The following is a 144,179-nucleotide window of genomic DNA, read 5'->3' as shown; positions in this document are numbered from 1 at the left end:
GAAAAACAATGCTCGCTAATGCCCAGATGACCAGTCGAAGACCGTGGTCATGAGAAATCTACATTAAGGCGGTACTCCAAACTTAGTGCAGCTCTCGGTGCAATTACTTGCAGTCCACTTTGCACGCCTGCTTAGGGAATGTGTTTTTTTTTTATAATCACACTTACCTAGGTGGATCGCTCAGTTCTCACAGCATCCCGAGCACTGAGGTTCAGACTGTCAGTCACTGCTCCCTACTCTGAACCCGCCCCCCGCTCAATGGAGCAATGGGCTGTGGAGGGGGGTGGGAGTGGCCAGCTCAGGCTCTCTTTGGCTCACTGAGAAGCTGAGCCAGGGGTGGATCCAGGCATATTGGCGGATTCCAACCCTATTGATGCAATCTTGCCCGTGCCTGGTCCGGCTCTGTGATGTCAGCAGACTTTAACCCGCTGTCTGCTGAAAATGGGTCACAGGAGTGCAGTGCGAACTGCACTCTTGTGATTGTGCACTGACCCCCGAAGGAGCTGCTGAATTTGCTTGGGCTTGTACTCTGCTAGTGAACTCCCACTGACTTGGCTCAGTCCCCTTGAAACAGCTGTGATGCAATGTTGGTGTGGAGCTAATGGTGAAGGACAACCCCACAATATACAATATAATAACAGTATACCTCTGTTATCACCTGGGTATCCAATGGCTCCACCTGCAAACTGGGTCTGAAGAATAATTCCGCTCCACTCCACTGGTTTCAGTCCATTTGCTGCGGCCACGCTGTTCAGCTTCACAAGGTCACCAGGATCTCTCAGTTACCTCCGTCAGGGTGCCTTTGGATCCCTCTCGGTCCGACCACATAGCTGTCTCAGCACGCTGTGGTGTGAAGTCCTCCTCTGGCTTTAGATTGCTGCTCTGCAAGCTGCAGTTCTCTGGAGATCTCCTCACAGGTCCTCACACACAGGCAGGCCATGTGTCCAGAAGAGAAAGAAAATGGCCACACAGGCCCTTTTATAGCCTACCCAGCATGCAGTTCAGTAGAGGGTGATCATGGATAGGTCACCTGGCATTGTGGGTAGATAAGGTCAAATAACAAAAGTAAACACAGTCACTTCCTGTTATCTTTCCAACACCATGAAAAGGAAAATAACTAAAGTCCATTTCCAGTTTTGGTCACTGGATGGTGCCAAATACTAAAGAATAACCTTGTCCATAGGTTTACATTGTATTCACAATAACATTGCATTAGTAGGCAAAAATGTCAGCGCTACATGATCCACAGGAGAAGCACAGCCAAACAAGCTTTGGCTGTACATCTCCTTTAACTGTACTAGACTTCTTCCACACCGTGCAGCACATTCAAGGGAATACCACAGAGCCTGTACCTTGCTCCATCAGCTTAGCTTTCATGTCCCCTTGCTTCCAGTGACACACTTGAGACTTCTCACTGTATTAGGCAGAAACTCTCTACTTGTTTCTGAGCTTCTGTACCTCAGAGGATCCTCACTCTTCCTCTTCCTCGTGACATGCAGGATAGATCCACTGGTGCTCCGTGCCGCAATATCAGTCCCAGATATGGAGCGCCAATCTCTAGGGAGGGGGTTAAGCTCAGAAACTCCCTTACTGCCAGAGCACACCATCATGCCAAGTCACACTATTACTCACCAGCTGGCAGCTATAACCTTCAACACTCTTCTGGTTACTTGTGGCAACAGCAGTACAGCCTTTCACTTCTCAGCTTCACCACTTGTTAACCCTGGGTAGCATTCTCTCCTGAACTCCTCTTCATCTCCTGTTACAAGCCCTGTTCTTTTTATGTCATGCATGTGTAGCACCTTCTACCTTAGGTAGGTAGGTGCTAGTGTAGTGTTTGTGTTTTTTCTGCCGCTTCTCAGCCTTTTGGCTAAGATCAAAAGTAGTATCTGTTCTTATCAGTTACCAGAGGAGGCACTGTGCAACTCCCGAGTGTGGGGAGGGCACATGCAAATCCAATGATGTCATTGGACTTGGAAGGGTGGTTCAGCAGTGCCGGTGTCTGGACACCCACGAGACGTTAGCAGGGCTGAGCCCGAGACGTCCCGAAAGGTGCTCCTGGTGAGGATGGGTGCTGCATTGGGTCTGACCCAGAGGGTCAGGTCCCTGGCCTAGATTGGGGCAGCTCTAGCTCTGATCAGTTTTTTGAAAGAGAACACCGGTTCCTCTCTTGCTGGAGGGGGAGAAGCAGTTAGTATTCCCCAAATGTAATTAGGTAGGAGTGATGGGAGCAATGGTGGAGCCTGATGGTAAAGGGCTCTCACCAAGCTTCCAGAACTGCAGGCCTTCCTGGCTGGGGTGGGGGCTGCTGTGGTCTGGGTTGTTGGTCAGGGTTGGTACTGAAAGCCTATGGTGTATGTGCCCCTGGAGTGGTGCTCCAGGGGTGCCAGAAGATCACTGTGAACGAGGGTCATATTGATTTATGGCACCATGGTCACTGCACCATTACACTCCTTTTTTAGCACCTGCCTACTGGACCGGGACTTTTGGCTGGGAGCGGAGGAATTTTTTATTCCTGGCTGGAGAGCCTGGTCATTGTATTGCACAATGGCCAACTTTTCACTCTCCTTTACCTTCTTCTCACGCACTTTCTTTTATTTATTTCCTTTGTGTGTCATGTTTTGTTGCACTGTGTGACTGGTAGGGTGCAGGTCCCCGGGCCTACCCTGAAAGTCTTGGGAGGGGGTGGACGTGGCCTTTTGGCTTAGTTCACCCTCTCTCGTGGGGTCTCCCTTTGGGGGAGCCCCACCAAGTACTTGGGTTGGTCTGTTTTGGCAGACCCTCCAGAGAAAGGGGTCCGTCTGGTTTCGGCCAGATGGACCAAGTTTAAATACCCTTGTCCCCGTCAGGAGCCTAATGCCCTGGGGGATTCAGGGCAAGGCACCTCCTTATGTGTGTACACATTTTTATTGCACCGGGTGTATTTTTTAAATGTGTTTCACACACCATGGGCGTTCAAAAAGTTTGTGTTGTTTCTGCCAGTGCAGGTAAATTTGGTAGGTAGGCCTGTCTGTGAGCTAGGCTTGTTTGTTTTTGGTCTGGGGGCAGGGCAGTGGTTTAGTGCAGAAGCAGGTGACTGACATATGCCTCAAATCTTGTGCACCTCCTCTGTTTCCAGTGAGAAGGTTCTGCAAAAGAGGCAGGGCAGAGTGCTGGAGTGACATGGGGTGTATTTGGTATCCCAGACCAATCCCCAACTAGGATTGGCAGGGGGCAGACCTCCTATTTATACCCATGCTCAGCCAGAGGCAGCTCTCTAATTAGGGAAATTAGGCAGCCGCCTAAGGCCTCGTGCTCCCAGGAGCCTCGCGGCTGCCTAATTTACATCCGGGCCGAAACTAGTTTTCCCCACCCAGGGGTGGACTGTCACTGACCACTGCCCGAGGTTCCAGGGTCAGTGGGTGGCACCATGTACTCCTCTCGGCTCCCCCCATCTGTCCTGCACTGCGGATCTCTGGTTATGTGCAGGGCTCAGATAATGCCCCTACCACCTTACCCCTGTAATCATCATCCCCCATACCCCACCTCTGACATCCTACCAACCTGCCTTCTGTCATTATCATCCCCACGTACCCCAACTCTAGCATCCACTACCCTACCCCCATTATCATCATCCTTATCTTCACCCCCCTATATCCCACTGTCAGTTGCCTACCACCCACGTCATCATCATCCCTTCTGTACCCCACTGCTGACATCCTACCACCGCACCTATTATAATCAACATATCCATCATCCCTCTCTACCCCCACCTCTGGCATCCTACCACCCTACCCCCATCGTCCTCATCCCTCCTGTACCCCACCTCTGGCCTCCTATCACCCTACCCCCTATCATTATAGGGGAGATATGATCTCAGCCTTTCCCCAATACTGCCATCCCAAACTGCATCCTGTCGTCCAACCCAACAGTTGCATCACACACCATAATACTGCTCTGCCACCCAGTGAGCAAACAATCAGTGAGCGATAATGATAAGCAGTAACCAATAGCAACCAATCAGTCAGCGTTAATAATGTGCAGTAACCTCTAGCAACCAATCAGTGAAAATGATAAGCAGTAACCTATAGCAACCAATTAGTGAGCAGTAATATTGTGCAACCCACCAGAGAGCGGTAATAATGTGCAGTAACATCTACAGTGCCATTCATTCTAAATGGTGCCTGTCTGTCTTTTTATAAAAAACAGCGAATTTTAAAGAAACCAGACTTTATTCTGAAGAAGACCAGAACCCTTGTTGGGGGAAAATGTCATGATATAGACTTAAAATGCTGAGAAATCTAGTGTCTAGGTTTTTACCTTATTGCAGAAAATACATATTATGTTTCTTTTGCAATAAAAGCTTCTTACATTTCTTTTCACTATTTTCTTTAGTGTGCACGCACAGCTCAGTTTACAATGCCAGCACTTTCCGTGTGTTGGGATAAATGAACTCCTATACCAGTCAATCAAGATAGCCTAAGATGCCAAACCTGTGCAGTAACCTCTAGCAACCAATCATTGAATGTTAAAATTGCGCAGTAACCTCTAGCAACCAATCAGTGAGCGGTAATGATGTGCAGTGACCTATAACAACCAATTAGTGAGCCTGGAGCAAACAGTGAGTGTGAACCAGATCTTTATATTTACATTATTAAAGTTTTTTTTTTAAGATAAGTCTATCTGCGTTTGGTTTTTGGGATAGGGAGCGAAATTGCTAGGGGTGGGGGCCAGGAAAATATTTGAATTATTTTTCCCATTATGGGCGTGAGTGGGGCCTGATGTCTAAGATTTGCCTAAAGCCTCACAAAGCCTAGAGCTGCCTCTGTGGTCAGTCTGTTGTGGGAGGTGTTGTTGGATGGAAGAACTGAATGATGTAGTGTTATACTGTTGTGGTCTGAGTGAACCCCCTTTCTGGGGGGCGAACTCAGGCTTGGAGCCCGGGAGCTGGGAGGGAGCCTCTCTTTACACGGTCATTACAAGGTGTCCTGGAACAGGAGCAGGAGGAGGACAGTTGGGAGCACTGCCAGGCAAGTCATTCAGGAGGGATCCATGCTGGGGTCGGTGAGTGAGAAGCAATGTGCTGGAGGAGATGTGCAGTAGAAGAGACTCTCAGTTTGGATTCAATCACCTTTATTTAAACTAGAAGTATTCATCATATGGGCATCCCATGTCCCTTTTTCCCCATACCAGTTTAATCACCTAATAAAAACAACAAAAATAAGCAAAGGACTGTTCATTGATAGGAGAAAGTGTGCCTAAAATTAATATCTGACTAGCAGGGTGATGTCTGGATGCTGAAACACGCAGCGACTCCACTGGGGCATCTCTACACATGCACCACTTTCTTTAAAGATAGGCCCAGAGTTGAAAGAAGAAGGCATGACCAGTGGGCTACCATGACATGGTTAAAAAGGTTTTGGGATAAAAAGAGGGCTTCTGGTCAGTGGAAAGTATTATTCAAGTACTCACGTGATTAGAAGGGAGGACTGTAGAGGGTGGTACTGCAGAAATGGGATCCGTAGGGGGGTCTTAGGAAGTTATCACTTGGAGAAGAACATGCTTGGGACAACAGGTTGCCCTCCTTGAGGTGTGGTCTACAGTTGAGAAAGTGGTTTCTTGATATTTAGTCATGGCAGCTGGTGGGGGTACAAGGTCCTGCTATGGGTTTTTGAGAGTAAAAACATGTACTTTTGTAGGGACCCGTCCTTGGTACGGCTCCCATTAATATGGTTTGTGGTAGCTGTATTTAGTGGTCTGTCTCAAAGGCGGTGTTTGTTGCAGCTGGAGGCCTAACATTTTTCAGTGGTTACGCAGGTACAAGTAGTTGATGCCCACAAGGAACTTGTGAATCTTGTTCTTTAACAATGTACTGGATGATAATGTTTAAAATATTATTTATTATTGGTAATAAAAGGCTGCTTTGGCCATTTTACTCCATCTTTAGCCTCCAGTGGTTATTTTTTTAAAAGATTGGTGAAGGAGTGGTGGTCTAATAGCAGTTTTGGGATAGCAAAGTATCTTTTATACCCTAGTCAAGAACTTCAGATCAAGTTTTGGAACCTACAGAACATTTACGTGAAACTTTTTGCAGATATAGAATTAAGGTTAAACTGTCTCTCACATTTTCCCCCATACACAGCTTTAGTTCATCCTAGTACAGACTGCCCAGTTCATACTTATAGTAGTCCATTCATCAGTCCATAACTAACTTCCAGCACCTATGATAATGTTTATAATATTATTTATTATTGGTAATAAAAGGCTGCTTTGGCCATTTTACTCCATCTTTAGCCTCCAGTGGTTATTTTTTAAAAGATTGGTGAAGGAGTGGTGGTCTAATAGCAGTTTTGGGATAGCAAAGTATCTTTTATACCCTAGTCAAGAACTTCAGATCAAGTTTTGGAACCTACAGAACATTTACGTGAAACTTTTTGCAGATATAGAATTAAGGTTAAACTGTCTCTCACATTTTCCCCCATACACAGCTTTAGTTCATCCTAGTACAGACTGCCCAGTTCATACTTATAGTAGTCCATTCATCAGTCCATAACTAACTTCCAACAACCTGACTGGGTACCCCAAGAGGGAGGTCAGGTGTTCAGACCAGCATTAAATGCTGAATTGTACATTAACATTTATAGCCCACCACAAGGGGGCAGAGCCATGAATAAAGAGTTGGCAGCCTTAACCCCTTCCTAAGCTCCTGGACAGTTAAATACACCAAAACTCAATAACACATAGAAACACTGTACAGCTAACCACAAGGGGAAGTGCGCACCTCAACGATAGTCACCTGCCTACACACAGGTGTCTCTCACCATGTTCTGGTGTGAACAGACCCTTAAGCCGGGTTCACACTGTTATGACACGACAGTCGTACCGCTTTGGATCCAACTTTGACCTGCGACCTGAAGTCCGTCATCCGTCCAACTTCAATGAATGACTTTGATCCCTGACAATACCAGGCACTGTGTCTGGTATTAATCTTTAGGGGGAACTCCACACAAAATGTAAAAAAAAAGAGGTCTGGTATGGATTTTATGGAAATCCCCACGCCGAAAAAAACAGCATGGCGGTCCACCCAAAATCCATACCAGACCCCTATCAGAGCACACAGCCTGGCAGCTCAGGAAAGGGGATGGGGACGAGTGAGTGCCCACCCCCTCCTGAACCGCACCAAGCCGCAAGCCCTCAACATGAGGGTGCTTTGGGGGCAGGGGGCCCTGCGCCCCCCACCCCAAAGCACCTTGCCCCCATGTTGATACCCTGGCCATTGGCCTCTTGTTGCAACCCTGGCCATTGGTTGACGGGGTCTGCAGGCGGGGAGCTTATGGGAATCTGGAAGCCCCTTTAACAAGGGGGCCTCCAGATCCAAGCCCCCACCCTATGTGAATGAGTATGGGGTACATTGTACCCCTGCCCATTCACCTGAAAAAAGTGTCAAAAATAAACACAGTACACAGGTTTTTAAAGTAATTTATTAAGGCATCTCAGTCGTCTCTTCCAATCTCTTCTCCCCTATCCGGCTTTTCTGCCTCCTCCTCTGAAGTCTTCTGCCTCTGCAAATTTTTCTCCCCTCTTCGGGTCTTCTCCGCTCTCCGCAGATATCTTCTAGCCCTCTCCAGTTCTTCTCCCTCTGTCCGCTGTCTTCATATTTTCGTAGTCTTCGTAGTCGTATTTTAGTCTTTTGGCTAAAAGGCCATTTTAGGCTTGATTCACACTAATGTGTTTTTGATGCATTTTTCATTTTGCAGAAATGCAGGGACATTTTTTAACATGGGTTCCTATAGAACATGTTCACAACAATGCATTTTTGTGCCTCTGCATTTTTAGAAAGGGTTGAGGACTGCAAAATGCAGCATTTTGCATGTAATAGACTTCAATGGACCCGCGTCCAAAATACAAGTACCACATTTTTGCCGCAATTTGCATTTTGCGATTTGTGCTTGTTTTTTTTAGCTGTACATTCACTGTATATAACTGGTTGCTAAGGAAGGTGTCGGGAAGCCGTGTCCTTAACAACTGATGAGTCATTAGCTTTCAACGGACTTCCCCGCTGAATGTAAAAAAAAGAATTGCCGGCTAAAAAGAAAAATGTGAAAAAAAAACAGCATGGGGTCCCCCCCAGGTCCATACCAGACCTTTATCCGAGCATGGAGCCTGCCAGGTCAGGAAAGGGAGGGGATGAGTGAGCGCACCCCCTTCTGAACCATACCAGGCTGCATACCCTCAACATGGGGGGGTGGGTGCTTTGGAGCAGGGGGGTTCTGCGCCCCCCAACCCCAAAGCACCTTGCTGGTTGATGGGGACAAGGGCCTCTTCCTGACAAGCCTTGCCTGGTAGTTGTTAGGGTCTGTGGATGGGGGGGGGATTATCGGAATCTGGAAGCCCTCTTTAACAAGGGGTACATTGTACCTCTACCCATTCACCAAAAAAAAGTAATGCAGTATGAAAAAATACAGTAGACAGTTTTTGACAGTTTTTGACAGTTTTTGACATCTTCTCCTGCATCTTCCTCCTCCGTTCTTCTCCTTTCTCCTGTGTTCTTTGTCCGGTGTTCTTCCTCCTCTGCCGCCGCCGACCCCCCTCGATGCTGCGTCCCAATGATCTGTCCAAGCTAAAGTCAAGCATTTGTTAGATAACTATAGGGGTGTGGCCATAGGATTATGTCATCCGGAGGCCCCACACCCTTGTGACATCACTGACCCATCATGCCCTAGGTGGTGATGTCACAAGGGGGCGGGGCCTCTGGATGACGTGTCAGCTTCTGCATTCTTCCTGCCTTGCTTGTCTCAGGAAAGTGCTCAAAGCTGAGACAAGCTGCAGCTGTGAATTAACAATCTCCATCAAAGCTCCTGTTGTATTGGCTGTGACAGGATGGGGGATCCCTCCCAATTTTCTGAGATGGGAATGAAGGACACCTATTAGCAAACGTATGTAAGCATAGGACACACCCCCGCCACGCTTCCTTAAAGGAGAATTATACTAAAAAAATTATTAATTAAACCCATAAGTGCTTTTTTTTTACCACTACTATTCCTTTATACAGTTTTGGAATTTTCTGATACAGCAATTTAGAAATTGGATGAAAGGTTTAGCACTGAGAAACACTTTTGGATAGATAAAAAGTGGATTTTATATACAGCTATACAGACCAGACCACAAATGATAGACAAATGAGGAGGAAAGAGGGACAGAGGGGACTTTGTTCAAAAGGAAAGACAGTCCCTCGAAATCAGGGACAGTTGGGACAGCATTAAAGTGGTTATAAAAGCTGATGATTTTTACCTTCATGCATTCATGCATGAAGGTAAACATTTTTCAGTGTGCAGCTCCCCCCATAGCCCCATCTAAGCATTCCGGCTTTGTTCAAGATGCCAAACAGCTGGCAGACGTGCCATATGATCGGGCAGAGTGACAGAAGGCGGCGGGGATGTCCCCTCCTGCGCTTGGGGATAACAGCCGAGTGGCTTATTAGCCCCATTGGTTGTTATCATGAGATAGCCGACTGTTAGCTCTAAAAAAACAGTACCAGGGTGATGCCTGCAACTGTAGACATCATCCCGTTATAACCACTTCAAGTAAATGATGTACAGATATGTGATTTTGCATGAAGTGGTTAAAGCAGACCTTGCATGAAAATGTTTTAATACTTTTGGGGCAGGGATAGTAAATAGCAGGACCTTCTGGTCACATACAAGGTTTGATTTAAATTTACCTCCTTGCCCTCTGGTCCAGACATCTTCTTGTCCTTCAGATTGCCAAGCAAATGTGCTTTCACTTTCACTGCAAGGATCCACCCCGATTCACTGTTTTTATTTACTCCCACAGGGCTTTGCATGTTTTCCTATATCCTTAAGCGATGGACCTGGTGTTTGGATGCTCAGGCATAGGGCACTGAATTGTGGAATGGCAGGGGACGTGCCTTGTCTTCTACCATACTTGGTAGTACTTGGCATTTCTTGGGCAATCTGGTAGCAAACTGAGGTTACTGGGAAAAACAGAACAGATAAACACTGGCTAGGTATGGCCCTTTCTGTAAAGTGAACATATTATTTGCCTAGTTTGAACACAAATTTACTTTATAGAACCCAGTTGATCTTCCAGCAGCATTTGTAAAGTATATCTATACACAGTCTGATAAGAGCAGGCCAAGACTGGTCCAAGTGTTGACAGTACTCTGTACAGCACCACAAAGCACGTAATCCACCATCCTTTCATGTGCTTTCAGAAGGATCTCACTAACTTTATTGACAAGTAGAGGTTGCAAAATCTTGCCAGATCATTAATATATTTCATTGTTAGCAACATGACTCATTATTGAAAAAAATTGGTAAACAAGTGTTAAGTGTTCTGATATCTTTTACTAAACGCACAATGCAGTTGTTTTTTTTGCTGAAAACAGGCACACTTTTGTTCTGTCTGACCTTACAGAGGACAGATGAAGTTTAAAGGTTAACCAGAGTCAACAGCAATTTTATACTGATATATTGTCAGATCTATATGTCATAAACCTCTCTGAAGGTCACCCCTGGATTATTAAAAACTCTACCGTCATGGTGTCAGGAAACTATCAGGAAATGTTATCATGCAGGGCTCCAACAGAGGCTTGATCTACAAAGCGGTACTTCAGTCATATATTAAAAAAATTAAAAGTCAGCAGCTACAAAAACTGTAGCTGCTCACTTTTAATAAAAGGACACTCGCCTGTCCCAGGATCCAGCGGTGTCCTCACACAGCCTCTTCATTGCCTTCAGTCCCCAGTGCCAGCATGCTAACTGTGGCAGCCAGCTGTGACTGCTTGTTGCTCATTGTTAATGTGCGAGCTGCGCTGTGCTATCTGATTTTTTTCTTGACATATCGAAGAGGGCTGCAGGGAAGCCAAACTGACCAGAAGTGAGGGCGTGGGTACCTGTCAAAAACTGGTACCTGCTCCCCCCTAAAAAAAATGAAGGGTTAAAACTAAAAGGAGAAGGGGCAGAACTTGGTGTTTCCTTGAGGAGACATTAAAACAATGGGGAATTGGTCCTTTGCTTATGGAGAGGATAATGGTTTTGTATCATAATCCCACAGCTAGAATACATGCAAGTGGAGATTTATCCCATCCGGTGGTTATCCCAAATGGAACCCGACAGGGCTGCCCCCTTTCCCCCTGGTTGTATATATTGGTAATGGAGCATTTGAGTGTAGCGATGCATAAAAACATAAAACAGAAACAGAATATAAGATGTCAATATATGCAGATGATTTAATGCTATATATAACTAATCCAGTGGTGACAATGCCAAAGCTCATCTGGGAATTTAACTGTTTTGGAATATTGAGTAACTTTAAGGTCAATTATGACAAATCAGAAGCCCTTCATATTACATTATCAAATAGTACACTGGATCTTCTAAAAAATAACTTTTCTTTTAAATGGCAGAAAGAAGCCATTAAATATTTAGGTATATATATTTCTAGAGATCTAAATAAAAAATAAATAAACTTCAAGAGCTTAATTATTTCCCGATAATACAAAATATAATTAAGACACTTCAAAAATATGATAGAACGCATTTTTTTCCTGGATGGGAAGGATTAATATTGTAAAAATTGACATATTGCCAAAAATATTACACATATTTCAAACAATTCCGATATCTTCTCCAACAAATTTGCTGGATCAGTTATGAAAAGCTGTAGGGAGATTTATATGGGCGCATAAATCGGCTAGATTAGAAGAGATATATTAATTAGGACAAAAAAGGATTGAAGCTTGTCTCTTCCAGACTTTTCTAAATATCTTCTTTCTGTATTTTTGTCCAGGATAGTAGACTGGTTCCATAATGCAGAATATAAGCAATGGGTAAAATTTAAGGAAGATGCCACTGCCATGAAACTGAAATTATTACCCTGGATAATTAGAAAACATTGACCCCCAAAAGAGAAATGCCATTGTTGGTATTTTCAACATTGAAGGTCTGGGACGCATAATTGAAAATGGAGACTTGGTCCACTTATATTGGGCCAATGACACCTTTATTTTGTAATCCTGAGTTTCCACCAACAATGGAAGCCTTGACTTTTTTAAAATGGCGTAGATGTGATGACGTGAGGGTGGTCCAGACCCTGATAGAGAATAGGCTCCCCCTTTGGAATCCTTGGGTTTGGAGAATAAGACCAAATGGATGCAATATCAGCAACTTCAAACTTATACCCAATTTCTGATAAATACATCTTTATTAGATAGATCATTAACAGAATTTGAACAATTATTACTAGAAGAACAAAGACCAATGCATGTATTATCTACATTATATAAATACTCGATTCCTAAAAAAAAAGGAACAGGAATATTTAACTTAGTGGGAGGAAGAACTCGAGATGACTATCCTTAGATCAAAATGTGAAAAAGTGATCCTACTTATTAATAAATTATCTATCAAATAAACATCAGGTAAGGAATTATAAAATCTGAGCAAGATGGTATAGATGCCCAGTAGATATGCATAAAATAAATAGGGAAAATGAAGAGGTATGTTGGAGATGCTTAAGTGCAAAAGGTACAATGTCACATATTTGGTACTATTGTCCAGGGGTTCAGACATTTTGGTCAAGAATCTATGATGTGTATCATGCCAATACAGAAGTGAATATACAGCCAGATATATTAGTTTCAGTTTAGTCAATGATCTGGATCTATGAAAGCTGTAAGAAAATATATCCTGAGATTTATATTGACAGCAGCACAAAACGTTATAGCTCGAAAATGTAAAAAAACGATAGATCCCTCAATTGAGGAATGGGTGTGTGAGATGAGCGAGATGCAGTCACTATAATTGATGATAGCGGCAGAATTAGGTCTTAAGGAACAAACCTTAAAAAAACTGTCAAAAAAGGGAAGAGTTTAGAACCTCAGCAATTTTATTAAATTATCTGTAGAGTAATCTTCCATTGCCCCCCCCCCCCCCCCCACCTTTTTATTTTTTGTTTTTGTTTTTGTTTGTTTGCTGTGTGTGAGTGTTAGAGTAGAGTGAATGGTGAAATAATAGTTATAACATGGACTCCTAAATATGAATGAATTGTAAAATAATTGTTTATATCCAGTCTAGTTATTATATATTCAATGGAAGCATTGTTTTCACTGTGAACCTGCTTGATTTAAGTTTTTTGTTATGTTCTTGTATATATAATATTGATGTTATTGTAATAGCAATCTTTTAGTATTAATTCTATTATCGCACAGCGAGGAACTTAAAGTTACCTAAGATAATTTGCCCCCAGATATACTCGTTTGAAACTTATTATCAAAAATAAAAAGTAAAAAAGTAAATAAATACAAATATCATAAAAATAAAAAGTATTTAAAAAACCCAAATGTAAATCCAATGTCAGTCACGTTGCCCAGTGATGTAGATTCATTGTCAGTCAAGATGAATGACACTCGATCACCAGCCAACATAAATGCGATGACTGGTGCCAATGATCCTCTCTTGCCAGACTCCTGCTGAAAAGGCCAACTATTGGGCCGGCAACGAAATGTCAACAAACTAGCCAGGTGACATCTCTGATCAAATATTGTAATGACCATATTTGGTCAATGATGTCACCCAGCATGAGCATTGGCTTGTACTACAATAGTAGTACTGCCACTAAATTAATAATGTCTGGCTGAAGCAGTTTAGAGTACTGGAAGGTAGGTGAACTGGCCAAATCTGACCATTTAGTTTACTCGTTTGACGGACAGTGAACATCTCGAGTTTGGGTTGAACTCACCGGAAGATTATGGCAGAGAGTATGGGGAGGATAGGAGGAGGAAGATTTCAACTAAAACACCAACCAATTGCACAAGGGACAAATCACATTGATTGCACGTAATGTCCCTTATGCTGACATTTTTTTAATAAAATGTAAGCTTTAAGGTTGGCTCAGACAACAACGTGTTGCCTCTATCAATATTCTGTGTGGAAAAGGCATATGTAATAAAATCTTTTATTTTTATTTTTGTGCTGAAGTTTATCTATGCCTATTAGATGTTTTCTTGTGGAATAGTAATTAAAGTTAATGTATAGCTAAAACATTTTTTGTCTTAGAATAGAATGTGTTTTAACCTACATCAGTTAATTTTTTGCTTCTTGTGTCCTGTATATTTCTTTTAATCACTCAGTTGGAGATAAACAATAAAAGGAAATCACTACAAAGGGGAATTTCCCTCTTGGACAGTTGTTGCCAGAACATGTGTCCTCACTGGCAAGATTATGCTCACCTCCTGTTTTGGTGACAACTGTAACATTTTGGATTTCCCATAATTCAGTGGTGTACGTACAGGGGTTGCGGGGGTCGCAATTGTGACCTGGCCCCATGGATTACAAAGAGTTAACTGTGAGAGTTGTTGCCCACTTCTAAGTCCGGAGTTGTGCCATAATGTTGAATTCACATGACTGCAAACACCTGCCTAATGTCTAGGCATTAGCGAGTGCCTGAGTGTCCCTGCTATGCTGCCTCAAGTCCCACCCACATGCTTCCTCAACCACCCTGACCTCTGAGCTCAGGGATTATTCTGGTTGAAAGTTTACTGTGGGGGCTCTCCTCTATGACAGCAAACAACAACTGGATGTACCACATACTATGAAGTGTAATCATGTGATGTGAACCCTCTTTTTGCTATTTTCAAGAATTTAATATTATAATCAATTGTGTTCTAGCACTCCCAAATTGTCAGGAGTTTTTCATGATATGCAATGGAAATAAAAATGTAAAACTCTTTTAACTTAATGAACATTTTGTGTCTTTGGTTGCCTACAAAATTCCATAAAGGTTTTGGATAGAAATTGTATAGAAGGGATGGTGGCAACCATTTCCAAGTTTGAAGTGATAATTAGTTATCGACCTCTGGACTGTTCCTGGTACTTATAAAAGGGTGCCCCTGGGGGTCGCAAACTTGGACCAGCATGCTTTAAAGGCCAAATCCCTCTGAGGGGGGTCCCTGGTAAACAGCTGGATCTTGAACTTTGTGCCCTAGGAAAACCCATGTCACTCGCTCTAGTACTACTACTACTTCAGTGAGTCCTAATCTCCCCAGTTTCATCCATTTTATAGTGATTCCAGTCCAGTTACCAGTACCTCCTTTACTCAAGTGTGCCTCAGCATGGATATTGCTCCACAGATCCAGCTCTCAGGTCTATCCTGTTCCATGGTGCTCTACTCTACCATGAACTGATTGTCCACCTACACTTCTCAGGTAAGCCTACAACACTCATTGGGATTTCCTTACAGTCTAGCTGGAGAGTCCACATCGGCATAGTTGACATCCTAAGAAGAGCATACAGCACTCATGTTCGAGCAATGCTTTGCCCTCACTTGGAACAATGTTAGGGAATACTGTAAATGTAACTCAAAGGGGTGGTGCAGCCCAATCGTATGTAATTTTGATCTTAGCCTTTTGCTTCAGTGCACAAATTTGGCTGTTGAGGAACAATTGCCAGGTTTTAGAGATGTCTGCCGAGGGCCTCTTTTGCAGCTCACATAGAGACCTACAGAAAAAATTGTATCAACATATTTTTGCTTCCCTTCTTTGCAAAAACACATCAGTCGTTAAGGTGTTGATTACCGTACCAGTGGGTTTTTGCCCAGAATAGCACAACCTCAGTGCAGCAAAAACTGAATAAGCTACTGTCATGTAGAATAGTAGATTACAGCTAAAAGACTATAAAATTTCTTCTATGAAAAAACAATATAAAATTTAATTAAAAGAGAGTTGCAGGCTACGTGGAAACTTTGGACAATTTTGTTTATTTATAAATACACCAGTCTGGAAATTTCCACTCGTACGCAATGACTAATGATTTTCTTTCAGAATTTTGTCTCAGCACTCGCCTATTCCCTGCTATGAATACCCAGTAGGTAAATGATTCACTTACAGGGTTGACATGGAAGTGGAATTTCCCAGAAGCCTGTGCTTCTATATAGGAGTTGTATTGCTCTTCTGGGTAAATACATTTCTCTTTAACAACACATTTTTGTTTTTCACTAGGGATGTATTTGCTTTATCAAGTTTATCCTGCGCTTATGAGCCTCAGTATGGGTGAAACACGCTGTGGACTGAAAATGAATAGTAAATAAGACACCCCATAGGCTAGCATGGATTGTTTAGGTGCTCAAGGCTAACAAATAGCTATTTAAAAAGTATACAATTTTTAATACTATTTTCTTTTTTTTTAAAACATACATGAGACAAAAGTCTTTAACATAATATTGCAATTTGCACAATTGCGCAAATTGCAATAATGATTTAAAAAAAAAAATGTCTAATATATATTTTCATAAATTATTTTGCTAATAAAAATTACATACTACAACAAAATAAAAGTATAAAAATAATTATTCCAAATTGCAGTATTTATTTTAAAGACTTTTGTCTCATGTTTGTTTTTATAAATGAATTTGCTATTGAAAACAGAATACTTTTTTAATTACTAGTTTATATCCTTGAGCACCATACTACCCTCTTGGGTATTTTATTAACTACTGACTGGCCCACCCTGATCTGATAAACTAATCTGTGGATTGGAAGGGTATGTAAACCTTAGCAATTAACTTTTTTATTTGTTCCCTTTTGGCCTGTTTATTAAAACAATAAATGGCATTTTGTTATGTATATCTGATTAGTGCAAAAAAACTGCCTGATCTTGGACTAGAGAATAATTAGCCTTTATTTTTTAGAGATCAGGGAGATGGAGTGGTTGAGTAGCTTAGCAAAAGAAATGGGCAAAGCCGACATTTTACAACAAGACTGTGTGTTGTCAGCCCAGAACAGGGCTTAAAGGGTACGTTCACCTTTGTATTAAAATGTACTAAGCAATAAAGGGGCCACAGTATTTAAAAAAAAAATATTGCTCAGTAAAAATGTTCCACTGAGAGAGAGAGCTGCCACGAGGCATGTACTGGCTATCGGGACTACAAGGAGTTTCCCGGTGAACCGATGGCTCAGTGGGCTGGTTTCAGTGACAGACAGCCTGTCAAATTAACCACTTCAGCCCCGGACCAATAAACACCCTAAGGACCAGAGGTCTTTTTACAATTTCGCACTGCACTGCTTTAACTGGTAATTGCGCGGTCATGCAATGTTGTACCCAAACAAAATTTGCGTCCTTTTCTTCCCACAAATAGAGCTTTCTTTTGATGGTATTTGATTGCCTCTGCGATTTTTATTTTTTGCGATATAAATGGAAAAAAGACCGAAAATTTTGAGAAAAAATTATATTTTCTACTTTTTGTTATAAGAAAAATCGAATAAACTCAATTTTAGTCAAACATTTAGGGCAAAATGTATTCAGCCACATGTCTTTAGTAAAAAAAATGTAAATAAGCGTATATTTATTGGTTTGCGCAAAAGTTATAGCGTCTACAAACTAGAGTACATTTTCTGGAATTTACACAGCTTTTAATTTACGACTGCCTATCTCATTTCTTGAGGTGCTAAAATGGCAGGGCAGTACAAACCCCCCCCCCCCCCAAATGACCCCATTTTGGAAAGTAGACACCCCAAGGAAGTTGTGGAGAGGCATGTTGAGCCCATTGAATAATTTTTTTTTTGTCCCAAGTGATTGAATAATGACAAAAAAAAAAAAAAAAAGTTTACAAAAAGTTGTCACTAAATTATATATTGCTCACACATGCCATAGTTATATGTGGAATTGCACCCCAAAATATATTCTGCTGCTTCTCCTAAGTATGGGGATACCACATATGTGGGACTTTTTGGGAGTCTAGCCGCGTACGGTATCCCGAAAACTAATCACTGCCTTCAGGATTTCTAAGGGTGCAAATTTTTGATTTCACTCCTCACTACCTATCACAGTTTCGAAGGCCATAAAATGCCAAAATAACACAAAACCCCCCAAAATGACCCCATTTTGGAAAGTAGACACCCCAAGGAAGTTGTGGAGAGGCATGTTGAGCCCATTGAATATTTTTTTTTGTCCCAAATGATTGAATAATGACACAAAAAAAAAAGTTTACAAAAAGTTGTCACTAAATGATATATTGCTCACACATGCCATAGTTATATGTGGAATTGCACCCCAAAATATATTCTGCTGCTTCTCCTGATACGGGAATACCACATATGTGGGACTTTTTGGGGGGAGTCTAGCTGCGTATGGCCCCCCGAAAACCAATCACTGCCTTCAGGATTTCTAAGGGTGCAAATTTTTGATTTCACTCCTCACTACCTATCACAGTTTCGAAGGCCATAAAATTCCAAAATAACACAAAACCCCCCAAATGACCCCATTTTGGAAAGTAGACACCCCAAGGAAGTTGTGGAGAGGCATGTTGAGCCCATTGAATATTTTTTTTTTGTCCCAAGTGATTGAATAATGACAAAAAAAAAAAAGTTTACAAAAAGTTGTCACTAAATGATATATTGCTCACACATGCCATAGTTATATGTGGAATTGCACCCCAAAATATATTCTGCTGCTTCTCCTGAGTACGAGGATACCACATATGTGGGACTTTTTGGGAGTCTAGCTGCGTACGGCACCCCCCCGTAAACCAATCACTGCCTTCAGGGTTTCTAAGGGTGCAAATTTTTGATTTCACTCCTCACTACCTATCACAGTTTCGAAGGCCATAAAATGCCAAAATAACACAAAACCCCCCCAAATGACCCCATTTTGGAAAGTAGACACCCCAAGCTATTTACTGAGAGGCATGTTGAGTCCATGAAATATTTTATATTTTGCCACAAGTTGCAGGAATTTTACATTTTTTTTTTTTGCACAAAGTTGTCACTAAATGATATATTGCTCACACATGCTATGGGCATAAGTCAAATTACACCCCAAAATAAATTCTGCTGCTTCTCCCGAGTACGGGGATACCACATGTGGGGGACTTTTTGGGAGCCTAGCCACGTACGGGACCCTGAAAACCAAGCACTGCCTTCTGGATTTAAATATAAAATGCGGTGACGAAGAAGAATGCCGGGCTCCTCCGCTAGTAAAAGAGCTACAAGAAGATAGCGGAGGAGTCCGGCGAGAAGACCCCCGAAGACGGAAGACCCCCGGAGCTGTTCAATAAACTATTTTATCTTGTGTGTTGTGTTTTTGTGTACTTTATTTTACAGGTGAATGGGTAGGGGTACATTGTACCCCATACTCATTCACATAGGGTGGGGGTCGGTATATGGGGCCCCCTTATTAAAGGGGGCTCCTGGATTCCGATAAGCCCCCCGCCCGCAGACTCCGACAACCAACGGCCAGGGTTGTCGGGAAGAGGCCCTTGTCCTCATCAACATGGGGACAAGGTGCTTTGGGGTGGGGGGGCCGCGCGGCCCCCCTTCCCTAAGGCACCCCCATGTTGAGGGCACGCGGCCTGGTACGGCTCAGGAGGGGGGGTGCGCTCGCTCGCCCCTCCTTTCCTGGCCGGCCGGGTAGCGTGCTCGGACAAGGGTCTGTTGTGGACTTTGGGGGGACCCCACGACGATTTTTTTCAGCGTTGGGGTTCCCCTTTAAGTCCATACCAGGTGGCGGGGCCAGCGGCGTCTCCCTCACGGGCCCCACCTACCTGCAGACCCGCTCGAAATGAGCGGACTTTTCTCTGGGCGGTAAAAGTCCGTTCATTTCAAAAGTACGGCGGACTGGCGCACACAGGGCCGGATTGTCCGCCGAAATGCGAGTCCGGCGGGAAGATTGGAGTGCAACACTGCCTTCTAAGTCCGCCGTACTTTCGGGTCAAAAAAGTATGCCGGAGGCTACACACGGGGGGATTGTCCAGCAGACTTCAGTTTGCCGGACTTTTCCACCCGCTTGTTTGATCGTGTGTACGCGGCATAAGAGACTGTGTTTTGTGAACGTTCTACTGCAAAATAAAACCTTTTAAAAGGACTTTATCTGTGTCAGTATACAAGTCGTTGGTTATCAACCCTGGGAACCCCTAGATGCGGAAGAGCAGGCCAGGAGAAGGTAACCGGTAAGCCCATTCAGTCTAGGCCGCCCTGCAACGGGTTATGGCCGCTACACTTTAAAAGGATAAATCACAGGGAAGTGTGGATGTGCATGCAGAGGTGTACAACGCATATATATATGATTAAAAAAAATATATATGTAGCGCTGGCTCCTGATGAGTAGGCGCTATGGTTTTTTCTAACGTTAATTTGCCTGAAACCACAGTTGGGTTTCAGGACTATTCTCTAAATTTCTGGTTTCAGTACCAGTCCAGCTGGGTTGCACTGGGTTCTCCTTGACCGTAGGTGTCGCTGTCACCACCAGCAAGAGTAGAAATGCAGTTTAGCTGGGTGTATTGAATGCCACTGTTCTCTCTGAACCAGCCCAATGGGAGTGTTCTCCTGCTGTGCATTCTGGGGAGTGGTATTTAAGGTACCAACGCCACGTGGTTCGGGGGTTCCATCTGTGATTTTTCTGTCTGTTCGGTTCTGGTGTCCTCCTGACCCAGACCCAGGCTTACCACTGGGCTTGACTGGGCTCAAGCCCATGGGCCCGCCCAATAGGGGAACCCGCCTGTTTACGTTTTAAACACTAGGTGTCCGCTCTGTAGCCCGGAAGACGGCTGCAGCGCAAAATCCAATTGCCAGGAGGACGTCCCTGGACATCCTCCTGTTTACTTCCCCAATGCGCGCCGTCGTGGGCGTGCATCGGGGAAGTTCTGTGTTGCCCGTGTCTCTTGGACATAGCCAATCACAGATCATGCTTTAGCACTTGATCGCAGTGACCAATGGGAGATAATCTCATATGTAAACATATGAGATCATCTCTCATCGTCGGCTCTCCCTCCTCACACAGAGACAGCGTGTGAGGATGGAGAGCAAACGGCTGCAGCATCAAGGTAAAAAAAAAAGGGGAAAATAAAGTGCTCACAGTGCCATCTGTCCCCAGTGCCACCTGTCAGTAGTATCTGTCCCCAGTGCCATGCATAAGTGCCATCTCATCAGTGCCACATATAAGTGCCATCTGTCATCAGTGTCACGTGTCATCAGTGCCACCTATTTGTTTCATCTGTCAGTGTCACGTATTAGTGCCATCTGTCATCAGTGCCATCTGTAATCAGTGCCACGTGTCAGTGCCACATATTAGTGCCATCTGTCATCAGTGTCACGTGTCATCAGTGCCACATATTAGTGCCATCTCTCATCAGTGCCACATCAGTGTCACGTGTCATCAGTGCCACGTATCAGTGCCATTTGTCATCAGTGCCACGTATCAGTGCCATCTGTCATCAGTGCCACATATTAGTGCCATCTCTCATCAGGGCCACATCAGTGTCACGTGTCATCAGTGCCACTTATCAGTGCCATCTGTCATCAGTGCCACGTCAGTGTCATGTGTCATTGTCCTGGTGCTCCAGGGCCTTAAAAAGTGTAATAGGTAGTCAACAAGTTAGATGTGTAATTTATGCTCCTAGAACACCTGATGGCGCTCCCTGCATGTTGGGCCTCTCTAAGTGGCCAGGCTATGAAAAAGTCCCACACATGTGGTATTGTAATACTCAGGAGGAGTAGCAGAATGTATTTTGGGGTGTTCTTTGTGGTATACACATGACATGTGAGAGAAATAACCTATTACAATGACAATTTTGTGAAAACAATAAAATAAATCTTCATTTTCAGATTAATTCAAAATTTTTAATAGACTTCAGCAATTAACATAAATTATGTAATTTTGTTTAGTTGTTTGCTCAGAATTTTTATTTTTATTTTTTATTCTCAGTTTATCCTGAATTGTGTAGCTCTAATACATAGCTTGTTTATGTATCATTTTGTAATGATTTAATGTAATGTATAGAAGGTAAAGCCTGAAAGTGACTCAAGCCCAGGGGCCACCCTAAGTCCTGCCCTGCCTATGGCCCTCCTGGCCTGGGGTGCAGAACCATGCATTCCGGGGGCCTGTTGATCCAGGGGTGGTCCAGTGCCATCTCACCTGAAGGGAGAGGCCCAGCAACTGAAGAACGCCAGGGGAGGACTGTTCAGGAGAAGGCTGTGCGCAAGGTTGGCTTCTCTGAAGGAGCCTGAAGGCTTAGTTGAAGGACACAACCTGGATCCACACTCATACGTTATCTCTGAATCGGCTGAGAGAACCTGGTACCGTATGATAGCTCTTTAAAATTTATATACGTGCCTCAATAACGCTCAAGTGTACATCACAAGTCTGTGGCAGAGACTTTGTCAAACACCCTACCAGCTGCTAGGCCTAGTGAGATGAGGTCTATCCGGGGGTTGTAAAATCCAGTTGTGAAACGGTCTTTATTCTCTGGATTTTCTATAAGGACTTCCTTCATTTTTTGCAGTCTAAAGTACCTGAACTTACTCCTAATCCTCTACCCTTTGTTGAAAGACTCTGTTTCTGTTCCAAATAAATAACCCAAAAGAGGATTCAGTGTCAGTTTCCACATTCTTTAGGCCATCTACCACAGGAATCCCTAGAAGGAGAAATAACTAAGGAGGTAACGGTAAGCCCAATAAAACCAGCAGCTCCTTCGGGGGTTAGTGCTACATATATATACATATATATACATATATATATATATATATATATATATACATATATATATATATATATATATATATATATATATATATATATATATATATATATATATATATTTGAATTTTTTTTTTTTTTTGCTTTGACATACACATGAAGCCCTGCATGTGTCATGCTTAGTGTGGCCAGTGGGGTGTGTGGAACAGTTGCTCTTACAAAACATTTAGGTTTCACATTCTATTGATGCAAGAAATCCGATTGTTTGCTGTAAGGCTTTGCTCCACATTTGCTTAAATTTTCTCTGTTGCAGTTTTCGTAAATCACACACTTAATGAAAATTCAGCTCTGGAAATTACATTTTAATACTTGCCAACAGTCCCAATTTCCCTAGGACAATTCCGGAAATTAGACCTTTGTCCCGGTCTGAATGTGTCACGGTAAAAATCTTGATAATTTGAATTTGTCCTGGGCATTGGGTCTTTTTTTGGCAGTGATAGTGTTAGCAGCGATGCCGGCCGCCACTCTTGGATAAACAGCATCCAGGGTATCCTCTACCCCTGTCTCAGTCTGTCCTCCTTGTCTTCTATTGGCCGGGGAAGACACATGCTCCGATCTGCCTCCGCGATTTGCCAAGCATAGCAACCGGGGCATGGCTAGCTGAGTTACCACACCAGCCTGCTCAGACTTGGAACGCAGTCATTGGAGCATGTGATTGATAGAGGGAGGTGCTGCTGCTGCTGCTCCTCTTTCTCCTTCTGCTAGCAGCATCAGTGCGACAAGAAGACAACTGCATCTGGTGACAAGTGAGCGCTGCATCTGTTGACAAGCGAGCAATGCATCTGTGGTGACAAGCTGCATCTTGACAAGTGAGCGCTGCATCTGGTGACAAATGATCGCTGCATCTGTGGTGACAAGCTGCATCTGGTTAGAAGTGAGTGCTGCATCTGGTGACAAGTGACGCAAACTTCATCTGGTGACAAGTGAGTGCTGCACCTGGTGACAAGTGACACAAACTGCATCTGGTGACAAGTGAGCGCTGCATCTGGTGACAAGTGACACAAACTGCATCTGGTGACCAATGAGTGCTACATCTGGTGACAAGTGACACAAAATGCACCTGGTGACCAGTGAGTGCTACATCTGGTGACGAGTGAGCACTGCGTCTGGTGACAAGTGACAAGCTGCATCTGCTTACAAGCTGCAGCGGATGACAAATGAGTGCTGCATCTGGTGACAAGTCACACAAGTAAGCGGGGGGCGTGGCTAGCTGAGTTAACACAAACTGCATCTGGTGACAAGTGACACTATTGGCCAGGGAAGACACATGCTCTGATCTGCCTCCATGATTTGCCAAGCATAGCAAGCGGGGGGGGGGGCGTGGCTAGCTGAGTTACCATACCAGCCTGCCCAGCTTCAGAGCGCTGTCATTGGAGCATGTGAGGGATAGAGGGAGGTGCTGCTGCTTCTCCTTCTGCTAGCAGTGTCAGTGTGACAAGAAGACAACTGCATCTGGTGACAAGTGAGCGCTGTATCTAGTGACAAGTGAGTGCTGCATCTGGGGTAAGTGAGCGCTGCATCTTGTGACAAGTGAGTGCTGCATCTGGTGACAAGTGACACAATCTGCATCTGGTGACAAGTGGGAGCTGCATCTGTTGATAAGAGACAAGCTGCATCTGGTGACAAGTGACAAGCTGCATATGGAGACAAGTGACAAGCTGCATCTGGTTACAAGCTGCATCTGAAGACAAGTGAGCGATGCATCTGGTGACAAGTGACACAAGCAAGCAGGGGCATGGCTAGCTGAGTTAACACTAACTGCATCTGGTGACAAGTGACACTACTGGCCAGGGAAGACGCATGCTCTGATCTGCCTCTGCGATTTGTCAAGCATAGCAAGCGGGGGCGGGGCTAGCTGAGTTACCAGGCCAGCCTGCCCAGACTCGGAGCGCTGTCGTTGGAGCATGTGAGGGCTAGAGGGAGGTGCTGCTGCTCCTCCTTCTCCTTCTGCTAGTATTGTCAGTGCGACAAGAAGACAACAGCATCTGATGATAAGTGAGCGCTACATCTGGAGACAAGTGAACACTGAATATGTGGTGACAAGCTGCATCCGGTGACAAAGTGAGTGCTGCATCTGATGGCAAGTGACAAACTGCATCTGGTGACAAGTAACCAGGTAACTTTATTTACTAGTAGTATTTAGTCCCATTCAACTGAACCATTTCTCAGACAGATGGTAATTGTCCAGGATGTATTAACGCAAGTTGTGAACGTTTATGAAACTGCCCTTTTCTAATTAAATAATCTTTTTTTAAGTCTGAACACCATGGGACTGGATTATGGAAACAGTAACAGGGTGGCTTTCATAGACTTTCAAAACTTCCTTCATATTCTTGGACAATCAACATCTGCCATGACACATTCCATGGAAATTGGTGACCCATGTAGGTATAAACTCTGCCCCCTAGCTACATCACTAGCTTAGTCTCTAAATACCAACCTACTCGTGCTCTTCGTTCCTCTCAAGACCTCCTGCTCTCTAGCTCCCTCATCACCTCCTCCCATACTCGCCTCCAGGACTTTTCCAAAGCCTCCCCAATCCTATGGAATGCCCTACCCCAATCTGTCCGCTTATCTCCTACTTTATTAGCTTTTAGACGATCCCTGAAAACACTTCTCTTCAGAGAAGCCTACCCTACCCACACCTAACTGTATTTTCATTTTCTCCATCAGCTCATCCCCCCACAGTTAAAACCTTTTTGTTTCAACTTGACCCTCCCTTCTAGATTGTAAGCTCTAACGAGCAGGGCCCTCTGATCACTCCTGTATTGATTTGTATTGTAAGTGTACTGTCTGCCCTCATATTGTAAAGCGCTGCGCAAACTGTTGGCGCTATATAAATCCTGAATAATAATAATAATAATATAAATGTTGGGGGATGTTCCTGATACCCATTAAGACTAAGTAAGCTTCTTGGATGAGCAGTAAAACTTTAACATTAGAGAACAAGTTCAGTTTAATGTAACTAAATACTAAATACTACTAGCTATAGAAAAGTTTGCCTACCAGTTAGCTTTGCTACTAGTTCTTCCTTCATTTTTTTACACTTTTTTCCCCCAGGTGAATGAGGAAAAAACTGGGCATATAGCTCAGAACAACCAAAAGGAAAAAACCTCAGAGAGATGAGTTTCCTATTGGTTCAGTGGGAACAGGGACTATTGCGGTATCATAAATTAATGTGAAACAATCATTAAAACACGATTACATTTTATTATAATTTGATCCATATAAAAGATAATACAAAGACATTGCTGTAGCAGAACCACATTATTAAATCCAATCACAGGACCCAATTGGTTCAAATTCTAAACAATTGGATGTTTACGGAGATACAGAGATGACGCATAAGTCCGACCGGTTTCGCGGTACTAAGAACACCGCTTCCTCAGGGAACGTCACTTTTATAAATCTAGTATAAAAAATATATAAATATAAATATACAATAATTCCATACAGAGTATCAGTAAGATTTTACAAGAAGGAGAAGTAACAATAACAGCAGTATTTAATAATCAATACATCAAAATTGCATTAAGAAAAACAGTATTGGATCATGACTCACCCCTGGAGCTCCCAACCCACAGCAAACGAGCGACCTATTTCGAGACACCCTCAAAACAGGGTGCCCCCCCTAAGGGCGGACACGGGGGGCAAAGTGGAGAGACTCTAATCAACGCATAAAAGGACTGAAAAAGATAAATAGGTGCAATGGTCCATTTAGGCGATGTTCAATAGAAAAGAAGAAATATATAAGTATCAGAGACCATGGGCTGATAAAATAAAACAGGGTAAAGGAGTAAATATAGAGGTAAACAGATAGGATCTCTCATGCCGACAAAGGACACCCAGTGAGCCATGGTCAATAAAGCAATGTGCACCTCAAAGGATTGCAATTATTTAAGCAAAAGACATACCCCCAATCTGTTAGATAGTTAAATCAAATGCTTGTAAGGTGTCACAAGGTTTTCTATAAAGGATATCCACAATTTCAATTACAGATTTTTCCTGATTAAGAGTGGAGAATAAGCATAATCAGCCAGTAACAAGTCAATTAGGCAAGCCAAAAAGATATATGTGACTAGGTCATATGTAGAGTCAAAACGAGGGGACATTACCTGTAGCTCAAAGGTCCTATGCATTGCTCGTCTCCACACAGGCAGCGCTCTAAAGATTCAAATCTCGAGCGCGCCATTTAAACCCCCAACCCGGAAGTATTCAGGGCGCAATTGTGCGCTCCTTAATCTTGTCCCTGCATCACGGCGCATGCGCGGGTTCACTCGTGCGCACGGCTAACGTGTCCCCCATAGACGGAGGACCAGGGGGAGTGTCTAGAGGCGTGACTGGGCGGGGAGTTGCATAGCACAAGATCCCCGTCCACCATCGCCTCAACCAAGCAGGGATCAGTCCGGGTCAGGCAACCAGGTTGCCTGACCCGGACTGATCCCTGCTTGGTTGAGACAGATTGGGGGTATGTCTTTTGCTTAAATAATTGCAATCCTTTGAGGTGCACATTGCTTTATTGACCATGGCTCACTGGGTGTCCTTTGTCGGCATGAGAGATCCTATCTGTTTACCTCTATATTTACTCCTTTACCCTGTTTTATTTTATCAGCCCATGGTCTCTGATACTTATATATTTCTTCTTTTCTATTGAACATCGCCTAAATGGACCATTGCACCTATTTATCTTTTTCAGTCCTTTTATGCGTTGATTAGAGTCTCTCCACTTTGCCCCCCGTGTCCGCCCTTAGGGGGGGCACCCTGTTTTGAGGGTGTCTCGAAATAGGTCGCTCGTTTGCTGTGGGTTGGGAGCTCCAGGGGTGAGTCATGATCCAATACTGTTTTTCTTAATGCAATTTTGATGTATTGATTATTAAATACTGCTGTTATTGTTACTTCTCCTTCTTGTAAAATCTTACTGATACTCTGTATGGAATTATTGTATATTTATATTTATATATTTTTTATACTAGATTTATAAAAGTGACGTTCCCTGAGGAAGCGGTGTTCTTAGTACCGCGAAACCGGTCGGACTTATGCGTCATCTCTGTATCTCCGTAAAACATCCAATTGTTTAGAATTTGAACCAATTGGGTCCTGTGATTGGATTTAATAATGTGGTTCTGCTACAGCAATGTCTTTGTATTATCTTTTATATGGATCAAATTATAATAAAATGTAATCGTGTTTTAATGATTGTTTCACATTAATTTATGATACCGCAATAGTCCCTGTTCCCACTGAACCAATAGGAAACTCATCTCTCTGAGGTTTTTTCCTTTTGGTTGTTCTGAGCTATATGCCCAGTTTTTTCCTTATATACTTATTGGGACGATGGTATCCGGTTGATTTTGGAGGCTTTTGACTAGCCCCAGGTGAATGAGTAGGGGTACAATGTACCCCATACTCATTCACATAGGGTGGGGGGCCGGGATCTGGGGCCCCCCTTCCCCAAAGCACCTACCCCCATGTTGAGGGCACGAGGCCTGGTACGGTTCAGGAGGGGGGTCGCTCGCTTGTCTCCATCCCCTTTCATGACCGGCTGGGCTGCGTGCTTGGACAAGGGTCTGGTATAGACTCTGGGGGGACCCCCACGCTGTTTTTTCAGCGTACGGTTTCCCCTTAAAACCCATACCAGGGACAGGGCTAACAAGGTGTCAATCTCGCCCATGGAGGCTGCGACATTGAATTCCTTTGCTAGTCCCGTCATACCTGAAATCACGTTCAAAATTAATGGACTTTACTCCGTGTGTGGGCAAGTCCGTTCATTTGAAAAGTCCAGCGGACTAGCACACAGATGAGCGGATTGTCCGCTGGACAGCCGAGTAAATTTTGAGTCAAGTCTTCTTTCAAGAAGAAAAAAGTCCGCCGGAGCCCACACACGGACGAATAGATTGTTTGTGTGTACGTGCCATTAGAGAAATTAGATTCTTATTTTATAATCATTTAAAGCATGCTTGAAAAAGATTGCTTAGAAGTAGAATAGATTCAAGTTACACAGAGTTGTTTCGAGTCCTTGAAATGCATATAAATCACAGAGATAAGATAGTTAATTTCAAGTTACTAATGAGAAAAGAAACCTTTGACAGCTACAGCCTGATACGATAAGAACATCTTATACAGGAATAAATATATATAAAGTAGTTGGCCTTGCTCCCACATTGAAGTGGCCCGGCTGTGAGGTGGTGATGTGGAGCGGACAGAGAGAGAGGATGTCATCTCTGCTCATCCACCCGCTCATCTCCTCCACCTCTAATGCCACCTGCCCGCCCCAGGCAAGACCCTCTGGTTAGGCAGGGATGCAAGAGACTGGGGGCTATGGGCTCCAGATTCGGGGCTCCAGCCTTCATAGCCACCCCCTGGCGACGCCTATGCCTAGGGGTTCCCTTACACCGACTTTCGCCACCCTATACCAAGCAAAATTCCTCCGCCTTTTCGCTCTATACGGGAACTATTACAAAAATGGAAGTCCCACCACATATCCCTTTTGGGGCGTGTGGCCTCGGTCAAAATAACCATTCTCCCTAAACTCTTATACTTATTCCAAACACTGCCCATCCCTGTCCCCTATGTGCATTGAGAACTCTCCAAGTGGATCTGATACGCTTCCTTTGGAATTATAAGAGTCATAGGTTTCTCCATTAAGCATTAATGGCGTCCAGATCCGATGGAGGATTAGCGTTCCCTAACCTGATAAAGTAATACCAAGTGACCCAACTGCACGCTATAACCTCCTGGTTCCCCTAACGATCTTATAGTAAGTGGGCGGAGATTGAAAAATTATGGTTGGCACCCATACACCCGAACAGCTTTGGAAAACGAATGTGGAGGTGGACCCGAGTAGGCTCCTGGGATCCATGTCTCAACTCAGATGCTCTTCCGCAAACTATCCCGCAACCATGGGCTCTGGTCTGCAAAATTACTCCTAACCTCCTTTATCTGTAACCCCAGGCTGCCTGCTGGTCTCACCCACCAGATGTCCTCACCTTGGGCGACACGGAACTTATTTCACTTTGGACACTTGGTGGACCCTAGAACTCATAGGCTTCTAAAATTTGCTGAACTTCAGAACAAACATGAGTTACCTAGCCAGGTGTTCTATGGATACTTGCAAATACAACACTATGCCCAAACCATTGCTCAAAATTTACAATTGTCAGCACCTTCCCTTTCATGCGCATGATCTTGGATGGATCTGCACGACAGGGCCTGATCTCCAACATATATCAGTTACTTAATGCCTATTCTATGCCAAATCAGGGTAAACATGCCTATATGCTCCGCTGGGAAAAGATACTAGAAGAAGAAATCCATGAGATGACGTGGTGGACGATCTGGACCCAGGCAGCTAAGAGCTCCTATTGCACACGTTACAAGGAAAATGCCTATATAATCCTTTACTTTTGGTACTTGACTCCAGACGTGCTCCACGCCATCTATCCGTCTAGCTCTGACCGATGCTGGCGGTGTCAAAGGGATAGAGGTACTCTCTACCATATTTACTGGAGTTGCCCCCTGATGGTGCCCTTCTGGCATACAACACAGCACTTGTTGTCCCGCCTATTTGAGGTGCCGGTCCCTTTGACGCCAACATTTTTCCTGCTGGGTGCATCACTGCTACAAATTCCCTAACCGCACAAGAAACTACTCAGACACATCCTTACTGCTGCACGCTGTTTGGTTGCCCTCAACTGGAAGCAGAGCTTCCCACCTTCCAAAGATGCCCTGTACACCAGAATAAAAGATGTGGAGCTAATGGAAAAAAATGACTGCTAGAATACAGGATAGGCTGGAAACACATGATAAGGTCTGGGAGCTGTGGCATCTTCGGGAGGACTTCGGTGGATGAGCTGATTTGTGCTATTTCCCTACCATTCTTTATTTCATCTTTTCCCCAAGTACCCTCTTTCCCCTACCCTTCTTTTTTTCTCTTTTTTCACACTCTTTCTTTTACTCTATAAGCTTACACCTCAGCCGTGACAAACTCCATATGTTACCCAACAGTTCTGGGTATGATCTAGCACGGAGATCATGTTTCAGTATTACTTGGAGCTTACTGTGTTCTGTTCTTGTACTATTCTCTGCTGGGATGACAAATAAAAACTGTTATTGGGAAAAAAAAATAAGGTACTGTAAGGGCAGCCTGGAACTCTTTATTATAAATGAGAAAGTATTACAAATGATGAGCAGCATAATGTATGAACTGGGACACCATCCCTTTTCCCCCCAGGCAGTCTTAAAGCCTTAGGGTATAGTTTATGTTGCTAAGGCAGAAATCCAGCTCTGTGTACCATTTTATGCTCCATTTTTCCATTTTAGTTTTATTTTAAATTACAAGCAGAATATGTTTAAAAAAATAATGCTGAAGCATCCTAGTACCATAGTACATGGCATAGTTTAAAGAAAAATTTAAACAACTTAGAATTGTTTCAGTATACCAAAAAATAGATTTAAAATTTTTGGTCTTCAGGTAAAAGGCTAGACACAGACACAGGTTTTATTTACAGTTTCCTTTAGCTTGCTAGGTGAGTAATTATATGACCAGGAACTGCACAGAATGACTCTTGGACATGAATTATAGTTCACAGCTACCCAATACTGGAAAATAAGCATAAGCAGAAGGCGCACCAGCCTAGTGCATTACTGCAGGACTTTCTATTGAGTAAATAAAATTAATTCCAATATACACACAAAGAAGGTCAATAAGGTTAAGTGCATGTAACATTTCCCACTGCACCTCCAGACATGTGTCCACCAAATGGGTTCTGAGGAAGAGTGCGCTCCATTCTGGTGGACATGTGTCTGGTGGTGTGATGGAAATTGTTACATGCACTTGACCTTTTAACCTTTGAGAGTATATTGGAATTAATTTTATTTATTCAATTAAGCGTCCTACGGGAATGCATTAGGCTGGTGCACTTTCTTCTGCCTGTTTCCTTGTATTGGTTCTCCCCGAATTGAAGAAACCAGCAAGGTCGTTCAGTGTAATAGTGGAGGTCGTCGGTGGTAGAGACTCCCAGTTGATCTCGTGAGAAGACTGAAGAGATGTCTACTCTGAATCTCATTAGGACTTGACTGTCTGGAGGGCCCCCTTACATGAAGTACTGACTATTGTTTTGTTTTTTCAAACAGCTGCCCAGTAACATCATGGTCCCTAGCGACCGGTGGACACTTAGAAGCACAGGCCCACAAAAGCAATGCTAGAGATAAACAACAAATGTAAGTATTTATGAGAATTTTAATAGACTGTGGGTAGTCTTGTTGTGCTAAATAAAGAACCTAAGTGAAGACAATAAAAAAAAGTCCTTCTAAATGTGACCCCGTAGAGTGTAGGAAACAAATGAATCTCAATACTTCTCCAAAGTAGCCCTGGCAGTGAAATTCCAGGCTTGCTAATGAGCCTAAAAAAATTCCCATAAGATTCCAGCTCTTACCTCCTCTGCTGCCAGGATCAATTGAAGCCCCCAAAATTCAAGCAACGCTTTGTAGCGGGTGGCTGGCCACTCAGATGCAGAGTGCTGCATTATGGGAGATGGGTGCTAGGATGTATTAGGTATTTGGGTGACTTTAGTCATGAATTCCTTTAGCCAAAGCGAGATGAGGGAAGGTACCATATGATGTCTGTTATGGATGAGTAGGGTTGGTTTGCTTTTCTCCTTCACAGTTTCTATACTTGTTCACAATATCAGGTTATAAAGGTGTTATACATACATATGGAGGCTTGTAGAGCTTTGTGTTTGCCTGATTTCTCCCCACAGTAAATCCAGCAGTGGAAATCAAGCGTCGCTCAGTAGTCTAAATAAAACCCTCAACTCCAGATGACTTTAGATGTCCCAGCTCCAGAAATGACTGCTCTCCAAAACTATTTCATAGTAGCTATGGCTACTACAGCTACGTGTCCTAAATATCAGCTATGTATTTACTTCAGGACAAAAGAAAATACAGTTTTGTGATCTATACAGCTTTGCTAGTGACAAACTTATTTTTTGGTTTTGCTTTGCAACTTCTAGAGTTCCACCTCCAGTCTGCGTCCTAGACAATATATCACCACCATCACCCCAGTTCAGTGAACAGGCTGGTAACCACAGAAACAGTGAAACTGGACCAGCAAACAGTACAGTAAAAGTGGCTATACATGACTGTACAAATTTTGGCTGGTTCCTGATGAACAGGCTCGAATTAGCTTAGTGGGTGGGCATGTTGGCCTTTCCCGCCCGACATCCTGCAACTGAAAAATCAAAAGTGGTGGGTGGAAAACTGACTGCATCCAATCCAATGTAGTCTCTGTCCAGGTTCTCTGACAACTGTTGCTGGTTGCGACAGGGGGATTCATCTACCCATGCTTAAAGAAAATCGAATAGTTCATGGCCAGCTTCGGCTTTCTATCTGGACAGCATGGCAGAGGTGTGAGAATCACACAGCCACTGAACTGAATTACAGATACTTTGACAGGGTAAAAAGTTCACATATACATATCTAAACACCTGAACTTTTACTCCAAGTACTTTTGTTTTGTTATTGCAATGTGTGTGAAGTCACATTGAGAGGAGCAATGTTGGCTCCAGCCTAGGCTGACCACATATCCAAGCTGCCATTCAGGGAACCCCCCCCCCCCCCTCCCTGTACCCACGCGAGCCCAAAAAAAGATATTTTTTGATACTTTTTTTGCCAATTTTTGGGGAAAAAAACAAACAGTGGTGACCACTCCTGCAAGCCGCATCTTTGGAGCGGTAAAGATGCGCGTGTATACACCGCTCCTTCAACGCTCCTGCCCATTGATCTGAATGCACACCACTGCAGAACCGCTGGCAAACCGGAGGTGGAGAAGGAGAGGAGGTGGGTGGACTCCGAGCGATGCTCAGCGCAAAGCAGCTCTGGGTAAGCCTCGCTCAGCCAACGTCACTGGTTGCTAGACATGAGGCGGCCGCCCTAGCAACCAGTTCGGCAATATTTATCAGGGTGGCGATATGTTTTTTTTTCATTCCGGGACACTGTATTGTCTCAGAATGAAGGTGCCCGGGGCACGGGACACAAATATGAATTAAGGGACAATCCCGGGCAATCCAGGACACGTGGGTACCCTACTCCAGCCCCAGGATCCTGAGCTAGATTCCAGCATCCTTAGTTGTCAACTTCTATAATAAATACAATCACTGATATTTAGGTTTACTTTTTGCTCAGGTCATGTACTCTGCAATGGCTGGTGCATCCCTGACCATACTAAGAAACCTTTCAATCATAGCTCCCTATTATTTCCTGTTTTGAGGGACTCTTCCTCTATGGGCTCAAGTCCCTCTTTCCTCATTAGTTGTGTTTTTTTTTTGGCCTAATGTATAGACCTTTATAATGTTCTGTTTAACAAACTAAGTTTTTGCATTTGTTATAGGAAAAGCTGGTATAAAGGAAAATAAGTGGTGAAATCTGGTTAAACAATATTTTTTTGCATAATGATTCTTCATTGTCCAAGCAATTGAGGGCGTGATAGGTGAGTAGCTTTTTCCTACATAGTTTGTGTTACATTTTGTCCCTCTTTCTCATCAAGCAATTGGTGATGTTCCACTATAATATATTTGATTTTGCCAACCTTTTTATATTTCCAATACACTATATTGAGTCCCTCTTTCCCATCACAAATGTTTCAATGAGCCATCCAACCAGCGGTGTGGTGCTAGTGGGGTGAAATCTAATGAAATCTAATGAACGTTAATAGCCAATTAGTGCATCCAGAAACAATTCCCCTCAGAAAATTTGTTCTTATTGTTTATTATTGAAATTTGTATTTTATTGGAATTGGCCTAAATTGTAACCTAAAACAACAAATCATAAGTGATCATTTACTGCTCTGACTCCAGTAAATTGCAAACTGATTGGTTGCAATTGGTTCTTGTATTATGCACAGTAGCACTGGAATACAATACGTGTGGGATGTGAAAAAAACATACAGTTATACTAACCTAGATGGCTGCAGCACCGATCTGGGCTGCAGCTGTCACCCTACAGCTTTACAACGGGAACTGAGTTATCAAAGACTGCTGATCATTCAGTTCTCGGGTCCGCTGTGTACTCTGCCCTTTCAGCGATCACTGGAGTGCCAGACTGTGGAGGGGGCAGGCGCAGCTGGCTCAGAATCTCTCTTGCTGTGAGGCTGAGCCATCTGCTGGTCAGGCATCTGGGCAGATCACAACATTATTGTCAGGATCCCTGCAGAGCCTGGACCAGCTCTGTAATGTCAGCCCACTCTCAGCTGAATCTGGGTCACAGGAGTGTGATATTTATTTTTATTACCTGTTGATCCTGATGGTTAGATTTTTTATTTAGTTATTCAACAAAAGCTTGGCTTATGGGAGTTGGGAGATTCCATTTAAAACTGGCTGGAGAGTTGAAGTGGTTAAATATGAGTAATGTATATGAAGTGTTTTATGAAGATAATGGTTAGGTTGTTATGAGTTTCAGTATTTAGTAGCATACCTCATACTGAAACTGTGTTACACCACTGTGTGAGTTTGTAGTACAGATACATGTAATAGCATTAAAGTCAACATTTTCTCGTTCAGACCATCGTCCCAAATACTCTCATACTAACATTTAATGGTAAATCTGCCATCTGCTCACAACTGTACTTTAAACCTGTGCCATATAACAAAGCACTTGGCACTGGCTGCATGCTCCAGCTTTAGTTCTGCTTCTATCCACCTTTTGCAAAAAAAAAAAAATCTATTAAATTAAATGAAATTAAATTAAATGCATCCACATCAATTATTTTAAAAAAATGTGCATTTATTATTTTTTGCATTGGAGCCTGCAGAGCATTGCAACCACAATCATTTAAAAGTAATTTTAAATGCAAATGTTTTTCTTTGGTTAATTTTTTACTTGCTCGCTGTTCCATATATTGATTACTGCGTGCCATATTCACATTTGTAAACGCTCCTTCCTTTCATCATCTGGATATCCATGAATGTCATTAATATCATCTGCCATTGCAGACCTCCCTCTGAAAATGCTAGTTACCTGGCTGTCCCTGGCTTCATTACTTTCAGTTGCTGATCTGAAACAAGCATGCACACAGTGGAAGCAGAATTCTAGCGCATGCTTGTTCTGGGTTAGTAACACAAAAAACACAGAACCCGTTGGATCGGGGAGGAAGCCAGACAACTGGTACTTTTAAATGGAGCACTTTTAATGTTTCTTATCTGAAGATCCTGGCAGTACCAGCAATTCCTGTTGCAGGATGACAATGCCAAGCCACTACCTCTCAATTTCAGTAGGCTGTTGAGCTGCCTCTCAAGTCAACCACATAGGCAAAAAATAAAAATAAAATATAATTGCGCTACCAGAATAACGTAAAAAGTCTAGCAGCCAGCAACAACAATGAACATAAAAAACAAAAATTGCAGAGCTAAATAATGTGAGATACTAGTGACAATACACACTAGACAAATATAAAAAAAAAAAAAAAATTGTGAAAAAAAAAAAAATGTGTGAGGGTAAACTCACTGAAAACAGTGAGCCACAACAATAGTAGTGAAACTAATAAATATTGATAAAAAGCAAATGAATATCAAATCCAAAATGCATAACATTAAATCATAAAAAATTATCTGCCACATAGGCAACCCAATGGTCAACTGAAAGATCTGTTTAGCATGGCAGGCTGACAACACTGTTGTTTATTGAGAGGCAGTGGCTTAGCGTTGTCAGTCTACAAAAGGAAGGCAGATTATTATTATTATTTTTTTTAACTCCAGATAAAAAAAAATCTAATTGCAAGCAAACTACTGTAAAAAAAAAAAAAAAAAAAAAAAAAATATATATATATATATATATATATATATATATATATATGTATATATAGTTTCTGCAAATAAACTCTTTTTCTCACTATCACTTTTTATCCCCCCCCCCCCCCGCCCTCAAGCTTAGGAAAGACCATAATAATAAGGTCGTAAAAAAAAAAAAAATCTAAGGGCAAGCAAACTGCTGTAAAAAAAAACAAAAAACATTATATGTGATAGCTAACAATGTCGCTAATGTCAGTGGAATTTGCAAAAAGTGACCCTTTCTCTTCTGTGACATTGTATAACTGTTTAAAAAAATTAAATTATATATACTGTATATAAATATATAGAGTATATATACATTATATGCAATAAATAATACAGAATTTACATATATTCATATATATTAATTGTAGAAGTCATGTTTTGTTTAATTTTTCCATGAAATTCGTTTTTTTCTGCAAACATACAACTCTTTTTCTCACTCTTTTTTTTTTTTATATCTCCGACCCCCCCCCCCCCCCCCCCTCAAGTTTAGCAGAGAACAGGAAGAAAGTGCTTGGGTTCTAAAGTCTTCCACCCAGCAACAGGCTTACGTCAGCAAGCAGACGGCACCAACCAATCACGTTGCAGGGAAGATCGTATGAGCTAAGATTGTATCCTAGCAAAACAAGTACTCCGAAGCTTGACAGTTATTTGCATTTCCTTTGCACTTGCAATGTCGCTTGCAGACAGAAAGTCTCCCATATTTCAAAGAGAAGGACAAGGAACATGCATTAAAAAAATGAAAAACAAAAAACTTCATTAGAAAGACGAATTAGGATATTTTGTTTCCTGCGACGTTAAGACTGACAAGACAAATCTGCTTTTTTTTTTTAAATTAAAGACCTATAGAAAAAAAAAAACCTTTCACAAGATTTAATAATAGTGAACGAAACAACTAAAGTTGTTCCCTTTTTAAAGATAAGAGATTCTCAGCTATAGTAACATACATTATCGAAGGAGCTGATTTTTAATAAATAAATACATTGAAATCTCTCATTTAGGTCACGGGGAACTTTTCCTCTTTCAATGTTTTTATTGATTTTACGAGATCAAAATAACACGAGAGCAGGTCTCCTTTTTCCAAGGCGTATGGAATTTACATTTCTAATGCAAGGACAAGTAGAGAGCAAGTGACGTTTTTATTATCGCATACAGCCCAATTGGTTCATTGGTAATTGCACAAACAAACCTAGTAAATATCCGTCAATAAAGATAAAAATAGCAACAAAAAAAAGGCAGAAAAAAACAGGAAAAAAAAAAAAAGAGTATGAAAACTCTGCAGTGACTTGAAGGAGGTGGTATTTATTGGATTTATGGATCCCACTCAGATAGCAAGCAATTGTGCTGCAAGTTTAAAATGACTTGCTAAGCTATTGCTAGACTTGCCAAGTTTCACAAGTTCACATTGCATGACTCCAGTTTAAATTTCTTTGCAAACATTCTGAAAGTCTGCTGTAAGTTATGGTTAAGTTATGTTGTGCAATAGTCATCCCACCACAGGGGTCACTGTGGCTGATTTTCATCTTTGCTCCCTGCTGTAGACTTGCAGAGCTCTTGCTGTAGACTCACTACTGCAACTTTGCTCTTGCTGGAGACTTACCATACAAATATGCTTCAAATTGGAAGAGTGTCAACTAGAACTTGTGCTTCAGTTGCTATGCAAGTGTACAACTTGCCAGTGAAAATGTGCAGCAAGTTAACAGACTTATGCCCCATACACATGATCTGAAATTACGCCAGCAAAAGTCCGATGTGAGCTTTTGGTCAGAAATTCCGACCATGTGTACGCTCCATCAGACTTTTGCTGGCGGGAATTCCTGCCAGCCAAAGATTGAGAGCAGGTTCTCAATTTTTCGGTCGGAAAAAGTTCCGATCGGAAATTCTGATCGTCTGTACCAATTCCGACACACAAAATTCCTACGCATGCTCGGAAACAATTCGATGCATGCTGCGAAGCATTGAACTTAATTTTCTCGGCTCGTCGTAGTGTTGTACGTCACCGCGTTCTTGACAGTCGAAAGTTCAGGGAAGTTTTGTGTGACCGTGTGTATGCAAGCCAAGCTTGAGCGAAATTCCGTCGGAAAAACCATCCAAGATTTTTCTGACGGAAATTCTGCTCTTGTGTACGGGGCATTACAATTCAACACTGCCACAAATTTGTGCAAAATTATCCTTGCTATCTGGGAAGGAGTGTTCAGTTGTGAATTGTTCAATATGCTTGACTACCTATCACTTACCATAATCTTGTTAAGATTGTGTTTTTCCTGGTTCAAAAGAATCACAGATCTATGCTGTCATTTTGCTAACGCAATTCTGGCAGCCTCAAAACTATAAAAGAGTAATTTGCTAGACCTTCTGGGAACATTTGGAAATGTGCTACGTAGCAGTGCATCTTCAGGAGGTTTTTTTAGGCTAAAGGCCAGTGAAAGGAAACATTCCCCCCTTGCAGTGGGGCTGCCCCCTCACTGCAAGCGATAAATACTTGTTTTGGTCTAGAGGGGCCACAAAAAGCAGTCTTACTTACCCGATCCTCTGCTACCATGGGCACCCTCCATGCTGCTTGACCAGTTCCTGCAGCCTCTTCTTCCTATACTCTGGCAGTTGGGTGCCCTCTAAGGTCATCAAGACCAATGCGGAGCCTGTAACCTTACACTAAACGCGAGGACGCTGAGGGACAGTCCGCTTCTGGAGCATGGGGCAGAAGAGGAGAGTACCGGCTGCCAGAGGACCCAGATAACAAGGATAGCTTGCCACAAATTTGTGGCAGTGTTGAATTGTAAGCCTGTTAACTTGCTGCACATTTTCACTGGCAAGTTGTACATTTGCAGAGCACTTGAAGCACAAGGTTCTAGTAGACACTTTTTCAATTTGTAGCAAATTTGTGCTGCAAGTCTCTAGCAAGAGCAGAGTTGCAATGGTGAGCTTACAGCAAGAGCTCTGCAAGTCTACAGCATGAAAATTCAGTCACAGTGCCCCTTGTGGTGGGATGACTATTGCACAACATAACTGAACCATAACCTGCAGCAGACTTGCAGAATGCTAGCAAAAAGAGGTAATTTGAAATCATGCAATGTGGACTTGCTGCAATTCTGCAGCCTGGCAAGTCTAGCAATAGCTTAGCAAGTCATTTTCAAACTTACAGCCCAATTGATTACTATCTGGGGAGAGGAGGATCGTGTAAGTAAAACAGTTTTTTGAATCCCCCAAACCTAAACAATCAGTTAACTTTGCATTATGGGGGCACTCCCACTGCAAGGTAGCATATTTTCTCTCATTGTAGATGAGCTTCAAGATTAATTAGAGTCACTGTGTATATGCACATATTTTATTTATTTATTTATTACAGGTGCTTAAATAGCACCATCAATTTACGCAATGCTTTACATATACAGTATATCGTACATTCACATCAGTCCCTGCCCTCAAGGAGCTTACAATCTAAGGTCCCTAACTCACATACATACAGTACACATACTAGGGCCAATTTAGACAGGAGTCAATTAACCTACCAGCATGTCTTTGGAATGTTGGAGGAAACCAAAGTTCCTAAAAAAGGAAACCCAGGCACAGGGAGGATTTGAAAACTCCAGGCAGATACTCTAGTCCAAAACCTCTGAGACACAGCCTCCATGTATGATACATGGTACATTTGGTTACGTATTTCCTTAACCACCTAGGTGATATTCTCTGTTTACATTCAACTAATTCAGTAGGGACTAAGTAACATCGAAACATCAGATTAGAATTTGCTTCCCTCAAGGTAGTATTGATAAAAACTTTAGACATATTAGCAACCACGTTATGCCACTGAAAAAGTTCCAAAGCCTTGTTCAAATCACTTTTCCAATAGGTCACATAGGACAATTTGTTTTTTTTTAAATGTAATAGTGTATATAATCCAAGCTTTAACTTTGAATAACTTATTACATAGCATTTCAAAAGAGGTTCTTAGAGTATTAGAGGCATGTTTAATTATCTGCTGTTGTAAAAACTACCGTATTATCTTTGCTGGAATCAAAATATCTCCTTTGTGGGTAATTGATGCCTTGCCTTAAGATAATCCATGTCCATCCACCCCACTATTAAAGAATCTCCAATTGTAAAAAATACATTATTGGTCCACTAGTCAAAGGAGCTCAAACTAATTTTCCACACAAAAATAGGGTTCCCAAAAATGGTGTTAAAGGTGCATATGGGGACCTGAAACCATGTCTGTCATTTATTCTATCCCACAATGCCAGGAAATGTGATAACAAGGGGAAAATAATTGGAGGTCTAAACTTAGAATTAATCCACAATTAAGTGTCTGTAGAGTATGACTTGATAAAGCCTCCACGTGGAGCCACTGGGAAGTCTCTGATGCTTCATTACATAATGCCAACTGAGCCAACTGTGTGGCTTGGAATATTATTTAATGGCAGTAAGCCCAAGCCTCCAAGAGCTTTTGGTGCAAAAGGTGTTTTCTTATTCACTTGATGTCCCCTAAAATCTATCAATATCTTTCTAATGGGAGGAGGAAGAGTTCTAAGCAGGCACAACAATTTTGACAAAAGATGCATCTTTATAGCAAAAAAAACAAGGGACATGAGGCATTCAAACATTATCAAATAGTTCCCCTTGTACAAAGACTTCACATCAGGTGTAAGTTTAATACGTAGTTAAGAACTAATGGGGAACATTTAAAAAAATAAATGAACATAGTACATTGAGATGGTCTCATAGAACCTTATAGAAGATATGCCAGATAGTATGTAAGCACAAAGCAGCAGCTACCATTGCGAGGTAAAGCCCCGTACACACAATCAGAAATTCTGCCAGCAAAAGTCGGATGTGAGCTTTTGGTCAGAAATTCCGGCCATGTGTACGCTCCATCTGACCTTTGCTGGCAGAATTCCAGCCAACAAAAGATTGATAGCAGTTCTCTATTTTTCGGTCGGAAAAAGTTCCGATCGTCTGTACAAATTTTGACGTGCAAAATTCCTACGCATGTTCGGAAACAATTCGACACATGCTCAGAAGCATTGAACTTAATTTTCTCGGCTCATCATAGTGTTGTACGTCACTGCGTTCTTGATGGTCGAAAGTTCAGAGACCTTTTGTGTGACCGTGTGTATGCAAGCCAAGCTTCAGCGGAATTCCGTCAGAAAAACCATCCAAGTTTTTTCAGACGGAAAATCCACTCGTGTGTACAGGGCATAAGTGTGTATTCAGGAAAAGGGGCTAGAATAGTTAAGGGAAAGTGGGAAAAACAATCAGTGCACTTTGTTTGAAAGTAAACTTATTCTTTAAAGAAAACTAATATTGATTGGCCTTTTCAAACATTTGATAACATTTATCTTTTAGCTACTTATAGTGTAGAGCTATGAGTTGGATGCAGTTGTGCACACCCAAGAGCTGGGAGCTGAGAGCTGGGAGAAAGCTTTCATAACTGAGCTTGCACAAATATTGTAATTTACTGAGCCAAATCCTTCTTTATTTGTGTCTCACACAATCCCCCTCGCAGACACTGCAGCTCACAGTGGAAGGGTTTTAGTAGCTGAGGAAGTGCTGTCAATCCAAACCAATAAAAATTTGTGAATCAGCAGTGACAAAGCTCATCATCACGTTCACACAGCAAACTTCCTTGGGTGGACTTTTCTGGCAGGATAAACAGCTATTTGTGGTATTTAGCAGGGGGGTTAAAGGTGCTCATATACAGCTTTATTTTCTTTTGTTCAGCCCTGTGTGAAAATCAGTTGATCCACGCTAACAGTTTTGATGGAGAAATCTTCACTTCGGGCATAGACCATAGAGAGAAGAGGGAAGGCTCACTCTAAACCACTCTGGACCACCCCACATATATGTACTGTGGCAGGGCAGCCCTTTAGCGCAAAATCATGTAACTGTACGTGATTTTGATTTCCGGGTCTGAGGCACATGCGCCGCCAGCGACCAGCTTCTGCTGTGATTGGACACAGCTGGAGCCAATCAGCGGATCCAGCGGACCCCATGTCTGCCGAAACCCACCAATTGTTCCTGAGGCAGACAGAATGGTGGCCTGCCTATGTAAACAAGGCAGATCATCGTTCTGTGACAGCAGACAACAGGAATATTTTGTTTCTAAGCAGGAACATGGATCTTTATCTTCTTACAGTGCAAGAACACCCTCCCTACAGTTAGAAAGCACAGTTAGAAAGCACATTTAACCCTTTGATTGCCCCTGATGTTTAACCCATTCCCTGCCAGTGTGATTAGTACAGTTACAGTGCATATTATTTAGCACTGATCACTGTATTGGTGTCACTGGTCCCCAAAAAAGTGTCAAAGGTGTCACTTAGTGTCTCAATGTCGCAGTCCCACTATGAATCACTGATCACCGCCATTACTAATAAAATTTAAATAAATAAAAACATCCCAACTTTTGCGCAAACTGATCAATATACGCTTATTGGTAAGATAACAGGAAGTGACTGTGTTTACTTTGGTCATCTGACCTCATTTACCCAGGAGTCTGTGTGACCTACCCATGAACACTTTGATATACAGTGCATGCTGGGTAGGGTATAAAAGGGACTGCAGCGGCCATATTTGGTCTCTTGGTTCCCGGATGCATCGGTAGATAGTCACCGCGGAGTGCAAACCGGACTGTTTGCTGGGTGACTTGATGGAGCCAAGAGCTGGTGATCGGACCGACAGGGATTGGAGACGCTGGTTGGAGCAGTGGAGGGCCGGATCCAGTCGGTGGAGTGAAACGGAGCATCTGGCCTAGTCAGCGGAAGCAAGCTGCAGCTGTAGGTCTCGAGCCATCACTCAGAACTCTGGTCTGATTGGTTAGTGGGTTGCGACCCAATTAATCTATTACACGTACTTAGACTTACTAATAGGCCTTGCTGGAACCTGTTGTTCCACGTAAGTGCAACGGAGCAACTGACACTTAGTAGGCCCAAGGCCCGTTACACTTTGATATCTAAGTGTGATTACAAGTTTCTGGAGTTACACCTGGAGTGTTCTAAGTTAACTTTCTCTACTTACCCCTTTGGATTACAATTATTTGAGAAACTATTTAAGCTAGCGAAGAAAGAAGATAAAGGAGGAAATACATTAAGTGAGGCCTCACGTTAGACTTTAAATAAGGGGAGCTCCCAGGTCTATATAGTAACATACCTGCATGCTGTTTATTGTTTTTGACTGTTGATTTATGCTGTGCTGACGTTCTATGTTGGAACGACAGTGCAAACTCTGTAACCACCCATTCACTATATTTTCTGTAAAAGTATTCCTGTTTAAGAGTACAAGTGTGTGGTTTACTGTCTTTCCCCACCAGGTGGAGCCAGAGGATCCTGAGGGATAGACACAGGCACATTATATTGTTTACACTGTATTGTATTATTATTGCACCACAGCTGTGCCAAGGGGACAGAGTCATTCAGAAGGGGGGTTTCTCAGTAGAGTGCAGGCTCAATTTAAATCAGCAGCTCCTTTTGGGGTCGGTGCTACAACAGCGTTGCACAACTACACAATTGTCAGTTAAGGCAACGCAGTATCATATAACAAAAAATTGCCTGGTCATGAAGGGGGGTAAACTTTCCGTGGCTGAAGTGGTTAAAAATGCACAGGTAAACCACCTGAACTTCTACCTTCTAACCCGTTACAATCAACAATGAGCTGACACCTATGGCTGCGAGTGAGTGGCCAGATGATCTGTAGCAGAGTGTTAGATCTACTCTATTGGGGCAACCACGGCACCCATGGCTGCCTGAATATCTCAAAGGCAAAGAGAAAAGTGGTGGCACTTCCAGCATTAAAAATCCATGTTTATTGAAAAATGATTAAAATCCTGGACAAGACATACACAAACACAGCTCTAGCACCACTGTGCTTAATCAATGCAATGCCGCCACTTTTCTCTTTGCCTTATGGAATTTTGGGTCGTGGACCAGGCAGGCACCCTGCAATTGACAGCAGTACAAGACTTTATATGGTGATCTTTAGGAGCGGTGCAATTTCACCTTCTCTTCTGTTTGGCCTGAATACCTCAACACTGACTGCATTTGAGAGGGGGCAGTCACTGTTCCTCTGATAATTTTCCACCCATCTCAGTCCATTTTTTAAATCGATTTTTGTTGAGCCAGGTGGAGCTTTTAAAGCTACCCAGAGCTCGAATTTTGGCCAATTCAGCAGGAATTAGACGACATTGTAAATATCTATGGGGAGCGTAAGAGAAAACTGTAGGTGCAGATGAACCTCTAAATATGTGCTGCAGCACAAATTATTTTAATGGACACCCTGATCCTCTCTCACCTTGACTACTGAAACTCCCTTCTCATTGGCTTACCTTTACATTCGCTGTCCCCCTTTGGTCCATCATGAATGCTTCTGCCAGACTTATCCACCTTACCAACCGCTCCATGTCTGCGACTCCTCTCTGCCAATTCCTCCACTGGCTTCCGCTCACCAAAAGAATTTAATTCAAAATACTAACAACTTACAAAGCTATCCACAACTCAGCCCCCAGCTACATCACTAGCCTTGTCTCAAAATACCAACCAAACTCATTCCTCCCAACTTCTCCTGCTCTCTCATCACCTCCTCCCATGCTCACCTCCAGGACTTTTCCAGAGCCTCTCCTATCCTATGGAACTCCCAACCCCAATCTGTCTGATTATCTCCTACTCTGTTTTTAGATGATCCCTGAGAACCCTCCTCTTCAGAGAAGCTTATTCTGTCCACACCTAACAACTGTACTTTGATTTTTCTCCATCAGCTTATCCCACATCATTTGATTCTCCAGTCTAGATTGTAAGCTCCAATGAGCAGGGCCCTCTGATTCCTCCTGTATTGAATTGTATTGTAGCTGTACTGTCTGCCCTCATGTTGTAAAGCATTGCACAAATTGTTGGCGCTATATACATCTTGTATAATAATAAAATTATTAGTATTATTATTATTATTATTATTATTATTAATAATAATAATAATAATAATAATAATAATAATAATAGTCCTACTTTAAGACTGAATAATCACATTATTGTATAAGTATACAGTATGTCAGTCATGACTGGGTAAAGTTAAAGGAATTAATATTAATTTAAATATATTTTATTTTGTTCCTCTAAACTAAAAAAAACAAGGTAAAAGATAAATTTTTAGTAAGTATGGAGAACTGCATCTGAAGATTTACATTTTCAATAAGCTGTTGGAATTTTAGGCTTCTTTTGAGACATTTACCTGTCTATTCTTAGCTGATCTGTTAAAAAAAGTCTATTCCTTTGGAAAACTCATAATGCTCTGTGAATTATGTGTAATGTGTATCATGAAATATTTATTTGTAAAAAAATAGTTATATATATTTATATACATTAAGCATTCAATACATTATACAATGTTGTACATTTTATATACATTCTAAATAAAAGTTAGTTTAAACTACAAAAAAGAAGATATTTCCTCTTTTAAAATTGTATCTAATTAAAAAGCCCAGTACACCATCCTCCTCCCATATTCCTATAGTTCTGTTGGAGCTTACACCAGCTCACGAATATAAACAGACTGACTGGTCCCTCTGGAGAATGTTTGCACATTTCCAAGTCCAGGTCAGGGTATAACTCATTTTAAAAATGTACTCATGTACATACAATGTTACTGCAATAATACAATCAGTGAAGATGGTATGTGTATCAGATCTGGCTCTAGTGTTGATTTTATCCAAGGGTCAATCTGTGGGCATTTTCCAGCACAATTAAAAATAAGGAAATTGGATTGTCTGGTATGTATGTGGTCTCCTCTAGTGGCAATAACTCAAGGAGAAGAAGCAGCTGCGGGCCAGCTGGAATGGGATGGGAAAAACCCTGAGATGGTGCTGTGCTGAGTAGACATACCTCCTGTATTTGTGCAATGTGATGGATGTGATGGTGTGGGTGTGCAGAAATTGAGGTTGGGCACCTCTAGTCCGGAAACATTGCACAAATCAATGTCTCTCCTGGAGAAGAGCATCCTTTTCTATTCACCGTAATATCAAGCTTTATAAACACAAAAAATGGCTTTCCCTTTGAATCTTTTAAATGTGTATTTTTTTGCTGCCTGTCACAAAACCAATGCCTAATTGGCAATATTTAAAAGAAGGGTAGGGACTTTTTTTGCAATAAAAGTAAAATTAAAGATATCCATTAACCACTTCAGCCCGGACCATTTTGCTGGTCAAAGACCAGACCACTTTTTGCGATTCGGCACTGCGTCAATTTAACTGACAATTGCGTGGTCGTGCGACGTGGCTCCAAAACAAAATTGGTGTCCTTTTTTTCCCACAAATAGAGCTTTCTTTTGGTGGTATTTGATCGCCTCTGCGTTTTTTATTTTTTGCGCTATAAACAAAAATAGAGCGACAATTTTGAAAAAAACGCATTATTTTTTACTTTTTGTTATAATAAATATCCCCCAAAAATATATAAAAAACATTTTTTTCCCTCAGTTTAGGCCGATACGTATTCTTCTACATATTTTTGGTAAAAAAAAATCGCAATAAGCGATTATTGATTGGTTATAGCGTTTACAAAATAGGGGATAGTTTTATGGCATTTTTATTAATAATTTTTTTTTTACTAGTAATGGCGGCGATCAGCGATTTTTATTGTGACTGCGACATTATGGCGGACACATCGGACATTTTTGACACATTTTTGGGACCATTGTCATTTATACAGCAATCACTGCTATATAAATGCAGTGATTCCTGTGTAAATGACACTGGCAGTGAAGGGGTTAACCAGGCGGTGGCAGTGTAGGGGTTAAGCGTTTCTAGGGGTGTGTTACTAACTGTGGAGGGCTGGGCTTTCATTTAGTGAACACTGATCTTTTCTCCAATCACATGGAGCAGAGATCAGCATCACTAGTTGCTAGGCAGAATGGAGAAATGCTGTTTACAACAGCATTTCTCCGTTCTGACGCCTCGTGAGATGATCGTGGGTATGCCCGTGGCAATCGAGTCCACGGGACCCGCGACCGGACTCATGGGGGTCCCGACCGGCACACGAGCGCGCTGCCGGCGGCACGCTCGCGGTGGCAGGGCGGCAATAAAGATTGGATGTACCTGTATGCCAATATGCCTGCCCGTGCCATTCTGCTGACGTATATCGGCGTGCGCCGTTCGGGAAGCGGTTAAGCAGTGCAAAAAACTGGTGGGCTTAGTCATAAAGGAGAACTCAAAAGAAAAAGCCATAAAAAGTAGTAAAAGGCCTTTGTACCAAGTATTAAACACATTTCAGTTAACGTGTTCAAAACTTTTTCCCTGTGTCATTCCAGTTTTTTACACATAACTTAATTTCTGAACTTATTTGTTTTGGTTTCTTTGTATGCATTGATGGCATGGGTTGTTACCGACATGTGGTGAACATTTCATGTCAATAGCATCTTTAGAAATATATTTACCTAGAAAAATGGTGATGTGTTCAATACTTATTTTACCCATTGTATGTGTGGATGTTGCTGCAATATATAAAACTCTTAGCCCTTGTACACACGATCTGAGATTCCGACGGAATGTGTCCGATCGGAGCGTTTTGTTGGATATTCCGACTGTGTGTGGTATGCATCGGACTGTTTCTGTCGGAATATCCATCGGACCAAATTTTCCAACTTGCCGGAAATATTTTCCGACAAAATGCTTCGATCGGACTTACTCCGATCATGTGTAGAGAATTCCGATCGGACAAAGTGCCACGCATGCTCAGATCAAATTCCTACATCAAAGCTATTGGCTACTAGCCTGAACGTAGTCCCGTCGTAACAAAATAACGTCATCACGTTCTGAACGATCGGATTTTCCGACAACTTCGTCCGACCGTGTGTATACAACAGTTTCGGACAAAATCCGACGGATAGAATCTGACGGATTTGATTGTCGGAATCTCCGATCGTGTGTACAAGGGCTAAGTTGTGTTTTTTTACATTTTATAATGGGGTGCCGTGACTTGGATAAGGTTGAGATACACTGGTATAGATAGACCTTAAACATGTCCAAAATGCACTGAAACTGTATCGGTATATAGCAGATGTGTTCTCTATTTTCCTACTTCATTATGTATGTTACTGAATTAAAGAAGCTCATTAACAATATGCAATTAGCAATAAGATGCATATACTGTATATACTTTAGCACTGAAAGATGGATCTTCCTTCCAATACAAATCTGCATATGTTAATTTAGAATGACAGTCCTTCCACACCGAACAATCACGGGTTAACCTCCAGTGGCAAATATTTTCAGCATCACATAAAATGTTATGAGATGAACCAGGCAGACCTGCAGCGTTGTTGTCCACGTACGCAATGACATTCACCCATGCTATTTAACTTCTAAGGAAGAATTATTATCATTTCTGTAAATCAGACAGAGCTCATGCTGGGGCAATCGAAACCCAAGAAAAGCCAGGCGAAGCAAGCCTCTGAGATGATGCAAATATCTTTATTTAGAACATGAACTGAGATATAGCAATGGGGAGCTTAGGCTTTAATGAAACCCTCTTAACAAAAAAACATAAAATACAACTGCAGCAATAGGCTTAACATGCAGGAACCTAGAGGCACTTATTTGCAGCATTCTTTATTTCTTTGCTGTTATGGCATCCTGGAAAATGTTCTGTGATTGTGCCCACCGCCTCTGCTACAGATTCTATTTGACAAAGCAATTCAAATCAATCCACAATAGTGAAACAGCTAATGAGGTAGCCATTTGGTTCCTTGGTTTAGCTCTGCTCAGCTATTATAAGTTAGGCAGAAAGCTTGGCCAAACCTAGGACACTTATATTGTCCCTTCAGTCTTCAAAATTCAAACCCCCCACAGTAATCATAAATATGCTAGATAAACATATGAAATATATAATATATCTTTAGCCATGACATTTTTTTGTAGTTTTGGGATAGAGTGAGTAAGGTTTGGACTGTACAAGTGTAGGCAAGTTGAAACATGTTGTTGTAGTGAGTTATTGGCTGGCTCAGGCCAGGGGAAAGGGCTAAATGTTGTAAGCTCAATTCCTGGGCTTTTGGTCCTAGCCAGCCCATCTCTGCTATAAAAAGGGGATAGCTGAGGTCCAAAAAAGGCAGATTTTCAGTGGTTCCCAGTGCTACAGCATCACCTGTGAGCATGGACCTTGGCGCTATTGAAGAACCAAGATTCAGAGGACATCCAGTTATGGATAATGTCGTAATAGACCCTCACCTCACGGTGGTATGCCTGGGCCGCTATGTTATCTTAGTTAGGCTTATCGACATTGTTCATATTGAACTGCCACACTTGTTATGCCGCCCTTGTTCAGTAAAGTTATATTAACTCTCATGAGCCTGGTCTGAAGTAATTTAAAGGGATGCATGTTGGTTCTCTTGTATTCAAAAGAACCTGGGTCTCTTAAGCACTATGGGGTATGCTGTAACACCGTTACGAAAAAAACTCTGCAAGAAAAGAAGGAAAGTATTTGCTATGATTTACCATGCGAAGGAAGAAGCTACAAGAGTTAAGTGAGAGCATTTATGAGGCCCACGCTAGGTGTTGAGCAGAGCCCCATTCTGTTACTGGGAGTGAGGTAACAGAGGTATATTGGAGTGGTGGAGTGGGAGCAGACTCGGTACATCCCTCCTAGTGCAAACATGTAAGTTACAGTGTGGAGTGACATGGGACAAATCTCTTTTTGGAGAAACTGTATGTTTATTACTGCACACAGTGAAAGCTCATCTCTGAGTCGGGGAATGGCAGGCTATGCCTGGTCTTGGGCATTGGTGAGCACACACTGCGTGAAAAGTTATCCACATGTGCATGGGTGCAGGGGTCCCCACCCACAAATTTTTTTCAGATCAGGAGTTTATAGACATCTATGTCCCTGCAGGTGAGATTCATGCTGTTTATTCATTCTGTTGACCACTGTTGTCAGAACTGCATATGATGAGATATTCATAATGATATGGTTATGGAACAGGAGGGGAAGGTAAGCTTTCTATTTGGGACATATGTTCTATTGGCAGCTGTCTGAGGGGGTTGCCCCTCTCTAGACAATTTCCACTCACTTTATATCTTCACAGTTGCAGTTTCGGGACAAGAAGTGAAGGAAATGTTCCCCTACATGACACAGACACAAAAAAAGAAACTGGTTTGGGTTTTAATTATTCCCTATTCAATCCCAAACCAAAAGATGGCATCACGTACCTAGTAGAGGCCAAGCTGACAAAAGGGCTTTCCTTACACCACCTGTCCAAAAATCCAGGACTTGGTGAAAGGATGACGGGTGGTTCTTGCATGATAGGTCACCAGATGACAGTTTGGTTGTCGCTGAGATGCTGCAAAATGGTGGCACACAGGTTGAACACAAAAATCTGCAGGTTCATGAAGCAAAGACATAGTCAAGACGAGGTAGAGTCAGCAACAACTAAGTAACAGAGGTACCCAATCAGTAGACGGGAGCAGGGTCAGAAGCCAAGCTGCGGTCAAAATTTTATGAGCAACAGAAGTACCAAAACAGCAGAGAAAAGATGCAGTCAGGACATGATTCAACATCAGCAACAGGAGATTAGAATAAAGCAGGGTCAAGGAGTAAGCAGGTAAAAAACATGATAGCAGGATGTGAGTCTGGCCATGATGCACAGGAACTTATGACCACTCAGCAGTTCTCCCTAGTTGTGCTGAGCTTTAAAAAAGGCTGTAGGTGCCAAAGCCAGTGCTCGATGTGCACACTAATTAACACTAACACACATGGATGCACACATAGCTTTGATCATGTACTGGTTCATGAGCTGCAGCATGCGCACGCACAGAGCTTCGGGCATGGCCATACATTCAATCTTCCTGACAGATAGAGATAAACCTTAAGCTTCTACCTGAATAAATCTGGTTACACTGGCCGCCAATGCCAGTTGGTGACCAATACAGCACTAGTCAACTCATGAAGTATCACACCTTTAAAACTGTGACTCCATTTAAACTCCCTTCTCTACAGTTTTTAAAGCCTAAGGGACTTCTGGCTGGTCTCCTGACATTACGGGTTCTTCTTCTCTGGTGGCTCTGGTGGAAGGTCATTACTGCTGCACACAAGTCATTCATGTAATGATATATAAGCATCATTTAATGCAGTTCATGACAGCTTGGACTCAGAGAAAGTGGGTGGGATGGCTCTTCTCATCATTCAGTCAAGAAGACTGGTTACATCAAGTGGCAGAAAGGAATTAATGTACGGGACAGCTCCAGATTAAAGGTTAGTATTGCAGTAAAAACTGTGAGGGTTTTTTTGTTGGTACAGCTTTCAGATGCCTCCAGTATGGAGGAACTAGTAACATGCAGTGTGATTTTGGCCTGTTCTTCCACATAAACAGTCTTCAAAACTTGAAGGTTCAGTGAGCCTATTCTATGAACTCTGATCTTTAGTTCTTTCCATAGATTTTCTATTGGAAACAAGTCAGGTGATTGGCTGGGCCATTCAAGCAGCTTTATTTTCTTTCTTAAAAACCAATTGAGAGTTTCCTTGGATTTGTGTTTGGGATCATTGTCTTACTGAAATGTCCACCCTTGTTTTATCTTCATCATCCTGTTAGATGGCCGCAGATATTTTATCAAAAATGTCTTGGTACATTTTTCCATTCATCCTTCCTTCAAGGACATTAAGTTTGCCAGTATCGTATTCTGAAAAATAGCCCCACACCATGATGTTCCCACCACCAAACTTCACTGTTGTTATAGCAGTGTTTTTGGGGTGATGTGCCGTGCCATTTGACCTTCACACATGGTGTGTATTACGCACTCTAAAGAATTCAATTTTGGTCTCATCTGACCAGACTATATTCTGCCATTATTTCACAGGCTTGTCTAAATGTTGTGCAGCAAACTTTAAAAGAACGTCAACGGGGGGGCGTGGCCGGACGGCGAGGAGACAGGACGTGCTGAGGCTGAGCTCCGCCGGCCGGTTTAGAATCCGCAGCCATCCTCCGCTGTGGAAGCCTTGTTTCGCCCTGTACAGGTCTTGCCTGATAGCCTGGGCACTCCCGCACAGCTCCATCTGGATTTGGCAGCATTTCTCGACCCTCGGGCGGAACGATTCGGCCCGCCGTGGACGCCACCAGCGGCGCGCCGGCCGCCATCTTGCGGCCTACTCGGCCTCCGGGATCGCCGCTCTCGCCTGACACACCGGCCGGGACTATCCGCATCGGCAGCGGGAGGTCACCAGGTGAGGACCCTCCGGGTCGCCTGGACCCTGAAAACGGGAGCCAGCGATTGATCCCCTCCACGGACTTCTCTGGGCCTGGTGAGTCACAGGGCGGGCTGCATCCTACCCCCAGGCCATTCTATCCCAGCCGGGTGGGTCTCATCCTTCTGGGCTGTGAGGGGACTGAAGCAGGACAGGCCCTGGTAACCCCCCAGGAACCAAGGCTACTCAACAGCAGCTCCTTTTCCCAGGAAAGGCCCTGGCTTCGGCCTGTTCTGGATGACGGCGGCCATCTTGCTACACCCAGTACCCTAAAGTGTATCCTTACATAGCCTGTTTGTGTGGGGAGAGACTGTAACTCTTTGCCATTACCTAAAATTCTTTATACTGAGGGTATTCGTGCACTAAGAACCAAGATGGCCGCTAACTAATGGCGCTTCTCCACCACCGACCACACGGACAGTGAAATCGCCGCTCCTGCACATTTAATTGGGCTCGACATACCCCGCAATTGAAGCTGACATTATGGGACGCAAATCAGGCACAGCGCGGAGCACCTCGCGGAGACAAGCTGTGAGTGCAAGCCTTGAGGCCTTTCCACCGGACGGTCCGCTGAATTCGCAGGCCTCGGACATGGACTTTACCCCTCCGCTGCTGACTGGTGAGCCCGAAGCTTGCTCGGATGCAGAAAGTATGCCTGGAACCCAACAACCACCTGTAGCGCCTTCTTTGCGGGACGCTGACCTCTTATCTCGCTTTAAAACCATGCTGCAGGGGGAACTGTCAGCAGCCACTTCTAAACTGGCCACGCATCTCACGAAGGAAATTCGTGAACTTGGCAACCGTACGAATGCGTTGGAAGACAGAATGGAGGCTGCAGCAACGGTCATTGATCACCATGAGCAGGACTTACAGGACCTCCGCAGGGACCTGGACGCAGCTCTCCTAAAATTAGAAGACTATGAGAACAGGTCTAGACGTGGGAACCTTAGGCTTAGGGGACTTCCCGAAACTATTGAGGACTTAACTTCCACGGCCACGGCCCTATTCCAGGAACTGGTCCCGGGCATCCCTATTGATCGCATGGAGTTTGACCGGATCCATCGGGCCCTGGGGCCGAGGAGAGAGGGGGGCCCCCCTCGGGACATTATCATCAAGTTCACATACTACCGTACGAAGGAAACACTCCTTAGAGCAGCAAGGGACAAACCTGATCTCCGCTTCCAAGGTCACAAATACCAGCTCTTTACTGACCTGGCCCCCACCACGGTGCTCAAGAGACGTCAACTAAAGCCTTACACCTCAGCTTTGGTGGAACGCCACATTAAATACACATGGGGCTTCCCTTTTCGCCTCGCCTTTACCTACCAAGGTCGGGGCTACACTGTGCGTAACGCGGATGAAGCTCAAGCAACTTTTGAGGCACTGCACCTGCTCCCCCCCCCGGATGACCCCAGCATCCGCGAGAGAGCCCCAGGTCCTAAACCCGCTCCTCGGCGCTTGGGCCGTGTATGGGAGCCGGTCAGTAACAGGAAACGACCCCCACCGGATACCCAGCAGCATGTGCGATCCCCCTATTCCGACCCAGGATGACGACTGCACGGAGGAGCCCGTACATGATTCTTTGTTGTTTGCTTGGTAACCTTCTCCAGGCCTTTGGAAAACTGTTTGCCTCCTCCGGGTGCGGGACTTTGTTTTCTACCGGATGTTGTGCCAAGTGTTCCTTATTCATACCTCCTCCCCCCCCCTCCTTGTTTTTATTTCCAAATTTTTGGTTGGTTCTACTTGGATTTTGTGTTCAACCCAGTGGCCCTATACACCATCCTTAATGACTTTGGGCTTCTACCAGTGATTCGGCCCTACTGGGACTGCCTAGTCTTGCCCAGACCTCTCAGCTAACCTAGGGGTTCTATTTCCGGTCAAAGATTTGATGTTATTTATGCTTTTAAGTTAATTTTTATATTTTTCCTTCTACCTTTTAGGGGGGGAGGGGTCGGGGGAATGGGACTATAGTCCTGGTGGGGTGGGGGCGGTTTGGGAGGCTGGTTCCGGGAGTACTGTATGTATTGCCAACTTATTTGTAGGCAGGTTGCCCTCTGCACCCTGGCAGCCATCTGGGGCTTCAACTTTACATTTTTCTTCCCCTTGTATTTTTTGGTATGTTTTTGCCCCTCCTCCCCCCCGTCCCCACCCCCCTCCCCTTGTTCATGGCCCCTCCCTGTTTCCCCGTCAATTCCCCTACTCCCCTTACCCTGCTCCTTTATTTCCCCCCTTCCTGCTTCCCCTCTTGCCCCCCCCCCCCTCTCCACTTGACTCCTTCCCTTCCCTGACCTCTCCCTCCCTTTTTTACCCTTTTTGACTCCAGGGGCCTGGCGGCGAACCAATGTGGGGGTCACGTTTGGGGACCGTGGTCGCATCCTCTCCTCGGGCGCTCCCTACGGGGTGACGCCTGGTGGGGAGAACCTATGGTCCTGGGGCCAGTTTTTATCACTGCCATCTGATAGCGGTTCTCCGGGATGGGCCTGGTTCGTCTCATCTGTTTTTGGTTTAGTTCTCGTAGCCCTGTGCAGGGGCGGTAATAGGATAATAAGGTAGTAATGCTCTAGAAAATTGAAGTATTATTGTTCCTACTGTTGTTATGTTTTACTACTCGTTAGCCTTGTGGTTGGTGGTGCAGCCACCTATATTAGTGTCCGGTAACGGGATGCTAAGCCCACCCATTGTGGTGTGGGGTTTATGTGTGTCACATGTCTATTCAATGTTTTCTCTTCTCTTTCTTCCTCTTCTCCTCTGTGTTCTCCTCCCTCCCGCTCCCCTACTCGGGCTCGGACTGCCTCGCCATGGGATCAGGGTAAGTACGTACCTTGCTGGCTGCGCTATCATTATCTGTACCTTCCTTTGCCCCCCAGATGGCTCAAAATGAGTTGAAAATATTCTCGCAGAACATACATGGGTTCAACTCCCCCAATAAGAGATCAAAGGTCTTCCGCCATTTAAAATCACAATCTATTGATGTGGTGTGTCTGCAGGAGACCAGGTTCTCCCAATCCTCATCCCCCAAATATTTGTCCCCCCATTACCCGATGTTTTTTACGGCCTCGGCCACTGAGAAACATAGAGGGGTGCTGATGGCCTTCCGGCGTAATCTCCAATTTATCTGTTCTAAAGAAATAGCAGACCCTACGGGTAGATATTTGATCCTGCAGGGCATCTTGTGGGACCAGGAGGTCACTCTGGTTGGATACTACGCTCCTAACTCATTTCAGCAGAAGTTTTTCTCCCACCTACTTCAAGTAATCACCAGGCACCAAAAAGGCCTTCTGATTATGATGGGAGACTCAAACTCTGTTTTTAACTCCTCTTTGGACAGGCGTAGTCTCAGGGAAGTGCCTCCGTCCCGTGATGCCTCTCAGGAACAACTATTGCATGATCTTTTCCAATCTTATGGCATGGTGGACGTGTGGCGTGAGCTACATCCATTGTCTCGGGATTTTACCTTTTTCTCTAACCCCCATCAGAGTTTTTGTAGGATAGACCACGTGTTCCTGCATCTTAGCTCCCTACCATTGGCACGAAAGATCACTATAGCCACCTCTCCGTGGTCCGACCACGATCCCCTGATCTTTGGAATCGCTTGGGCGGGATTATCCCGCCCAGCCTATCTTTGGCGGCTTAACGAATCCCTCCTAAGTACGAAAGCTACATCCTCCCAGATAGAAACTCATATCCAAACTTATTTTGCAGAAAATGTGGGCTCGGTCGGCTCTCCCGTTGCCTTGTGGGAAGCCCACAAGGCGACGGTCAGGGGACACTTGATCCAGATCGCTTCCCGTACAAAGCGGGCCAGAGAGCAGCGGATACGGGAATTGATCTCCTTATTAGAGGCGGCGGACGCGACATGGAAGGCGCACCCTACGGTAACCCATAGGCGGACACGTGACAAATTGGCCACTGAGTTAGACCTGCTCGCCTCTGCTCAGGCGGAAAAGGCCCTGCGTTGGTCCAAATATAAGTTTTATAGTTGCTCGAACAAACCTGGTCCTATGTTGGCTAGGAAACTTAATTCAGTGGGACGCCCGGGCAGGCCGGTTCGACTGCAGGTGACGGGAGGGGGACTTACGTCAAACCCATCTAAAGTAGTGGCAGGCTTTGCCTCCTTCCTCTCATCCCTATATAATAGACCGGCAGCCTTCGACCGAGACAGGGCTGAGAGCTTCTTCCAATTGATTGACCTCCCTACATTGTCCTTGGCGGCACGAGATAATTTGAATGCTCCTATAACGGAAATGGAGGTCGCTCAAGCCCTAAAGTCCCTTAAGCCTTCCAAGGCTCCGGGTCCGGACGGTTTCACCGGTCTATATTATAAGACATTTGCACCCCTGCTCACGCCCCATCTCACATCTTATTTCAACGCCAGGCGGGACGGCGCGAGACCTTCGCCGGACTCGCTGAAAGCTCATATCACTATGATACCTAAGTCGCCTGAGGAGGCCACGGACCCACAGTCCTTTCGTCCCATCTCCTTGTTGAATGTTGACCTGAAGGTACTGGGCAAGGTCCTAAGTGCGCGGGTCAACAGATATCTTCAGGCCCTCATTCACAGGGATCAGGTGGGCTTTGTGCCCGGTCGCCAGGCGGGGGATAATGTCCGCAAGGTGGTCCATCTCCTCCATATACTTAATCAGCGCAAAATTCCAGGACTCTTGCTTTCCCTAGACATATATAAAGCGTTTGATTCGCTCTCGTGGGATTACCTTTATTTTGTTCTAACCAAATGGGGATTTGGTCCACATTTCCTGCAATGGATCCAAGCCCTATATTCCGCACCGTCGGCATCAGTAAAATACGCGAGCTTCCTTTCGGACCCTTTCCCGATACTCCGGGGAACTAGACAGGGCTGCCCCCTGTCCCCGGCACTGTTTATCCTGGCCTTGGAGCCGCTGGCGGCGGCGATCAGGGCCAATAATGATATCTCAGGAATTCCTTACGCGGGCACTCAATACAAAGTGAACCTGTTCGCGGACGACGCCCTCTTGACCATTTCAAACCCGCTCATCTCCCTGCCCAACCTGCAACTTGTATTAGATCAATTTTCAGCCTTCTCAGGTCTCCAAATTAACCACTCCAAAACCACAGCGCTGAATGTTAACCTCCCTTTGGAACTGGTACAGCGACTTCAAGACCATTTTCCTTATCGCTGGGCATCGCACTCGATTGACTATTTAGGTGTCAAATTGACCCCAGCTTACTCCTCCCTATTCTCTGCCAATTATTATCCCCTGTTACGCATGGTGTCCACCCTTATGCAATCCTGGCAATTTCCCTCGCTCTCCTGGGTGGGGAGGATCTCGGCGGCAAAGATGACGATACTTCCCAAAGTCCTTTATTATTTTCGCACCCTGCCTGTCCGGGTACCGGCCTTTTTCCTTCGACTCCTGCAGAATAGGATCCTCCAATTTATATGGGAGCGCAAACGCCCTAGGGTACCTAGAGCGACCCTGTATACCCATAGGCTCCGGGGAGGCCTGGGGGTCCCCAACATCTCTAAATACTACGTTGCTGCCCAGATCTCCCCATTGACCATGCTTCATGCAACCACGGATGTCCCTCTGTGGGTGCTCCTTGAGGTACCTGGTTCTGACCCGTGTTCACTTCAGGCACTCCTATGGCTCCCCAGGAATCTGCGCCCTCCCTCTCTAAGCCCCATGCTGCTTCATGGTCTGCAGGTATGGGACTCAGTTCGATCGGTTAACAATTTGATGTCCCCCTTCCTACCCCTACTCCCCATCACCCATAACCCTCTTTTCCTTCCCGGTCATGTGGAGCCTCAGGCATTCTCCTGGTGGTCTTCGCATGGCTACCCACAAGTTCAAAATTTTCTATCTTCACGTACTTTCCCCTCCTGGGAGAGTATCAGGGAAGCGCAGGGGGCGCCGGTCACGGAGCATTATCACTTTATCCAATTAAAGCACTGGATTGGGGCATTGCGCCACACGTCCACCTATCCCTTCCAAAAAACTTTTTTTGAACATACATGCCATCACTCCCCAGGGTCCCCGGGCCTCATCTCGGCCATTTATGCCTCCCTGAATGGTCGCCCGCCATCAGCACCCCTCTCTTATATGACTCAATGGGAAAAGGACCTTCAGGCCCCAGTAGACCCTGAGGATTGGAACAGAGCCTGGCACACGGTCGCCAAATGTTCGTTCAACACAAATACCTTAGAGGCCGCATATAAAGTAATGTTTCGATGGTATTGGGTGCCTGCCCGCACGGCCCGGGCGTTCCCTGGGAGTACTGACAGATGCTTCCGCAACTGTGGCCAGCGAGGTGATGTCATGCACACCTGGTGGGCTTGCCCAAGGTTGGTGGGGTTCTGGTCTAGGATCTTTGGTTTACTGCAGACACTCTTTCATCTAACGATTCGAAAGGACGCTAGGCTAGCTCTCCTACACTGCCCGGTTCCTGGCCTGCGCGGCCCTCAACAGAAGCTGGCTGCCTATTTATTTATAGCGGCCAAGCGGACCATTGCCCAAGCCTGGAAGTCACAACGGGTAGATTTTCAAGGGGTTAAGACACGTATGACTGCTATGTTACTTCAAGAACGTATGTCCAGTATTGTCCATGACTCTCATGCTAAATTTCTGAAGATCTGGGAGCCGTGGATCTCTTATGAGTTCCCCACGCTCCAGGCGGCATGCCTGGGCTTGGTCTGAATTCTCCTGGCGGGGTGTCCGAGCCCGAGCTTTCCCCCCTTCCTTTTCTCCCCCCCCCCCTTTTTTTTTTCTTTTCTTCTCTCTTTCTTTTCTGTCTTCTCTTTCTCCCTACCCTTCTTTCTTCTGTTCTCTAGTTCTCTTCTCTCTCATTAGTAATCTCTCCCATTGCTAATTAAAAACTGCTACCTCCCATGGACGGGGGTGGCAGGAACAGGGCTTACTCGCAGAACATAATTAAGAGATGAGTTGTTTGACACTGAATCAGTCTGGATTCCATTTTTTACTCATCTCACTTTATCATCCTGAGTTTATTAGAAATATATTGTGATGGTTAGCCCTTTGGATTTATATTCATGATTAGTGGCCCCTGCGAGGGCTCACAAGGAGATGATTATGCTCTTTTGTTTACTACTGTTTTTTCAAAAAACTCACAATAAACATATTGAAACAGAAAAGAACGTCAACATGTTTTTTCTTCAGCAATGGAGTCTTGCGTGGTGAACGTGCATACAGGCTATAGCGGTTGAGTGCATTACTTTTGTTTTCTTTGAAACAATTGTACCCGTCTTTATGAAGCACTCCATAAGTGGTCCTTGGCTCTTATACAACTCTTCTGATAATTCTGTTCACTTCTCTGTCAGGAATCTTGCAAGGAGTACCTGGTTGTGGCTGGTTTATGGTGAATTTATGTTCTTTCCACATTTCCGGATTATGGCCCCAACAATGCTCACTGGAACATTCAGAAGTTTACGAATCCTTCTGTCACCTGTCAATACCATCAGTATGTTTGGCAACAATACGTTTGCAAAGGTCTTGAGAGAGCTCTTTGCTTTTATCCATCATTAGATGTTTATTGTTTAACCGCTTCCCGCCCGCCCTATAGCCGAATGACGGCCTTAGGGCGGGCGGCTTCCCTCGCCTGGCCGTCCCTGGACGGCCTGGTGTTTACTTCCGCAATGCGCGCCGCCGCGGGCGCGCATCGCGGAAGTTCTGTGTTTGCCGTGTCCCCCGGGGACAGGCAAACACAGATCGCTGTAAACGGCCAATCACAGTGGCCGTTTACAGCGTGATCGGCGTGTCCAATGGGAGATGATCTCATATGTAAACATATGAGATCATCTCTCAGCGCCGCTCTCCCTCCTCACACAGACAGCGTGTGAGAGGGGAGAGAAGAACGGCTGCAGCAGCCGTCAGTGTAGAAAAAAAAAAAAAAAAGTAAAAAAAAAGTAAAAAAAAAAGTGCCATCCTCCCCCAGAGCCATCCTCCCCCAGTGCCACCCCCCCCCCCAGTGCCATGCCCCCCCAGTGCCATCCTGCCCCAGTGCCATCCTGCCCCAGTACCATCCTGCCCCACTGCCATCCGCCCCAGTGCCATCCGCCCCAGTGCCATCCTGCCCCAGTGCCATCCGCCCCAGTGCCATCCGCCCCAGTGCCATCCACCCCAGTGCAATCCACCCCACCCCAGTGCCACCTGCCCGCAGTGCTATCTGTCCCCAGTGCCACCTGTTGTCAGTGCCATTTGTCCCCAGTGCCATCTGTCATCAGTGCCACATATAAGTGGCATCTGTCATCAGTGCCACGTGTTATTAGTGCCACATAGTGCCATCTGTCATCAGTGCCACGTATTAGTGCCATCTGTCATCAGTGCCACGTATCAGTGGCATTTGTCATCAGTGCCACCTGTCAGTGTCACGTGCCATCTGTTGTCAGTGTCACGTGTCATCAATGCCACTTATCAGTGCCATCTGTCATCAGTGTCACGCGTCATTGGTGCCACGTATTAGTGCCATCTGTCACCGGTGGCACGTATTAGTGCCACATGTCATCAGTGCCACGTATTAGTGCCACGTGTCATCAGTGCCACATATTAGTGCCACGTGTCATCAGTGCCACGTATTAGTGCCACGTGTCATCAGTGCCACGTATTAGTGCCACGTGTCATCAGTGCCACATATTAGTGTCATCTGTCATCAGTGCCACGTGTCATCAGTGCCACGTATAAGTGTCATCATTGCCACGTATCAGTGCCATCTGTCATCAGTGTCACGTGTCATTGTCCTGGTATTTCAAAAGTGTAATAAGTAGTCAGCAAGTTAGATGTGTAATTTATGCTTCTAGAACACGTGATGGCGCTCCCTGCATGTTGGGCCTCTCTATGTGGCCAGGCTGTGAAAAAGTCCCACACATGTGGTATTGTAATACTCAGGAGGAGTAGCAGAATTTTTTGGGGGGTGTCATTTGTGGTATACACATGCCACGTGAGAGAAATAACCTATTACAATGACAATTTTGTGGAGAAAAATAAAGAAAATGAAAAATCTTAATTTTGCAAAGAATTGTGGGAAAAAAATGACAACATCAAAAAGCTCACCATGCCTCTTACTAAATACCTTGGAATGTCTACTTTCCAAAAAGGGGTCATTTGGGGGGTATTTGTACTTTCCTGACTTGTTCGGGTCACAAGAAGCGAGATAGTCCACCAGTACATCAGATGTGATCAATTTTGTGCGATTCGCACCACAGCTTGTAGACTCTATAACTTTCACAAAGACCAAATAATATCCACTAATTTGGGTTATTTTTACCAAAGATATGTAGCAGTATAAATTGTGGCCAAAATTTATGAAGAAAAATTAATAATTTGCATAATTCTGTCACAGAAACAAAGAAATATGCGTTTTTTTTCAAAATTTTCGGTCTTTTTTCATTTATAGCGCAAAAAATAAAAACCCCAGAGGTGATCAAATACCACCAAAAGAAAGCTCTATTTGTGGGAAAAAAAGGACACAAAATTCATTTGGGTACAGTGTTGCATGACTGAGTAATTGTCATTCAAAGTGTGAGAGCACCGAAAGCTGAAAATTGGTCTGGTCAGGAAGGGTGTTTAACCACTTTCAGACCGGACCATTTTGCTGGTAAATGACCAGAGGTCTTTTTACACTTTGGCACTGCGCTGCTTTAACTGGTAATTGCGCGGTCATGCAATGTTGTACCCAAACAAAATTTGCGTCCTTTTCTTCCCACAAATAGAGCTTTCTTTTGATGGTATTTGATTGCCTCTGCGATTTTTATTTTTTGCGATATAAACGTAAAAAGACCGCAAATTTTGAAAAAAAATGATATTTTCTACTTTTTGTTATTAGAAAAATCCAATAAACTCAATTTTAGTCATACATTTAGGCCAAAATGTATTCAGCCACATGTCTTTGGTAAAAAAAAAGTCAATAATTGTATATTTATTGGTTTGCGCAAAAGTTGTCACATCTACAAACTAAGGTACGTTTTCTGGAATTTACGCAGCTTTTAGTTTACGACTGCCTATCTCATTTCTTGAGGTGCTAAAATGACAGGGCAGTACAAAACCCCCCCAAATGACCCCATTTTGGAAAGTAGACCCCCTAAGGAAATTGATAAGAGGCATGTTGAGCCCATTGAATATTTTATTTTTTTGCCTCAAGCGATTGAATAATGACAAAAAAAAAATTTTTTTTTTTTTTTTACACAAAGTTGTCACTAAATGATATATTGCTCACACATGCTATGGGCGTATGTGAAATGACACCCCAAAATAAATTCTGCTGCTTCTCCTGAGTACGGGGATACCACATATGTGGGACTTTTTGGGAGCCTAGCCGCGTACAGGGCCCCGAAAACCAAGCACCGCCTTCAGGCTTTCTAAGGGCGTAAATTTTTGATTTCACGCCTCACTACCTATTACAGTTTTGAAGGCCATAAAATGCCAAGATGGCACAAAACCCCCACAAATGACCCCATTTTAGAAAGTAGACACCCCAAGCTATTTGCTGAGAGGCATGTTGAGTCCATGGAATATTTTATATTTTGCCACAAGTTGCGGGAAAATTACAAACTTTTTTTTTTTTTTTTTTTTTTCACAAAGTTGTCACTAAATGATATATTGCTCATGCATGCCATGGGCATATGTGAAATGACACCCCAAAATAAATTCTGCTGCTTCTCCTGAGTACGGGGATACCACATATGTGGGACTTTTTGGGAGCCTAGCCGCGTACGGGGCCCCGAAAACCAAGCACCGCCTTCAGGCTTTCTAAGGGCGTAATTTTTTGAGTTCACTTCTCACTACCTATTACAGTTTTGAAGGCCATAAAATGCCAAGATGGCACAAAACCCCCACAAATGACCCCATTTTAGAAAGTAGACACCCCAAGCTATTTGCTGAGAGGCATGTTGAGTCCATGGAATATTTTATATTTTGCCACAAGTTGCGGGAAAATTACAAACTTTTTTTTTTTTTCACAAAGTTGTCACTAAATGATATATTGCTCACGCATGCCATGGGCATATGTGAAATGACACCCCAAAATAAATTCTGCTGCTTCTCCTGAGTACGGGGATACCACATATGTGGGACTTTTTGGGAGCCTAGCCGCGTACGGGGCCCCAAAAACCAAGCACCGCCTTCAGGCTTTCTAAGGGCGTTACAGTTTTGAAGGCCATAAAATGCCAAGATGGCACAAACCCCCCCCCCCCAAATGACCCCATTTTAGAAAGTAGACACCCCTAAATTTAGGGGTACACTAGTGAGACTAGGTAATAAATGGCGGGTGCCCTGAAACTATAAAAAAATAACTAACCAACCAGCGTCACCTGTAACAGTTATATGGTGATCACTGGTGAAAGGGTTAACTAGGGGGCAATCAGGGGGCTTTATGCGGTAGTATATGGGGGTCCCTGGCGCTATAAAAAGCTGCGGCGAACCTAAATACCTACCTGCCTAACTAGCGTCACCTGTGACACTAATACAGCGATCAGAAAAACGATCGCTTATTAGGCTGGGTTCACACTGGAGCGATGCGGGAACGCCACGAATGCGCGGCGGGTTCCCGCATCGCATGCCTCCCGGCGGCATTTCACACTGCCCTATGCGAACTGCTGGGAGTGTCAGTGAAATGTTAATGACACCCCCAGATCAGTTCGCATATCGCAGTGCGATCTGCAAACTTGGATCGCATGGTGTGAACACCCATGCGATCCGATTCTGCTGCGGACCAAAAAAAGGGTCCCGTGCGAGTTTGCGGCGGGTGCGGCGGGTGCGACACGAATTCAGCCATACTATCTGTATAGCTGAACTCGAATCGCACAGAGATCGGATGTGATTTGCACTGCAGTGCGGTGCGAATCACATCCGTTCTCATAAACCGCTGCAATGTGAACCCAGCCTTAGTGACACTGGCGACGGGGGGTGATCACGGGGTTAAACCTTTATTGGGGGGGTTAGGGGGGTACCTTAGAACTAAAGGGGGCTAACCCTAACTGCCCTAACAGTTATTAGTCACAAATGACACCTGCCGGGTGATCAGGGGGTTAAACCTTTATTAGGTAATAAATGGCGGGTGCCCTGAAACTATAAAAAAATAACTAACCAACCAGCGTCACCTGTAACAGTTATATGGTGATCACTGGTGAAAGGGTTAACTAGGGGGCAATCAGGGGGCTTTATGCGGTAGTATATGGGGGTCCCTAGCGCTATAAAAAGCTGCGGCGAACCTAAATACCTACCTGCCTAACTAGCGTCACCTGTGACACTAATACGGCGATCAGAAAAATGATCGCTTATTAGGCTGGGTTCACACTGGAGCGATGCGGAAACGCCGCGAATCCGCGGCGGGTTCCCGCATCGCATGCCTCCCGGCGGCAGTTCACACTGCCCTATGCGAACTGCTGGGAGTGTCAGTGAAATGTTACTGACACCCCCAGATCAGTTCGCATATCGCAGTGCGATCTGCAAACTCGGATCGCATGGTGTGAACACCCATGCGATCCGATTCTGCTGCGGGCCAAAAAAAGGGTCCCGTGCGAATTTGCGGCGGGTGCGGCGGGTGTGGCGGGTGCGGCGGGTGCGGCGAATGGCTGAACTCGAATCGCACAGAGATCGGATGTGATTTGCACTGCAGTGCGGTGCGAATCACATTCGTTCTCATAAACCGCTGCAATGTGAACCCAGCCTTAGTGACACTGGCGACGGGGGGTGATCACGGGGTTAAACCTTTATTGGGGGGGTTAGGGGGGTACATTAGAACTAAAGGGGGCTAACCCTAACTGCCCTAACAGTTATTACAGTCACAAATGACACCAATGCAAAAAAAAAAAAAAAAAATGACATTGGTGTCACTGTGACTGGGGGGCAGGGGTAATTGGGGGGGTGATCGGGGGGTAAAGGGGGGGTGTGAGTGTGCCTGGCATGTTCTACTGTGTGTGGGATGTGTTGGTGCAACTCACTGATCCGCTCTCCTCCGTGTCGGAACGAAAAATACCGACACGGAGGAGAGAATACATCACTTCCTCTCCTGTGTTTACATTACAGGAGAGGAAGTGATGTCACCGGGGATTTCCATTCGTCGGGAGCGATCGCGAGGGGGTGGCCATGAATGAATGGCCGTCCCCTCGTCCGGGATCGCTCCCGAACGAAAACCGACCGCCGCAGGCACCGGGCGGGGGCCCGATCGGGCCCCCGACCCGCGGGAGGCAAAGGACGTACATGTATGTGCTTATGCCTGCCCGTGCCATTCTGCCGACGTACATCGGCGTGCGGCGGTCGGCAAGTGGTTAAGTGCCCAGTAAGCAAGTGGTTAACACCTAGGTAATGAGACACCTTTTTATAGGCCATCAGTTGAGACCGAACCAGCTGATATTTATTTGCACTAACAAAGGACAGGAATGATTTCTAATTACTGATAGATTTCAGGTGGTGTCTTGGCTTTCCATGACTTTTTTGCACCTCCTATTCTTCATGTGTTCAATATTTTTTCCTTACGTCACTCCATTTTATTACACATAACTTCATTTGTTTTGGTTTATTTGTATGTATGGATTGCATTGGTTTTTACCAACATGTGGTGACAATTTCATGTCAATAGCACCTTTAGACATATATTTATCCAGAAAAATTTGTGGTATGTTCAATACTTATTTTTTTCCCGCTGTATAAGACACCCAACATTTGAGGTGATTGATTTTTTTTAAAGCAAATACACTTCTGCACACTGGTACTGACTAGGATTCTAACATTTCTTCTTCCTCATTTTCTCTCCCTCACACACCTAATGTGACCTTAGTGCTGACAGAGGCGACCAATGATGCTCTGCAGGTGTGTGATGTCCTTATCAAGCAATGACATCAGCGATTGTAAGGGCACTGGCAGCTGGCCTGCATAGTGCCCAAGGTTGTAACATTGCACAATTAAAACCTGTGACTTTATGTAACAAAACAACAGCCTTGATCCACCCAACTGGCCTGAACAAAATTTTGGGCTATTTTGGGCAGTTTTAAGGCATTTTGCCAAAACACCCCTAAAGAACCCAGAAGGCACCCTGGTTAAAAAAGGCTTGTCTATACTATAAGGTCAAAAACGTGCTGATATCTGACCATATAACCTTTATGTACTTATTAGATATCCCATTCCGAAACTATGCAAATTCATACAGAGTGCTCCCCACTCTTCTCTGTGGCTATAACAGCCTAGACTCAGTTGGAAGGGTTTCCACAAGATTTTGTAGTGTGTCTGTAAGAATTTTTTTCCATTCAACCAAAACAGAATTTGTGAGGTCAGGTACTGATGTTGGACCAGAATACCTCGCTCGCAGTTGGCTTGCCTTTTCATTCAAAAGATGTCCTCCACACCAAACACATCAAATTATATCTTTATGGAGCTGGCTTTTTCAGTATGACTTCAGTCATACTGAAACAAAAAAGGAACCCAAACTATTATACAAGGTTGGAAATACAGTTAAATAAATGTCTTTGTGTGCTGTAGCATTAACAATTACCTAATTTGAAAACAGGGGTACCAACAGGGGGTACAGCCAGTCCTCTTGTACTGGGCCCAGGCCAGTAGGGGTCATTGGAGGGGTCTGGGTTCAGCTTGGGAGCAGGATGAGTCCCACAAAGTGTTGTAGAGCTTAGGCTCCTCTACTACAGCTGTCACATGCCAATCCAAATTTACACCAAACCAACTGGCCATCTCTGCCCCTCCAGTGACAGCCTATCTTGCTGGCTGCTCAAGCTTGTCTTTCAAGTGTCAGCCCCACTCCTGCCTCTGATCCAATAGCTGGCATTGTCCTATTAGGGACAGAGAATGGCTGGGACTAGCAGAGTGGACTGGTCCAGCAAGGGATGTGGGTGTCCGCCCCCCCCCCCCCCCAGTGTCTCTAATCTAAAGCAGGGATGTGAGTAGATGGGGATTGTGTCAGCCTTGGACATTATTCACTACAGGGCAACTTGATGTAGAAACCTGCCATTTTGTATCCCAACCATAGAGTCGGATAATCACTTGTTATCTGGTTTCTTCTCAAAAAAATTAAGACTTTCTAATCTGTTCTAAATAATTAAATGCGTTTATGTATAATGTATAAATGTAAATCTCTGCGCTGGTCTGAAATGGTGGAACAGCTGCTACTCAAGACCAGGAAGGAATAAAAATAAAAAAAACCGAAAAATTTAAATGGTGCGCTATTCCCCGTGTTAAAGTGTGTAACACAATGTATTTGAATAAACAAAAAGTGACCGATGTGTACACAATAGTTTGTGAGGTGATAGCCTTAATAAATGAGACTGATAACTAAATAAATTAGTGTATACGTGACACTCTAAGGTGCTCAAAACAGTACATTTGAATAAACAATCTATGTATGAAAAAACAGTGCCTTATGTGATAAAAAATTATATTGCACAAAGTTCCTATTCATGAGCAAAGATGCAGCATGTGGAATCTTTTCACACAGATTTCTGCATTAATCTCCTATGCTGAAAAGCGCTGAAATTTTGGGGGAATGTAGATGACAGTTTTGTGGAAAACACGTCGGATCAGAAAGTCCTTGTAGCGCCACTCAACTGGTTGGATGAATGACATCGCCACCAGACAATTTTTTCATGCCTGAATTTCCTGCCTTGCTGTAAGTGTAACCTTTATGAGCATTTTAATAAATGTATACGGTTTTACACTATGAGGGTTTTTCTTTGCTTATACAGTGCCTTGCAAAATTATTCACCCCCTTGGCATTTTTCATGTTTTGTTGCCTCACAACCCGGAATTAACGTGGATTGAGGATTTGCATCATTTAATTTACAGAATATGCCCACAACTTTGAAGATGTTTTTTTTTTTTTTTTTGAAGCAAACAACAAACAGGACAACATAACAGAAAAAGTCAATGTACATAACTATTCACCCCCCTAAAGTCGAAACTTTATAGAGCCACCTTTTGCGCTTACCACATCTTACCACTGGGATGTTTGCCCATTCCTCCTTGCAAAACTGCCCAAGTCCCTTCAAGTTGGATGGTTTGCACTTGTGAATAGTAATCTTTAAGTCTGACCACAGATTTTCTATTGGATTGAGGTTTGTGCTTTGACTAGGCCATTCAAACACATTTACATGTTTCCCCTTAAACCACTCAGGTATTGCTTTAGCAGTGTGTTTGGGGTGAACCTCCATCCTAACCTCAAATCACACAGAGTGGTACAGGTTTTGCTCAAGAATATCCCTTTATTTAGCACCATTCATCTTTCCCTCAACTCTGACCATTTTCCCAGTCCCGACTGCTTAAAAACATCCCCACAGCATAAAGCTGCCACCAGCATGTTTCACTGTGGGGGTGGTGTTCTTTGGGTGATGTGATGTGTTGGGTTTGCGCCAGACATAGTGTTTTCTTTGATGGCCAAAAAGTTAAATTTAAGTCTCATCAGACCAGAGCACGTTCCTCCATACATTTTGGGAGTCTGCCACATGCCTTTTCGCAAATTCAGAACGTGTCATTTTGTTTTTTGCTGAAAGTAATGGCTTTCTTCTGGCCACTCTACCATAAAGTCCAACTCTATGGAGCGTACGGCTTATTGTCGTCCCATGTACAGATACTCCGGTCTCTGCTGTGGAACTCTGCAGCTCCTCCAGGGTTACTTTAGGTCTCTGTGCTGCATCTCTGATTAATGCCCTCCTTGCCCGGTCTGTGAGTTTTGGTGTGCAGCCGTCTCTTGGCAGGTTTGCTGTTGTGCCATGTTCTTTCCATTTGGTTATGATAGATTTGATGGTGCTCCTAGGGATCAGGATATTTTTTTATAACCTAACCCTGACTTGTACTTCTCAGTAACATTGTCCCTTACTTGTTTGGAGAGTTCCTTGGTCTTCATGGCAGTGTTTGGTTAGTGGTGCCTCTTGCTTAGGTGTTGCAGCCTCTGGGTCCTCTCAAAAATGTGTGTATATGTAATGACAGATCATGTGACACTTAGATTGCACACAGGTGGACATCGTTTCAGAGCTTTTTTGGGTTCATAACAAAGGGGGTGAATACATACGTACATGCCAATTATCAGTTTTTTATTTCTGAAAAATAGTTTTATGTATATATTTTTCTAATTTTACTTCACCAACTTAGACTATTGTGTTCTGATCCATCACATATACAGTGGGGAGAACAAGTATTTGATACACTGCCGATTTTGCAGATTTTCCTTCTTACAAATCATGTAGAGGTCTGTAAGTTTTATCATAGGTACTCTTCAACTGTGAGAGAGTACAACAACCTCCTTCCCTCATTAAGAGCATTGAAGATGGGTCGTGGCTGGGTCTTCCAGCATGACAATGACCCAAAACACACAGCCGGGGCAACTAAGGAGTGGCCCTGTAAGAAGCAAGTCCTGGAGTGGCCTAAGTCAGTCTCCAGACCTGAATCCAACAGAAAATCTTTAGAGGGAGCTGAAAGTCCGTATTGCCCAGCGACAGTCCCGAAACCTGAAGGATCTGGAGAAGGTCTGTATGGAGAAGTGGGCCAAAATCCCTGCTGCAGTATATGTGTAGCGGTGACACTTTGGACAAAGTGTCTGCCATGTACAAATACATTTTTTACCTCAGAACAGTAAAAGGGTTCTGAGGGCTGATCGTGTAGGTTTAACTTTGACATCAGTTTGGCTGGGCTGTGTTAGAGTTCTGCCTGGTTATGTGTACAGTTGGGTGCACATGACAGGCCAGAACCTGGCCTGGTTGGACGTTTTGGGTATCAACGCTCTCCGGAACTAATCAGTGGGTGCATCTGGCCCCGCTGAGGAGTCTGAGGAAGGGTACTTAAGATGTTGAAGTCATGTGTTCAGGGTTCGTTCATGAGGCCATACCTGCCTGTTCCTGGTTCTGGACCGGGGTAGCCCCGCAAGAGGTCCCAGTTACGCAACATGCTTTGGTTGACTAACCCCAATAGACCCGCCTGGTCTGGGGTGGGGATCCGTCTGTTCCCGAGACCATGAACCGGCTGGTGCGAGGCACAGTAACTGAGGGAGGATTCAAGGCGTCCGGGTGCGCTCTCGTCTTGGAGAGGCACAGCATAGGAGAATAATGCAGAAATCTGTCTGAAAAGATTCCTCATGCTGCATCTTTGCTATGAACTTTGCGCGATATAATTGTTTATGACATAAGCACAATTTTTTATTACATAGCTTGTTTATTCATATGTACTGTTTTGAGCACCTTAGCGTGTCACTTATGCACTAATGGATTTAGTATCAGTCTCAATTTATTAAGACTATCATCTCACAAACTATTGTGTACACATCAGTCGCTTATGTATGATGCACTGACAGAAAATGCTACATGCATTTGTTTGGCAGCAAACCCCAATGCACACCTGTCCCCGGGTACGTGGGGGTGCCATTCATAATGAATGCCACCAAATTGTACCAACATATGTAATGTCAGTTAGGCTGTACAGGGCCCCATATTTCCTAATCATAGCCCTGAGTGGGTGGTGCCAATGCTCAGAGTGAAGGTCTTAGCAGGAAACAATTCTAATGCTGTGTACACACGACTGGACTTTTCAACGGACTTGGTCCGGTGGACTGGAATCCGTCGGACAGTTCAATCGTGTGTGGGTTGCAGTGGACTTTTTCTTCCCAAAATCCGGCAGACCTAGAAATAAAACTTGCTTCAAATCTTTCCGACGGACTCTAGTCCGGTCGAAAAATCCAGTCGTCTGTGTGCTAGTCCAATGGATTAAAACCGATGCTAGGGCAGCTATTGGCTACTGGCTATGAACTTCCTTATTCTACATCATCGTGTTCGGATCCGTCTGACTTTTGGAGTGATCATGTGTGGCCAAGTCCGTTTGTTTGAAAGTCCAGTGGACCTCAGCTGCAAAGTCCGTCGGATTGTCCGTCGGACCAAGTCCGTTGAAAAGTCTGGTCGTGTGTACGCGGCATAACTTTTAACGGTCCAAAGCCAGAAAGTTATCCTTTCGCAATATTTCTGGCTGGATGAACAATTATTGTTTTCCCACTTGTTGAATGCTTTTAATTTTATATTTAACAGACCTTCTGAAAAAGTCCTGTAAGGCATAATGTGTAAAGGTGGCGCCATGTCAATGACATCATCGATGGCACTGCATGTTCCTAGTGTAGAGCATTCCAAGTTTGTTGAGCATACCTTTCCATGGAGGGTATGTGGATTGTTCTTTTTAGTTTTATGAGTATCTTTACATGTGTGGAAGATTGGAATACGTTTTGCGGTGAACACTATGATATTCTCCTTGTTTCTTTGAGCTGGGCTGTTCATTAGAAATAACTAAACTCCTATCGCCTGGTACATGCATCAAGTGCTTATGTGCTCCTGGTAAGTGGTCTTTAGGCAAGGGGGTGAGCAGCTTTTGCGCACCAGGTTGAAAGGGGATGGGGCTTCTGTTTTGTTTGCAGGAGTGAGGACTATTTCTGTTTCTTCTTTTTTGAGTAATTTATATTGAATTTAAGAGTTTTAACCCTTAGTGTGATGTGCTAAGTGTGTTTGATCTGGAAACTTAAGAGGTCTTTTAAGCAGGTGAGTGGGTTTGAAGTACGGTATGGAGGAGTGCACATTTCTGCAACTTATGTTGACAAGCACCATTAAATTATTTATTTTTTTGCACATTGGTCACAGATTACATCACGTGCATACTTTATGGACACTTTATAATATTATATGGAAACTGTATAGTATTAACTGTTTGCATTTTATATCAATCTATTTGTTTTGTTGAGTATTTAAGAAGTCACATGAGATTCATTGTAATTATTTGTTTTTTTTTTAATCAGATATGACAAGTGTGGTCATCCTCCTTTCTGCGGAATCTGGGTGATATACAGTACTCCACATTTTGCAGAGATCTTTCCAGAACTGTACTGCATAGTCTTCTTGGAATATTTTGACTGCTCAACTTTCCCCAGGATCTCATCGGCTGGAGGATGACGGCGCCCCCCACAGCACAGAAGTCGGTGTATAGGTAAGTATATATTTTTTTCTACAAATAAAAACAACAGTGAAAAAAATGTAAATCAACAGTTCACAAATAACAAATACAGAAAGAAAGGAAATAAAACGCAAATGCAATGAACACTAAATAAAATAAACTATACTACCCTAAATACACCCTCAAAAATAATTAAAATTAAAAAAAAAAATTAAAATTGGGTCTTCTCTGTTGCAAACTTTCACCAGAATCACTTTGCCCGTCCCTACTTGTAACACGACAGCTTGTAAAATGAGAATTTGGATAGACTTTGCTGGTAACATTTTTATAGGTCTGATACAAGTTGGTTGCAGATGTAAAGTGCAGGCAGGGTGCTGAAGAAACTGACTTGTGCCGGTCTGTACAAGCTTGTGATAGAAATATAGAACATACGCCAGGTACAGCGTATATCGTGTGCTATAATTGTCAGCTTCTGTGACCTGCAGGTAACACACAGGATTCTCTCCACACCACAGAACTTCCTGAGCTCCATGTCCTATTGAGGTCAGCTTTGTCCTCCACATTTAGGACAGATGACCAGATAGGCACTCCTAAATACAGTGTACGTTTACTTCTCGTTGTACCACTGAATCAGGCTTTGTGGTGACCCATAAACTGTCTAACCACATCATAAAAGTATCATTAAAGCAGAAGCAACACAGCTCTCATCTGTGCCAGGTAAACGTAGAATGGCCTTGTGACCTTAGCTAGTCCATCTCCTGCAGCCATAACCTTCCATCCTCCCCTGCTGTTCTTCTTTTGCGTCTGATATAGAGATCTGTATAATAAATGTACCATTGAGTGATCTTGCACACAGCCAAAAGGAGGTCAAACAGCATGCGTGAGTTTCAAATACGTCAGTAAAAGAAAACGCAGCTGGCCATAAACAGCCATTACAAAACGTGACTGTATGCTTGTATGTGTGCCAGTACTTTCATAAAGCCCGCACACGGATGTATGTCCTAAAATCAGACTTCATGCATTCAGAGCATGCATCTGTAAATGTGTTTCAGGGCTAAGCATATACTATACAACTGGATTGTACAATCCTCTTTAGGCAACACCACCTGTCAAACTTGGCTATTCAAGTTAAAGGGGATGTTTCGCATTAGGCCCATTATAAAGTGCCATCCAGCAAATAAAAAAATAAAAAAAGTCATTCAGGAATTGCTGCTTGGCTGTACTCTGAAAAGCAATCCACCGCATGTCACTTTTTTTTAAAACATGGGCTAGTGTGAACCTACTTTTATATGTTGATCATTATTAGTTAAAGAAAATTTGTCATACCATAGATAAAAGGATAAATGATGATTCTGGTATAAAGCACTGCACTTTTTTTTTTCCTTTTAACCTTGATGCACTTATTTTTTTATACCTGACACAAAAAACAATTATGAACAAAACAAATAGAAATGGGAAAAAGGTTTAAATATTAATGGCTGGAGATAAAAAAAATAAAAAATAATTAGCAGTAAAATAATAGTTAAGGAGAGAAGGGGCAGAAGGATTTAATTAGGGCAGATTAGGGTGAACTAAGGGTGGACTGATGCCCCATACACACGATCAGAAATTCCTTCAGAAAAAACTTGGATGTTTTTTACGACTGAATTCCGCTCAAGCTTGCCTTGCATACACACAGTCACACAAAAGTTTTCGGAACTTTCGACTGTCAAGAACGTAGTGACGTACAACACTATGACGAGCCTAGAAAATGAAGTTCAATGCTTCTGAGCATGCGTCGAATTGTTTCCAAGCATGCATGATTTTTTACGTGTCTGAATTGCATACAGACGAACGTATTTTTGGATATGAACTTTTTTCGACTGAAAAATTGAGAACCTGCTCTCAATCTTTTGCTGGCAGGAATTCCGCCAGCAAAAGTTTGATGGAGCATACATAAGGTCGCATTTTCCAACCAAAAGCTCTCATAGGACATTTGCTGCCCGATTTCCAATCGTGTGTATGGGGCATAAGGGTTAATAAAGGGTTAAATAGGAACACATTTTATTTGAAAAGTCCTACTTCTCTCCTTTGGTTCACAGAAATGCATGGACACAGCCACGGCTCCCAATCTGAAATCTGTGCAGGTGCGTAAGGTACAAAAAGTCCTTGGAGCGGTGAAGGAGCGTAGTATACACCGCTTCTACTCATTGAAATCAATGGGGCAGTGCGGCTTTGCCGGCGGTTTTAACCCTTTTTAGGCCGCTAGCAGGGGTTAAAACTGCCCCGTTAGTGGCCAAAGACCGCCGCTAAAACGACGGTAAAGCGTCACTAAAAATAGCGCCTCTTTACCACCAACACCCGCACTGCCCCAGTGTGAAAGGGGCCTAAGGGTGTGGAATGTCTGCATTTGGGGACACACAACCATCCACACAATCATCAGATTGGGAGCAGCAGTTGTGTCTGTGCAGCTGCTGAGTCCCATTTGACATGAATGGGACTACCTACATGGGGATGCATGAAACACCTGTGCATTCCTGTAGGTCCCTTGCATTGGCATACGTTTAAGTAAGCTCATATACAAGGCCTTAAAGAGGAAGTAAACCCTTCCAAACAACTAGGACCTATAGGTAAGCCTAGATTAAGGCTTACCTGTAGGTCCAAGCAATATCTCCTAAACCTATATGGTTTAGGAGATATTTGCCCGAAAATGGGCACCGCTGTCTACGGCGCATGCACCGTAGACAGCGGCGCGCAGGCGCACTAAATGCGGCAAATCCAAGAATGGATTTGCCAAATTTGTCGACTCCCGTGCGCATGCGCGGGAGTGACGTCATCGCGGCTTCGCCGTATGACAGCGGCGGAGCTGTGAGGCGCAACTCCCGTGCGCATGCGCGGGAGTGACGTCATCGCGGTTGCATGGATGCGGCGGACTACAGGGGACAGCGGCGACTTCGCTGGCTCCTGTGTCAGGTAAGTGACACATAATGAGCTACTATGCGATGCATAGTAGTCCATTATGCTTTACCTTTGCAGGGAAAAAAAGAGGAAGTAAACCCATCAGGGTTTACTTCCTCTTTAAAGTTACTGAAATTTCTACTTTAAGGTAAGTATTTAATGATACATTAAAATCTGTGCTTAAAAAAAAGACTTTACTAGTTCAAACATAGCTCAAATGGGGCATACAGACAGTAGGATATGAGCATACTGCTGACACCATTCTATACAAAAGTTATATGAATTTATCTTGTTCAAGAATAATAAATATACAGTATCCAGCACCAGGGCAGTTACCTATATATTTATGGTGTTGGATATATTTATTAGTTATTACTGATATAATTTTTCTATGACATGGTTTTAGCAGTATGCTCAGTTCTGTTGCCTTATGAGGAGTTTATGAGTAATCTCCACTGTCTGTATGGCGTTTTGATCTATGTTTGAACAAGTATTTTGGCAGAGGAGCATCCATTGAATCACAGTGAGTCTATACCATAGCAAGATGAAGCAATATTAATGGGCTTAACTTTTTCATTTTAATTTTATTATAAAAATATACATTACCTATGCTATAATGGATGAACTTCCAACGGAACGTTTCGCGAACGCGAACCGCAGATGCGGCCGAAAGTTCACGAACCGCATAGTTCGCGGCAGGCCCCTTTGACTTCAATGGTAGGCGAACTTTAAAAACCTACAGGTCACATTTCCAGCCACAAAATAATTACTAGCTGTGCAAACATAGTCCCACCACATGGCCACTGACATAACACATGTATGAAGTGAATCTGGGATCGACAACTACAAGCATTCTTTTTTTATATGTGAAATTTTGACAATTCAGGACTCAGGAGCGCATGAAGGCAATGGAGGAGAGGAAAGGTCAGGGTAGGCTATGATGAGGGTGCAGGAGATGATCACCAGCACCGTGATATAGAGCACTGACACCAGCACCGTGATATAGAGCACTGACACCAGCACTGTGATATAGAGCAGTGCACCACAACCCTATATATTGTACACCTATACCAGTCCTTACAAGGACCTTTGTGGACCAAGTAGCTAGTGATTTGCAGACTGTACCTCAGTCCCTACACTGATGAAGGACTGCTGCAGAATAGGGCAGCAGTCAAGTAGAATATTCTTTCTATATTTGGAAGAAAGTATATTATACGTGTACACTAGGGATGAGCCGAACACCCCCCGGTTCGGTTCGCACCAGAACTTGCGAACGACCCCCGCGTTCGTTACGAACGTTCGAACCCCATTGAAGTCTATGGGACTCGAACGTTCGAAATGGAAAGTGCTAATTTTAATGGCTAATATGCAAGATAGTGTCCTAAAAAGGGTTTGGGGACCTGCCTCCTGCCTCAGGGGACATGGGTCACTGCAAAAAAAAGTTTTAAAAACTGCCGTTTTGGCGGGAGCACTGATTTTAATGACGATTAAAGTGAAAAAAAAAAGGTGAAATATTCCTTTAAATATGGTGCCTGGGGGGTGTCTGTAGTATGCCTGTGAAGTGCCACGTGTTTCCCGTGTTTAGAACAGTCCCTGCACAAAATGACATTAAACGGAAATAACACCATTTAAAACTGCTTGCGGTTTTAATGTTATATCTGGTTCCTGCAATATGGTTTAAAATCATTCAGAAAAATGGCATGGGTAGCCCTCCCTGCCCATTACCAGCCTATTTGGGTCTTGTACGCATATTAAGGGGAACCCCGTACCCATATTAAAAAAAGGAAATGCGTGTGGCCCCCAGGCCCTATATACTCAGAACAGCAGTATACAGGCGGTGCAAACAAGACAGGGACTGTGTAGGTTTGTTGTGTTAAGTTGAATCTGTTTGTAATTTTCAACCGGTACATTTTTAAAGTGTAGCTCCAGTCAAAAAAACTATTTTTAAGCTTTTTGGAAAACAGCGCCATCAGGCGTTCTGGAGCACCCAGGCCAATTCTGACATTTCTCTCCTACATGTAAAAATCATCATTTATTTGCTAGAAAATTACAGAGAACCCCAAAACATTATATATATATTTTTTTTTTAGCAAAGACCCTGGAGAATACAATGGTGGTCGTTGCAAATTTTTATCTCACACGGTATTTGCACAGCAATTTTTCAAACGCGTTTTTCTGGGGGAAAAAACAGTTTTGTGCTTAAAAAACAAACAAAAAAAACAGTAAAGTTAGCCCAATGTTTGCATAAAGTGAAAGATGAAGTTATGCTGAGTAAATAGATATCAAACATGTCACTCTTCAAAATTGCACATGCCCGTGGAATGGCGCCAAACGTCGCTACTTACAAAATCCCCATAGGGGACGCTTTAATTTTTTTTTTACTGGTTACATGTTTTGAGTTGCAGAGGAGGTCTAGGACTAGAATTATTGCTCTCGCTCTAACATTCTGGGCGGGGCTTACGCATGCGTTCGCTTCTGCATGCGAGCACATGGGGACATGGGCGCTTTAAAAAATTTTTTTTTTTTTTATTGTTCATTTTACTTTATTTATTTTAGTTTGACATTTTTTTCCCCAAAAATATATTTTTGATCACTTTTATTCCTATTACAAGGAATGTAAACATCCCTTGTAATAGGAATATGGGGTGACAGGTCCTCTTTACAGTGAAATCTGGGGGTCAATATGACCCCACATCTCACCTCTAGGCTGGGAAGCCTGAAATAAAAAAATAAAAAAAAGATTCTGGCTTTGATCGTACTGGCGAGTTGGTAGAAGCACCGGAGGGCGGTGAGGGGTGGGGGGGCGTCTATGGCTGGGTATTTCAGGGTATCACCGAGTATGGCTGGGTATGGCAATTTATGGCAGGGTATTGCAGAGTATTGGCGGGGTATTGGCGGGGTACTACAGAGTAATAGCAGGGTACTGCAGAGTATTGGGGGGTACTCCAGAGTAATGGGGGGTACTGCAGAGTAATGGCAGGGTACTGCAGAGTAATGGCAGGGTACTGCACTGCAGAGTAATGGCGGGGTACTGCAGAGTAATGGCGGGGTACTGCAGAGTATTGGGGGGTACTGCAGAGTATTGGGGGGTACTGCAGAGTAATGGGGGGTACTGCAGAGTAATGGCAGGGTACTGCAGAGTAATGGGGGGTACTGCAGAGTAATGGCAGGGTACTGCAGAGTAATGGCAGGGTACTGCACTGCAGAGTAATGGCGGGGTACTGCAGAGTAATGGCAGGGTACTGCACTGCAGAGTAATGGCGGGGTACTGCAGAGTAATGGCGGGGTACTGCAGAGTATTGGGGGGTACTGCAGAGTAATGGGGGGTACTGCAGAGTAATGGCAGGGTACTGCAGAGTAATGGGGGGTACTGCAGAGTAATGGCAGGGTACTGCACTGCAGAGTAATGGCGGGGTACTGCAGAGTAATGGTGGGGTACTGCAGAGTAATGGCAGGGTACTGCAGAGTATGCACTGGTATTGCAGAGTATTGGCAGGGAATTGAGGGGTTAAATTCGGTGAGCAGCGATGTGGGCACTGCAGATGCAGCCCACATCGCTGCTGACACCGATCTCTTTCCCCTCCGCTGTACCGATCGGTACAGAGAGGGGAGGGAGGAACCGGCGTCATAACATGACGCCGGTTTGTTTACAAGTGATCACTCCGTCATTTGACGGAGCGATCACGTGGTAAACGGCCGCGACGAGCGGCCGTTTACCGTGATCCGTGATGCGTGGTCACGGATGCTCTCGAGTGCGCGCCCCAGGGGGCGCGCGAGAGCAGAATTCTGGGAGGCCGTTAATTAAAGGCCTCTCAGAGTTAAACAACCGCCCTGAAGCCGTTAATCGGCAATGAGCAGTTGTTAAGTGGTTAAAGCTAGATCACTAGCTATATAGGTGAGGTGAATATAGTGGTGTATACTGCGGTCAGGGCACAGACAACAACCACTACACAGCAGCAAGATAGGAAATCAGCCAAAAACGATCGGTGTGTACTGTGTTGAAGGTACACAGAACACCCACTGCTTCAGATGCTAACACACTACACGAGGCCGCCTCAAAGGCGGCCTTATATAGTGTGGGGGCGTGCACTACACAGCCTGAGCTATGATTGGCCACAGGCAGGATGCCTGTGGGCAATCATGGCTCTCCTCGCTGCTGGCGCTACGATTGGCCAAGCATGCGGGGTCACAGTGCATGCTTGGCCAATCATGAGCCAGCAATGCACTGCGCCACCGCAGTGCATTGTGGTCCGCGCGCGCCACTCGAATTTTGACGCGAACGGCCCAAACGTTCGGAATTCGCCGAACGGCCGAACAGCCAATGTTCGAGTCGAACGTACGTTCGACTCGAACACGAAGCTCATCCCTAGTGTACACCTATACCAGTCCTTAAAAGGACCTTTGTGGACCTAATAGTAATAGCTAGCTAGTGATTAAACTGACTTTCCCTGCTGCACAGAGCGTCCTGTCCCTCCCTGCACTGACAAAAGACAGGCTGCTGCAATCACCAACACAGCAGTTCACTGAACCCTATATACTGTACACCTATACCAGTCCTTAAAAGGACCTTTGTGGACCTAATAGTAATAGCTAGTGATTAAACTGACTGTCCCTGCTGCACACAGCGTCCTGTCCCTCCCTGCACTGACAAAAGACAGGCTGCTGCAATCACCAGCACAGCAGTGCACTCAACCCTATATACTGTACTACACCTATACCATACCATTCCTTAAAAGGACTTTTGTGGACCTAATAGCTAGCGATTTGTGTCACTACAGTCTCTCCCTGCTCCACACAGCGTCCTATCCCTACACTGAAATAAGACAGAATGTAAGATGGGTGCCAGATCAGGTCTGTTTATAAGGTAGGGGGAATGTCCAATTGTCCATATGCTGAAATGTCTCAATTGGCTGTCCTGTACCCCATGATGGATTTGTCATCATGGGTCAAAGTTCTTTCACACTGTAAACACATATGTCCGCCGGGCGAACAGCGGCAATAGTCCGCCGATCGGGTGAATCGCGAACACGCAAAATTCGGCGCAAAACGACCGCCGGGCAAACAGTTCGGCCATCCTTAGCTATAATATACTTTTAGCCAACACTGACCAACATGGGACATGTAAAGAGGCACTGCTACTTGGCCATTCAGAATAACGTTTTGTAGGTTACTCAGCTAGAATAAATAATTGGCCCTTCAAATGTGACAATGTTTGTAATGGAAATTGGTTGAACTGGATGGACTTATGTCTTCTTTCAACCAGTCTAACTATGTAACTTGCCCCAAAAATGTGACAATGTTTGTAATGTCACTTCAGTGTTCAGGTTTGAGCACCATCTCATGGGAAGATTACATACGCCACCATATTTGGAAGGCCCAAGTCCCTTAAAGTGGTGTGAGGGCTGCCATGGAGCATTGAGATGTTAAGGGAGTATGGATCAGTATATACACTATATTTCCAAAAGTATTGGGATGCCTGTCTTTAACCACCTCAATACTGGGCACTTACACCAGCTTCCTGCCCAGGCCATTTTTCAGCTTTCAGCGCTGTCACACTTTGAATGACAATTCAAATGCTACACTGTAACCATGTGAAATTTTCTTCATACAAATAGAGCTTTCTTTTGGTGGTATTTAATCACTCCTGGGTTTTAAATTTTTTCCTAAAAAAAATAAAATAATAATTTTGAAAAAAAAAAGTTGGAAAAAAATTTTTGGGGAAAAAAATATGTTTTTCTTAGTTTCTGTCAGTAAATTTAGTAAATAAGTAATTTTTCTCCTTAATTGATGGGCGCTGATGAGGCAGCACTGATAGGCTGCACTGATGGGCACTGATGAGTAGGAATGAGCTTGGTGTTCGAGTCGAACGCTTATGGGCGAATTCCGAATACTGGTTGGTTTGGGGGACGGGAGCCACACTGGAGCAGATATTTTGTCAGTTCTGCAGGGGCAGGCCGAGAGGTGGTTGCCGCCATGCCAGCTTAAGCGAGGAATGGTGGTTTGTGACAATGGCACCAACCTCCTCTCCGCCCTCCGACAGGGACAACTGACCCATGTGCCCTGTGTGGCTCACGTCCTTAACCTGGTGGTGCAGCGGTTCTTGGGCAGGTACCCGGGCTTACAGGATGTCCTGAGGCAGGCCAGGAAAGTCGGTATACTTTTCCCGCCGATCATTTAATGCCAGTGCCCGGCTGGCTGAGCTCCAAAAGAAGTTAAACCTGCCCAAGAACTGCCTTATATGTGACATGCCCACCAGGTGGAACTCAATGTTGGCCATGCTGCAGCGGCTGCACATGCAGCAGAAAGCCATCAATGAGTACCTGTGCGACTACGGCACCAGGACAGGGTCAGGGGAGCTTGTTTTTTTTCACCACTCCAGTGGGGCATGATCAGGGATGCATGCACTGTCCTGTCACCATTTGAGGAGGCAACGAGGATGGCGATCAGTGACAGTGCTTGCATCAGTGACACTGTACCTCTTTTCCACCTGTTGGAGCATACACTGTGTGGAATAATGGACAGGGCACTTGAGGCACAACAGAGGCAGGAAGAGGAGGACTTCCTTGCCTCTCAAGGCCCCCTTTATCCAGACAATGTTCCTGCTGTCCCACCCATCACACAGGAAGAGGAGGAGGAGGAGGAGGATTGTGTCAGCATGGAGGTTGAGCCTGGCACACAGCATCAGCAGCAGCAGCAGTCTTTTAGGGATGATTTACAGTCCCAAGAAACCCGTGAACTTCTACGTGGCTGGGAGGAGGTGGCTGCGGATCATGTTGTCCTTAGTGACCCAGAGGACTCCGGACCGAATGCCTCAGATAACCTACGCTGCATGACCTCCCTGATCCTGCAAAGCCTGCGGAAGGATCCTCGTATTCTTCGGATCAAGGAGAGGGACCATTACTAACTGGCCACTCTCCTTTATCCAAGGGTAAGCGGACCTTATCTTGCCGTTGCAGAGGGAGCAGAGGATGAGACATCTCCGGGAGGCCTTGCAGAAAGGTCTGTGCAATGCGTTCCCAGAGACTGGGAGGTTACAAACTCCTGGTCCTGGACAACGTGTTGCTGAGGCTTCGATCAGTCACAGAAGGAGTGTTGGAGAAGGTGGCCGCCTGACCGATGCGTTCAGACAATTTTTTAGTCTGCAGCCCCAAGGTATGATCGGTTCCAGCAACCATCGCCAGCGTCTGATTTACCTAGGGGCAAAGTCAGACTTGGACACCTTTCCCACCGAAAATCCTCTGGCTTACTGAATCTTGAGGATGGATCACTGGCCAGAGCTTGCACAGTATACAATTGAGCTACTGGCCTGTCCTACATCCAGCGTTTTTTCGGAACGCACCTTCAGTACTGCTTGAGGCTTTGTAACCGATCACAGGGTGCACCTGTCCACCGACTCAGTTGATCGACTGACCTTCATAAAGATGAATCAGTCTTGGATCACCACCAGCTACCAAGCACCTGAAGCTGATGTAACCGAATTATTTTTTTTTAAATGTCACATCCCTTCAAGACTGCCTATGCTGATGCTGAGTGACTGTCCTGTTATGTTGACTGACTATCCTCTTCCTCCTCAATGATCCTGCTCATAGCTTGGAAGAACATTTTTGGTTCCAGTGATGCCCACCAGCCCAATTTTTTAGCCCCTGTTTAACAGGGGAGTGTAATTACAATTTTTGATGCAATACTTTGCAGCAGGGCTCATTCCTGTACTCCAACTAGAGTATCTGGGAGAGGTTGCAGTGTCATGGCACCAGCACCAGTGCCTAAGGCCCATTTTTTCAGCCCCTGTTTAACAGGGGCATGTAATTACAATTTTTGATGCAATGCTTTGCAGCAGGGCTCATTCCTGCACTCCAACTAGAGTATCTGGGAGAGGTTGCAGTGTCATGGCACCAGCACCAGTGCCTAAGGCCCAATTTTTCAGCCCCTTTTTAACAGGGGCATGTAATTACAATTTTTGATGCAATGCTTTGCAGCAGGGCTCATTCCTGCACTCCAACTAGAGTATCTGGGAGAGGTTGCAGTGTTGTGGCACCAGCAAGCAGTGCCTAAGGCATAATTTTTCAGCCCCTGTTTAACAGGGGCATGTAATTACAATTTTTGATATAATATTTCATAGCAGGGCCCGTTCCTGCACCCCCCGAGAGTAACTGTGAGGACTTATAGTGTTGTGGCACCAGCACCACCACCACCACCACAATCACCAAAGGCCCTATTTTTCTACCGCTGTTCAACAATGGCATGTAATTACATTTCTTGGTATAATCGTTCAAAGCAGGGTGCTCCAGCGCTCACCAAGAGTCACTTTGAGGGCTTACAGTGTTATGGCAACACCAACACCTTAGACCCCCATTTCTGCAGAGCATATAGGGCAGGACCCTACTTTCAAACATCCAACTTACAAATGTCTCCTACTTGCAAACGGAAAGAGACAACAGGAAGTGAGATGAAAAAAGACAGACGGCCAAAAAAAATTATACAGGGGTGATACCCCTTCCCTATGTTTTCCAAAAAGCTTAAAAATAGATTTTTTGATTGCAGCTACACTTTAAAAATGTACCAGTTCAAAATTACAAACAGATTCTACTTAACACAACAAACCTACACAGTCCCTGTCTTGTTTGCACCACCTGTATACTTCTGTTCTGAGTATATAGGGCTTGGGGGCCCCACGCCTTTCCTTTTTTTAATTGAGGTACGGGGTTCCCCTTAATATCCATACAAGACACAAAGGGGCTGGTAATGGGCAGGGGGGGCTACCCTTGCCATTTTTTTCTCAATGATTTTCATCTGTATTGCTGGGACCAGACATGACATTAAAACCGCAAGCAGTTTTAAATTACTTTTTTCCGTTAAATGTCATTTTGTGCAAGGACTCTTCTAAACAAGGGAAACACGTGCCACTTCACAGGCATACTATAGACTTCCCCCAGGCACGATATTTAAAGGAATATTTCACTTTTTTTTTTTCACTTTAATCGTCATTAAAATCAGTGCTCCTGAAAAAACAGCCATTTTAAAAAAAACATTTGGCATTGACCCATGTCCCCTGGGGCAAGAGCCGGGTCCCCAAACCCTTTTTAGGACAATATCTTGGATATTAGCCATTAAAATTAGCACTTTTTATTTTGAACGTTCAAGTCCCATAGACTTCAATGGGGTTCTAAAGTTTGCACAAATTTTTGGTCCGTTCGAAAGTTCTGGTGCGAACCGAACCGGGGGGTGTTCGGCTCATGCTTACTGATGAGGTGGCACTCATGGATGAGGCGGCACTTATGAGCACTGATTAGGTGGCACTGATCAGGAGACACGAATATGCCGCACATATGGGCACTGATAGGTGGCACTAATATGTAGCACTGATGAGCACTGATAGGCGGCACTGGGCACAGATAGGCGGCACTGGTGGGCTATTAAAGTTCATGGGTGTGTAAAGGCAGGTTTCCCAATACTTTTGTTAATATAGTGTGTATATTACCTGCTGGGATAAAGGGCTATCAGGAGATACTATCACTTTCCCCTGAATGGGCAAAGCAACTCTTTCTGTATGTAGTTTCTTTAAAATACTGAAGTGATTTGGTGCTTCTGTTACCATTTTTGGGCCTTCAAAATTAATGTATTTTCACAACAACAAAAAAATTACTTCTTCCCAGCCACTAATCAGAATTAGGCATGCCCTCAAAGTTTTAATCCAATTGGTGGTTGTTGGAAAAAAACTCCAGTTCTTAGCAAAGAAAGCCTTCATAAGGACTTCAGTGTTTAGGGAGTAAAGTGAGCAAGATCATAATTTTTTTTAAGACAGGTCTGCTTTAAAATATATTTATATGTATGTCTACGGAAGGAGCACTTCTATGGATACACAGCTTTGTCTGAAATGAAAACCTGCCATATTAGTACCTGTCACGACAAGCAGAATGGAAAAACAGACAGAATGCAGATAAAACTGGTGGACACATCTCTATTTATCTTCTATCTGCAAATAAGCAATCAATTTCTTTTCTACAACAAGGAGATAGTGTTATCACCAGCACCGATTAAAAACGCAGAATATATCTTTCTCAGTAGAAGAAAGAACATTGCACTGTTCATTAAATGACTTTGTCCTTAGTTCTATACCATGTATCTATGTACAAAACTCAAATATTTGCTCTGCCATACAGAAGAACATTGGCTGCTCCCCTAAACCATTTTCCTTTATTTGTTGTATAAGTAATTACTATATTATAGTCATTGCCTTGATCTACCCAAACATGTATTGTAATATCAATGTGTAATATCATAGATGGAAATTATGCCACAAGAAATAGAGAAACAGTAATTTCTTGATAATTCATTGAGATCAGAATAAGATAACTTGTAAAAAAAGAACAGCAATACTTACATAGTTTGTAAAGTTGAATAAAGACATCAGTCCATCTAATTCAACCTGTGTCTTTATGTCACTGCCATTTTCCATATCCCATTAAATCCCATTTAATATACTAAGAGACACATCTAAAAAGTTTTTTTTTATCTACACTCCCCATCGATACCACCAACTGTGGAAGGGAGTTCCACATACTTACTGCTCTAACAGTAAAGAATCCCTAACGCAGTTTAAGATGGAACAACTTCTCGTCCAACTTCACTGTGTGGCCACGTGTCTTCTTTAGAGACCTTAGGTTAAATAGTTCCCACCCAATGCTAGAGTCTCCATTTAAAAATGTGTAATTTGTAATCCTTAATGATGAAATAAACATATATTCTCCACGATAAAAGCTATCTTTTACAGTGATGTTTTTGAGGGTCTTGTCTGCCTGACCCTACCCATTCCACCTCCCATAAAAATCTTTCCAGCCCTTAGTATTTTTCAAACCTTGAACAAAAATAGGAGAACCATTACTGCAGATTTCTAAAGAGAAATGATCATATTTCGTTTATCGCCACACCGATCTCATGTAATGGGCCAACTGTTCAAAAGCCCTAAATGTATATATTGCCTGTAGACTTACTCTATGCTTTCTGAGATTGCCCCAAATTCAAAGATTCTGGAAAATAATTACCCAAGACCAGGACAGACCTGACTATGTATTGGGCAATATTTGAATACCTAGACTTAAAAGGAATAAAAGTTAAAAGAAGCAAGAAATTAGTATCCATTATTTGGTCTAAATCATTTATTGGAGAGGGGTTTATAGTGTGGGGTTGTTTTTCAGGGGTGGGGTTTGGCCCCTTAGTTCCAGTGAATGGAATGCTTAATTTGTCAGCACACCAAGACTTTTTGGAAAATATCATGCTCCCAACTTTGTGGGAACAGTTTGGGAATGGCCCCTTCCTGTTTCCTACATGACTGTGCACCAGTGCACAAAGTAAGGTCCATAAAGACCTCAATCTGATTGAACACCCTTGGAATGAATACGAGCGAAGACTGCGAGCCAGGCCTTCTCTCGCAACATTAGTGCCTGACCTCCCGATTGTGCTTCTTTGAGAATGGTCTAACATTCCCATAGACACACCCCTAAACCTTGAGGACAGCCTTTCCAGAAGAGTTGGAGCTGTTATAGCTGCAAAGGGTGGACCAACTCAATATAGAACCCTACAGACTAAGATTGGGATGTCATTAAAGTTTATGTGCGTGTAAAGGCAGGCGTCCCAATACTTTTCACAATATAGTGTATCACGAGCCTCCAACACTGCAACTCTTTTTTTCGACAAGTTAATGTTTATATTGCAAATGGAGTGGATAGAAACCTCTCTGTGCAAAGAAACTGTAACATACATTCCTTGAAATTAAGGCCGCATACACACGGGCGGACTGTCTGTCCAACTTAGTCCGCTGAAACGTGTTTCAGCGGAAAGTCCGCTCGTGTGTGGGCTTCAGCGGACTTTTTCAGCGGACAGTCTGGCGGACTAAGTCTTTCGGAATTTCCGTAATACAGTCCGTCCAACTTTGGTTTCAGCGGACAGTCCGCTCGTGAGTAGGCAAGTTGGACAGACTAAGTATGGCGCATGCTCAGAAAGGATTTACACGGCCGAAGGTTGCATTGCAGTGTATTGGACGTCGTATTTCTAGTCCCGTCGTACGTGCTGTACACGTCATCGCGCAAGCTTTCAGTGGACTGTCTGTTCATCGTGTGTGGTCAAGTCCGTTCATTCAAAAGTAGGACGGACTGTCTGTCGGATTGTCTGACGGACTTAGTTGGCCAGACAGTCCGCCCGTGTGTACGCGGCTTAAGGAATCATTTATAGATACCCTACCAAATTCAGTAAAACAGAAAATAATAAAAAAATATTTGCGCTAACATCATGGTATGGCATTCCACCAGAACACTATCTAGTGATCATCCAATACATGTAAAATAAATTATAAGGTGTAAATGAAAAAAAAGAAAGCATAATTAGATTTTTGACACTCCTAATACCAATAACATATCTTCCACGGGCCTCTTAAATTTCTTAAAGGAAAGTTATTCTGGGCTGGCCACCTCTGGAATATAACCTATGTTGCGTTAGTCTGTTCCATTCTATATTCCATTATAGTGCATCACACTTGACTCATCGACTGTTAGCGATGGCCGAACGGTTCGCCCGGTGGTCGTTTCGCGCCAAATTTCGGCTGTTTGCGGTCCGCCCGTTCTGGCGGACAATTGGCGCCGTTCGTATGGCGGACTTCCGTGTTTACTGTGTAAAAGAACTTTGACCTATGATGACACATCCATCATGGGGTACAGGACAGCCAATTGAGACATTACAGCACATGGACACTTGGACATTCCCCCTAACTTATAAATAGACCCGATCCGGCGGCCATTTTATATTCTTTCTTCTGTCACTATAGGGAGAGGTTGCTGTGTGGAGCAGGGAGAGATTGCAGTGACCCAAATCGCTAGCTATTTGGTACACAAAAGTTATTTTCAGGACTGGTATAGGTGTTAGGTGTATATAGGTTTGCTGTGCTACTGATTGTTGCAGCAGCCTGAGTGTCTTTTGTCAGTTTAGAGAAAGGGACAGGACGGTGTGTCTGCTGTAGGGACAGTCAGTTTAGTCATTAGCTGTTACTATCAGGTCCACAAAAGTGCTATTCCAGTAGCCTCTGTTTTGTCAGTTTATATAGGGACAGGGAGGAAGCAGTGTGTGAGGCAGTGAGGGTCAGTTTAATCAGTAGCTGTTACTATATTAGGTCCACAAAGGTTATTTTCAGCACTGGTATCAATGGTATGGTAATAGGCTTGTACACGTATAATATTCTTTCTTCCAAATATAGAAAGAATATTATACTTGACTGCTGCCCTTCTGCTGCAGTCTGCTAATCATTCACAACCTACTTGTTCCACAAAGATCCTTATAAGGACTGGTGATAACCTGGTGTAGGGTGCTATAGTACATAGGGTTGAGTGAGGTACAGTCTGCCATTCTATAAGGACTGGTATAGGTCCACAATACATAGGGTTGAGGTGCACTACTGCTGACCGCTGCCCTATACTGCAGCAGTCCTTCATCGGTATAGGGACTGACGTACAGTCTGCTAATCACTCACACACAACCTACTTGTTCCACAAAGGTCCTTATAAGGACTGGTAAGGTATAGGGTATTACAGTACATAGGGTTGAGTGAGGTACAGTCTGCTATTCTATAAGGACTGGTATAGGTCCACAATACATAGGGTTGAGGATCACTACTGCTGACCGCTGCCCTATACTGCAGCAGTCCTTCATCGGTATAGGGACTGACGTACAGTCTGCTAATCACTCACACACAACCTACTTGTTCCACAAAGGTCCTTATAAGGACTGGTAAGGTATAGGGTACTACAGTACATAGGGTTGAGTGAGGTACAGTCTGCCATTCTATAAGGACTGGTATAGGTCCACAATACATAGGGTTGAGGTGCACTACTGCTGACCGCTGCCCTATACTGCAGCAGTCCTTCATCGGTATAGGGACTGAGAGTTTTGTCACAGGGTCATTTAAAAAATGACAGGCAGAGGAAGAGGCAGGCCCTTCCGCAGGGGTGGTAGGGGTAGGGCAGGAGCAACAGGCTTGAGCCAAAGTGGGAAGTTGCAGAAGGTGCGTTCAATTACTTTAAAGGACGCACCAGACTTGGTTGAGTGGCTCACTCAGCCTTACTCTTCTGCACCCTCCTCATCCTCTCGATCTGCACCCTCTTCTTCACTCTCTGCTATGTGCACCCCCAAAGACACTACCACCAACAACACCACCACCATCACCACCACCACATACCTTCCGCTTGAGTCACAGGAATTATTTTCCGATCCATATCAAGACATTTCTGATGTGCAGCCACTCTTGGTATTGGATCAGGAAGAGGAGGTAGCAACAACCGCTACTCAGCAGTCTGACGACAGTACCCAGATCAGCCCAAGGAGGAGGTTGGTCCCCGGTGTTGCTGCCTACTCCGAGATCTCTACTTATAGCGGTGGAGAAGGTGACGTCGACGATGACGTGTCTAGTGATGTCACGTGGGTGCCCACAAGAGAGGAAGAGGAGGGGAGTTCAGAGGGAGATATGGACCAGCAGATATGGAGGAGTAGGGATGAGCTTCGTGTTTGAGTCAAACATACGTTCGACTCGAACATCGGCTGTTCGCCCGTTCGGCGAATTCCGAACATTATGGCCCATTCGCGCCAAATTCGTGTGGCGCTCACGGCCCACAATGCACTGCATCATCGCAGTGCATTGCTGGCTCATGATTGGCCAAGCATGCACTGTGACCCCGCATGCTTGGCCAATCACAGCGCCAGCAGTGAGGAGAGCCATGATTGGCCACAGGCAGGATGCCTGTGGCCAATCATAGCTCAGGCTGTGTAGTACACGCCCCACACTATATAAGACCGCCAGCGTGGCGGCCTTGTGTAGTGTGTTGGCATCTGAAGCAGTTAGTGGGTGTTCTGTGTACCTTCAACACAGTATACACCGATCGTTGTCGGCCGATTTTTCGTTCTTGCTCTTCTGTAGTGGTTGTTGTCTGTGTGCCCTGACCGCAATATACACCGCTATATTCACCTCACCTATATAGCTAGTGATCTATCTTTTATAATAGAGCTTGCAGTCAGTAGTGTTAGGAGCTTGTGCGTGGTGTCTGCGTGCTCTGTACCCACCGCTATATCCACCTACATAGCTCTTCTCTATTTGAGCAATCTGCCATCTGCAGGAGTTATTGGAAGTTGTGTGTACCTCCAGCACAGCACAGTATACATCTGTATATACCCCTTTATCTCTGGTGTTCTATAATAAAGGCATCTGCAGGAGTTAGTGGGTGTTGTGTGCCTCCAGCAAAATATACACTACCCAACTGCTGTTTTACCCAACTCCTTTCAGGCCATTACCATGTCTGGAAGGCCAGCAAGGAGAGGCAGACAGGCGCGAGCCGATAAAAGAGGGCAAGCAGGCTCTGTGTCTAGAGACAACAGTGCTGGTCGTGGACGCGGTGCATTGTCATCAGCACGTGGCCATGGGACACACTTGTCCTTCTTTTCGGCAGCTGGACATATTGAACCGCAACATGCCAACGACTTGGTAGAGTGGATGACCAAGCCCTCTTCATCCTCCTCATCCTCTCTCACCCAGTCTCAGGGTACTAGCAAAGCAGCTGCCAACGCATCGTCTTCCCTCGTCTCAATGTCATCATCAGTGACTCCTTCCCTAGACCCACCACGTCCTCCTGAGGAGTCTCCTGAACTCTTTGAGCACAGTGTTGGGTACATGCTCCAGGAGGATGCCCAGTGTTTTGTAGGCTCTGTTGATGACACTCAGCTAGAGGAAGGCAGTAGCGTGAATGCAGAGAGAGGGGATGCTCAAGAAGGACAGCAATCAGGCAGTCATGTTCCACAAGCTGCAGCATATTGCCAGGTTTGCTACAGCGATGAAGAGGGAGGGGATGATGAGGGCACTGACTCCACGTGGGTGCCTGGTAGGAGAGAGGAGGAGGAGGAGGAGGCACATGTCCAACGAGGCAGGATGCCCTCCGGGGGCCAGCTTAGGGGCAGCACACCGACTGAATCACACCGCAGAGCTCCGCCTGTGCAGGGCGCTGCCTCTGCGTGTTATTCTAAAAAGTTCTTTGGTGTGGGCCTTTTTTGAGACGAGTGCATCAGATCGCACCGCTGCTATTTGCAACATATGTCTCAAGCGTATCTCGCGTGGCCAAAACATCAGCCGCTTGGGCACCACATGCTTGGCCAGACATATGTTGACCTGCCATGCAGCTCGTTGGCAAGCGTACCTCAAAGACCCACACCAAAGAACAAAGCGGTCCTCTCCTTGCTCCTCATCAGCTGGCATCTCCAACCTCACTAGACCTTCAGTCCTCTCTAAAACCTGCTCTGAGAGGAATGAAGGTGTAGAATTAGGTGTGTCACAGCCAAGTGCTTCCGGGCACTCTGCTAGCAGTACACCCACGTCCGATTATAGCAGGCAAATGTCCCTGCCCCAGCTGCTGGACCGGCGAAAGAAGTTCACTCCCAGCCATCCACATGCCCAGCGGTTGAATGCTAGCTTGGCTAAATTGCTAGCACTTCAACTGCTGCCTTTTCAGTTGGTAGACTCGGCCCCCTTCCGTGAGTTTGTACAATGTGCGGTTCCTCAGTGGCAGGTCCCCAAACGCCACTTTTTCTCACGGAAGGTGATTCCGGCTCTCTACCGGCATGTGGAAGGCAATGTCCTTGCCTCGCTGGACAGGGCGGTCATGCGGTAAGGTGCATATTACCACTGACTCATGGTCCAGCAGGCATGATGGCTCCAGCAACCATCGCCAGCGTCTGATTTACATGGTGCAGGAATACCTAGGGGCAAGCTCAGACTTGGAAGATGAGGAAGTCGCAATGCTGGATGAATTCCCAGGGGGGGGCATGGTGGTTTGCGACAATGGCACCAACCTCCTCTCCGCCCTCCGACAGGGACAACTGACCCATGTGCCCTGTGTAGCTCACATCCTTAACCTGGTGGTGCAGCGGTTCTTGGGCAGGTACCCGGGCTTACAGGATGTCCTGAAGCAGGCCAGGAAAGTCTGTGTGCATTTCCGCCGATCATTTAATGCTTGTGCTCGGCTGGCTGAGCTCCAAAAGGAGTTGAACCTGCCCAATAATAGCCTTATATGTGACATGCCCACCAGGTGGAACTCAACATTGGCCATGCTGCAGCGGCTGCACACGCAGCAGAGGGCCATCAATGAGTACCTGTGCGACTACGGCACCAGGACAGGGTCAGGGGAGCTCGGTTTTTTCTCACCACGCCAGTGGGGCATGATCAGGGATGCATGCACTGTCCTGTCACCGTTTGAGGAGGCCACAAGGATGGTGAGCAGTGACAGTGCATGCATCAGTGACACTGTACCTCTTGTCCACCTCTTGGAGCATACGCTGCGTGGAATAATGGACAGGGCACTTGAGGCAGAACAGAGGCAGGAAGAGGAGGACTTCCTTGCCTCTCAAGGCCCCCTTTATCCAGACAGTGTTCCTGATGTGCCACCCATCACACAGGAAGAGGATGAGGAGGAGGAAGAGGAGGAGGAGGAGGATGATTGTGTCAGCATGGAGGTGGAGGCTGGTACTCAGCATCAGCAGCAGCAGCAGTCTTGTAGGGATGATTTACAGTCCCAAGAAACACGTGGACTTGTACGTGGCTGGGAGGAGGTAGCTGCGGATCATGTTGTCCTTAGTGACCCAGAGGACTCCGGACCGAATGCCTCAGCTAACCTACGCTGCATGGCCTCCCTGATCCTGCAAAGCCTGCGGAAGGATACTCGTATTCTTCGGATCAAGGAGAGGGACCATTACTGGCTGGCCACTCTCCTTGATCCACGGTACAAGGGTAAGGTTGCCGACCTTATCTTGCCATCGCAGAGGGAGCAGAGGATGAGACATCTCCGGGAGGCCTTTCAGAAAGGTCTGTGCAACTCGTTCCCAGAGACTGGGAGGTTACAAACTCCTGGTCCTGGACAAAGTGTTGCTGAGGCATCGGTCAGAAGGAGCGGTGGAGAAGGTGGCCGTCTGACTGATGCTTTCAGACAATTTTTTAGTCCGCAGCCCCAAGGTATGATCGGTTCCAGCAACCATCGCCAGCGTCTGATTTACATGGTGCAGGAATACCTAGGGGCAAGCTCAGACTTGGAAGATGAGGAAGTCGCAATGCTGGATGAATTCCCAGGGGGGGCTACTCTATCTGAGACAAGTCAACAACAGGAGTCTGAAGAGGAGTCAGAGGAGGATGGTGCCGGGGCGGATGAGGAGGAGCAAGAAGAGCATGCTTTAAACCTTTCTGGGATCCCTGTTGTGCATGGATGGGGAGAGGAGAATGAAGGGGACGACATTATCCTGGATGATGAGCAGGAGCCAGGCCACCACACCGCTTCCACTTTAGTGCAAATGGGGGCCTTCATGCTCCAGTGTTTTAATAGGGACCCCCGTATAAAAAGCATAAGGGTCAAGGACCAGTACTGGGTGGCAACGTACTTAGACCCCCGGTACAAACACAAAATGGCGGAAATGTTACCGCCGTCACAGAGGGCTGGCAGAATGGAGCACTTCCAGGCCTTGCTTCGAGAAATGCTGCATTCTGCCTTTGCGTGCGCTGGCAGAGGAGCAATTCCCACTCCCAGAGAAGGAGTTGCGGGTACCAATCCAACAGCGCCTGCAAGAAGAGGCCGGTTTGAAGATGTGTTGGTGACTTCGGATATGAGGTCATTCTTTCAGCTGACCCATCGACAGGTGTCATCCGGATCCAGCATCAGGGAACGCCTAGACCGTCAGGTGTCCGACTACATCGGGTTAACGGCCGATGTGGACGCTCTGAGGAGTGATGAACCCCTGGACTACTGGGTGGGCAGGCTTGACCTCTGGCCAGAGCTTGCCCAATTTACAATCGAACTGTTGGCTTGCCCCTCATCCAGTGTCCTGTCCAAAAGGACGTTCAGCGCATCAGGGGGGATCGTGACCGATAAGCGTACTCGCCTAGCTCACGACAGTGTTAACTACCTCACATTTCTAAAAATGAATGAGGCATGGATCTCGGAGGAATTCAACACGTGACCAATAGACCATGTATATGTCTATAAACAATTTTTTTAATCAAGCACAGAGACCTTCTTTCTTCATTTGGCTCACTTCCTTGTCCAAAAAAAGCACACCGTACTATATGCCCGTACCCTCCTCTTTGAAGAGGTTGAGCGGTGTCATATTTCTACTGGGGCTGCTTATTATGAAGGGCTCCCACCATCCCTGTGCTGTGCTGACATCCTCCTGGGGCTGTACCTCTGCTGTGCATATTATGAGGGGCTCCCACCATCCCTGTGCTGTGCTGACTTCCTCCTGGGGCTGTACCTCTGCGGTGCATATTTTGAGGTGCTCCCACCATCCCTGTGCTATGCTCATTATGAGGGGCTCCCACCATCCCTGTGCTGTGCTGACTTCCTCCTGGGGCTGCTTATTATGAGGGGCTCCCACCATCCCTGTGCTGTGCTGACTTCCTCCTGGGGCTGCTTATTATGAGGGGCTCCCACCATCCCTGTGCTATGCTGACATCCTCCTGAGGCTGCTTATTATGAGGGGCTCCCACCATCCCTGTGCTATGCTGACATCCTCCTGGGGCTGCTTATTATGAGGGGCTCCCACCATCCCTGTGCTATGCTCATTATGAGGGGCTCCCACCATCCCTGTGCTATGCTCATTATGAGGGGCTCCCACCATCCCTGTGCTATGCTGACTTCCTCCTGGGGCTGCTTATGGTGCAGGTGTCAGTGCTGTATATCACGGTGCTGATGTCAGTACTCTCTATCACGGTGCTGCTGTCAGTGCTGTATATCACGGTGCTGGTGTTAGTGCTTTATGTCACGGTGCTGTTGTCAGATGACTCTATCACGGTGCAGGTGTCATTGCTGTATGTCAGGCTGCTGATGTCAGTGCTCTCTATCACGGTGCTGCTGTCAGTGCTGCATTTCACGGTGCTGGTGTTAGTGCTTTATGTCACGCTGCTGATGTCAGTGCTCTCTATCATGGTGCTGTTGTCAGATGACTATCACGGTGCAGGTGTCATTGCTGTATGTCACGCTGCTGATGTCAGTGCTCTCTATCACGGTGCTGCTGTCAGTGCTGTATTTCACGGTGCTGGTGTTAGTGCTTTATGTCACGCTGCTGATGTCAGTGCTCTCTATCACGGTGCTGATGTCAGTGCTCTCTATCACGGTGCTGCTGTCAGTGCTGTATATCATGGTGCTGGTGTTAGTGCTTTATGTCACGCTGCTGATGTCAGTGCTCTCTATCACGGTGCTGCTGTCAGTGCTGTATATCACGCTGCTGATGTCAGTGCTCTCTATCACGGTGCTGCCGTCAGTGCTGTATATCACGGTGCTGGTGTTAGTGCTTTATGTCGCGCTGATGATGTCAGTGCTCTCTATCACGGTGCTGTTGTCAGATAACTCTATCACGGTGCAGGTGTCATTGCTGTATGTCACGCTGCTGGTGATCATCTCCTGCACCCTCTTCTTTGCCTACCCTGGTCCCTGACCTTCCCTCTGCTCCATTGCCTTCATGCGCTCCACAGTCCTGAATTGTCACAACAATTTCCCATATAAAAAAAGAATGCTTGTAGTTGTCGATCCCAGATTCACCTCATACATGTGTTATGTCATTGGCCATGTGGTGGGACTATGTTTGCACAGCTATTAATTATTTTGTGGCTGCAAATTTGACCTGTAGGTTTGCGAAGTTCGCCTCCCATTGAAGTCAATGGGGCCCCCCGCGAACGTTCCGGTTCACGAACTGTCGGCCGCGTTCGCGAAACGTCCCGTCGGAAGTTCGTCCATCACTATTGACTGTGACTTTTTTATGTATAAAAACTGTTTATGCTACTTAACCACTTCAATACAGGGCACTTTCACCCCCTTCCTTCCCAGCCCAATTTTCAGCTTTCAGCGCTCTAGCGCTTTCAGTGACAATTGCGCGGTCATGCTACACTGTACCCAAATGAAATTGTTATCATTTTGTTCGCACAAATAGAGCTTTATTTTGGTGTTATTTATTCACGACTCCGTTTTTTTTTTTTTGCGATATAAGCGCAAAAAAAGCGGAAATTTGGGAAAAAAACAATATTTTCTTTTTTCTATTTGAAAAGAAATCCAATAAAATCAAATTTTGTCATAAATTTAAGCCAAAATGTATTCTGCTACATGTTTCTGGTAAAAAAAATTCCGTTAAGTGTATAATAATTGGTTTGTGTGATCACGGACATATGTACGCAAATGATCATGTACATATGTGTGCAGGTGATCACGTACATATGTGTGCAGATAATCATTGGGACATGTGATTTTAGTGGGACATATGTGGGGGACATGTTTTTATTATTAGGGACATGTGTTTTTATTATTTGGGGACATGTATGTTTTGGGGACATGTGTGTTTTGGGGACATATGTGGGGACTGTGTTTTCACTGTGTGGTGTGTTGTGTGTTTACACTACACTGATGATCAGTGAGTAAAAAGCTGTGAAAAGCAGCCCATACTCACTGATCATCAGCCGGCTGCAGCGTTCTGCTCTCCTCTTCTCAGCGGTGACTTCCGTGTGAGGAGAGGAGAGCCGATTGCCTAGCAACCGGCTGTTTGTTTACATCACATGACGGCCGTGATTGGACACGGCCGTCATGTGATCAGGAGGGCCAATCACAGAGCCCTCCTGCCGATCTGAGATGTGCCGTGTCCGGGTGACACGAGCACATCGGGATCGCGCCGCTGCGCGGGCGCGCGCGCGCGCGATCCCGCTGCTCCTGAATGACGTTCCTGAACGTCCTATCAGGAGCAGGCGGCTCCCACCCGCCGTATATATACATTGGCCGGGTGGGAAGTGGTTAAGCAATGAATAGCAGCTGGTTGAATTTCTGTCGGACCTTACTTTTGTGTTTCTAACATCAACATCAACAGGCAGAATCAATAGCACATAAACAGTTGAGGCTTCCACCTTAATTTATTTAACTGTCTGTACAAAGGACATTCTTCACTCTGACAACCAATGTACAAGGCATCTTTCCAATTTACCGCTAATGTAAGAGGGCATTCTTTTTCTTTTCACTGCCCAGCAGTGTAAGGGTCCCTTCTCTCCAAGACTTCCAATGTAGTTGGGCCTTTTTCCCTAACCACCAATGTATGGGGCCCTTCTCCCACTAACTAAGAATATAAGGAGGCCCTTTTCCCATTCCCCACAAATTTAAGGGACCCTTTCCCCTTCTACCACTGAATATCAATGTAAGGGGTCCCTTCTCCTACTAACCACCAATGTGAAGGAGTTATTCCCACTGACCACCAATGAAACCTGGCATTTTTCCAATGATCAACAATGTGAAGCATTGTTCCACTGACCACCAATTTAAGGGAGTGTCAAATACATAAAGCATGTCAAATTCTGCATCCCTTATTTTTTCTTATACCTATGACATACTGATTATCTTAAAGTGGATGTAAACCGTCACGTATACCCAGTGAAGTGAGCAGCCTCAAATGATACACAGAGAAGGAAACAAATCTGCCTACATATATTTTACATATATGTCTGCTGTCTCCATCTTGCTATATTTTTTAGAATTCTTTAGAATTTTTTAGAATTCTTACATTAGCTACATTTCACTTCCTCATTTTGCACTGTTAGCAAAGGCTTGGATTACACTGGGAGCAGATGATTGGAGGAAAGGCCCCCCCCCCCATTGGTAGAAGAATGAAAATGCTTTCACAGCTCTGCTCTGATACGGCAAGATTACTGCTAATCTAATCTATAGCAACCTCCCCCGACACACACTTCTATCTTCCATCTCGAAGAGCATGTGAGAAGTTACCAAGCTGATCAGAAAGCTACGGAGCAAGAGACAGCTACGGGACATAGTGCTTTAGAGAGAGATAAGAAAACACTACAGATATATGTGCCCAGCTCAAATTTAATTAATTGGGTGAACATCCACTAACATACAGTATGCTGAAAATATAATCATATTTAGTAGGGGTTCCCTAAACCTTGGAAATTATTTCTTCCATGGTAAAAACAAAAAAGTTATAAAAGGCTGTCTAAACCCTCACTGGCTGAGAAAACAAGAATAATACAGATACTGTAAACATGAACCACTCCATAAAGTACAGGACTTTTAAGGTGCCAAGAACCACAGGTGTACACACACAAGGTCAAAATAAATATACTCCGATTTTTTTCCATAACAGGTTAAAAGGAAATAAAACAATTTTTTCCAGTCACATAACATGCTATTTGTACAGTAGTGCAGCAGCTTCTGCTCTACATGTTTCACCCTGGAGGGTTTTCTCAGGAGTCTTATGAATGATGCATATTGCTGATACTATAGATAAAGAGAACAAACATTTTAGAGAAACACAGATATTACATATCTTATGTGTACATTAGAAAACACTTTTTTTGTTTATTTTATTTAGTCAACCACAAATTAGTATGTTAATTTGAGTTAAGGAGACAGGCTTACCAGATGCTCAAGACCAAAAGATGTGCTGAATTGATTGAATACAAGATTTCCAACGAGAACCGAAATTGCAGGGTATTGTGTGACCATAGGAGGAACACAAGAAAATAGCCTAAAACTCAAAAATAAATAAGCTGAACCATTGAGAAAGGCATTGTCTTGCCTCGATAGTACTGTAAATAATCACCATAAAAGGAGATTTTTGTATGTGATAGTTGCCTTAGTTTAATTGTACCAGTTTATCGCAAATTAGTTCCCTGATGAGACATATCCCACTCCAAAAGATGCTAGGCTGCTGAAGATGGAAAAGAGGGGAGCATTTTACTCTAGAAAGGAGGAAAAAATCCCCTAGGTAATTCGGACTCGAATCAGTAAGAGTCTTCTCCAGTTTTAGGAAAACTAATAAGAACAACCCTCAGTCCCATAGCTACCTGGGGGGTCCCTAAAATAAATAAGTATACAGATACAAATGCCTTAGTATATAGCAGATGCTGTGTTATTGTGTGGCAGGGAGATTTGACCTGAACCCAGACGTTACCTTACATAGAGACTTGCAGTAGTCACAAAATAAAAGGGAGTAAAACAACATGCACCCCAGTGACTATACCATTATAGAAGAGTGACCGGCAGGCACCGCTCAAACCCCCCAGCCACCTCTCAATAATCAAATTTGATTACATAGTCGTTCTGTGTAAAGAATCTCACCTGTCTCATTTGTAATGTTGGAATCGTTGGGGGGAGAGATAGAGAGACGCAGGCCTTCCCTCTCGTAGCCTCTGTCACTAATGGTGGCTGATCACCACTCTTATATTTTTCCCATCCCACTGGCATCTGATATCACCAGCAGGATGTGGGTGCCTATTTGGTGCAGAACGCATGCACTGGCCAGTCCGGTGGAACGTCACACGCATGACGTGCATGACCCCAGAACCATCTTGGAAACCCCATGCCCAGAGTCCACAGGCCAGCAGCCAACAGGATAGGCCACTCATCTGAGTGACAGAGGGCTGGGCGAATCCAGAGGGGTCACTCATCCGGGGCTTGGGAAAGAACCCTAATCCGCAGATGCGATACCGGTGTGTGTAATAAATCAGGATTTATAAAATATGTGATTTTTTTGTGGGTTGGACACACTGCCATTAAATCAACAAAGCAGATTTAAAATATACAATCCAAGCTATATGATGAGATTCATTAAATTCAGCAGTTTTGCCCAAATTGTGAACAGATTTGCTTATATTAAGTTTGAGAGATCTGAACACAATTTTTACAGGATATATTCAGCTATATTTAAAAACATTTCTAATGCATAGTATTGAACAATCAGCTTTCAATTTTTCTGTCTGATCTCTCAAGCACCCGTAATGAACCACTATACAAATGGCTTTTATGATTGTAGATTATTTTAGAGCCTGTTTTGTGCTGTGAATGAGAAGGCAGAGTGAGGAGGGTGGACCAGCATTAGAGACTAGTAATAACAAAAATACATTAGCAACTGTTGTGTTAATGTAGCCACAGGATAGGATGGGTCCTCTGTTTTTTTCCCCTGACCCTCTCAAGAACCTCAGTCCCTCTGACACACCAGGTTAAGTATACAAATATACAATATCACAGGAGTTAACTTACAGTAATACTTAGTACCCAATAGCAGTGCTATATCAAACAAGCACGAAACCAGGTAGTAAAGGCAAACTTAATATATTGTCACCCAATATGGTTGGGAACTAGGCAAGCATAAAATGGATTAACAATACCACAATTTAGCAAATAATTAACAGTAGGGACTATGCATAAGATTTCATTTGGTGTCCAATTCAGCATAAATAGTGGCAAGCCCACCCCAAGTGCAGCAGTGACCAGTAGTAAAGTTTAACCTACTGAGTGCTGTAACTATAGTGCCAGAGTGCATTTATGGTGGTGATGCTAGTCCTAGACCGACTGGGTATGCTCTGTACGAAAGAAAAGAAGGATGGTAGTGGAGGGGGCAGGGGAGCAAAGGGGGCTTGCAGAATAATTATTCCGGGAGGGGCAGTCCTTTGAGATGTTCTTCTGCCAGCCATTGTCAGGCCCTTTAAGAGTAACAGTACCGGTTAACCTGCATGAAGTATAGGTACAGTATAGTTTTGGCATCTGTGCAATTTAGATGTGGTTCAGATATGGTAAAGGTTTGGTATAATGCGGTATAGGCGCAGTCTAGAGTGTAGTATGGGTGCAACATGGATTGGGTACACTTGGTGTTCTGCTCTCACTGGCCCAGTCTCTGCTACCAGGTTTCAACAATGTGCAAATAGCCCTTTTACCAGTCCTTGGGATGCAAAATGTGGGGCTCCCTCGTTCTCTCCCCGAAAGCCTCCAGTGATCAGCGATGAGAAGCAGAGGGTGAGTGAACACTCCAGTCTCCCTGTGATGCTCCAGTCTCCCTGCGACAGTGGTGCAGGTGCTGTAATATAGGCAGTGCCTCACTGCCCCCCAAGTGTCCTCACTCACAGTCTTGGGCTTGGATCTCTGCTGGTATGGTCTCCGCTGGCAAGTGAATATCCAGACAGAGGTGCTCTCTTTATTACTCCCTTGGTGCCAAGAGAAAGAACTTGTCTGGGAGGTTTAATAAAAATCAACTCTCCATGCCTACTGCACAGTGCCTATTGGAATTTGTAGTGTAAGGAGTCCATTGGTCCCATTTTATGGCTGCCTTCTGAAAATACAACTTTAAGGATTCTCAGCACTCTGCATAGAAGTCTATGACCTTGCTTGGCTTTAGCTCGCCCCCTGCTGGCAGGAGGATAATGGTGCAGCATAACATCAGTATCTCAGTAGAGGGAGAGAAGAATACGAGGCAATGTTTCCTTCTTCATATTGCTGTAGCCCAGCACCTGGCAACATAGATATGAATCCAATCTCTAAAATGTAATTTGTAGAATGACCCCTTCAGCAGTGTGTGTGGCACTCTTTCAAGGTCTGGTTCTTGGTGTATGGGGTGGTTTAGGAGTGCAGCATATCCAAAAAATAGCAGAAAAATAGTACAGGTATTCTGATAGTAGTAGGCCCTTTTAAGAACTGCCTCTTGGCGTCGGCCCTGTGAGAACAGCTATACAAGCTGCAGTGGATCTCTCTCTAATAAATCTGGCTCTTGACTGAGGGCCAGTCATACTGCTGGAAGAAAGTCTGTGAAATTAGGAATAAGATAAATATAGTTGTTTCTTATTTTCATGGAAAAAACAAGCATTGGACCCTTGTAGTGCTAATAGAGCCCCACTTGAAAGGTATTTTTTTCTTGGAGTTCAGCTTTAAATGGACACCGGTCTTGTCTGTTGACTATAGCAGCCAATCAATTGTAATGCATGTTTCTGTTTCTACCTAAAGACAGATCAAATGCCGTAAAATTGAACAGTTCTCAGAAAAACTCCTTGTTACACTTTAGAAAACCCTTAAAAATGCTTCAGACTAAAGAACCCTTAAGAAAGTAAAGTGCAGTTCAGTGTGAGGCTGCTCAGGTTCTTTCTTAAAGGGAATGCAATTTATTTAATGTTGGTGAGATTGAACTTTTCCACTTTACTAATTATTAGGGCTTAAAGCAGTTGCATAACCACAGAATTTTTATTTATTTTTAAAACCGGTAAGGCAAAAGGCATAATGAGTTAATATGCACCGCATACTAGCGCACTATGAAATACTTACCTTAGAACGTACAGGTTTAGGAGATATTCATTTTTACCTACAGGCTTACCTGTAGGTAAAAATACAAAAAAGGGTATACAACCGCTTTAATGTACTTTATCCTTTATTATATTACATTTTTTCTGTTCTTTGTATTTGATGCACATACTGTACATAAGAAATATTCAGTTCATTTTTTAAAGTATGTACTATTTCTTAAACTGGTTGTAAATGCAAAAGAATTTTTTTTTTTTACCTTAATGCATTCTCTGCTTTAAGGTAAAAAGCTTTCCAATCATTGGCATGTGCAGGCAGCATGCCAGATGTGCCTAGGCACACCCTAATCACTTCTTGCAGAACAAAATCCCCAGGCTGATATTTTACCAAAGCCCCTCAGTGGTGCTCCTAAAAAAATTTGGAAAAAATAAAAAACTACAGACACTGTTTACTGCCCTACTGACACCAACCTCTACCCTAACGAAAAGTTCACTGCTTTTCTGACACCATCCACTGCCCTACTGACACTCTCTCATGCACTCTGTGGAGCGATGTCTCCCGGCCATGTGCATCAGCTCCCTCACTGTGCAGCAGCACGCGCCTGCTATAGCTGTTTAAAGAGCCGACGTACAGCTACGACGATTTGCGGAAACGAGCCGACCTGCCGCAGTACATTGACGGCAAGTGGTTAAAGTGGAACTAAACCCTCCTATTGTTTTCAGCCAAGGAAGCTGCCATCTTGGTATCTATTTGATCTTCAACTGACATGATACTGCACGTTTGATCAGTTAAGACACCAGCCATTTGATGGTTTGACAGTTTGGTTGAAAGCTCAACATTCCCTGCACGTGTTGAAAATGTAGCTGTTGTTTTAAACTGTTAATTCAGTTAGCAGCAGAACATGTAAACAGGCAAAAAAATTTGTTTGAACACCATTAAAGTCCGTGGGACACGAACGTAAAAAAAAGCAAAAGTGCTAATTTTAAAGGCTTATATGCAAGTTATTGCCATAAAAAGTGTTTATTTTCCTGCCCCAGGAGACATGTATCAATGCAAAAAAAGTTTCAAAAGGCCGTTTTTTTGAGAGCAGGGATTTTAATAATGCTTGAAGTGAAACAATAAAAATGAAATATTCCTTTGAAGCGGAGTTCCATCCAAAAGAGGAACTTCCGCTCATTTGTCTCCTCTCCCCCTCTAGCGCCACAATTGACACCTTTCGGGGGGGGGGGGGAGGCAGGATACCTGTCTTTGACAGGTATCCTGTTCCCACTTACGGGAGTCCGGGCAGTGGTCCGTGACATGACCCCCGGGGCTCTCTCCTCGTCCCTCCTCCTCACCCTGTCACCGGGCCAGTAGGAGAGAGGAGCGGGGCCTCGAACATGCACAGTAGGTTTCCCCACATGAAGCCGTAAGGCTACACTGTCGAGTTCCCTTACCTGCAATGGAGGTGGCAGTACCCAACAGCTGATGGAAACATCAGTTGCAGTGCCGACATTGTGGGACTCCAGGACAGGTGAGTGTCCTATTGTTAAAAGCCAGCAGCTGCAGTATGCCACCTTTTCATTTTTTTTTTTTGGGACGGAACACCGCTTTAAATATGGTGCCTGGGGGGTGTCCTTAGTATGCTGTATTGTCGGATCCCAGCAATATAGATAAAAATACCAAAAATATTAAAAAATAAATGGCGTGGCTATCACCCCCAAAATCCATACCAGGCCCTTCAAGTCTAGTACCATACCAGGCCCTTCAAGAGGTTGAACTGACCAGAAATCCAGCAACCCCGATAGATTTCACTGGGGAAAGACTGTTTTTCTTGGTCACTGAATCCTCAGTTTCTCATGACTGCCTCCAAAAGTCGTGCAAACTAAAGGATCTTCAGCCCATTTAAACTTTTTTATTGCGATAAAGTGGACACTCGCAACCTCAATGAGTATAGACTAATGCCATGTACACACGAGCTGAATGTCCGACAGAAAAAGTCAGACAGAGTTTTTCATCATATATTCCGATGTGTATGCTTTTTATGTCGAAAGTTCTGACGGACCCAGAAATAGAACATGTTCTAAATATTTAGGATGGAACCAAATCCTATCGGGAAAACCACTCGTCTGTATGCTGTTCCAACAGACCAAAAATGACGCATGCTCTCAAGCAAGTACGAGACGGAAGCTATTGGCTACTGGCTATTGAACTTCCTTTTTCTAAAAGTTATAAGCTGATAAACTGCGTAAATAATTAAAGTGCTACATGCTGAGAAAAAATTTGATTAATAATGAAAAAAGTCTTTTGTAAAGTCAATATATTCTTCAGTGCTAAGTTACCATTGTAACATGAAGTGTAACACCATCACCATTTGGCAGTGAATCCACAGATACACACCCGATGTGCTTAGTTAGGATTTCCTACTCCCCACACAAATATGACCTCTTTAATTAAAAAGAAGGTCTATTAGGGGTTTGTAGGTGTAATCTTTAGACTTGCTTGGATATCATTGGAGATAAGAAAGGATATTTAAAATTGCAGCCTCCTCTCCACAATGGTGATCCATTGAAAAAAGGGAAGGAAGGATCCATAGCGTAAAATTGTATTTAATAAAAATAAATTAAAAACCTTCTCCTGGCACTGAGGATAGCCCACATTTGTCACTATAAGTGGAACCATACATTCCCCGACTCACGCTCATGGGTCGACGTGCATTCCACTGCCGTGCAGAGATGAAAACCGAAAGTTCGGGCACCGGATGTGACGTGACCAGAAGGCGCCTTTACGTACATTTCGTTTTACAATGTCATCAGGAAGCATTCCGGTCACTAGGCAGAAGTTATTAAATACCATGGAAGTGAAATGTGATTGGCGGAGTGGTTAATCTCCACTTATCTCATTCACTCCTATTTAAAAAAAACTTCCTCATAGAGAAACAATCAGTAAGTGACTGCAATCAATGATATATTGAGAAACATGTCAAATACAGGAGATTTTAGGAGAGATAAATTCCAAAATAATCATAAAAAAACTAGTGAACATCATCAAAAGAGTGAATAAATGTAAAACAATATACGTGATATGAGGTAAACACAAAAATAAATAAAAATAAATGAAAATAAATAGAAAATATTTTAAAAAGTTTAAAAATAAAGAATTCAAAATATGAAAAAATACTAAATAAAAAATAAAAAAATATTATTAGCGCCCCCTCACCATTGTCTTCAATCACTCAAGGTAGCACTGTCACACCTTTAGGGGAGCAGCTTAATTAGTTATTGTATTTATCACGTATAAATATTGGCGTTTCCCTTTCACTTTTCATGTCTTATCCAGCCTAGAGGAAGTATAGAACCGATGTCACAGGAGGCGCAGTAGGATCAATGTCTCGCCCGAGAAAACGCAAACTTGTTCCAGATTTTGGCATAGATGTTGTTAGCGTCTTTTCGCACTCAACAAAGTAGAGGTCCATCCAGGGCAACTCTGGAGCAACCTGAGTTCTCCCCCCTCCCCTTTCAGCACCCATGCTTGCAGCCCCAGTCTGTGTATGTGTGGAGGGGAATTGGCTTCTGTATCCTGAAGTGAATGGCCAGGGAAAATCAAGGCCTTCATGGCAAATATGGAGGAATGGTTTATGACTACCATGATCTCACTCGACAGCCTCAAGAGGAATCTCATTATGAGAGATGTTGGGAGAAAAATATAGGCTAAGTTGCAGTCCCAAGGAGAGACCATCTGTCCCTTCCACATTGGGGTGCGGATCAGACATATTCCAAGTTTGTGATTGCTGTGAGAAGTGAAGAGGTCTGTCTGTGATAGGGCCCCACTGTGGATAATCTCAGAGCAGACCTGGGGCATAGGGCCCACCCTTTGTGCTCTGGGAAGCATGCATGATAGTCGGTCTGCCTGTGTGTTCAATATCGCTGGGATGTAAATTGCTTTTGGAATTTGTAGGTGATTTTTCCACCCCAGACATTATGTGTTTCACCTCATTTAATAGCATATTGCTGCGAGTTCCTCCCTGGTGCTGAATATAGACAACTGCGACCCTGTTGTTCAACTGAACAGAGACTGTTTTTCCCTGATCCTCTGTAGCAAGGCAAAAGGTCTAAAAAGTCTGCTTGAGCTTCCAGCGCATTCAAGACCACCCTCCTTGGCTGGGAATCTCCACTTGCCCCGAACCAACAGTCCCTCGCAGTACGCCTCCCAGGCTGTCTTTCCAACATGATTCGTAACAATGATCTTCACAACATGCTGTCCAGATACCCAATCTGGCTCTTACCTCAAGAGTCTGGGCATGCGCTAGTCAAACAAAGGGGTTAGTGCGTACATGAGGTATATTCAATGTTATGGGCCATGTGAAAGGTTGCTTTATGGATTTCCTCTTCAACTACTGTGCCTATATCTTCTGACCAGAAACCTAAAGCACTAACCATCGAGGTAAGGGCCACTGCCGGATGGCAGGCTCCATTCGGGTGCCTCTTTACTAGACTACAGCCACATCTACTGTAGGTGTGACGGACTGGGGTTTATATGGTCACAAAACAGACACCCCAAAGCAAAGTACATATTCATTTTTTTTTATATTTCTAAACATGTCCCTTCTATTCTATTAATAACCAGTAGATGGCAGAGAAGGTACACAAACAGAGTCTATATAAGGCCACACACCATGTGACTGGAAATTAAACTACTTCCAGCCATAAAGTCAGTGGTCATATCTCATGCTGTTTGTGTGATTCTTTGCAGTCCACGCCTAGCTGATCACCTTATCTCATCGCGTCTACAACCATCGGCTCTCTTAATTCACATTTTGAGGCCGGTAACATTTTGGGGGCTCGTGTGCCGGGATTCGTTGTGTTACCAGTGAGAAGGAAGCGCGAGACAAGCGCGAGCCTGCTACAGAGCTACAAGGAGAGTCGTGAATGTCGTCTGCCTCGTGAGTGCAAGTCTTCAGATTGCAACAGAGATGGCGTCTCCTCGTCGTGCGCTGATGTGGGATATCCGGAAACAAATTCATCTGCTTAATGAAGAACAGCTGCATAGCCTCGCTATTACGCTGGAAGATGAAAGAGACGTGGACGTTCCATCAGTGACTGGTACCAACGAAATGGAACTTGTTGAATTTATTAAAGACTACTTGAAAAGTGATCAGCTGGAAAAGTTGGAAGATCAAGGTATGTCGTACCTACTCATCATCCAAGACAAGATCAATGAACTAAAACTCAACAAGGAAAGTACACCAACTGTGGACATTGCAACCGCTGCAAAAAAAATAAGTAGTGGAACTGCAAGGATTGAACAGGTATCGGAGGTGGTGAGATTAACTGATGTTGTTGCTTTATTGCCACGTAGAGAATTTAAAATGCATGGTTGTGTAATTTCAGATCATGGTTCGGACATGAGTAAGGCCGCGTACACACGGGCGGACTGTTCGCCCAACCTTGTCCGCTGAACAGTGTTTGGGCGGACAGTCCGCTCGTGTGTGGGCTTTCAGCGGACAGTTTCAGCGGACAGTTGGACGGACAAAGTCTTTCGGAAATTCCGAAAAACTGTCCGCTGAAACTGTGTTTGAGCGAACAGTCCGCCCGTGTGTGGGCCTGTCCGCTGTACTTTCGAAATGAGCGGACTGTTCCCGCTCGGAAAGTCCGCCCATTTCGAGCGCGTGTACAGGTAGGCGGGGCCCGCGAAGGAGACGTCGCGGGCTCCGCCGCCTGGAATGGGCTTAAAGGGGAACCCCAACGCCGAAAAAAATCGGCGTGGGGGTTCCCCCAAAGTCCACACCAGACCCTTGTCCGAGCACGCTACCCGGCCGGCCAGGAAAGGGGGGCGAGCGAGCGCGCCCCCCCTCCTGAGCCGTACCAGGCCGTGTGCCCTCAACATGGGGGGGTGCCTTGGGGAAGGGGGGGCGGCGCGGCCCCCCCACCCCAAAGCACCTTGTCCCCATGTTGATGAGGACAAGGGCCTCTTCCCGACAACCCTGGCCGTTGGTTGTCGGGGTCTGCGGGCGGGGGGCTTATCGGAATCCGGGAGCCCCCTTTAAGAAGGGGGCCCCCGGATACCGGCACCCCACCCTATGTGAATGAGTATGGGGTACAATGTACCCCTACCCATTCACCTGTGAAATAAAGTACAAAAAAAAACACAACACAGGGAAAAAATATTTTATTGCACAGCTCCGGGGGTCTTCCGTCTTCGGGGGTCTTCTCGCCGGACTCCTCCGCTATCTGTGTGTAGCTCTTTTACTAGCGGAGGAGTCCGGCTTTCTTCCTCCCCGCCGCCGGCCTCTTCTCCCGACTTCGGGGGTCTTGTCCCCCTCTTCGGTTCTTCTGCCGGGCCACCGCGCCTTCTTGTAGCTCTTTTGCAGGCGGTGGCCCGGTCTTCTGTCGCCGCTGCCTTCCGTTCTTCTGTCGCCGCCTTCGGTTCTTCTGCCGGGCCACCGCGCCTTCTTGTAGCTCTTTTACAGGCGGTGGCCCGGTCTTCTGTCGCCGCTGTCGTCGCCGCCGCCGCCGCCATCCGTTCTTGTTCTTCTTCTTGTTCTTCTTCTTCTTCTCCTGGAGATGTTGACTCGACGAGCTCTCCGGCCGGAATGCCAGAGCCGCGCTGTGCGGTCACTTATATAGTGACAATGGGGCGGTGTCACATGGTATATGTCACATGGGTTGGTCACATGGTGACCCCGCCCCCTTACGATGTCATAGTCCCCATGTGACATCAACCCATGTGACCAACCCATGTGACATATACCATGTGACACCGCCCCATTGTCACTATATAAGTGACCGCACAGCGCGGCTCTGGCATTCCGGCCGGAGAGCTCGTCGAGTCAACATCTCCAGGAGAAGAAGAAGAAGAACAAGAAAAAGAACAAGAACGGAAGGCGGCGGCGGCGGCGACGACAGCGGCGACAGAAGACCGGGCCACCGCCTGTAAATAAGCTACAAGAAGGCGCGGTGGCCCGGCAGAAGAACCGAAGGCGGCGACAGAAGAACGGAAGGCAGCGGCGACAGAAGACCGGGCCACCGCCTGCAAAAGAGCTACAAGAAGGCGCGGTGGCCCGGCAGAAGAACCGAAGAGGGGGACAAGACCCCCGAAGTCGGGAGAAGAGGCCGGCGGCGGGGAGGAAGAAAGCCGGACTCCTCCGCTAGTAAAAGAGCTACACACAGATAGCGGAGGAGTCCGGCGAGAAGACCCCCGAAGACGGAAGACCCCCGGAGCTGTGCAATAAAATATTTTTTCCCTGTGTTGTGTTTTTTTTTGTACTTTATTTCACAGGTGAATGGGTAGGGGTACATTGTACCCCATACTCATTCACATAGGGTGGGGGGCCGGTATCCGGGGGCCCCCTTCTTAAAGGGGGCTCCCGGATTCCGATAAGCCCCCCGCCTGCAGACCCCGACAACCAACGGCCAGGGTTGTCGGGAAGAGGCCCTTGTCCTCATCAACATGGGGACAAGGTGCTTTGGGGTGGGGGGGCCGCGCCGCCCCCCCTTCCCCAAGGCACCCCCCCATGTTGAGGGCACGCGGCCTGGTACGGCTCAGGAGGGGGGGCGCGCTTGCTCGCCCCCCTTTCCTGGCCGGCCGGGTAGCGTGCTCGGACAAGGGTCTGGTGTGGACTTTGGGGGAACCCCCACGCCGATTTTTTTCGGCGTTGGGGTTCCCCTTTAAGCCCATTCCAGGCGGCGGAGCCCGCGACGTCTCCTTCGCGGGCCCCGCCTACCTGTACACGCGCTCGAAATGGGCGGATTTGCCTCCTCCTTACGTGGGCGAGTCCGTTCATTTCAAAAGTTGAGCGGACTGTTTGGCAAACAGTTCGTTGAAACAGTCCGCTCGTGTGTGGGCAAGTCCGCTCATGCAAATTTTGAGCGGACTGTTTGACGAAACTGTTTGACGAACAAGGTTGGGCAAACAGTCCGCGCGTGTGTACGCGGCCTTACAGTAGCGTGAGCAGACAAATTGACGAGGGCCTAACAGAAAAATTCCCTGAATCTGAAATTATACGCACAGTGTTGAGAATAATCAAACCTGGTAATTTTAAAGATATGTTGACTGACAAAGATGATCTTACTGTTGCTGAATTGAAAAGGTTTTTGAAGTCACATATGAGAGAACGAAGTGGTAATGAGTTATTTCAGGACCTTAGCAATGCTGCCCAGCAAGAAAGAGAAACAGCACAACAATTTGTTTACAGGCTAGTGGGGTTAAAACAAAAAGTTCTGTCTACATCACAACATGATAGGCGAGAGCTTAACTATGACAAAAAACTGGTGCAAGGCATATTCCTTCATACACTCTATCAGGGACTAAATGAGAAAAATTCTAATGTTAGACGAGATATCAAGCCTTACGTGTCTGATTTGACAGTAATGGATGACTTTATCATAGAGCAGGTCACCAGATCAGTTGATGAGGAAACAGAAAGGCAGAGACGCTTAAACAGTGCTCCTAAACATAAACCTATTACTGTTCATTCATCCCAGACACCAGGTAATAGTGAAAAAGACACCTTGCAACAGAGAGTTGAGGGAGATGTTAAAGCAAATCACACTGCATTAATGGAACTAACAACACAGGTCTCTGCTCTCACAAAGAACCTGGAAAAGATGATGAAGCTCCTATTGTTGGAAACCAAATGACTAAGTCACTAACCAATGTTCAAGTTCCAGATACAACTCACTGCAAGCCCAGGTGTGATGATTGCATTAAACGAGAGAGTCAGAACTGCTACCATTGTTTCTACTGTGGTTGGACAGGACACAGAGTGGTTGATTGCTTGAAGAAAAGAAACGACAGACGGTCACTGGGAAAGGGACAACCAGTGACCACCTCAAATGATCTGTCCCATGCTAAGGTAAACAGGGTATTCACCCACCGGTCAACTAGAACACTCCCAAAAGAGAATGGATTCTCCAAACAACACGTAGCACAATTAATTGGAGGAAAATGCCTACTGTCATGTCAGATGAATGGTGTTCCGGTTGACATGTTGATGGATACAGGAGCTCAGGTCAGCATTGTCGGGAAGGCATGGTTAGAAAAGTTTCTACCCAGCGTCTCCATTAGGCACATACAAGATTTACTTTGTGATGACAACTTATCCATTACAGCTGCAAATGGTTCTCTCATTCCATTCATCGGATGGATTGAAGTCTGCCTGGAATTCAAAAGTAGTGGACATGGAAACTCAGCCATTTATGTGCCAATGCTGGTGAGTGACTGCTGTAATGACAATCCAATTCTTGGGTTTAATGTTATCGAAGAATTGATCAGAGAAAACCGTGACCGACCAAACAGCACCCAAAACCTGACTATCTTGCTGAGTGAAGCTATGAAAGTAAGACAGAGTGTAGCGAATAACATTGTCAATGCTGTCAGTCAAGCAACTGACCCAGGAGAAATATTCGATAGTCGTATGGTTAAAGTGGGGAAGAAGGGACTCCAGATTAAAGGAGGCGAGCTCTGTGAAGTCAAATGCAGAATTAGAGCATGGCCGAAAGGAGGAATCATGTCATTTGAACCACTTCCCGAATATCCAGTCGAGGAAGGACTTGAACTATTTCCTTCAGTGGTAGATGTGCCAAATGGGTTCTCTAAACTGGTGAAGATACCTATACTGAACCGTGCTCAACATGACATCTACCTTCCACCCAGAACAGTATTGGGTACCATTTCTCCAGCAGCTGAGATTCTACCATTGTCTCCAAACAAAGACGATGGAAAGGGAATTGACCAGAAGAAAAGGGTGTTTCATGTAAACCAGTTGAATCAAGTGGACACTGGAAATCAGCTACCCACTAACAAATCTGTTAAGTGGCACCCACCTGTCAATTTGGAAGATCTCTCAGAAGAAGAACAGGAGATAGCGAGACAAATGTTATATGATGAATCAGATGTCTTTGCTCGAGATGAGGGAGACATAGGATGCATCCCTAACCTGAAACTGAGGATAAATCTGAAAGATGAAACTCCTGTCCAGAAACGCTACAATTCGATACCGAAACCCCTATACAAAGAAGTGAAAGAATATATCCAAAACCTTCTTGACCGAGGTTGGGTAACAAAATCTTCTTCCGCATACTCATCACCAGTTGTTTGTGTTCGAAAGAAGGACAGTAGCCTACGACTATGTGTTGACTTTAGGGAGTTAAACCGAAAGACTATCCCAGATAGACATCCACTACCCAGAATACAAGATCTGCTGGATAGCTTAGGAGGATTTACGTGGTTCTCAATCCTGGACCAGGGTAGTGCGTATCATCAAGGCTTTGTGCATGAAGACTCCAGACATCTGACGGCTTTCAGCACCCCCTGGGGACTCCTGGAGTGGAACCGTATTCCATTTGGATTAACGAATGCCCCAGCAGCTTTTCAGAGATGCATGGAGAATGTATTAGAGGGCATCAGAGACAAATGTTGTTCTCCATACTTGGATGACGTACTTTGCTACTCCAAAACTTTTCAGGAGCATGTCAATGATATTAGGCAAGTGCTTAGTCGAATGCGTGAGCATGGTATCAAACTAAGACCGAAGAAGTGTGAACTCTTTAACCACTTCAGATCCGCGCTATTGCCAAATGACGGCATTAGCGCGGACCTACATTTTCAGGACTACGTCTATTGACGTCGTCCTGGTTACGAGCGGCCTGCGCGCCCCCTGAGGGGCGCGCGCGGCGCGCTCTGTGATCGGCGAGTCCGTGAGACTCGCCTGATCACCGATCCGTGTAAGGGGTCGATCCCGACCCCTTATCACGTGATCAGCTGTCAGCCAATGACAGCTGATCATGTGATAGAACGGAGCCGGTAATCGGCTATTATTCCTCCTCGCGCTGACAGCGCGAGGAGAGAAAAAAAAAGCCGATCACCGGCGGCCGTGATCGGGACATCAGTCCCGATCACGGCCATCAATACAAGGGACCACCTGCCACCTGCCTGTGCCCACCTGCCTCCCGCAGTGCCATCCTGAAGTAAAATAAAAGAAAAAGTAAGTGCCCCCCGTCAGTGCCCCCTGTCAGTGCCCATAGTGCCCACAGTGCCACCCACAGTGCCACCCACAGTGCCACCCACAGTGCCACCCACAGTGCCACCCCACAGTGCCACCCACAGTGCCACCCAATCTGCCTCAAAGGTGCTGCACCCCAGTGCCGCCCATCAGTGCCCAGCAGTGCCGCCCATCAGTGCCCAGCAGTGCCGCCCATCAGTGCCCAGCAGTGCCACCTATCAGAGCCACCTATCAGTGCCACCTATCAGTGCCCATCAGTCCCATCTATCTGTGGTACCTATCAGTGCCCATCCGTGCCACCCATCCGTGCCACTTATCCGTGCCACCCATCCGTGCCATCTTATCTGTGCCCATCTTTGCCCATCAGTGCCGCCTTATCTGTGCCCATCGGTGCCGCCTTATCTGTGCCTATTAGTGCCGCCTTAACTATGCCTATCAGTGCCCACCAGTGCAGCCCATCAGTGCCCACCAATGCAGCCCATCAGTGCCCACCAATGCAGCCCATCAGTGCCCACCAATGCAGCCTATCAGTGCCGCCTAATCAGCGCACTTCAATGAAGGAGAAAAATGACCCGTTTGCAAAATTTTATAACAAACTATTAAAACATGATTTTTTTTTTTTTTTTTTTTGCATCTTTTTTTGTTTGTTTAGCAAAAAATAAAACTCCGAGCTGTAACTAAATACCACCAAAAGAAAGCTCTATTTGTGGGAAAAAAATGATAAAAATTTCATTTGGGTACAGTGTTGTATGCCCGCGCAATTGTCACTCAAAGTGCATCAGCGCTGAAAGCTGAAAATTGGTCTGGGACTGAGGGGGGTTTAAGTGCCCAGTAAGCAAGTGGTTAAACGACAGATTCGATACCTTGGACGAATGGTGTCAGAAGAAGGCATAAAAATTGACCCAAAAGATCTTGAAGCGGTATTACATTTGAAAAGGAAAGAACCAAAAACAGTGGGAGGGGTCAGATCTTTGTTAGGATTCCTGAGCTACTACAGGTCCTTCATTCAAGATTTCTCTCGAATTGCTAAACCACTGTATGAACTTTTGCAGAACACTGAGAAAGAATCTGCTACATCCATCCCCAAAAACAATCGGAGGGAATCTATAAAGGAAAACGGGAACAAAGCACAAGTGCCATCTAAAACACTGATTCAATGGACACCCAAACATCAAGCTGTAGTATCCAGACTGGTGGACATGCTAACCAATCCACCAATTCTAGCATACCCTGATTTTGACTTACCCTTCGTCTTACACACTGATGCTTCCAATGAAGGCCTAGGTGCTGTACTATACCAACGACAAGGAGAAAAACTTCGTGTTATTGGGTTTGGCTCCAGAACATTGACTCCAGCAGAGCGCAATTACCATCTTCACTCTGGTAAACTTGAGTTTTTAGCTCTCAAGTGGGCAGTCTGTGACAAATTCAGAGATTACTTGTACTACGCTCCAACATTCACCGTTTACACAGACAACAACCCATTGACATATGTATTGAGTACTGCCAGACTGAATGCTGTGGGTCATCGCTGGGTTGGCGAGTTGGCTGATTTCCACTTCGATATCAAGTACAGGCCAGGTAAACAGAATGCAGACGCAGATACACTGTCACGATTTCCGGTGGAACTCACAAAGAATCTGAGTGAGTACACAGAGCTTGCACCATCTGAGGTTGTGTCAGCTATGTGGCAAGGGAGCAAAGCTGTTGACGAAGAAGAGGCATTATGGGTGGCTTCATTGACTCTTCACTCAGAAAGTGATGTGGCCGAAGAATTGCTGAAAGGACAGACAATCTGCCCAATAACTCAGGAGAATATCAGAGCATTACAACAAGACGATACCAACATTAGAGAAGTGGTCTGGCTAAAGGAGAACGACTGGATTCCAAACCACAAAGAAAAGGAGAGTATGACCAGCAAAACAAGACGTTTGATACATGAATGGAATAAACTCAGAGTCGATGAAGGAATCCTCTACCGACACTCTGGAACCCGAAAACAGCTAGTTCTACCAGAAAAGTTAAAACCATTGGTCTTAAGAAATCTTCATGATGACATGGGTCACATTGGTACTGACAAGGTAACCCACCTAGCACGTGAACGATTTTACTGGCCATTTATGCAAAAAGACATTGATGAATATGTGCTGAAGAAGTGCAGCTGCATCAAACGAAAGCGTCCAAATATCACCGAAAGAGCACCTATGGGTTCGATTACTACCAGTTCACCTTTGGAGTTAGTTTCCATTGATTATCTTCACTTGGAGAAAAGCAAAGGAGGATATGAGTATATACTTGTAATAGTTGACCATTTCACACGCTTTGCACAAGCGTATCCAACTAAGAACAAATCTGGAAAAACGGCGGCAGAAAAGATCTTTCAAGATTTCATACCACGTTTTGGCTATCCAGAGAAACTAGGAAGAGAATTTGAAAACAACTTATTTCAGACATTGCAACGATTGGCAGGGATTTCTCATTCAAGAACTACTCCATACCATCCACAGGGTAACCCAGTGGAGAGACTGAACCGTACTTTGTTACAGATGCTTCGCACCTTAGAGGAAGAGAAAAAGTCAGATTGGAAAGAACATCTTCCACATATGGTTCATGCATACAATTGCACCAGGCATGAAGCCACAGGATACTCGCCATTCTTTCTATTGTATGGAAGATCTCCTCGTTTGCCAATTGACCTAATGCTCAACCTAAATTTGAAAAAGGAATCAGAAAGTCAACCAACATTTACTCAGAAATGGGCATCTAGAATGCAAGAAGCTTACAAAATCGCATCCGAGAATAGCAAAAAATCATCTGCTAAAGGGAAGAAGTACTATGACAAACAGATAAAAGGAGCACCTCTTCAACCGGGTGATCGGGTCTTAGTACGAAATCTCTCTGAAAGAGGAGGACCTGGTAAACTTCGTTCATACTGGGAAGAATCAGTACACAAAGTGGTAGAAAGAATCAAAGATGGGCCTGTGTACAAAATTCAGCCTGAAAGTGGTAAAAAGACTATTCGAGTACTGCACAGAAATCTTTTACTACCAGTAAATGACCTACCAATTGAAGGACACATTCCAAGAGTACCGATGAAACAAAGGCAATCAAGTAACAGAAAGGATACCAGAATGGATGTGGACCAGGAGGAGGAATGTTCAGATGAAGAAAGATGGTATTATCCTTATATACCAGAGACTACAGAAAGTCATGATTGTGTTGTGTCTCAACCAAACTCTCAAAAGGTACAGAAAATCCCATTAAGAGTTTCTGCTGAAGAGTTCTATCCTACAACTACCACACCCAATCTTGAACAAGAACAAAATGATGGAACAGTAGTTGGCGACCAAATCTGGGCTACAGATATGGTGGGACTAGACACTGCAGAATTACCCTCATTAAGTCAAGACTTACCTGTGAACCAAGATATGCAAATGGCAAATGATGTTGATGGAGAAGACTCAACTCCTGTCAGAAGATCTACCAGACAAGCTAAGCCTAAAGAGATCTTTACATATGACACACTAGGTCAGCCAAGATACATACCAAGTCAGATTCACACCATACAAACTCCTACAATGCTAGCTACTCCCAGGTCATGCCAGGTAGTTAACGTAGCTCCTTGGTGGCAACAAGTACCTATTTGGGTTACTTAAATCACTAAATAGTGTTCAGATACCAATTGAGTTTAATGTCGGGAGCCATTAACTGAAGGAGGGGAGAGTGTGACGGACTGGGGTTTATATGGTCACAAAACAGACACCCCAAAGCAAAGTACATATTCATTTTTTTTTTATATTTCTAAACATGTCCCTTCTATTCTATTAATAACCAGTAGATGGCAGAGAAGGTACACAAACAGAGTCTATATAAGGCCACACACCATGTGACTGGAAATTAAACTACTTCCAGCCATAAAGTCAGTGGTCATATCTCATGCTGTTTGTGTGATTCTTTGCAGGTATGTACTCTAAATTGTTCCTAATCTGTATTAACCTGTGATAGAAAGATTCCTAAACATCTTGAGCAGATGCAGAAAAAGTCTCAGCAGATTTTATGCTATAGTTTTGCTGTAATTAGAAGTTTAGAACAGCATGTGTCAGAAACAAGTGAAAAGTGCATAAGAACATGAAAATACTGCATTAGTCAGAACAAATGTCTATGATAAACACTAAACCTTTCTAAATAGGTATATTTAAACCTGATTTATTGAAAATGGCATAGATTTATAAAAGCACATATTTTCTGTTATTAATATAGAAAAAAACCTATTGTATGTAAAGCTTATGTATTGCATCATACAGACATGCAATGTGCACCATCTAGTGGTTAAAACAGAGTACTACCATGAAAATATTTGTATTAAAGCAATGCATTGCCAGTATGATTATTGCACTTTTAAAGTGTACCAGAGAGATAAAGATAATTATCTATAACACTGAATAACAGGGATATATATGTTATTAAAATATAGTAATGTTCATTGTTATAACTACGTTTTAAAATACTTTAGTTAAAATCGGTATTATATATATTGTTAATGTTTATAAACATGTGGCTATAAAAATGTAAAAGATGTATTGTTATGTAAAAATTAAACTACTTCCAGCCATAAAGTCAGTGGTCATATCTCATGCTTTTTGTGTGATTCTTTGCAGTCCACGCCAAGCTGATCACCTTATCTCATCGCGTCTACAATCATCGGCTCTCTTAATTCACATTTTGAGGCCGGTAACATAGGCATAGATTTTGGTGATGCTATATTCGATTCCTGACAAGGATAAAACTTGTATAGACCACCAAAGGAGGTCTCATGCCATTCCTCAGTTCTAATCTTTTACATACACAGAAAAGGGATTTCCGTCTTGAAGAAAGTATAAATATAACCTTGTCATCTTACCCATATAATAGCCTGCTTGATTGCCTGGATACATGGTTCCACGAAGGAAAAACTGAAACCAAGCAGCTCCGGGTCTTCCTCTGATGAAGAGGAGCTACTATTGTCTGCAGGTTGTCAACTCAACAGGGTAGTAGAACTCAGAGATTGAGCTCCACCTACCAAGGTGTCAGGTTGCTATTCTAGTGGCTTGATTGGCAGCACGGAGGGGGCTAACTGCCTGGGATAATTGAAGTGAATTCAAAATAGAATCTTGCCCCACCCTTCTTTAATAATAATGACATTTGGGCATTACCTATTAACTGTGAACTCCTCCAGGAATTCTTTACTCACCAGCCTATTGAACAAAGGCACTGAGCCACAGGCCCTGCAGGACTTTTACTAGGGCACTGGCGTTGCTTTGGGGAAGAGGAGATAAGACCTCTTCCTTGGAACTTTTCCCTTGAGTGGAAGTGGAATCTAAGGCTACTCTCCTCTGAAGAACGTCCTCCTTCCCTGGCTCTTGACCTTTGAGAGCTTAAACATGCAGGGGTTGAAGAGAACCAAAGCAATCCGCATAAAGAGACAATCTTTTCCTGAAAACTTACCAATATGGTGGTCCCCTACCTTTGAATTTAAAGGGTCTTTTTGCAAAAGCGGTGACTGACTCATGATTTGAGGACAAATAGGACAGCCAGCTGAAATGAGGATAGCCAGAAAGGCAAATAGTGCTAGAGAGAGAAGTGCTTTAGACATGAAAGAGGTAGGAAAAATTGTGCATTCATAACAAATCAGAAATAAAAGGGAGAACACATATGGGGAGACAGAGAAGAAAAAGGGAAAGGCAGCCCTGTATGGTAGAAGGGACCTAAAAGAGAGAAGGAACAAAGTAGCTGCCCCCTCCCCAAACCTCAATCCGCAGGCACTTACATGATGGCAGATTTTTTTCCAAGTGAGGAAAAACTGCAGGGCCCCATCAAGACCCATAGATGGGGGCTCCCAAGCTATTTAGTGCATTTTGCAGCCCGAGCACTGGGACTGCATTCTGGGAGAGGCTGAACCCAGACAGACACTGCACTGCGGCAGAGGTGAGAACATAATACGGCCAGGGGTGGACTGACAACTCATGGGGCCCCCAGGCAATAGGAGATTATGGGGCTCCCAGGCAATCAGAGATTATGAGGTCACACAGTAGACACAAACACACACACACAGTATATAATCACACAGTAAACACAGACATGTTTCTATTGGCTGAGAAGGTACTGGAGAGGTGGGGCAGCTATAATCTCGGGATTTTTAGACCAAAAGGATGTCGGTAAGGGACATTTCAGAGACAGATGTAAAAAAAAAACGACAATTTTTTACATACTGTCCCTGTTTTTACTGAGGCTGGCAACCCTGATGGGGCCCCCTAGTGGTATGGGGCCCTCGGGCGGTGCCCGAGTGGCCCAGTGGTCAGTTCGCCCCTGAATATGGCTTATTCTTCACTGGTGCGTGGAGGTATGAGGGAAAAAAAGAATGGGGAGAGTGGCTAACTACTCAAGAGGAGGAGCTCTATCATTGGTATGCTGCCGTGTTGGCGTCAGGAAAACAGAATATAGAGCCATTTATGTCATGTATCAGACTTGTCATCCCTCATCAGTGTTAGTTGCGAAACATCATTATTTTGGAACATTTTCCATTGACCTGGTGCTTCTTTTGCTATAAACATAGTAGGAAGTAATATGCATAAAAGGACTGGTAAATTAGTACTGTTTTCATTTACAGGAATGGTGGGTGACATTATACAGAGAAGGTTGTGTTGGCTCCCACAGAGAAGGTTTGTTTGTATCTTGCTGTAAATACACTGAGTCCCGTTACTGGAAGCTAACACTATAATGAAATGACTTTATGTGGATCTGTTTACAACGTCAGGATCGGGAAGAGAACAAGGGCGAGCTGCGAGAATAGCTCTCCAATCGTACCAAAAAGTCTGCTGTTGTTTACTATGGTGAAAACACAGCTATAATTACTACAGTATGTCTGCTGTGTTATTGCTGTGGGTAACAGTTTTGGTTTGAGTTTTGCTTCTGTGAAAACATAGAAAATGGAGGTCTTGGCCATAACAACACATCAAGTGTTTTCATTTTTCTAAAGCCCCGTACACACGAGCGGACTTTTCAACATCCAAAGTCCGACGGACTGATTCCGTCAGACTATTCGATCGTGTGTGGGCTGCAACGGACTTTTGACTCGCCAAAGTCTGAAGGACTTTAGAATATGAAACATGCGTCAAATTTTTCCGAAGGAACTCCGCCGGACCTGGTCCCTTCGAAAAATTTGCTCGTGTGTATGCTATTCCGACGGACTAAAACCGAAGCTAGGGCAGCTATTGGCTACTGGCTATGAACTTCCTTATTCGAATCCAGTCGTACGTCATCACGTTCGAATCCGTCGGAGTTTAGTGTGATTGTGTGTGGCAGCTGTATCTGATTGGTATCTTTCAGCAAACTTTTCTTTCCTGAATTTTTTACACTGGAGACCCTTGGGGATAAGAGTGGGGTACTATACAGAACACAGACACATGCTGCAATATAATCTAACAAAACCAAAGAAAATTCCCAGTTCAACTTGTCAGCCAGCCTGCAACCAACCGAATGAACCTGTATTATGCCCTGTACACACGATCGGACATTCCGACCACAAAATCCGTTGGATTTTTTCAGACGGATTTTGTGCCAAACTTGTCTTGCATAGACACGGTCGGACAAAGTTGTCGGAAAATTAGATCGTTTGGAACGTTGTGATGTTCGTTGTGTATGACGAGACTACATAGAGGCTAGTAGCCAATAGCTTTGGTCTCGTAATTTAAACCGAGCATGCGTGGCACATTGTCCGTCGGAATTCTCTACAAACGATCGGAAAAAGTCAGATCAGATTTTGTTATCGGAAAATTTTAGATCCAGCTCTCAAAATTTTTCCATCGGGATTTCCGACGGAAAAAGTCCGATAGAGCCCAAACACAATTGGATTTTCCGACAACATAATCCGATCGGACCTGTTCAGTCGGAAAATCCGACCGTGTGTACAGGACATAACAATTTGCTTTAAAAACAGGGGTTTAGTTTGCACACAATTGCAAATATAGTGAGGGGAAAAAGAATTTGATCCCCTGTTGATTTTGTATGTTTGCCCACTGACAAAGAAATGATCAGTCTATAATTTTAATGGTAGGTTTATTTTAACAGTGAGAGAAAGAATAACAAAAAATATCCGGAAAAACGCATTTAAAAAAAGTCATAAATTGATTCGCATTTTAATGAGTAAAATACTGTATTTGACCCCTTCGCAAAACATAGCTTAGTACTTGGTGGCAAATCCCTTGTTGGCAATCACAGAGGTCAGGTGTTTCTTGTAGTTGGCCACCAGGTTTGCACACATCTCAGTAGGTATTTTGTCCCACTCCTCTTTGCAGATCCTCTCCAATTCCTTAAGGTTTTGAGGCTGACGTTTGGTAACTCGAATCTTCAGCTCTCTCCAAATGTTTTCTATAGGATTAAGGTCTGGAGACTGGCTAGGCCACTCCAGGACCTTGATGTGCTTCTTCTTGAGCCACTCCTTTATTGCCTTGGCCTATGTATTGGGTTATGGCCATGCTGGAATACCTATCCACGACCCATTTTCAATGTCCTGGCTGAGGGAAGGAGGTTCTCACCCAAGATTTGACGGTACATGGCTCCATCCATCGTCCCTTTTATGCAGTAAAGTTGTCCTGTCCCCTTAGCAGAAAAAACGCCTGAAACTCTGTTTCTATTGCATTAAACGTAATTTAACTTGTATTGTTTTAAATATATTCTTGTTTTGAAACAACATTGATTCTTTATTAAAAACGGGGGGGGGGGGGGGCACAGTTTGCCATCTTCGCCCTGGTCACCAAATGGCCTTGTCCCAGCACTGCCGCCAGCCACGAGCGATCATGAGCAGAAGACACAGAACAGGGACGAGTTTGCGTAAACAATTCCCTGTTCTGTTCTGACAGGAGTGACAGATCGTGTGTTCCTATTAGCTAGGAAACCACGATCAGTCACTTCCTCTAGTCAGTCCCATCCCCCTTCAGTTAGCATCACCTCCCAGGGAACACAGTTAACCCCTCGATTTCCCCCTAGTGTTAACCTCTTCACTGCCAGTGACATTTTTATACTAATCAATGCATTTTTATAGCATTGATTGCTGTATTAATGGCAGTGGTCCCAAAAATGTGTCAAAATTGTCCAATATGTCCGCCATAATGTCGCAGTCACAATAAAAATTGCAGATCGCCGCCATTACTAGTAAAACAAAATAATAATAAAAATGCTATAAATCTATCCCCTATTTTGTAGACGCTATAACTTTTGCACAAACCAATCAATGTACGCTTATTGCATTTTGTTTTTTTTACCAAAAATATGTAGAAGAATACATATCGGCCTAAACTGAGAAAAAATTCACTTTTTTTTTTTTTTAAATGGGGATATTTATTATAGCAAAAAGTACAAAATATTGTGTTTTTTTTCAAAATTGTCACTATTTTTTGTTTATAGCACAAAAAAATAAAAACCTCAGAGGCGATCAAATACCACCAAAAGAAAGCTCTATTTGTGGGGGAAAAAAGGATGTACATTTTGTTTGGGTGCAACATCGCACGACCGTTAAAACGACGCAGTGCCGAATCACAAAAAGTGCTCTGATCAGGAAGGGGGTAAATTCTTCCGGGGCTATAGTGGTTAAAGGCACAGGGGCACTGGCTGCCCTCCTCTCCCACCAGCAGCTGCAGTGTCCATTCATCACAGAAGCATAGTAAACTGTGTTTACTTTGCTTCAGTTTGTGAATGAACAGAAATCCGCTCCGCACAGATTACTCCCCATTCATTCACTGTCCAGTGCAGCTGAGGCTGCAGAGAAAAGTACTGGGGAATCTATATCCTTAGTCCTTTTCTCTGTCTCAAATGTGAGATGCCAGGGGTCTGTTTAGACCCATGATGTTTCATCAAAGGTCCGCAACAGGGCAGTATAAAATTCTTTAAAAAAAATGTAAAAAAATAAAAATGTTTAAGTCTAAAAAATGAATTGAAGAAAAAATAGCTTTTCCCATGCAGTGGGTTTGTGTCTGCACAGGTCAACTGCGTGGTTTTTGTCTAGGGGATTAGAGAACAGAGATATACTTACCTAATCCTCCGATCCTCCCCACACAAGACCTGTCCCTGTGGCTGCTGCTCTCCTGCAATCTAGCAGTTTTGTATGGTGAACTGTTCCTTATGTTGCTGGAGCGGAGGGTCGGCTAAGTATACAACCTTCTCCTCCCCCCTGGACAAAACAAGCAGTGCACCGATCTACTACATTGGAAAACCCATTTTTTTAGGCCGGAGTTGGGCTTTAAGTAGCACCATTGAATTAAATTCGAACACACAAAAATAAAAAATTTTTTGGTTATGCATTTTTGTGCTAATTTAGTGCTGAGTCTAAATAAAATACCCCTTTCACTATGAACAAAAAATACTCTTAAAGCCCAGTTCTGGGAAATTTGAAAATTCTCCCTTGAAGTGGGGCTGTGCCTGCTCTGCAAGGGTTAACTGCTCATTTATTACTGGGGCAGAGTAAAAGCACTTTTAGACTTAGTTCACACTACTGAAAACTGAAGATCGCACGACTTTTGGCAGGTGGCTTCCTGGCGACTTGAGCACTACTTTGATGCGACTTTGAAGTGAGCGAGGGGCTAAACTGCAAGGAATGCCTGGGTAATCTTCCTGCAATGTTGGATCCAAATCACATGAATATAGATGAGGATCCGACTTGGAGGATCCGACTTGGAGGCCATAAAAAGGATAGAAGCAGTGGCGTAACTAGAACCTTCAGGGCCCCGATGCAGGAAACCATGGCGGGCCCCCCCCCCCCCCCCCGACCTCCGGATAGGGCTCTTTTCTCTGAGCCCGATGGTGGAACACCAGGGCCCAGTCCCAAGTGGGTGGCTGCATATAAAGGAACCGATTTAAAAAACATCAATTACAGCCACTGTGCCCATCAAATGTCACTACTGTGCCCATCAAATGTCACTACTGTGCCCATGAAACTCTGCCGCTGTGCCCATCAAATGCCGCCACTGTGCCCATCAAATGCTGTTGGTGTGCCCATCAAATGCTGCCACTGTGAATCCCCACCGCCCGCTCGCTGTCTGCCCGCCACTTACCCTGTCTTGGTGGGGCAGCGGGTAACGGCCATGAGCGGGGTCCTCCATGCATCTCCTGCCATCCTCATCTCCCGTCCTCTCCTCCTGATGGGCGTCCAATAGCTGTGTCTATCGTTTCAGCCAATCGGGTGATGGGTAACAGACCCGCACACCTGATTGGTGGAGAGGCGGTTCAGTGTTAGGAAAGTGAATATTAATTCACTTTTCTAACACACCTGGGTGGACTGTGAGCATCAAGCATGGCGCTCGCAGTTCATCTATTTTGAAGCCTATTAGAGCCCATGGCTCTAATCAGGTGCTGCAAAAACACCCCCCCCCCCCGCCGCTCTAATTCAGGCGCCCAGCACCCGAAAAGGGGCCAGACACCTAAATATGGGGGTGACAGCGGTGGCCATGGATAGATTCATGCTATGCATGAATCTATCCATTGGTCATAGAGGGGGTGGAACCTGTGCACCGCCACTGATAAACACATGCATACATGCACACTCACATACATGCACACTCACATACATGCTCACACACACGCACATACAAGCATGCTCACACACACACACACACACATACAAGCATGCTCACACACACACATACAAGCATGCTCACACACACGCACATACAAGCATGCTCACACACACGCACATACAAGCATGCTCACACACACGCACATACAAGCATGCTCACACACACGCACATACAAGCATGCTCACACACACGCACATACAAGCATGCTCAGACACACGCACATACAAGCATGCTCACACACATGCACATACAAGCATGCTCACACACATGCACATACAAGCATGCTCAGACACACACACATGCACATACAAGCATGCTCAGACACACACAAGCATGCTCACACACACACGCACATACAAGCATGCTCACACACATGCACATACAAGCATATTCACACACATGCACATACAAGCATATTCACACACACACGCACATACAAGCATGTTCACACACACGCACATACAAGCATGCTCACACACACGCACATACAAGCATGCTCACACACACGCACATACAAGCATGCTCACACACACGCACATACAAGCATGCTCACACACACGCACATACAAGCATGCTCACACACATGCACATACAAGCATGCTCACACATACACACATGCACATACAAGCATGCTCAGACACACACATGGGGGTGACAGCGGTGGCCATGGATAGATTCATGCTATGCATGAATCTATCCATTGGTCATAGAGGGGGTGGAACCTGTGCACCCTTTTGGATGCACCGCCACTGATAAACACATGCATACATGCACACTCACATACATGCACACTCACATACAAGCATGCACATGCACACTCACATACAAGCATGCTCACACACACACACATACAAGCATGTTCACACACATACGCACATACAAGCATGTTCACACACACACGCACATACAAGCATGTTCACACACACGCACATACAAGCATGTTCACACACACACGCACATACAAGCATGTTCACACACACACGCACATACAAGCATGTTCACACACACACGCACATACAAGCATGTTCACACACACGCACATACAAGCATGTTCACACACACGCACATACAAGCATGCTCACACACATGCACATACAAGCATGCTCACACACATACAAGCATGCTCAGACACACACATGCACATACAAGCATGCACACACACACACACACGCACATACAAGCATGCACACACACACGCACATACAAGCATGCTCACACACAAGCACATACAAGCATGCTCACACACATGCACATACAAGCATGCTCACACATACACACACGCACATACAAGCATGCACACACACACACAAGCATGCTCACACACACACACACGCACATACAAGCATGCTCACACACATGCACATACAAGCATGCTCACACACACGCACATACAAGCTTGCACACACACACGCACATACAAGCATGCTCACACACAAGCACATACAAGCATGCTCACACACATGCACATACAAGCATGCTCACACATACACACACGCACATACAAGCATGCACACACACACACAAGCATGCTCACACACACACACACACGCACATACAAGCATGCTCACACACATGCACATACAAGCATGCACACACACACACAAGCATGCTCACACACACACACACGCACATACAAGCATGCTCACACACAAGCACATACAAGCATATTCACACACACGCACATACAAGCATGTTCACACACACGCACATACAAGCATGTTCACACACACGCACATACAAGCATGTTCACACACACGCACATACAAGCATGTTCACACACACGCACATACAAGCATGTTCACACACACGCACATACAAGCATGCTCACACACACGCACATACAAGCATGCTCACACACACGCACATACAAGCATGCTCACACACACGCACATACAAGCATGCTCACACATACACACATGCACATACAAGCATGCTCAGACACACACATGCACATACAAGCATGCGCACGCACGCACACACACACACACACACACACACACACACACAAGCATGCTCACGCACACACATACAAATACAGTAGCTAGTGGGCTGGTGGCACTGGAGGGCAGGTGGTGGCACTGGAGGGGGGGTGGCACAGTCTGGAGGGGGGCTGGTGGCACTGGAGGGTGTGTGGTGGCACTGGAGGGGGGCACAATCTGGAGGGGGGTGGTGACTTACCGCCAATCAATCGATGATCGATCAATTCCCCCTCCTCAGAATCCTGCAGATGCAAAGTTCCTCCACAAAGCGTGTCTCCTCCAGGAATGCCTTGCTTCAGAGAGCTCCTCCCCCGCCTTCACTGAATTGGCTGAAGTTTTTTCTGTGTCCGCCCCGCCTCCCTTACAGTTGCTCTGGATAGGCGGGGGCGGAGCCCACAAAGCACTTCTCTCACGCTGCTCTCTTCACTGTAGTGGGTGAAAGGAAGCTCCCCCCTCCCCACGGCATGAACCGCAGCACCAGTGAATCACACCGGGTCCGTCACCACACACCCCCGGCCGGACAGTCAGGTGGGCCCCTCGGGCGGCGGGCGGGCGGGCTGCCGGTGGGCCCCCTGAAGTGGCAGAGAATTACAGGGCCCAGTCGCACTTGCGACTGTTGCGACCCTGATAATTCCGCCACTGGATAGAAGTCACCTTGAAGTAGAAGAGGAACCCTTTTTAAAGTCAGAGCGACTTCAGTAGTGCTAATTAAGACAGCTCTCATTGACTATTATGGGATTTCACATGTTATGTGACTTTGGGTCTCACAAGTCAAATCCCAAGTCGCAGCAGTGTGAACCGAGCCTTACTTGCCTGATTCTCTGCTCCCCTGGAAGTGGTAATTTATGTTCTGGTGGTGGACTGTCCGTTGACGTCATCTTTTTCAACGCAGGGTCCAATGAATTAGTCTTGATAACAAAACCATATACTGCTGGAGCATGCGGGAGAAGACACTTGTGGGGATTGGCCAAGCAGCAGAAAGGAGCAGAGGTTCAGGTAAGTAAATCTTCCTTTCTATGTCCCCTAGAACTAAGCAAGCAATTGAACCTTGCAATGCAGGCACAGCCCCCTGAAAGGAGAATTTTCAAGTTTCCTGGAATTGGGTTTCAATACATGCTTACAGTAAATATACATGAACATTTGTTAGAAGTACATTAATACTCAAGTAAGTACATGTAAAATCTCACACAGATCTAAAAGGGCCCTTTGAGTCAGAGAGTGCCCCCGGCCATGTACAGCACACTTGCCTTTTGAAGAACACCTCTACTACGCTGAATATCTAAATCTGCATGTGCATTGAAACTGGTAACTGCTCCTTGTCGAGACGGCGTTGGACTCCTGGATCTCTGGACAGACGTTTCTTGTTCACTTTCTTCCCCATCTCTCCTTTTATTTTCCTGCTTTTGCTCATTTGATACTTTCTTTCTAAATTGTTCTCAATAATAATTAACGGGTCCTATATCTTGACTTCTGGATGTTTATCATAGTATGAAACCTGTTATATCTTAAAATTTACATTGTTAATAATATTTCTGATGGTATTAATCTGGGTTTATTACCCCTGGGTTAGTCCCTCACTTATATAATTATATGCATGTTTTTTCTATCTTTTGAGTCAACACTGGTGGTTATTGAAAATGTGGACTGTTCCCAGATAGCTCAGCGGTTGGGAGTACCATCAAATTGACTAAACCGATATCCCTTGATTTTGATTCTACTGTATGCCTTTACCATCCTTGATAGCCTAAACAATGTAAAAATGGATGTATTACTTTATTTTGTAAAACTAATAAAAATGGTTGAAACAGAAACTGGAAACTTAATTTCACTTCAACGTAAAAAACTCCTTTAAAAGAAAAGTTTGAGGCTCATCACCCAAGTTCAAGTAGCCAAAAGGAACGTCTTCATAATCTGTTCTGTCCTCACAGTGTACCGCAAAAAGTCACAGTGTCAACAAGCAGGTCTGTGAAACCATGTTGGGAATTAAAACCAGCTTGGAAAAAAATGACCCCATAAACCACAAACTAAGCAACTGGATAACAAAACATTGATCTAGCCTTTCTGCGCACGCTGAAAGAAGTTTCACCAAAATAGTGCAGTGTCTAGTCGTCTTTTTGTTCATCGTATTTTGATTCTGCCCTATGGAAGGTCAATGACTCTTTGAAAAATAAGGAAAACATGGATTGAAGCCCAGCGTACATCCTGCTGATAAGGCAGTTCTCTGAAGCATGGACGTTGCTGAAGCATTGATAGGAGCTTTCACAGAGGTCTGCAGTCTTTTATCCCCCATTTGCTGCTACGTTTCAATATAAAACTGGGTCCCAGGGTCAGCAGACCAGAAGATATTTGGAAATTTGCAGGTCTGTTTAGTCATCAATCTTCCAGTGTATCAGAGAACCTGTCATACAAATGTGTTAAATGTTTAGCCTTTATGAAGTAACAAAACAGGTCCTCCTGGTAGATGTTCAGTTCTTGGACCCAAAGACAACAATGCAGATCAGGTAAGTTAAGAGTATGGTTGGAACTCTTATCTGCATCCTTCTGGGCCATCGGGTTTTTACTGTATTTGAAAAGAAAAAAACATTTCATGACAGAAACTAAGGAGTTTAAGAGTGAACTAAGCAACTTTTAGTACACAGACACCCTGACAATGAACTTCTCTATGTGCTCCCTGATAAATATACTAATACATTTTTTTTTGCTTATGTAAAAAAAAATTCAATCCTTCCAAAAATCCAGATATGTCCTCTCTCTGAACTTCGGAACACTTTCCCCTAAGTTATGAAAATGAGGATGGGGAAAGCTTTCTGTAATTCAAATTAATGTAATTCAGCTTAGTATAACAATGCTAAGATAGGAAGTGTGTTATGTCGCGTACACACGGGCGGACTGTATGGCGTACTTAGTCAGTCGAAACACATTTCAGCGGACAGTCCGCTCGTGTGTGGGCTTCAGCGGACTTTTTCAGCGTGCAGTCTGGCGTACTAAGTATTTCGGATTTTTCGAAATTCTGTCCGTCGTACTTTGGTTTCAGCGGACAATCCGCTCATCAGTATGCTAGTTCGACGGACTAAGAATGGCGCATGCCCAGAAAGGATTTACACGGCGGAAGGGTGCTTTGCTGTGTATTGGACTTCCTATTTCTAGTCCAGTCGTACGTGCTGTACACGTCATCGCGCAAGCTTTCGACGGACTGTTTGTGCATCCGTGTGTGGTCAAGTCCGTTCAGTCGAAAGTAGGACGGACTGTCGGTCGGATTGCATGACGAACTAAGTACGCCATACAGTCCGCCCGTGTGTACGCGGCATTAATGACATAGTCACCAGGTGAAGATGATGGGAAAAAAAATAAAAAATTTGAATGCAGCAAGATAACATTTTTGTTCTTACATTTATAAATGCTAAAGTGCTATAAAGTGCATGGTCGTTCTCTACATAAAAGGCCCTTTCACCAAAACAATGCAGCGTTTAGTCTTCTTTTTTTAATTCGATTTTGATTCTGCCCTATGGAAGGTCAATGACTCCTAGAAATAAGGAAAACATGGGTTAAAGCCAAGCACACATCCTGCTGATAAGGCAGTTCTCTGAAGCATGAATGTTGCTGAAGCATTGACTGAAGCTTTCATTTTCATGTAGAGAGAGGCCATGCATTATTTTGGGATGCATTGATGGATTTTATTATTTTGGGGATCTTCCCTGGATTTTTCCCTAGTTTATTTTAGACTTCATCTGGGGATTGGGCTCCCAGGGATTTCCCACTGGCCAGCATTCATTTGTGCGCCACCTGGATTGTACAGGTTGGTCTTCATATTGTGACAGGGTACAAGTTATTATATTAGTGACTGAATAACCTTCTAAACATAACATACATAATCCTGATGAAGCAGGGTGGGCCGTGAAATGGTAACCAGACTTATACCATTGTGATTGCCATATATGATAGGTTGCTAATGGTTTTAACAATTATGGTATTTGCACAAGAGCATTTTTACGCATGAATATTTTGTAAGAATTTTTTTTTTTTAATAGTATTTATCTTTTTTGACTCCCGGTGGCATATATAAAGTCCCACTCATATACTTATATGTTTTTGCCACACTACCTATCACATTTCAAATGGAACACCAGGACAGTGGAAACAAGAAAAAAAAAAAACACACCCCAAGGTATTTTCTAAGAGGCATAAGGAGTTTTTTGAAAATTTGGGAAAATGTGAAAAGAAAATGAAAATGTATATTTTTACACAAAGTGATCAAATAATAAGTTATTTTATTAGTATGGACATACTTAGAATTACACTCCAAAACATATTTTACTCCCCCTCCTGCGTATGGAGATACCATATATGTAAGACTTTTTCACAACCTAACCAAATAGAGGAGCCCAAAATCCAAGGAGCACCTTAAGGCTTTTTTTTTTTTTCCACTTCTGTGAATTCCTTAGAGAGACCCGAATCAGCTTTACCGCTCATTTTCGTCCCTTTTCCTTTTCACATCATTGTGGTTATTTATTTTTCTCCCATTTTCTTTTCCTTTTTTGATTTTTTAAAATCTCTTAATTTATTTCATAATTTAACAAATGAGGTCAAAAACAAAAAAACGTAAACTTTGATCACTAATCTTACCCGCAATTCTTCTTTAATATAATATAATATAAAATATAAAATCTTTTTCCAATATTCTTTGATTTTTGGGCAACCCCACCATAGGTGGGCCATTGTTCCCACCTCTTTACACCCACGCCAACACTCCGCCGTTCCTCCAGGTTGAAATTTGCTAATCTTATCGGGGGTGGCGTACCGTCTAGTTAAACATTTGTAGTTCATCTCCGCGGTTTTAACATCTGATGCCGAACTACTACTATATTTTACCTATCATTATTTTATCTTTCTGTGTTCCCAATTCCCTTTCCCATTTTTTAATAAATGGAGGGATCTCCAGCTCATCCGCTATTAACAGCACTTTGTATAACCTCGATATAATCCCTTTGGTGTTATCCATTGTACATAGCTGTTCCAATGGAGTCAGCTTTCCCCCTGATCTAATTGGTTGAGGTAACTTTTTAAACGAAATGGGACAACTGGGAATATCTCCATTCATCAGTCACCATCAAATCTGTCTTGTGCCGTATTTCCTGATAAGAAACTATTTTCCCTTTTGTGATTATATCTCTTAACTGTGCCTCGTCTTTCACCCAATTACCTCCTATTTCCTTACACCCTGGTGGAAAATATTAATTTTCTTTTAGTGCTATTAAAGGCGAATTGTATTGCCCCTTCAATTGTTTATATACCCTATCCCAAATTTTAAGTGCATTTTGTGTTAGTGCATTACCATATAAAACTAGTGTCCTCTTATGTGGGGGGTTCCATATTATCTTCCCTAGCTGCGCCTCACAACACGCATATTCTAAATTTACCCACCTCTTTTCAGTGCTAATTTTCTTTGCCCATTCGACAATTCTCGACAGTACAACCGCATTATAATATTTTTGGACATCTGGGACCGCAAGCCCACCCTGTTTTTTAACTTGTTTTATTATTGAAAAAGATACTCTAGGTTTTTTATTTTTCCATACAAATTTGGTTATTAAGGTTTTTAACTTTATGAAATACGCTCAAGGTAGTGCTATAGGCAACATCTGAAAGCACCTAGAGGGTTTTGAGGGGCATAAATTATGCATCTATCTTCCTGATTTTTGGATGCCATGGAGTGCCAGGACAGTAGAAACACCCACAAAATTACCACATTTCAGAGCGTAAACACCCAAAGGTATTTTTCAGAGGCATGGCGAGTCTTTAGAAGACTTCCTTTTTATTTTACACAAGTTTTAAAAAATGTGGAAAGAAATGTATTTGTTTTATACAAAATTATCAGTTTTATATTGTTCACACGCAACATGGAAATACTTAGAACTACACCCCAAAACACATGCTGTTACTCCTCTTGAGTATGGTGATACCACATGTGTCAAACTTTGGACTCCTGCACAAGTGCAAAATCACTGCTTAATGCAGGACAAATATGACATGTTTTTTTTTTAAAGTTGAACCTTTAATATCACTTTAATGTACAATAGTAACTAATTATTTTTCTTAAAGGACAACTTTCTTTTAATGTAGCATGCACTATTTACCTTCATCCCCACCCCTGAGTTCCCCACTGTATGGCCGGTCTGGCGATACACAGTACTTGTAAGAGAAACCTCCCAGGTTGATCCGGTGCTACGTGTGCATGAATGCCACGGCCCCCATTCTTTGCTATAGCTGATCCATACTCCTCTAGATGGCTGGGGGCCACTACGAGTACAAACCAGCCATTGAAAAGAATGAGGAAGGTGAAGAACTGTGTGAAGAAAGATGGGGGATTTTTCATCAATTGTTTTTTAAAGGAGTTGTCCATTTTTTACAAGTTACAAAATGGCTGATAAAGTAAGACTTCCCCAACCCCCCTCCACCCATACCCCTCCTTCTAGAACCTCTTGGTAAATATGCAAATATTTGCAGCATCTTAATTCCATGTGTATTTTTCCCCAGTAATGTGATGCACGGTCCTTCCTTTTCTCTTGTTCTCAGTGCTGCATAGAACAGGAAATCATCGAATGATAGTGGGCATATTTCAACCTGGAAGAGGACCGATGACCAGCGATGGACACATATAGGGGGGGGATAGTATTTTAAACTTTTTTTTAACTGGAAGGGGCAAAGAACTGGGGTGGGGGGTTAGGCCCAGAAGTTAGAGTTGAGTTTTAACACTTAACTTCTAAGCCCTTGTACACACGGTCAGACTTTCCGAAGGAAAATGTCCGATCGGACTGTGTTATCGGATAATCCGACCTTGTGTTGGCTTCATCAGACTGTTTCCATCTGAATATCCGACCGACAAATTTTAGAGCTGGGCTATAAAATTTTCCGACAACATGGTCCGATGGGACTTTGTCCTATCATTTGTAGAGAATTCCGATCGGACAAAGTGCCACGCATGCTCAGATCAAATTCCTAGACCAAAGCTATTGGCTACTAGCCTGAACGTAGTCCCGTTGTAACGAAATAATGTCACCACGTTCTGAACGATCGGATTTTCCGACAACTTTGTCCGACCGTGTGTATGCAACACAAGTTTTGGACAAAATCCGTTGGACAAAATCCTATGGATTTTGTTGTCGGAATGTCTGACCGTGTGTACAAGGGCTAAGAATACTGCTGTTTGAGGCCCTGAAGGATGTACCTTCCACAGGTTAAGGGCTGCCCTCAGCACAACCCATAATGTAGCATCTTTTATGGGGATTATTATAAATCACATGCTTTGTTTGTCTTTAAATCATTTTGTTCCTTCCTCACTCTGTAGCTAGGGGATGCTCTGTATAGCTATCCCCACCCTCTTTTCAGTGTGCTCTTCTGAGCACACGTAATTGCTTGAGTCTGAGATACTTTGATTTTCTGACCTGATGTTCATCTGTGAAGATCTGCATAAGGTTTCAATTAAAGCTTTCTTTTATTTTTTATTTTTTTTTTTATATATTTTTATTGAGTAAAGAATAGAACATAACAAGGCATTACATATACCATGGAATAAGATGTATATGGTACACATGACTGGTTATAATAGCAATTACAACATTTTGAACAACCTTGGGAGGGGTAACAATCAAACCCTTGTTACTAATCATCCTGATGGCTACTATAAAGCTAGTGGGGGGATGAGTGGGTTTCGTTGTGTAGTGACTGAATACCTGATAGAGCAGAGGGTCAGTTGGACAGCCCAAGAGTAACTGATGAAAAAATATGAGTTGTTACCGTTGTTGGAGCAGTTACCTAAGGAAACTGGTATAGTATAGTAATTTGTCCGTCTAAGCTTAGGAAACCGTAATTAATATGCTTTACACAGGTTGTTATCTGAGGCTATAACTGATGCGTGTGTCCAGCACACCACCAACATTTTTAAAGAGGGGGGGAGGGGTGAGGGGGACAAAGAAAGGGGAGAAATTAGAGTGGGGATGGGTAAATGCCAGGTTCCATAGTAGGTGTATATTATAAAAAGAGTGAAAGGAATAGCCCAACTGAGGATGTGTCTCAACATCGCAACCTATAGAAGGTATAGAGGTCAAAGGGATTATGCCAATTGGTCATTCATCTGAATCAGGCAGGTGGCCGCGTTGCAAATACTGGATTGTATCTTGGGGGGGTCTAGTAAATGACCGATATTTATCTTCAAGTGTGAAATCTTCGCTTGTATTCATCAGTTAATTTAAAGTGTATCCAGCAAGCCCATAGTGTAGTGAATTTTTGAGGTGAGTTGTGTGAGATTGCTATGAGTTCTTCCATTTCTGCAATCTTGTTAACTCTCATAAACCAATCCCTTATGGAAGGAACTCTTGGGGAACCCCAGAAAGGGGGTATACACAATTTTGCAGCATTAACAAGCATCATGGCCAATGATTTAAAGTAGGGTATGTTTTTGGAGGTATGGAGATGGAGTAGGAATTGGGCAGGTGAGAATTCGAGTTCATATGTGGTAATTTTTGAGATCAGTTTGTGGACTTGAATCCAGAATGACTGTATGTATGGGCATGACCACCAGATATGGAGGAGTGTCCCCTGTTCCCCTTGGCATCTCCAACATTTGTCTGACTGGGATGTGTTGAATCTGCTTGAAAGGTAAGGGGTGCGGTACCATCGTGAAATTATTTTAAAGTTTGTCTCTTGAGTGGAGACGTTTATAGATCCTCTATGAGTGTTTCGGTATATTATGTCCTAAAGCTTTCTATGATCTGCAAGATGGCATTTGGATCGAATCACTGACAATGCTGTGGAGATTGTAAGTTATAACTATTTCAGCAATTGGATCAGTTACAGAGATCACACTTGCAATGCTTAAATTGGAGAAGCAGAACATGGATTTTCAGGTCCTGCATTGCATTCTGAAATATGCCGGGGTAAAGCACCTTTAATTATTTTGTACAGCTGTAATACTGTAGGGCTAATTGTTTTTTTTATGGCTCTAATGGTTTACAATAGGATAACAGGTGTTACCTAGTGTTAGGATTATTATTATTATTTATTATTATACAGGATTTATATAGCGCCGACAGTTTACGCAGCGCTTTACAACATTGGGGTAGACATTACAATACAATTCAAGACAAGGGGAATCAGAGGGCCCTGCTCGTTAGAGCTTACAATCTAGGAGGGAGGGTCAAGTTATACAAAAGGGTAATAGCTGTGGGGATGAGATAATGGAGACAATAGTGAAGTTGTTAGATGGAGGCAGGATAGGCTTCGGATATGGGAGGAGATGATGAGGGAGCTAGAGAGCAGGGGGTCTTGGGAGGAACGAAGTGGGCGATTAGGTTGGTATTTTGAGACTAGGCTAGTGATGTAGCTGGGGGCAGTGTTGTGGATGGCTTTGTAAGTAAGTGTTAGTATTTTGAATTTAATTTGTTGGGAAAGTGGCAGCCAATGGAGGGATTGGCAGAGAGGGGTAGCAGACATTGTGCGGTTTGTAAGGTGTATGAGTCTGGCAGCAGCATTCATGATGGACTGAAGGGGGGATAGTCTATTTAAAGGTGAACCAACGAGGAGGGAGTTGCAGTAGTCAAGGCGAGAGATAGCCAGGGAGTGAATCAGGAGCTTTGTGGTTTCATTGGTTAGAAAGGGACGTAGTTTAGAGATGTTACGGAGGTTGAGGCGGCAAGCTTTGGAAAGTGATTTGATGTGGGGCTGAAAGGAGAGTTCAGAGTCCAGGATAACACCTAGCACCCTGGCATGTGGGGATGGGTGGATGGTTGTGCCATTACTCTTGACAGAGAAGTCAGGGGAAGAGGCGCGTGGGGGAGGAAATATTATAAGTTCGGTTTTGGACAAGTTGAGTTTAAGGAAGTGTTGTGACATCCATACAGATATGTCTGTTAGTAAGTTGGTGATGCGTGAGGAGACTGATTGAGTGAGTTGAGGGGTGGAGAGATAGATTTGTGTGTCGTCAGTGTAGAAATGATATTGAAAGCCGTGAGAGGCTATCAGCTTACCCAGGGAAGAGGTATAGATTGAAAATAAAAGAGGTCCAAGAACAGAACCTTGGGGGACTCCGACAGAGAAGGGAAGAGGAGTGGAGGAAGTAGAATTGTAAGTGACACTGAAGGTGCGTTGGGATAGGTAGGATGAGAGCCACTGAAGAGCACAGTCACGGAGACCAAGGGAGTAACGTTTTTCGAGGAGGAGAGGGTGGTCAACCATGTCAAAGGCAGCTGAAAGGTCCAGAAGTAGGAGTACAGAATAGTGTCCGTTGGTTTTTGCAGTTAGTAGGTCATTTGTGAGTTTTAAAAGAGCAGTTTCTGTTGAGTGTTGAGGGCGAAATCCAGATTGAAGAGGATCAAGAAGGTTGTTTTTAATGAGGTAGTCACTCAGTTGGTTGTAAACCAGACGCTCAAGGAGTTTAGAGGAAAATGGGAGCAAGGAAATAGGGTGTAGGTTGTTAGGATTGGTAGGGTCCAAGGATGGCCTTTTAAGTATGGGGGTAACCAGTGCATGTTTTAGAGCATTGGGGAAAATGTCAGAGGTGAGGGAGAGATTGAAGATGTGGGTTAGAGAGTGTAGTATAGAGTCAGATGGCGACTGTAGTGTTTGAGAGGGAATAGGATCCAGGGGGCAGGTGGTTAGGTGGGCATTAGAAAGGAGTTTAGCAACTTCGTCTGTAGTAGTAGTTTTGAATAAGGGGTGTGTTGAGAGTACCTGTTGTAGTGGGGTCTTAACTGGGGGAGATACCTGTAGAGTGGAGATTTCATCACGGATTGTATCAATCTTGTTTTTGAAGTGATTAGCAATCTCCTGGGCAGTGAGTGAGTCAGTGGGTGGAGGCGGCGGAGGACAGAGTAGAGAGTTGAAGGTAGAGAAAAGTTTACGGGGACTGGACGAGAAGGTGTTAATAAGAGTTGTAAAGTAGGTCTGCTTGGCAGTGTGGAGGAAAGAGTAGTATTTTTTGAGGGCAGATTTGTATTGGTTGAAGTCTTTGAGAGACTTGGTCTTGTGCCACAGACGCTCAAGAGCGTGACTACGTTTTTTGAGAATTCTAGTGTCATCTGTTTGCCAGGGTTGTAGGGGTCGAGGTCTGATTCTGCGTTTAGTGATTGGAGTGAGCTTGTCCAGGGTGGAGGACAGGGTTTTATTGTAGATGGAAGTGGCTTGGTTGGGGCAGGACAGGGGAGAGATTTTGTCATAGAGGTGGTCAGCAGCAGAATAGAGGAGAGAAGAGCTGAAGTTGCGAAAGTTTCTACGGGTGATGGTTAGGCGATTGGAGGGAAAGGTGTTGGAAGACAGGGAGAGAGAGAAATTAAGTGATGGTCGGAAAGAGGAGAAGGATTATTTGAGAAGTTGCATGGAGTTCAAAGGTAGGAGAATACAAGGTCAAGGGTGTTGCCATCAGAATGAGTAGAAGCCTGTACTGGTGCTGGTGGCACTGCAATGGTCTGTTTGCTGCAGCTTCAGCATCCACCAGCAGGCGTCTCCCAAGAGCCAGCAGGCTGGAATGATCAGTGACACCAGGGTTCAGCTTCCAGGTGGATATTTAAGGCTGCTCCTACCTTCCCTTTAGTGCATCACTATCCTGTTGATTGCCCCCTTGCTACCAGATGCTTGTGCTTCCTATATCCTGATCCTTCCTACACCCCTCTGCCTTGCTCCTGCTCTTGTACCAAGTTGTGATTCCCTTCCTTGCATCCCTGTTACCTTTGTCCCTTATATTGTACATATATTGTATATAGTTAGTAGTTAGATTATTAGTTATTTTTGTTTTGTTTACTGGAGGGGTTTATGTTTTCACTGGTTGCTCTCCCTCTATCTATGTTGCCTGCTGATGGTGCCCAGACCTCCTGCATGCTGATGACTGCTGCTGATGTGATCCAGTCCTCCTCCATGCAGATGACTGCTGCCTATGCGATCCAGTCCTCCTCCATGCTGATGAATGCTTCCGATGCAATCCAGTCCTCCTCCATGCTGATGACTGCTGCCGATGCAATCCAGTCCTCCTCCATGCTGATGCCACTTGTCGATGTGATCCAGACTGCCTCTATGCTGATGCCGCCTGCTAATATTGTCCAGTCCTCCTCCATGCTGATGCTGCCTGCTAATGGGTCTGAAAGCTCCAAGTCCTCACATACCTTATGTATCGCCACCCCCGAAGGAGCCGCTTGGAAATTTTGAGTTCTCTGTTCTACACCTCGACTCCAATAATTGCCTCAGCCCCTTTCTGGGCTCACATCGACAGGATCCATTTTGATGCTTTCATGGGTGTTGTCTTGATTTGCTAGCAGAACAGGAAATCCCAGACGAGCCCCCACGTGTAGCGCCACCCCCAAAGAAGCCGCTTGGAAATGTTAGGTTCTCTTTTCTATGCATCAAATCCAAGAATTTGATCCAAGAATCAGCCCCTCTGGCACACCTGGTTAGTTATACAATTACTGCAAACACTTTCAAGAATGCAAGTGAAGAGCTGTGGATTGATATCAGAAACAGACAGACACAACTAGTAGTGATAAATGAGCTGAATATATTATCACTGTTTAAAAAATATGGAAACTTACAACACGTTTAAACCTTGCTGCAAAGAATTAATATTTTAGAAAAGTCAACCTTCAATGCTTAGAAACTGTATAGAAAAGGTAGTAATCTATATGCCCTTAACACAGGCCCTGAGAGGGAGGACAGAAGACTGGTCAACTTCTCAGCTCCTTCCGGGCTGCAAACTTCATTGAAAATAACAAAACAAAAAAGAAGAAATGGGTTAACAGGTAGAGTAAGCACAGTTCTGTAACGTTACAGGTCCTGAGTTGAAGGGTACTAGTGTCTTCTGCTAGCAAACGTTGGGGCCCTTTGTAAAGAGAATAGGTTTAACCAATCAAAAGTGAGAGTAATCCTCTAGGAAATCCCGTTAGGTAGTGGTTTGTAAGAACAGAATGGCTAAAAGTGACAGCTCCAAACAAGCATCCTCAGTAGAAAAGGGAATAGATGTCTGCATGCAATGTCTGTACTGTGCTAAGAAAGATGTTTGGTTTGTTGTGGAAATATTGAGGCCTTAGTTTTTACTTTCAAGGACATCAAATTTGATCAATATGTATGAACTTTTTGTATTGCCACAAATTCTCTGAATAGGCACTATACATCTCTTCTGTACTTTTCTTCTTTCTGCAATTGTTCTAATATACTGAAAGCTTTTGTATGTCCATTGTAGCAATATTCTGTTTGTATTACTTACTTGGTATCTTTGGAAACATCTTCGTTTTTAAGGTTTTGCCATCTACCTTATAGTTGGTAATACCTGATTAATACAAGTTTCTTTTCTGTACAATATTAAGTTTAAATATATTTGATATTCTTTTCACACAGTTATTATTCGTTTTAATTCTATCCGCAGTAGCTGCAACCGCATTGGTTGATTCTTATATAGACGAAAGGTTTTGATCATTTATTTTATGTATCATTAATCATATAAGTGAGGTAGGTAAAAATCTCCATAACAGGTTTAAACCCATTCACCAATCCTCTGGGTGATGGCACAATGGAAGTCCCAAATGGCGGTTCAGGCTCCTGGCAATGTTGTATGGCATTGGATCACCTCCTGTCAGCCGAACAGGATGGCTGGTAGCTGAACTGGCAGGGTGATGGAACAACAGCTAACAGGACACCTGGATGGGTCTTATGATCCCCGAAGCAGTGTGTGGGTTGTCTCCGCTGGGCTAGATGGAGCTGAGTTGCTGAGCAGCGTCCCTGGGCTGAACGGTGGAGGACCATGTGGGTGACACTGTTCCTGGCATCATTATCCTCAGTCTCTTGGGGCCAGTCTCGGGAAAAGCGTGTCTCTCTCTCTCAGATGTTGGTAGACAGTCCCGTCACCTCACCACTCCTGTCCTCTATACCCCTCTCCTCTTGGTATCTCTCCCCGGTAGTCTCAAGAGAAACGTGGCCTTCTCTCCCTCTGTTGGGTCACACAGTCCCTGGTGTCAGCTTGTGTCTCTCGCCTCAATCAGATGCTGGTACCTCAGACCGCTCTCCTCACTCTCCTTAGACAGCCTACTCAGATATTCTGTCAGCACTCTTTCTCTTTCAATCATCTCAGCACTTTCCTTTCTTCAGTCTCCTGTCAGCACTCTCTCTGTAGTCTCTTTCTTGCTCTTTTCTTTCACCTCAGCACTCCCCTCTCCTCATTTACCTCAGCACTTCCTGAAACTCCCCTTTTTCCCAGTGTGCTTTGTGTTTCTGAGTTTTCTGGAAGGACAAGTCAGCATCTCTCTGTCTCCATCTTGTGGTCAAAAGGAGAAATTGCATTACAACATGCCTGCTACACTTATATGGGTTACCTGCTTGGCCTGAGATTTGTTTGACGGTTGCCTTGGTTGAGTCCCTCTGGCAGTGTGTTACTCCTATGACGCCAAGGCCTGGTGGGCTGGACATACCCTTGGCAACTGGTAGCTGCATCTGCCTTCATAGCCCTGGTCGTGGTAAGCTCCCGGAGAATGTCAGAGTAAAATCTGTGCCTTGCTATGATCCGGATGCGATTGTCACAGCTCCGGGTGTACTAGGGGACCTGGGTTGGGTAACCAGTGCCTCAGAAAGACATAGGTGGCTTTTGATGTGCAGCGCAAGTCCTGGAAACCAGGCAAGCTACTTGGTTATGAAGAGACACTTCAGTGTCTGGGTTCCCGTATTGTCACATGACCCCACCTCTAAGTCTGCAGATAACCTGTGGAACGCCATCATGTGGTACCTGCTGTTTTGAGGGACTTGAAGTACTGAGTGCTGTACATCTTAGAGAATCCGGCCAGCAGGAGACCCAGCCAGTTACTTGAACCCAGCAGTGGGGTACCCAGTCAGTCACCTCACCCGAGAGCCTATCGATGGATCTTGGCAGTATGGTATTTCTATTGGAACTCGGCACTTCAGCCTTTGAGGAACTTGTTTTGGGCTCCTTAAAGGGGAGGGGTCTGTTGGGATTGAATTCACCTGCTGGTGGCACTGTGCTGCTCTGGGCTGTTTGCTGCAGCTGGTGCTGCAGCTGGTGTCTTTCAAGAGCCAGCAGGCTGGAATGATCAGTGACACCAGGGTTCAGCTGTCAGGTGGATATTTAAGGCTGCTCCTCCCTCCCCCCAGCATGTCAATATCCTGTTGCTTGCCCCCTTACTACCAGATCCTTGGGCTTCCTGTATGTTTATCATTCCTGCACCCTTCTGCCTTGCTCTTGCAGCGTTAATTTTGGCAGAAAATTTCGTTTTAGTTTTAGTCTTATTCTTAGGACTAAAATGGCATTTTAGTTTTAGTCCCATTTTAGTCTTATGCAATTGTTTTAGTTTTAGTCATCTTAATGCCGCATACACACGATCGGATTTCTTGTCGGAAAAAGATATGATGGCTTTTCCAACAGGATTCTGCTCAAGTTTGCCTTGCATACATGCGGTTATGCAAAAGTTCGCTGAAATTGCAACCGTCAAGAACGTGGTGATGTACAACACTACGACGAGCCGAGAAAATGAAGTTAGCATGTCGGAATTGCCACAGACAATCGCATTTTCGGATAGGAACTACTCTCAATCTTTTGCTGGCTGGAATTCCGCTAGCAAAAGACCGAGCATATACACGATCGCATTTTCCAATGAAAAACTCGCATCGGTCTTTTGCGGGCCGAAATTCTGATTGTGTGTACGTGGCATTAGTCGACTAAATCTCCAGTACATTTTAGTCGGCTAAAATGTTCTACGTTTTAGTCGACTAAAATCTCCAGTACATTTTAGTCGACTAAAACTCATTTTAGTCGTCTAAAATCTAATAGGTATAATTAAATTGTAATGCATTATTTAACATTTTTCTACAATTTCCAAACTCATTATATACTGCTGGGGTGAAAAATCTAACATGTTATTTATTATGGCATTAAGGCATGAACATGCACTACAGACCAATGTTAATTTTGAAGTCAAATTTCAATTTAGTTTTAGTCTTATGCTGCATACACACGACCGGACTTTCCGGCAGACTAGGTCCGAAGGGATTAGTTCATCGGACAATCCGATCGTGTGTGAGCTAGTCCGATCGAAAAAAAATCAAACGGACCTTGAAATAGAACATGTTTCAAATCTATCCGACGGACTAAAACTGGAAAAAACTTTCGTCTGTGTGCTGGTCCGACGGACAAAATATGACGCAAGGGAAGCTATTAGCTACTGGCTATTGAACTTCCTTGTTTAGTCCCGTTTAAGTCATCTCGTTCAAAATGAACATACTTACAAACTGACTTAGTCCGTTCGTGTGTGGTCAAGTCCATTCGTTCAGAAAGTCAGTCGGAACTCCGCCAAAAATCCGTCGGGAAGACAGTCGGACCTAGTCTGCCGGAAAGTCCGGTTGTGTGTACGTGGCATTAGTTTTTTGACTAAAATGGCATTTTAGTTTTAGTCCGATTTTAGTCTTTTGACTAAAATTTTTGTTTTAGTTGTAGTTCAGTCATCTCAGTTGTTTTAGTTTTAGTCGTATTTTAGTTGACTAAAATAATATTCATTTAGTCAACTAAAATGTTTTAGTTGTTGAAATGAACACTGTTAGTAGTTTATTAGGTTTTTTTTTCTTGTTTGCTGGAGTGGTTTATGTTTTTTGATATGTGTTCACCATCACCAATAATAAATATCACTTTAAGGATATGTAGAACTGGCTCCTGACGAGCAGGCGCTATGTTTTTTTGAAAAGTAAATTTGCCTGAAACCACAGTTGGGTTTCAGAACTTTCTCTAAATTTCTGGTTTCAGTACCAGTCTAGCTGGATTGCACTCTGTTCTCCTTGACCGCAGGTGTCGCTGTCTCCACCGGCAACAGTAGAAACGCAGTCTAGCTGGGTGTATTGAATGCCATTGTTTTCTCGGAACCAACCCAGTGGGAGTGTTTCCTGCTTTGCATTCTGGGAGGTGGTATTTAAGGTACCGATGCCACGTGCTTCGGGGTGTTCCATCTTTATTTTCTGACTATTTGGTTCTGGTGGTCCTCCTGACACAGCCCCATGGCCCTCTTGGCTTGGGGTGCGGAACCATGCATACCAAGTCTCGGGGCCGGCTAGCCTGAGGCGACGCAACT

The 144,179-nt window shown here is 44.3% G+C and overlaps 1 long non-coding RNA gene across 1 annotated transcript; it reads left to right on the top strand.

The window, feature by feature from the left end:
• Nucleotides 1-31,657: 31,657 nt before the first annotated feature.
• LOC143986609 (uncharacterized) lies at nt 31,658-128,883 on the top strand. Its single transcript, XR_013276551.1, has 4 exons — nt 31,658-31,745; nt 72,307-72,494; nt 127,973-128,076; nt 128,272-128,883. It is a non-coding gene; the product is annotated as an uncharacterized LOC143986609 (long non-coding RNA).
• The last annotated feature ends 15,296 nt before the right edge of the window (nt 128,884-144,179 follow it).

This window comes from Lithobates pipiens, unplaced genomic scaffold (genome assembly GCF_037356315.1).
Source record: "Lithobates pipiens isolate NorthernLeopardFrog02 unplaced genomic scaffold, aLitPip1_a1.2 Scaffold_17, whole genome shotgun sequence".
Lineage (NCBI taxonomy): Eukaryota > Metazoa > Chordata > Amphibia > Anura > Ranidae > Lithobates > Lithobates pipiens.
Note: the sequence above shows the minus strand (reverse complement) of the source record. Positions and strands in the feature narration are given on the sequence as shown.